Here is a 138,227-nt window from a genome sequence, read left to right as displayed (position 1 = left end):
TTGCTATTAACCCATTCAATGAAAGAGTCCACTAACAACCTATTGACCCAAACTTAAGGCCCATATATTCCCATCATGGACAATCACAACCAATTTAACTAAGGATACTGTTGGCGGGCTGGTCAGCGGGTGCCGCTGGTGTGCCGCTGGTGTCTTTAAAATTTGTTTTTTCTTCTAGTTTCTTTTCAATAATTTTTTAACATCTTTAATCATTAAGAAAGAAAAAAATAAAATAAAATACACAACTTTATTAATAGTCACTTCCTCAATTATTAATTAAAAAAATTAAATTAAAAAATTAAAATAATTAAGCGATAAATTTGATCGGTAAGTTTGTGGGAATCTACCTGTATTTTTCTTTAACTAAACACATAGTTGAATAAAATAGATCAATAAACACACGTAAATTGTTTGAAGACCTGGTGGACATGTCAAAACTCATTAACACTGCCTCCTGTCATAGAAGACCTTGGCCACAAGCTCTGGAGATTTTCTCTGTAGCTCTTTATAGTCTTCCCATGTCGCTTCTTCTTCTAAAGCTTCTTCCCATTGTACCAGCATCTCTATTGAAGCTGCCCTTTTCTTTTTTATTGTCGGAGCAAGACCTTCTCGGTTTGAGGTACTAGGCACCGTCTGGTTGTAGCACCAGAAGTGAGGGTCGTGGAGTGATTCGGGTTCCTGACTTCTTTTTGAGACAAAACACATGGAATATCGGTGTCACCACCCTGTCCCAGGAAGGTCGGGATCGCAACGTACATGCCTGTCCTTCTATTGTACTTTCTTTTTCTTTCTTTTCTAATAACACGCGATCGGCATGGACATGACACACGTGTTCTCTAAATTTTTCATTTAATACAGGAACACCTGATGAACATTATATTCAAACATTCATCCATAAGAGACTCTCAGAGTCCATCGTACATTCATAAAAACATAACCTATCATCCATAAACATAACAGTTCAGTTAGGGAAGGTCCTAAGCGTCTGCCTCTCTCTCTGCAGTAGTGCCTTGCTCCCCCAGCCTTTTCGTCATTATCTGGACGTTTAAAACATTTAAAACAAAATGAGTCGAATACTCAGTAAGTAGTACACCATGCAGTGAACATATTAGACATCTATTATTTTCTTTTGAAAACATGCATACATAAACATTTTTTTGCTAATCCTTGACAACGCTTTCATGCGTAACAATTTAAGGAATAAGCCATACTTTCATGCATAAACATTTCTTTGCTTTCATGTATAAACATTTCTCAGCTTTCATGCATAAACATTTCGTAGAAATAACTTTACTTTACGTTTCACTTTCTTTGGCCGGTACACACTATTACGCCCCTTGTGTTAGGGTTAACGGTCTTCCTTTGGACCTGGATTCCGCCCATGGCCACAGGTTGGGAATCCATTTTCAATCAGGGGGCAGCACTGGGTGCACTACCAGTACTACTTACCCGGCATTGCAATATACCCATTCCTTTGGTACCTTTTTCATTCATATGGCCGTTATATAGTTTCATACACTAAAGCATGCATTCATTCAGTCCTTTCTTTCATTCGTTCATGTCAATCCTTTCAGTCCAATTCATTTAACAGTTCATTAATGGAAAAAGTAATTAAAAAGCATGAACTTAACATCATCTTTTCATTTAACAGTGCATTCATGAAGAAACATCATTTTCAAAGCATGAGCTTAAACATCATTATTCATGGCATCTATAAAGCGTCAGTTCATAGGGACAATTTAACATCAGTTCATAGGGACATCTTAAAACGTTCATTCACGTCATTTAAAGCATCAGTTCATAGGGGTATTTTAAAACACTTTCTTCGCATCATTTAAAGCATCACTTGAAGCATAAGGTATGAGACATTCATTTTCTTTCCTTTGCAATCAAAACATGTTCATCATCTTTCTTACTCCAATGCACATGCATTTTTATGAAAAAGATATATTTTCATGCTATATTACATATAGGAATAATCAATAAGTTTATTGAGAGCATGTATGGAAATCTCATGACTTAGAACCTACATGCATGTATTACCTTATACATACACACAATTATAATCGATAGGGTGCTTAACAGGGGCTATCAAGGAAGACTTGTACATACTATATTCATTTACTCTTTTCTTTAGAAGAACATTTGCGATGAGAGAGAGAGACATTATTTCATAAGGAGAACTTGATGTAAGAAGCATGGTCATAGCTACTTACCTCTATGCTCCTCAATACTTTCATCATCAATATAAGTCCTATTCCAATAAATAACATAAGCGTGTTAATACTCATATAATATTCTTTAACTTTCCCTTTAAAAAAGAAAGCCACGATATTACCATATAACGTCCATTCTATGCTTAACCTTAACCCAAATGACTACTCCTCACCTCGACTTGCAAAAGAAATAACTTAAATATTAAGACATGTTAGCTGTCCATGGAAAGGCTATTTAAAAGGCTTACATGAAAAGTAGTTAAGAATTCATAGGGTTCAAGCAATATTTATTTGGTTCAAGCTCACTTTGGGTTATGGACATTAGGAGATAAAATCTGGAATTCTCAACAATGGGCTTTAAAATAGATTTAGGCATCTCAAGCAGGCTAAACAAGCTTAGGAAACGTGCCCTTTAAATCAACTTGTAGTCCCTCATCATAAAAAATGTTAGCTTATCAACATTTTGGACTCTCGGGTTAGGTAGAATTTAACCAACGAGGGACAACATAAGTGGGCTACTTTTACATCAAGACATGGCATGACATGGGCTTAGGGTACTTGGACAGCTTTGCATATCATAATATACCAAGCACAATTAATCTCTTATATCTAAACTAACTAAGTTATAACTTATTCACATAAGTAATATATTAATTAGTTTAGATAAAACTTCCCATTAAAATTAAAGTAGCATAAAGTATAGTAAAGTTACCCATTAAGAAACTTTAAAACCTTTAAACACTTGAGCTTATGTTTTACTCACTTAATACCTTTAAAAGCAAGGTATTAAATTATAGAACCCTTTTAAACCAAACCTCTAGCATCCTAAAAATAGATTACCAACTAAATCTCAACACAAGGCACATGATACCAACATATAAAATTTTAAATCACTTTAATCATCATTTATGATTAAACCAAGTTTAAAAACAACATAGTATTTTCGAATATAGGAAAATACATAGCAAACCAACTATAATACCATTCGGTTTGAGCCAAAAATAGGGCATACATATTTATTTGCAATATAGAAAATTAACTACATCAAAACACAAGCTAAAACAACACAGTAAGCTTCCAAAATCACACTAAAATCAAATGAATCAAATTAGAATTTTTACCTTGAGCTCTTAGCTTCTTTCAAAACACAAGTGGAGGACCAATTGGTGATAAGCCCGTGTAGATGAAGAACAAAGTAATAGCACTGTTTTAACCCCAAAACCGAAACATCAATGGGTAAGGAAATGGTGAAATTCGAAATCCATATGAAAATCATGCTAGGAAGTGAACCAAGAGTTTATTACCTTCAATATTTCATCTTTTGGAAGATAAGATCAAGCTTTGGCTTCAAACTTTGAAGAAAATATTTTTCTTCTTCCATTACTATGGAGTCACAAGCTTGAGGGAGGTAAATGAGCTTATTTTCTTGAAGATGAAAGGAAAAGAGAAGAAGAGAAGAGGAAGGTGTGCATCGGTTAGCTCTTGGAAAGGAAGATAAATTTTTATTTCTTTTTCTTAGGTGAGGGTCGACAGGTAGGAGGATAGAAATGCTTAGGATTAGTTTTTAGTTTTTCTTTTTTCTTTTTTCTTTTCTCTTTTGTTGACTTGTCTTGGACGATGGGTGCAATAGCTTCCTTAGAGCATTGTCATTGGATTGGCTATTTTACTCTTTAAATTTTGACTACTATTTAACTTTTTCACTTTTAGCTAATCATTCAAAACTTAAAGTCTACATTGGATTAGTCATCACACTCTCTATAATAATAAAATATCATTATTTTTTATTTTTATATTTTTATAATTAATTTATATTTTTTAATTAATTCTATTTTCATAACCTCCTATAATCTCCAACAATCATATTCTCATAGTGCATAGCGGTTGGAGACTGCATATAATCTCATTTCAGCTCTTTGAAAGCAATTTACAGGTTCCACCATTGCTCTTCTACATCTACATCAATTTCTTTTCAGAAAACAGAGTCCAAACCAATAAGAAAAAAAAAAAACCCATAGACCAGCAGCATCCATGCTGGCAACAGAAGTTTATAGAATAACAATAAGCAGCCCCTCTCACAAGACAGAAACAAGTAAAGCACTCAATTCTAACGTTGGGTAGTTGGATCTACACAATTGCAGTTATCTTCTTTTGTACCTCTGACTTGTTGGCTCCTACAAACTTCTCAACTTGTTGTCCATCTCTATGAAAGAAGAATGTTGGGGAGGCTTTGATAACCCACCAAGAGATGAATTCCCGAGACACTTAGTGAGCAAGGAACATTTTTCATTAATATACTTGGCGTAATCTAGAATAAAAACACCCAATTACAAGCATTCTGCCACTTGACACTTAAACTGAAAAACAAAAAAGTACACTCGCAAAGCAAATCAATCACAAATGTTATGCAACACTCAGTTTGTGTGGTGACTCAAAACAAGTTTCCGTTGAGCAATTGATACACATTGAAAAATTTTTTTACGTACATTATAATTGATGATATTCTTTTGGGTTAGACAAGTGTCACACATTTCTTTCCCATCACTAAGTTTCTTGGTTGTTGGCAACTGGCATGACTGATGAGGCAACAAGTTTCTATCTAAAAAAAAACAGTATACTAGACTATGTGTATACTGTTGGCATAAAAAAACAACCTAATAAGAACCAACTTGACTTTGTTGAATGGTAAAAAAAAACCAAAGCATAAGCACAAGAAGTTAAGGAAACCACATAAACTAGGTTTCTTATAAGCACAGGAATTTCTTGACAAATCACAACTTGCTTATTTGCTTAAATATATTGCATTAAACACATTTAAATTTTTTTCAAAGTTGTAACTAAGAGGAAGGCAAAGCCACAGATTCGGAAAAGACAAGTCACATACAATGTATAATACATTTCGTAAAAGGAAAAAAAAAACATTGATCCTAAAATCAAGCCATAATGTTCATTAACCACTTTAATTTCAAAAAATCCAGTGGATATTTCACTATCGGGGTCCGAATTAGGGCTAGACCGTGGCTATGGTGGGAAGATTAAGCATGAGAGACCTATAATTGTTCTAAATATACAGGCTGTTTATCTTGGCCATTTTGCATTGCTGTTTAAAGAACCGTGCAAATGTGCGAGACCATCCACAAATTCAAACCCAAACATCAACAAAATCCAACGCAAACATCAACAAAATCCAACCCAAACATCAACAAAATCAGGGCTAGAATCAAAGCTAGGGTTTCGAATCACACCCAAGCAACATCAACAAAATCAACAAAATAAAATCCAAACCAACAAAATCATCATCAAAATCAAGGTAGCGTTTCGAATCTTACCGTGTGCTTGGAAGTGCCGTGCTGCCGCTGTGCCGTGCTGGGGAGTGCCGTCGCGGGAGAGAACGTATGCGGGAAGGAATGGTTGCAGGAGAAGAGAAAATGGGGAAGAGGAGAAAATGGGAAAAAGAGAGAAAGGAGACGCGGGAGAGGAAGAGGAAAGAAGAAGAGAAAGAACGAAGAGATGCGGGAGAGGGAAGACGAGAAGAAGAGAAAAAAAATAGATGAAGAAAACAGAGAAAGGAGAGAAAGGAGACGCGGGAAAGGAAGAGGAAAGAAGAGAAGAAGAAACGCGGGAGAGGAAGAGGGAAGAAGAAAGAAAAAGAAGACGTGGGAGAGAGAGACTCGATATTAATAAACAATTAATTTGGAGATGAAATAGTGCTTTTCATATTTGAAGAAAAAGGCGAATTTACTGTAGCTAATATTTAGGATGAAAAGTGTTTAGCTAATTCAATGTGGGCCAACTATTGATAAAGTTAGTTAAATTTAGAGATAAAATATTATTTGAAGAAGTCAATGTGGCTGGCTCTTAAGAAGCTTGTGGGTCAAATAGCTTGGTGGCTTGCTTTAGAAGCCTATGGATGCAAAGCTTATTTGCTTGTCTTGGGAATCCTACGGGTGAAAGAAATAAAAGGGCTTTGGTTGACTTGGTCAAGACTTATCACATAAGATTGGGAGGAAAAGATGAAGACTTTTCTTTTGTCTTTCTTGGTTGCTTCCTACGGGTGCAATGGGATAAAGTAATCTAGTTTTGTCTTTTTCTTTTCCTTTGTATGGCTTTCACCGTAAGCTTAAGGAGGGACAAGGACTTTTGGTCTTTGTTTGCTCCTTCCATCACAAGGAAGCAAGTGGATGGTGGAGATCTATCCACCTTAAGGATGCTTTTCACCTACCAATCCAATGGTAGAGAATAATTGAGTCATTTCTTAAATAAATAAAAATAAAGGACTTAAGGAAAAATATTTCGAAGTCTTAAAAATAAAACCCTTGATTTATTTTAATAAACCATATTTTAAAATAAAACATACTCATCTTAAAATAAAATAATTAGAAGTAATAAAAATATCTTTATCTCAAAATATTTAATTTAAAGAATTAATGAAAATGACGTAAGGACCTACGTAGTAGGACTCGGGTATTACAACTCTACCCCCTTAAAAATAATATTGTCCTTGAGATTGAACGTACTTCAAAGAAAAAGGGTGGGATACTTTTCCTCATACCGTCCTCATGCTTCCACGTTACCTCTTGCTCAGTGTGGTGGCTCCACAGCACTTTGACCATCAGGATCGTTCTACTGCAGAGCATTTGTACTTTCCGACCTAGGATCCGAACCAGTGCTTCTTCATAGGAGGAATCCTCGTGTACTTGAAGAGCGCATACTCGATCACATGGGAGGGATCATGCACATACTTTTGAAGTATTGAGATGTAAAATACATCGTGCATGGCTAAGAATTGTGGAGGGAGTGCCAGTCTATAAGTCACTGCTCCTCTTTCCAGGATCACAAACGGGCCAGTAATCTGGGAGTTAGATTGCCTATCTTTCCAAACCTTATCACTCCTTTCATGGGAGCTACCCTTAGAAATACTAATCCCCAAATTCTTTTGCACACTCCTCCAAAATGCTGATGTGAACTATGAATCCCGATCCGGCACGATTTTGGATGGGACCCCATGTAGTCTAACTATTTTTCGGACCAATGATTCTGCTAATTCGCTTATCGAATAGGTCATCCGAATAGGACGAAGTGAGCTGTCTTGGATAACCTATCGACGATCACCCATGTTGAGTCTTGTCCGCCTGGGCTTTAGGAAATCTTGTCATGAAGTCCATGCTAATCTCGTCCTATAGCCAACTAGGATCGGCGCTGGTTGTAGTGTTCCTAAAGGCCTTTGATGCTCGGTCATAACCATCTAGCACGTCAGACATTGAGCTACAAAATTAGCTACATCCCTCTTCATTCCGCTCCACCAGTAGTGTTGTCTTAGGTCTCGATACATCTTGGTGCTACCCGGATGCACTGTGTATAAAGACTTGTACGCCTCCCTCGGTAGTAGATCCCGTAGTTCTTTATCTGCTGGTACACAAGGTCTCCTTTCAATTCGTAGGACCCATTTTCAAAACAACGTAAAGGCAAGCCGCTCCCCTTTTGAAATCTCTGTCTTGACCTTCTGGAGGCTAACATCTTCACTTTGAGCAGCTCTACTCTGGTTCGATACTGTCAGACTAAGAACCAGGGTACTTAAACTTGCATGTACATCCCTCACCATCTCACTCCTAGCTTCTCCATGTCCAGGAGAATAAATTTTTGAGGGGTGTACATGTTCGCAAGGGTACCAGAAGAAAACTTCCTGCTGAGAGCATCTGCCACAACATTAGCCTTGTCGAGATGGTAGTTGGTGGTACAGTCAAGATCCTTTAACAGTTCCAACCACCTGCGCTGTCTCACATTTAATTTCTTCTAGATGAAGAAATATTTAAGACTCTTGTGATCCGTGTAGATCTCACAGTGCTCCCCTTACAAGTAATGTCGCCAAATCTTTAAGGCGAAAACAACTACTACTAGCTCTAGGTCGTGGGTCGGGTAATTGCGCTCATAATTCTTAAGTTGGCGTGGGGCATACGCTACAACTCTCCCGCGGTGCATCAGGACACATCTCAATCCTTGGTGTGATACGTTGATGTATATCACGAAACCACCTATACCCAAAGATATAGTCAGAATAGGTGCCATCACAAGCTTCACTTTCAACTCTTGGAAGCTTTTCTCATGCTCCTCAGTCCATATAAATTTCTCCCCTTGCCTGGTGAGCTTTACATGGGGCTGCAATGCGGGAAAACTTTTCGAAAAATCTCTGGTAAAACCCTGCAAGACCCAAAAAGCTCCTGATCTCTTGGACCATCTTAGGTCTAGGCCATTCTACAATTGCCTCGACCCTCGAAGGATCCACGGAAATCCCATCTTTCAACACTATGTAGCCAAGGAAAGAAATATTATGTAGCCAAAACTCACACTTAGTCAATTTGGCATACAATTTCTTCTCCCTTAATATTTGTAGGGCCGATTCCAGGTGCTATGCATGCTCCTTCGGGCTCTTAGGACATTGTCAATAAATATGATAACGAATGGGTCAACATACTTCTAGAATATACGATTCGTTAAATCCATAAAAGCCGCTGGAGCGTTAGTGAATCCAAAGGACATTACTAGAAATTCATAATGTCCATACCTTGTTCTAAAGGCAGTCTTAGGATTATCTTCCACCTCGATCTTCAACTGGTGGTATCTCGAACGGAGATCGATCTTCGAGAATACCTGTGCTCCTTGAAGTTGATCGAATAGATCATTGATCCGGGGTAATAGATACCAATCCTTAACGGTCACCCCATTTAGTTCTCTATACTCGATGCGCAACGATCCGTCTTTCTTCTTCACAAAGAGGACTGGTGCTCCCTATGGTGACACGCTAGGGTGAATAAAGCCATTCTCCAATAATTCCTGCAACTGATCCTTAAGCTCCTCGAGCTCTATAGGTGCCATCCGGTAGGGTGTTTTGGAGATCGGCGTCGTTCCAAGTATAAAATCTATTGAGAACTCAGTCTCTCTATCAGACCATCAGCATGGTACTTCATCTTGGCTTGTACTTTCTGCAAATGGTCTCGAATGAGTTGGGAGGTGAAGTCTTCGCTCCTCAGTTGTTCTTTAGCAGTTAATGAGTAGGCCCATGTTCATATGACATCAATCTAGGGGGTGGAACCCCGTATACTACATCAAATGGGTTGAGTTTAGTTTAGGAATGGATAGAGGTATTGTATGCCCATTCTAGCAATAAGAGACACTTAACCCAATCCTTAGATCTATCACCAGAGAAGCTCCTCAAGTATAACTCTTAACACCTTGTTCATTGCCTCTGTTTAGCCATCTGTTTGAGGATGGTAAGCTGAATTGAGTAAGAGTTTTGTTCCACTGAGCCTAAATAATTCTTGCCAAAAAGCACTCGTGAAGATTGGGTCCCTATCACAGATTATTGTTGGTGGCATACCATGTAGCTTCAAGATATGATCCAAAAATAGGCGAGCAACCTTGATAGCATTGTAAGAATGTGCAAGTGATATGAAATGGGCATCCATGCTCCACCTATTGACCACCACCATGATGACATTTTGTCCTTGGGAGGGTGGAAGACCTTCAATAATGTCTATACTGATGTTAGTGCAATTTTGTGATGGAATTGGATATAGTTGTAATCCCGCAGGGTGTAGCATCTCTATCTTGTTGCATTAGCAAGTATCACACTCCCGACACTCCCAGATGTGCCTCCTCACATCCCATCATAGACTAGGCCAATAGAACTCTTTTTGACCTTGAAATATGTTTTCTGAGTTCCCATACAAATGGACTACTGTGAAATTGTTGAAGAATGTGTTGTTGAAATGGTTTGAGGGAACCCAGGTGAAGTCTACCCTTGTAGAAGAGTAGATCATTATGAAAAAAAGTATTGTTGATCTAGTGGCCCTCGTTGGTAACTATGAATGAGGTCCTGAATCATGAAGTCCTCTAGATAATGGATGCTCAACTCCTGCATCCAAGTTACTTGAATGGTGCTAATTGCTTGAATTCACATGTTGTTGTCCTCCTCCGGATCCAATAGGTCAGTTCGGTCTATGTGAGTACTCAATCTGGACAAGGCATTTGCTACCATGTTATCATTTCCACTCTTATATTCCACCAATAAATCAAACCCCAAGAGCTTAGAAACCCACCTTTGTTGAGCAGGAGTTCCCACTTGTTACCCTCGGAGGTATCTAAGGGCTTGTTGGTTAGCTTGAACTTTTCACCTTGAATCAATGCTCCAATAGGTAATGCCTCTACTTTATAATAGCATAAACCAATGCTAATAGCTCCTTTTCATAGGTAGAAAACTACATATTATTTCATTTTAGGGCATGACTAAGGTAAGCCAGAGGCATTTCTTCTTGCATAAGTACAACTTTCATTTCCTTCCATTGATTCATCACACACAATAACAAATAATTTAGAGAAATATAATAGCATCAATACTAGAGGAGTGCTTATAGCTTATTTGAGGGAATTTAAGCCTCGGCTTGCCTTTTCTGTCCAGCAAAATGAGTACTTTCGCAATAGGGCAGTTAAGGGAGTTGCAATACCTCCATAACCCTTGACAAGTTTCTCGAAATAACCTAGGAGTCCCAATAAACCCCTTAAAGCTTTAGGGTTTTTAGGAATAACCCAATTTAACATAGTGGCAATTTTGGCACGATCAGCTTTGACTTTCTCCTTAGAGATTAAATGGTCGAGATATTCCACCTATACGCTCTCAAAGATGTATTTTGAGGACTTGCAAATAATTAGTGTGTTTGCAGGACCTCTAATACAGTTCTTAGATGAGCAACATGATCAACAAGGGACTTACTATATACAAAAATATCATAAAAAAGTACTAAAATGAATTTCTTCAAGTAACGCCTAAAAATGTCATTCATTGGACTTTAGAGAAGGTGCATTCTTAAGCCCAAAGCGCATCTCCAAAGACTTATAATGTTCTTCGTGGGTCCTAAATACTATTTTTGCTATGTCATCTTGGTTAATTCTAATTGATGGTACCCAGATCATAAGTCTAGCTTAGAAATCAAAGTAGCTCCATGTAATTTATCTTAAAGCTCATCAATGTTAGGAATAATGGACTTATCTTTAATGGCGTCTTGATTGAGAGCTCGATAATCTACACATATTTGTCATCTACCTTCCTCACCGATAAGATAGATGAAGAATGAGGACTTTGACTAGGTCTGATGATCCCAACTTGCAGCATCTTTGTCACTAACTTTCTATTTCCTAAGTCTGAAAGTATGGCTAGCTGTAAGGCCGACTGTTGGGATGTCTAGTTCCCTTCTTGAGTTGAATCCTATGAATCTGTGATCATGGCTTCTAAGGAGTGGGCCTTAGGCTCAGCAAATACTCCTTGGAATTATTCTAATAATTACTGAAATTCAAGTTACAAATTTGTGTGATGAAGCTTCTCCTAGTCACATGTATGAAATGCAACCATAATCCTCTACAATCTGCCTTGAGGGCTGCCTTGTTCCCTTCAATTGTTGATTTCGATGGTTTTAGCCCTTGCAATATCACTCCCCTAGAGTGATGATTGGACTTCATAGTGACGTCCTCAATCCCAAAGAATTGGTCCTAAGGGCCGTAACTAGTCCACACCAAGTACCAAATCACAACATCCCAATGGTAAGACATATAGAGATGCTTGAAATGTACATCTTGGAAGGTGAATTTGAAAAGTCTGACATTAACCTTGGCAAGGTAAGGTGTCTCCATCTTCCTTGCGACATTTAAATCAATAAACTGTGAGTGCTTCCAGTACCTATGATGATGATGATGAATTTTTGTTGTTTGATCCTCCCAACTACCCTCATTATCTTAGGGGCTGGTGCTCCAGCAGTAGCATGTACTACTTCCCCAACAACTCACCATCTATTTGTACTGCTTCCACATTAGCTACCATGGCAAGGTCTCCCTCTGCATTTTCCCCTTCTTCAACATCTAAATTCAATTTGGTCAAAGGGTCATCGACAACAATGTCACGTCAACAGAGATTTTTCAAAATTGAACTTACAAACCAATATAAATTGATGTGAGATTATAAAACTCTTTTTATTAAAAAATAGATATAATGTTCTCTGTCGAACCATGTTAGTTTATAAGTTCATTTTATAAGATCTCTATATAGATCTAATAGTTTTCATTGGATTTGATATTCCGTCTTCAACTCATCTATCACTTATTTATCAATAAGTCTTTTAATGTTGATGAGTTGTTTGGTGAAGATGGAGCTTTGTTAGAAGAGATATATGATGCTCTGAACTCCAAGACTCACACTGGAGGATTCATGGCCGTTGCAATGTTTGATGACATTATTTTGGAGGGCTATATTATTCTTTTTTCTTGTTGTGTTACTCTTTTTTATGTCTTTTTTATTTTTTTATTTTTTTTATGTTCTTGTTAAAAACTATGTTACATCCTACGTATTGTGATATGCTATTTCTTTTTGAGATTAAGAAAACTTCTTGAAAAGAGTTATATTCCATTTTCTTAATAGGTCATGACTTGTACCTTGTTTAATTGGTTTCTAGATTAGGGCATCATAGGTTCGCCATTTCAATTAAGAAAATATTTGCTCTATTTTTTTCATTTTTTATATGTTGTTTCCATTATTATGAGGTTTTTGTTAGACTCCCTTGCTCTCCAATTTTGTGTTAAAAAGTTTGTTACTAATATATTTTACTTTTTATATAAAAAGAACTTATGCCATTGAGTTGTGGCTTGTATATTTTAATGATTATATTTTAATTTGTTTATGGTGTAGTTTAAAAATAAAGGAAAATTGATATTTTACATCTTTAAACTACCATATTATTTCAATATTGATCCTAAGTAATTAATTTTAATAAACTTATATCTTAGTTAACTCTAACCATTACTATCATCAATAAAAAAGATTGTATATTAATTGAGACCATATCCATATTATTCTCCAATTTTTATTTTTTGTTTTTTTAGCTTTTCTTCTCTACTGACCTGAAGTAGGCTTGATCCATTGCTCTCGGGTGATCGATTGTTGACATGTGCCCACACCACACCTTAGTCGTTGATTTATTGGTATAGGCAAACTCACCGCAAAACGATTGGCGCGTGAGTCTCACGGAAGGCAGTATTTGTGCGTGGCTACCATGTGTTGTTGCATCTCAACGCTTTCGAACGTTACACGCACTATATCAGTTGTTCTGTCGTCCCCAAATCAATTAGATCTGACCACCCTCACCCTACCACTTTTGGTAGATGGCTCCCACATGACGACACAATCACTCGTGATGGTTTTCTACCACCAACAACTCAGGCCAATTGATATGGTCTATCTAACTATAGAAAAAAGCTTGTTGCAGTCGAATGGGGGAAGCGGTGCGCAATCTGCAACCACGTGGTCCACGTGGAAAATGAAACAGCTCATTTCATTCATGTTTAAACAAAACGGTTCATTTTTCCCATTTCTTCTTCTCCCATTTTCCCTGCAATTTTTCATTTTCCTTCTCATTCTCCCCTTCTTTTTACCCCTTCTCTCCAAGGCCCATTTTCCTTCATCCTATGCCCTTGCTCTCCAACCTTCTCCATCATTTCGTGTTTTTGTCTTTCCCCTTCTCCAACCTTCAAGCCTTTGTTTTCCCCTTCTCCAAATCTTCTCCTTCTCACCAAGACCCGTGCAATTCTTCATCCCAAAATGCTAACCCTAATCTAGCCCATTCCTTCGCCTTCATCTCGTAACCCTAACCTAGCCCATTCTCCTTCATCCCAAAACCCTAACTCTAACCCTAACCTAGCCCATTCTCCTTCATCCTGAAACCTTAACCCCTAACCCTAACCTAGCACATTCTCCTTCATCCCAAAACCTTAATCCTATTTTTCAATTTCCTTAACCCTAACCAAGTAATTTGCATCACCTCTGATGGACATGATTTTTCTTTACAATGAGCAAAGTGGAGTGCCATTAATTTTCTTCACTTCTATTGGACATGATTTTTGGGCATTGGGCAAATGGGCAGAGATCTGTGCAAGCTTGGTAAGCTCACTCAACTCTTAAAAGTAACGAAGACGAATAATCTAGTTAGATGTGGATGTTATTCTTGTTGAGCATAGTGGCTTGTATGCTGAGGGTCACATATGATGATTCATTGTTTTATTTGTAGGTTTGACTGTGCTCTTTGAAGGAATGTAGTTGTTTTGCGAGTGCACATGATGAGAAGTTGAAAATGTTTTGTTCTTTCTAGTTTGGATTGTCACCTTAATGTAATTTCTTCGGCCCTAGGTGGCGTAGAACCTTGTAATTTAATTTCGTTTGGCTCAAATTACAAATGGATTCAGTGTTGAGTTATGTGTTTTAATTTAATGAATGACTTCGATTGCATCCATTTTTTGTATGTTGTGATTGAAGTTAGCTACTTCCCTAGGTTAGATTGTTATGGAGTAACATTTAGATTCTTGAATTGAAGTTAGCCATTTCTTGATTGTGATAATTGTTATGGGTTTTTTAGTATTGTTCTGTTTAGATTTTGGGTGTATTTGTTGGTTTGCAAAATATCTATTTTTTATTTGTTTCGTTTAGATTCTTGGATTGTGAGTAGACATCACATTTAGAGTGTTCTATATGGGGGATCTGGATGTATTTGATTGCTTGTAAAATATCTATTTTTTCTAATCTGTTTAGATTATTTGATTATGAGTAAAATATTGCAATGTTTTAATATGGTCTATGTATTTACTATGCTAAATCTATTCCAATCTAAATATTTTTGTTGTTGTTGTTTGATTTTCAATTGTATTGCGAATCTGGTTTTGGTTAGAATGTCATCATCATCAATGTTTTTTTCATCATTCATTAAACGTACTTTGAGTTAATCAGTGTGCTTTTGTGGTTTTAAAGCCACACTCAGATACTCAAATATGGAAGAAATCCAAAACGACTATTCTTAGAGTGTCCAAAATACAACATAGAGGTGACTCCAACTTTAGTAAAACGTTTAATATATGTGTTCATAGTCCCACCCTTAATATTATGTACATCTAGCATTTTTCTTGTATGTGTAAAATGATTAGGGATTACCATACTACAAGTATGTCAAGTGAGCAAATAGTAATCAATACATAGAGCAAGAACTTCTAGAAATAAAAAATGAACTATTGAGGAAAGAGAAAGAGCTCCAAAAGATACTCAACGAGATCGAAAAGAGAGAGATTGAGCTATGAAAGAGAGCGAATGAGATCAAGAAAAGAGAGATGGTGCTATCTAATAGAAATGAGGAGATTGTGAAGAAGAAGTTGGTGCTTGTCGAGCAACAAGCTGAAGTGTGGCGTTCATGCACACTACTCCGAGTGTATAGGCTTTTGCCATTGTTGTTTAATGTTATTTGATAAGATCTAAGTGATATCGGATTGTATATCCGCGTTTGTAATATATACTTTAGCTATGTGTGTATTATTAACAAATGTATGATAGTAAGTTTGTAATATATTTTGGTGATGTGTTATAGCTTATGTTAGTCTGAACTTTTGCTATGTGCTACAGGTTAGTTTGAACCCAAACCTAGTATGCAATTGTATTGAAGTATGCAGTTGTTTTGGAATTTTGCGAGATTACTCTCTTTGTTAGCTTGTATTGAAGTATACAGTTGTTGGGAATTTTTAATATCATAATAAATGGTTATATGATAATTTTGATTTGGGAAATAAGTTTAAAATGTTTGTATTAATTTCAAGGGGCTGAAATGGGGCCAAGGTATTCTTTACCACCGTCTAGTATAATCTCGGCTCTTTGATAACAAGAAAGCAAGGTCAAGATAATCACAGAAGGTGTTGTCCCTCCTTTAGTGGAGCTCCTCAATATATTCAGAAATAAAGGCATTGTTTCTCTCTCTCATAATGCTTATAAACCTAATCCAGTATTTTGCTACAAAATCAGAAATCAAACAGAGAAAGAAACCAAGTACCAATACAATAGTAGCATTTTGCTATGAGAATCCTTTATTTTCAAATGGACAGGAAAACTGCAACAATACACCTGCATTACAATATATCGACAAACTGAGGAAATAATTTTCTCCTTCAAATTTGATCAAAGCTATTATGTTGGCTTAAAACTTTTGGAAATAACTACTTTTAGGAATATCAATGCACCTGCATTACAATTCAACAACTAAAAATATCAATACACCTGCATTCCACTTTTAGGAATAAGTACTACTAAAAATATCATTATACATTTGGGAATAAGTATTACTAAAAATACACAAAAAAAACCTCAACATTCCATTCAATACACCTAAGAAATTTGTCATGTGTCCAGGAATTACAATAGACCCAAAAATTATCAATTTTCTGGAATTATAATTCAACAATTTCTTTCCTGATGTGGTTGTGTCACATCCATACTCTCTAGTTGTGTTTCATATAACCCGAGTTGTATTTATAATAAATAATATGCAAATATTATATTTCATATGTATATTACTATTAAAATATGTAAAGAATCAACGACCTAGTCCGGTTAGAATTATTTTAGTACACTTTCTTGAATCTCAATCACTGATTGTCCAATCTGGGTTTTATTAATGTCCAAAGCTATCCGGCATAGTTTGGTGATAACTAATAAATTACTATCACAATTATAACAAATGCGACAAACAACAAACTGGTATGAAATTTAACAACATCACAATTTCGAAAAGTAAGTGTTAATATAGGTGCACATGTCCACCATTAGACATATCTTTCTCTAATGGGACAAATAAATTCATGCATGTGTCCAGGACTGGTGTATCTCAATCAGGTCACTAAGAAGTGAGAAACAAAACTCATTCGCATTAATAAAATATAAACATATAAATATTTAATATTATGAGTAACAATTGTTAAAAATGTGAACATGTCTGCGTTTCCCCTTTGCAGTAGCTTTCTTCTTTATGGCTTTAACGTTCAGCATGTCTTTCTCCATCCTGGATGCCATCCTCAAAGATAGGAGTCTGCATTTTCCTTTCATGACAAGGGGACTGAGTACTTGCTTTGAACTCCCAACTGTAGTTGTGTCAACTGTCATACAACCAACATTGGAACTTGTTCGAGTCATAGATGGGGATTGTTGGTTTGTGTGATTAAGTCAATCATCGCATATAACTTTTGAAGTGCATCCTTTTTATGCTCATCGCATACCGCTGCATGGCTTATCATATCGTAATATATATATATATATATTCAATAGACACGAATATTTGTTAGCATCTGGCTTGTGACCAGTTACGTCATAACTATTGTGGATTTAAGTGTATCTCATTTTGATGTCATTCCTCCATCGATTTAAAATATACTTATCTAGTAATGAACGTATCTGGTTAGCTTTAAATATGGCCAGAATATGCCTACACAGTATCCTCTCATCTTAAATAACTCACATGAACACTTTGCATCGCACTCGGTCTCATTAAAGTCCACAGAGTGTGTAACTTCCCTAATGAAATCTTGAACACGAACTTCACCCTTTACCAGATACGTTTTTATTACACATCATTTTTTTGTAGAGCTGTATCACAATCGAGCACAACCATGACTTGTTGCTAAGCTTCCCTAAATTTAGTGTTCGTGTATAACTCCTAAAATCTCTTTTCAATTAGAGAATTAGAGATGCAAAGAATCATGATGATGAATGAGTGGAAGTCTACCCCATTTTCATTCTCAATTTTCTTCCTCATTGCATTGTCAAACTGGTCGACAAATTCCTTCAAGTTTGTCATTGCATAAGCATATCAGTCAAAGAAAGCACTCATGCTCTTACTTCGCTGAGTTGTACTCATTCCAACCCAAAAGAACTCTTTTAGGAATACCGACCCATGCTCAACGTATAAACTTTGCAGCCAAGCTTCTCATGCAAGTTGTTCGTGGTAATTAACCCATCCTAACAACTCTCAAACTCTTTAATACTATGAGTGTCATACACACATTTCATCAACTGATTTTTTAGCCCACTTTTGTAGGCACCATGGGACCAAGCTTCTCGGAAAATTTTGTTAGTATGTACCCCAAGAAAAATCTATGTCGGCTATCCGGAAAGACAATAATAATTACTTTTTTCATTGTTCTGTCTTGATCTGTGATAATAGCCTTTAGAGTTTTACTATCTATACACTGCAACCAGATCTGGAATAACCATATAAAGGTCTCTGTATCTTCATTGAAAATCCACTCTGCTCCTAAAAGAATTGACTGCCCATGGTAGTTTACACCAACAAAGGGTGCAAAGAGCATCCTATATCTATTCGTCAAGTATATGGTGTCGAATATTACCACATTACCAAAATATTTGAAGGCTGCCCTATTACATGCATCTGCCCAAAAAACATTTTGTAACCTCTCATCATCATCTAAATCCATCAGTGCAAAAAACTCGTTATTCTTGTACTGTATCCTACAAAAATATTCTCGGAGCGCTCTACCACCACCTTTCCCAAGTCTTAGGTGTCGTGCATTGTGATGTAATTGTGACAATCTTTCTCCGAGAATGGGAGGTTCTCAAATCCACTCGCACCAATGTTAAGAAAACCGAAACTCTTATTCATTTGGATATCAGCCAAGTCCTTTGTATCTAAGACTCTATTTACAGACTCACTCACTTTTCTATTACATCGAAATAATTGGAATTTCTGTGAACTTAGGTCATGATTATGGGTATTATGAACCAATGTCAACAGCAACATTCCATCGATTTTTAAGGAATTTATCTTTGTCTTACAATCCGTCTTTCCTATCAGACATGGTTTGGTGATATTCGATGTCTTATTTCAGGCCTTCCCACCCCGAGCACAATCAATGGTGACATATCTGACACTCTCATCCTCTCTCCTCTCACTCATTTGTGTCATCACTCCAAAACTACATTGCTTAGCATATTGCTTATAATAAGTCATTAATTCTTCAAAAGAATTAAATTGCATCCCCGATTTTGGCTCCTCAATCATATCACACCCATCAATCTGCACTATCTAAGGTGTCCCAGCACTACCATCGTTGGTTTCCCTAGAATTAGATGTACCGTCTTTACTTTTTTCAGCAACTCTAGAGGAGGTACATGGCGCTTAAGTTTCCCTATAATCGGATGTAGCCTCTTCAACAACTCTTGTGCTTGTAGCAGAGCTTGTAGTAATGAGAGAAGCCGGAGGTTCCATTCCATATTGAAATGAATAAACAACATTCTGCTTAAAACACAAAAAAACTGCAATTAAATTTTCAAATAGTTTCATTGCTAAAAACTAAAACAGAAAAAGCATCTAACTTGCATAAGTAAGGGGAGTACAAAAAACGCAACTAATTTGCATCACCTGGATATGGCTTGGATATGGGTTGGCATATGGATATGGCACAAAAGGCGACGGCCACGTAGGCATTGGTCCATAGTAACCGTGCATAAAATTTATGAAGTTTGAACAAGTTCTTGGTAATTTGGTATGTCCTAACATAAAACAATCATGATAATTAACCCAAGGTTGTTGTATTCTGAAAAAAAAACATCAATTCAACACATTCCAAAATAATTTTTAAATAATATAACATACATGGGTTGGTGGATTTGAGCTAGATGTTATTAAGGGAGATGTGTGTTCTTTCCCCTTCCCCATAGTGAAAATCTCAATAAGAACTATATATACAAACAGTACAACAACCAACAACATAAGTTATCCAATAGACATAGAAACTTTCCAGCACGCGATCACAATCAAGTTTCAAAAAAAGATAGAGATGATAAGGGTTTATTCACATAAAATATGGGCTGCTTTGATATGTAGCCAGAGAAGATAAGCATCGCTCCATAAAGCTAAGGGTGCTCTTTTGCACCTTGTTTGGATAGATTCACTTTTTTTTGTCACTAGTATAAGTATAAATTAACCACAAAACAATAAGGAAATCATACGGGTGGCCAATGAATTACTTTTATTCATGAATCCCATTTGGTTTTGATCCATTAGATGTGCCTGAAATCACAATTCAGCATTGTTCTTCTATGCATTCTTCTCAAAACAAAGCTTTCCACAAACACATAACAACATGAGTTATCCTAACATATAAGAGCCAAAACCTAACAAAAACAATGACTGGCCGAATTCACAGCAAAACCCCTATAAACACAGTAGATTATATGAGCCAAAACTTAACAAAAACAATGGAGAATTCCTGAATCCCAAAGCACATGAGGTTCAAAACAATAAGTGGGAGATTTCACAACAATGAAGCAACCTACCAACATTAATTAACAGATCAATTTACATGGCCGAAATAAAGAAAACACATAAACAAGTTCAAAAGAAATTTTCACCACGATGTGCCGAAAGTATAACTTTGCCAACCGAGACAGAGAAAGTGAATAGATCGATTTTGCATAGATCTATGCAAATCCTTAAAAAAATGCAATACGCTTAGATGAAGCCCATTTCGCCAATCTATGGAAGAACCTACAAAGAGAAGCTCCAACACACGAAGATAATCCAAGGTGAATAGATAAATTTGCAAATCCTTCGAAAATTTTTCAATAAACCTAGATGCAAAAAATCTTCACCAATCTGTGGAAGAACCCACAAAGAGAAGCTCCAACTCCAACTCAAATGCAAAATGAAGAGAATATCCAATGAGAAACTCATATGCCAACCCATGAAGAGAAGTTCCACGAAGACGAAGAGAAGCTTAGCTCTATTTGCCTCTGTGTATTTCTTTTCGTGTTTTCTCTTGTCGTTATTTTTTAAATCAGTTGATGTGGCATTGTGCCAAGTCAGCCGATTACACCTCGGTTACACACAACCGACTGTCCGTAGAAGAACTTCTAACTATATTACCACTTGAACAACAACTTCTAGTGCATCACAAGTCACAACTAACTATCATTTCAAACGATAACACCACGGTCTGCCTAACGGATTATCAAAAGAAAATTTTACTCATCATCTTCACACCACACATAATTTTTTATTTTTTTCTCTTACCAAATATGTAGTGTATAGATGATGAGTAGAGTAATTCAATTAGTTTAGGAAAAATAAAACCAAAAAATTTTTTAAAAAAATTTATAAAAATAAGTGTGGTGTGTGAGGATGATAGATGAATAGCAAAGCTCTATATGATAGTTGTTCTTATATCATTTTTCTTTTTTTCCTCTTTAACTCGTAACGAGGAGTTTGTCAAAAAATATCAACCCACCCTTATATGTAGGGCTGAGCTTCAACTCCGACGGAGTCGAAGTTGTCAATTCCGAACTCTGACTCCCATCGGAGGTCGGAGCTCCAAACTCCGATCGGAGCTCCGACCGTTTATTGGGCTAAAGGAATGTCCTTTTTTGACTTTTGGGCTCACTAAAGCCCAAGTCCGAACATGTAAAAAAAAGTTTAAATACAATAGTTTAAAAACTAAATAACATGTATGATGTAGCCATAAGTTATAACAGTCTCATCTATAATGTAATAACAACATTGACTTAGCCTTGAAAGATAACTACATAAATATTAAACACGAATTTCGCTCAAATCTCAATAGTCAATTGGTCATGCATGAAATAAAGATAGAAAGTTGCAGTCAATAAATGAAAAAAATTGATAATAAAAAATTGAACACGGTAAAAATAGAATTTGATTCTTACTAAGAAATGGGGTTCTCCATAATTCATAGTCTCTCAACTCTATCCCAACTCTCAAGCTATCTGTCTTAAACTCTCAGTCCTCAACAATTATATTAGGGTTCACAATTAGGTCTATAAAATCATAAAAAGTAGAAGTTAAAAATATTAAAAATAATTAAATAATTATTTAAAAGCATATAAAGTTATCTGATTCAAGCCTATAGCTCTCGGCATCAACGCCAACGGTATCTAGTCCAATGGGCATTTCACTTATCCAATTTTGTGTGCAAACGAAGGCATCCACGGTTAACAGTGACAATGAACTCTGATAAGCAACCAACATGCGACCTCTAGTGCTAAACGCCGACTCTGAGGCAACCATAGTGACATAAATGGCTATCACATCTCGAGCTATATGGGAAAGGACTGGATACTTGGTGGAATTAGCCTTCCACCAACTTAATAATTGAAATACAACACTAGGTGCCTCAACAGCTTCCATAAAATATCGTTCAACCTTAGATGTACACTGCATAATATTTCTCGTTGCAATGAGTTGATGATACTGCTGCATAATACGATGGCTTGTAACCCCTACAGATGGGTCAGTATCATCTAAGGAAGCTGTCAACCCCGTCAGTCTCGAATGTGAGGAGCTACCAGTACCAGCTGCGGATGAAGGCTGACAACTATTGTTGTAATGACTATATAGATCATAAATATTACTTTTTAGCACTTTAATAAACTCTGCAGCCTTCACTGTCCCGAGGACGGAATTTACCCAAAATTCTAGAACGACCAACTTATATCGGGGGTCAAGGATCAGTCACAAATAGTAATCTATTTATCTTCTCAATATTTATCATATTTGGTCTTCATCCTCGTAGCCATAGCAGATAACAATCCCTAGAGTTAGTACAACTATTTTCCAAGTGGAAGTGAAGCTCCGAGAGCTCGCTGAAGTACAAGTTCGTAGTCGTATATTTGGATCCAAATATCTGCATGGTTATGTCATAAAATGTTTTAAAAAATTCAACAAAGTATCTGACACAAGTTCAATCATGTGCGTCCGGCACACCGAGCCCCTATCCTGCTGGCTCCAACAAAGCATACATCAGGCCTCCATCCTCGACCTCCATCCACTCGAACGCTCTTTGGTACTTCTGTGCCACATCCAACATCATGTATGTAGAGTTTCATCGAGTCGGAACGTCCAAGCACAACATATTAGAACATCCAATTTGAAGATCTTCTGCTATTGTCTTAAACTTGGTAAGCCTTCGGGGGTAACCCTTCACATATCGCACAATGTTGCGGACTTGGATAATAGAATCATCAACCTCTTCTAACCCATCAACAACTATAAGGTTGATGATATGAGCACAACATCAAACATGAATAAACTCGTGGGCCCGAATGACCGTGGGCCCGAATGACATTATCTTTCACCGTCGTATTCCGCTTAAACCAATCAATTGTTGTTTCATTGGCGCTGGCATTGTCAACTGTAATACACAACACTTTTCGAATTCCCCAGTCCTTTATACAATCATCCATCTTCGCCCCAATGGATGCACCTTTATGATCCACAATTTCTTTGAAGCCAATAATTCTTTTATGCAAAATCCACTCACTGTCAATGTAGTGTGCTGTGATACACATGTAATAGATGTTCTGTATGGACGTCCATGTGTCAGTCGCAAACGACACTCTCTGGTCAATGGTAATAAACATCTTCTTTATCTCCGCCTTGTCCTTCGCATGTCTTTTCATACAATCTCGCATCACCATATACCGTGATGGAATGAGAAATCATGGCTTAACAAAATTTAGAAACCTTTGGCCTCTTTTCTCGACTGTGGTAAAGGGCATCTCATCAGTAATTATCATCTCTGCAAGCATGTCCCTCAACATCTTCTCACTGTATTGAGGGATGACCAATTTCTTAGTTTGTGTACTATTAGTGGCCATAGAAGTTTGGTAACTGAGGTTGGTCTAATCAGTGGCTGCTAATCCCTTCGCGATCTTATATCGTTGGCAACCATTTAGATGTGCTATTAACACACTGGTGCCTTGCTTCTTCGAATGGCATCCACAAAGTTGCCCACAGTGATTGCATCTTGCTACCAGGTTCGCAATATCACTAGAAATTTTGGTGAAATGCTCCCATGTTCATGACTTTTTTTAGAAGGTCGTGGTAGTTGATCTTGCTCAATGGGCATCTCCTCCTCTTCATTGAATATATCATCATCCTCTACATCTACTGGGAGTGAGACTCGACTACTAGCACAAGATGTAGCTGCTCTAGATGTAGCTGCTCTAGATGTGGCTCTAGGGGTAGAGTACCCATCGATGTAGAAGTTCTAGCATTGGCATCCGCCACATCCCCTTCTGGACGATCATCTCCACTAGGTCTAGAATCCATATCACAATTAAAGAAGCTGAAAAAATAAATTAGAAGCAAAAAATTAGTTTAAAAAATAACTAGACTATATTAAAAGGCATCAACTCATTTAAGATGGAGAAAAATCCAAAACAAAGAGAAATGTTTGGCCATATAGGCTATAAGAAATTTATTCAATTAAGTTTCATCTGCACAGAGATCCAACATATCGCATTAAACCATATCATTATTTAAGTAGATCTTTGTTTAAATCTAGTCACTGTATAAACAATTTACAGTATGAACAATTTACAAATTATCAGACAATGACTATTTGATGAGAGATGATGCATATATTTGTTTTCTATTGTTCTTGTTTTGACTGGTTTTCTAATAATAATGACTTCTTTCCTCTAACTGATTTGCTATTTAAGTACGTGATTACCATTTTTACACCAGATGATCATCTGCTATATATATATATATATATATATATTTCTACATGAGTGGCCTTTCTCAAATGATGATCATGCGAACTTTTGTCTCCTTTTTGTTATCCAAATTAATTATGTAGCTCATAAACAAGCCCATATGTTTGTCTTTGGATCATTTGAGACCCACAAATATTATAAAGTGAATTCCTCCAAATTAATTCATACTTTTATATATATATATGAAACCTAGAACCTGTCTTAAAGAAATAATTAACATCATTTGTGAGAACAGAAGTTACACATTTGATGAAAGGGAAGGACAAAAAAAATAGTACTGCTTCTAAACCAATGTATCCACTAGAACCTTGTCCCCAAGATTCATTCGTAACCTTAAAAATTAAAATATGGGCCAATTTTGTTGGCAACTTAATTAGAGTAATTTAATGTTAATGCTAATTTTTTCATTTGACGGCTTTAAAAATTTTTAAAAAGGAATTAAAATAAGTACCCTAGTAAAGCAGCTAGCAAATAAATTAAAACCCCATTATCAGTCATTCAAAGTAAATTAACCATGTCATATTATATATTATTTATAGATTACCTAGCTAGAAAAATAATATCCAAATTAACAAGCAAGCCATGCATTTATTTTGTATGCAACGAGTTGAGTGTATTAGCTAATGAACTAACTATACATAAATGATAAATCCATTGGCTGATGATGAGAGTCTCAAGAAGCAACTATTATGTGACCATAAAGATTAAAGAAGCAATACAAGAAACACAAAGGGATGCAAGCAGCTAGCTAGCAGTACTTGATTTTTCAAATTTTTGAGTAATTTATTTTCATCAAACTCTTCTAGAAACAAAGCAAGAAAACACAAATCATCCATAAAATCTCATACACATTTTATCAAACACATTGCATGCATACTGGTTTGCACAATCCGTTACTATCAACCATATTCAATTTTTGCTACATTTCTTTACAACAACACAACTTCACAAGAATCACAACAATTAATCCCAAAACAACTAATTCTAGGCAACCCAACAACATGGAAAAAAAAAAACATAAAATTAAATAAATTTTAGGACTTGGAATCGGAAACTTACCAGAGGCTACGGAGGCTAGCTTGAGAAGTGAAGGGGAACAGAGTGGGAACGAGGAACGGCGAGGCACCGAGAGATTCATTGGTTCAGAGAAAGGAAGAAGGAAGAAGGGAAGGGGGGTCTTGCGTTTTGGACTCCCGTATGATGAAACGACCGTTTATTTTTTTTTAAAGAATTGGAGTCGGAGTTCACAAAAAGGTCTCGTTTGGATATCCGTTTCATCTTATTTTATTTTATTTAAATATTTAAATATTATCAAAACATAAATATTTTTTTATTTTTCTTTCATAAATTTTCATCTAATTATTATTATTTTTCTAAATTTCTATATAAAACACATAAAAAATCAATTTTAACAAATCTTAAAATAAAAAAATAATATTAAAAAATAATATTTTGATAATATTTTAATTTTATAATTTTTTATTTAAATTATTCTATCTCATTTTCTAAAACTCAATAAAAATTTTAATTCAAACTATTTTACTATTATTACAAAAGAAAATATTTTAGTTACAAATGAATTATATAAAAATAAATTTATAAATTGATGTGACTTAATATAAAATATTAAATTATAAAATAAATTTTATGAAATTAGGTAAATTTATAAATTTATTTTATATAATCGTTTTTATCTTTTTATATCAACCTCTCGCTACTGTATGCTTCTCATCTACCTTATTCAATTTAAAAAAAAAAAAAAGAGAGAGAGAGAGAGACCGGCCAACTGCTTGAACATTTTCCAAATAAAACATGTAAATCGTTGTCGACTCCGCCAATTCACCGTTTGTACCTCTCTCATTGTCTCTCTCTCTCTCCCCAAAATGAAGGCTTCTTTGAAGGGCAGATACGAAACAGAGAAGAGCAACGGCCCAGCCGCCCTTGCTACTCTCGGCTTTAACGCCGGCGATGTCAAACTCCGAGCTTCCTTGACAGACGCCACTTTTGTCAACGGCCCCAGCGTAAACGGGTTGGTTTTAGCCGTCGAGAAACCCGGGTTCTTCCTCGTCGATTACAACGTCCCCAAAAAGGTACTTCCCAATTGCACTGACTCTTTGCTTTCTGATCATTTTTGTTAGGAAGTGATAAAATTGATTCAGTTTTTCAGAGGGTGAGTTAGTGCCTTGGTGTTTTTGTTACAATTAATCTTCTTTGGAAATTGAAAGAGAGAACTTGAACTCTTTGACTCGCTGAGATTCTAATAGATTGCTGTAAGATGGAAATTTTCTTCTAATTTCCTTCGAGTACTCAGTTACCGAACAGTTCTAATTTCAATATTGCGGTGTGTGGAGCAGGATTTCCGGTTTCAGTTCATGAACACAGTTAGGGTTGCAGAGAAACCATTGAAGCTCACTTACATTCACAGCAGAGGTGACAACCGGACCATTTTAGACGGAACCCTGGTGTTCGATTCAGCTAACAAGGTGTCAGCTAATCACGCGCTTGGCTCGAGAAATTGCAAATTGAAGTACAGTTACTTGCACGGAGGGGTGACGACATTTGAACCATGCTACGATTTGGCGAAGAATTCATGGGACTTTGCAGTGGCACGCAAGGTTTACGGTGAGGATGTGTTGAGGGCATCGTACCAGACATCGAGCCAAGTGTTGGGATTGGAGTGGTCGAGGAACTCGAAGCAGTTAGGGTCTTTCAAGGTATAGAGAAATTCTTGTTTTTGGGTTATTGATTGGTCTTTAACGACTAGCTTTCCCTTTTGTGTCGAGAATTGGGTGTTTAAGGAAGCATGTGTACTGAATATTCGTCTGTATTTTGATTGTTAACAAATGTTTTGGAGCTCAAATGTGGTAGTTGAGCTTAAGTTTTGCTATCCATTCATCGACATTTAAGAACTTTGATAGTTGTCCTTTTTGGAAATATCCAAATTTAATTGGTATTAGAATGTGCCAATTGTTTGCTGTGAGAAGTTTTAATCATGACTTTGTAAATTTTAGAGGCTTATTGGGTTGTATGCCTTAGGCTCCGTTTGGTTTTACAGATGGTCTCAACCCATCTCATCTCATCTCAACATCCAAACACCATTCAAACACAAACATTTTTCAATTTCAAATTTTCAAATTTTTAACTTTTTTATCTAATCATTACCTAATCATTTCAATTTTTCCAAACTTTCAAACAAAACACATACTTGAACCTGACTTATATGCTTATATGTATATATATGTATATATTTATGAATATTTGTATTTATGTGCATATGTATCCTGGTTTGTGGCTCTGCTTGTTTGTAATCTATTAAATAGTATAAGACCTTTGCACCCCCAAGATTAGTCGGAATGCTGTTTCCAAACACCCGTTGCCAATAAAAAAAATAGTATAAGAAGACCATTTCGATGTGGTATTTTTTTTTCATGCCTCATAAATGGTGGTTTGGCTCAGGTTTGAGAATGACCAGTCTTCACATGATCGGTTTCTAGTCTCACTAGTTTTCCATTTATTGTCCGAGTGGGTGTCTGATGTGTGTGGATGATGGTTCTACATTCAGAATACCTTTTTTGTTTTCTGTTTTTTTTTTTATTGGCACCGGGTGTCCAGAACAGCGTCCCAACTATTTAGATATGCTAATTTTGTCATATTTTTGATAGATAGATAGATTGTCAGGTTCAAGTTGACATATAGATAGATAGATAGATAGGTAGATAGATAGATTGATATATGTATTCTTGTTTGTGGTTCTGCTTGCTTGTAATCAATTAAATAGTATAAGAAGACCATTTGACCGCAGAATTTTTTTTCATGCCTCATAAACGGTGGCGTGTTTTGGTTTGAGAATGGTTAGCCGCTGCCTTTTTTTTTTTTTCTTTTGAGCAATGTTGGTTAGTCTTCGGATATTCGTTTCTTTATCCTCTGCAAAAGGACTTGGTAAATTCAGTAAATGGAAATACATTAAGGCTGAATGGCTTAGTAATAGGTGTTATTAATTGCTAGAAGATGAAACTCCTTGCCGAGGGCTTGAGCACCCACGGGATTAGTCGGGACTTTGTTCTCAGATACCCGGTGCCAATAAAATAAAAAATAAAAAATTAATTGCTAGAAGATATAAGCATATCACGTTTGACAATTGTGATTGACATAGATGGTGGCCGTGGGTGACACTTTTGAGATTTAAGTAGAATTTTGATGATATTTCAAAATTGTTCAAAACTCACTAGTTTTAACCATAAGATAGACTTTTAATTACTTATGTTTTATGATCTGAATGACTTTTCTTCTAGATAATCCATACATCCCATACCCACCCGCTGATCTTTCGATAAGATTCCAATTTTAACCACCTTTGTGAAGGGAGGTGCTGGAAGTGGATGGCTGGGATACCTTCAAGGTGGCGGCAATGGAGGTAGAGGTTGTGTCAGTGGCAAAAGTTGTGGTAGTAGTTAATGAATTTAGAGGTGGAGTCAAAAGGTGAAACTGGCTTGCACGTCTGCAGTGGCAGTGCTAGTGTGCTGGAGACGATAGTAATGGTGAAAATATGCTTGATGGAGCCTTGGACATGTGTCATTATAGTTATACTGAAATACTGCAGTCAATTCCTCAAGTTTCAAACATGTTTCCCTGTAATTTAATTAAGTTGTACATACTATTCATGCAATTTAAGTGGACGGCAGAAATGTTTTAGATTTGAATATATAGTCTAGTATTTAGTAGTTTTGGTCAAGAAACTTCTGGTAATGTTCCTAACTTCTTAGTTCAAAGTCGAGAAATATTTATTTTGCACCATAAACTAGATCGGACTTACTTTCAAACATAAAGATGTCTAGTTTACAACTGTCTGCACTTATGATTCAACTTTATGTGAGATTTGTTAGAGAGAAAATAATCTTTTTAGATTGATACTTGACAATTTGTTTTCTAACTTCATTCTTTTATTTCTTCCCAGATTTTAGCATCCATCAATTTGGCTGAGGAGAAAAAGGTGCCAAAATTAATTGCTGAGAGTACATGGACTTTCGAGGTTTGATCATCTTAGAACATATATTTTTTGGGGATTCATTTGCTCGTTGAATTGTCTGGAGATCAGACGTACAACTTTCTAATGGCTGCAAATCCCTGGAACTTTAAGCTTCTATTTGTTCTTGAACACTGTATAATTTAAAAGTGAGCTGATCTCCTGGTAGGGGCCAGCACAGTGGCAATGATTGTCAAACTGCTATTTTCGCTTCTGAAATATCTTCCTCTGGTCTTTGTTGTTTTAGAAAAACCCGAACCTTTTGTGATGCATTTGCACATGAGCAATGCTATTCTTTATCCTTGATTTTGTCATTCTCAATCACACTTGCTGAAGTGAAACATTTTAAGTGCTGTTCATTTGGGTGGTTGACATATAAAGTTACTTTTAAGTAGTGTGAATGAGAATGACAAAATTAAGGATGAAAAACGACATTTCTCTTTGCACATTCTCTCCTACCAGCCTAAAATGAAAGGGGGCTTGTGTAGGGTTTGGCTAACATTTATTCACGTTTCATAATTCATATGTTAGGACGGCAAACATCCTCGATTTGATCAGAGGAATAGTAATTTGTTTGACTATACAATTCTGGTTTGTTTTGGACTGTGTTTTTAGGTTGTAATTGTTTTTGGTTTGTTGAACATATTGTGTTCCTACCATGGGAGATGAACTACTTGTTTCTTGACTACCTCTTAGAAAATATGAACCAAATTGTACTTATCAAAAAAATATGAACCAAATTGTTTATTCCCTTTCTGGTTTGTTGAGCACTCTGATAATACATTTCACGTTTTTAACAAATCATGTAATATATATATATATATATATGTTTATCATAATATTATCCTCTTTTGTGATTAATTGCAGTTCCAAATTTAACTCTCGCCCAATTAAAAGGAAAATTTGCCATACATGAGGGAGAGGAAAACAATTTCAGATTTCTTGAAAAAAAAAAAAAGATAGAAATTAAATGTTTAAATGGAGTAAATAAATATTAGAGTTTGTTGTAGGGTGCTTTTGAAAAATGACTAGTTAAATTAGAAAAGTTAAGGTCTCATTTGATTATGCAGTTCAGGTGAGATAAAATGAGATGTTTTATTGAAAGGTGAATAAAATATTATTAGAATATTATTTTTATTTTAAGATTTGAAAAAGTTAAATTATTTATTATATTTTGTATGAGAGTTTAAAAAAATTATAATAATTAAATAAAATAAAATGAGTTGATTTTGTTTATCCAAATCAGGCTTAAGTTTTCTAGCCAATTTTTCTATTTAAATGGATAGATAAGACTGTACTTTCAAACTAATTGGAATTTATAATTTGACTCTTTGCACCCTAAATTATCAAACTAATAGGAATTCTAAGACTATAAAAAGTTGACATTTTGCAAATATGTGTCAGAATCGTGTCAAATCATTTATGCCTTAGTTTGTTTTCACAATTTTTTTAACTCATTTTATTTTATTTAATCATTATAATTTTTTTTAAAATTTTATATAAAATAAAATAAATAATTTAATTTTTTTAAATTTTTTTAAATTTTAATATTAAAAAATATATTTTAATAATATTTTATTCAATTTTTAACTTTAATCTTAACTCATCTTATCTATGAAAACAAATTAAATTTAATTATTTTATAATAATTTTATAATAAGAGTTATGAAGTGTGACAAGTGTCGTTTTTTTATAATTACGAAATGTGTCAAATCAGAATTAGTCGAAATTTTAATCTCAACATTCTATGCCAATAAAAAAAAAATGAAATGTATTATTATTTTTTATATTTTGAAATATAAAATGCAAAATCCATAATAATTTGATGAGTTTTGCCAGAATGTTGAAAGGCATAAGAGTTTCTTGAACACTCTTATATACTGTCAAACTATTCTAGCTAAGTCCTTTATGGAAAGCAAAGATAATCGATCATGAACTTGACCAAATCGTGTTCAGTTCGATTTTACCAGATGGTGTTGGTTTTTTGTTTTTTGTTTTTTTTGTTTTTTTTTTTATTTTTATTTTTTATTTTTTACTAAGAGACTCGAATTTCTTGACTCTCACCCTTCCATACGGGACTCCCGAATCACTATGGCCGGCTTTTGTCTCTGTTCGACCAGTTGGTCTCATAGTCAAGCAGGCTTGGGCCATTACGCTCACGAGTAAAATCTTAACTTGAGTGCTCGAGCCTACCTTTGCACACCCAAATAGTTTTGGTTCGAAATCTTGGTAATGATAAAGGCTAGAATTTATTGATTTCTTGGGCGGATGTTGAGAATATGAGATTGTAAGTATTGTTTGTCTAAATTTCAAGTTAATTGATATTTTGAGCACTTGGAATTTTTTTTATATATCAAACTCGTGCTTAAATTTTAGATATAAAGGAAAGAGATGTTAAATAACGCCTTTAAATGGTGTAAAAATTTGTAGGAAGACAACAGTCGGAAACCAAGCAGTATAATGATACTATTTAACGATGAGTAATCTTATCGTTTTAATTAAATAAAAATATTGTATTAATAAATAAATATGATTAGAAATAATAGGATTTATGATTATAAATAATAAGTTTTTTATGGAAAATAAAAGTCTGTATTTAACTACATGTGATATTCAAACTCTAGCCTCGCACTCAACCGCTATTTGCACAAGAAAAAAAGAAATGGAAAATGTTAATTTATCCTCTCACTTTGTCCATTGACCATTCGTGTATTTAATTTTTTTTTATTTAATGATTAATGAAGTAATTTTTAATATATTGATGTATTTTTTTTATTTTTTTAAAATATTTCAATATGTTAAAAAAATATGAAAAAAAAAAAACACACAAAAAAAAAAAAAAAAATTGTGTTAGGCGGCACCCAACGGTCATTGCTGGACGCAGCCTAACATAATTCAAAAGAAATATATCTTTACAAGTATTACTACAAATAACACTTCTATTATATTTTTATCCCACAATATAAAATGTGACGCTTTATCTTTTGGAACTATACTTTCTTGTGAAAAGTCAACAATTTAACCAATTTTATGTAGAAAAATTTTTGAAAGTGTGTTACACAGAACTGTAATTTATTTTGTAAGAATAAATCCGAAGGGTCATGTCTTTGAGAGATTTTTCGGCATAAAAAAATATGTGACTCTTTGAATCATCTTTTATATTTTTAAAAGAAAATTTAAAAATTTGACGAGTTATGTCACTTTATCATAATGAAATAAAAATAGAATAAGATCATAGTTTATAAAATTTTCTTTCTATATTTAGGTCAGACTACTTTGTATTATAATTTGACTTTGCAATTGGTAGGTCTGATATCGTTGGCCACTCCCTTATTCATATATTTTTTAGTTTCTCTTTGATTTGCACGTGGTAACAGGGCACCTTACCACGTCATAGAGCCCTTTACAAAGTCTTCCCTCTTTGCACTACCTGTTCCACGTGGCTACAGAAGGAAGCGAGGCAGAGGCGCTCCTAACTACAAATTCACAAGTCAAAAGGACTATCAAATTTGAGCAAGCCATTAGCCATCGGTTGGTGGTGCCTGGTGGTCCACACAAAAACTGGATAGGATTTCGAGGGTCATTTTTTTATTTAATAAAATTTTATTTTATCTATTCGTAATATATTTTAAATGAGTAAGGTATTGAAAATATCGCGTAATTATTTAAAAAAATAAATCTATTATTAAAAATTTAATTTTTTTATGTGGATCTTATATTCATTCACTTTTTTCAAAGTGATTATGCGATACTTGTACACTTCACGATTATAAATATAATTTCTTATTTTAAATAGTTGTTAATTTAAATGAATTTAAAATGCTAATCCTGGGGTTAGCTCAGTTGGTTCAGTCTTTGGTTTGCTCTTCAATAATCATCAGTTTGAATCCCCTTAGGGTTATTAGAGATTTACCTGGTCGTTAATTTTAAGGCACTATAAAATTAGTCAAAGTCTGTGCAAGCTAACCTGAACACCATGGACAAAAAACACTAAAATGCTACTATAAGATATTATTACTTAATATTAGATGCGAGTGATTATTTAAATTCTCCAAAAGTATTTCTTTTTTAAAAAAATTCTATTTATACTTACAATTTTACTTACATAAATATATCTGCTGATATGATAATTCCTGAAGATGGTAAAAATTTTAAAACTTGAGATTTGATATATAAATTAAAAAGAAAAGTTAATGCTAGTATGCCGTTAATTTATACCATTCACTTTGCCTCTTAATGTTGTTGCATCACAATGTGGTGCTGCATGGTTTATTAAAAATATATATATTCAAAACAAAATAGCTCCTGAAGACAAAAAAAAAAAAAAAAATGAAGATTAAAATTCTAGATTTCTTCTAACTTTTATGTTTGTGTACTAAATTTTTTTAATAAATCACATGATATATAAATTAGATGACATAGTAGTATTATTAAAAAAGAATACTAATAAAATTAAATTGTCACTTAGTACGTATAATATTGTGCGTATGTGTAACACTACTCTTCTTTTCTAAAGTATATTTTACTCACAAAATATTCCCATTCCAAAGGGAAGAAAAAAGGCTCATGAATATTGACCCAAATTATTTAATTATTAAGAATTTGTAAGGATTACGATAATAAGAGTGAGCTAATTATACAAAAAGTTTTAGATCTTGATCATGGTAATAATTTCTTAAATCCAATAGATGCAAACTATTCTCAAGCAATTAGATTGCATAAAACAATCATTCATACAAATTGGAATTAAATTTGTGACCCGAAAACCTACCATTCATTTTTTTTTATGCAAGTTTAGAGTTCGTTTGGTTTCTTGACTGCACTCAGTTCAACTGAATTCAGTTCAGATTTAAATCTCTTCTAATATCTAAACATTCAACTTTCAAATCGTTAAATTCATCTCAACTCAAACATTTTTACACATAGGACCCACAACTTTTTTTAACTTTACAAATACATCTAAATTCTTTTTAACAAACACATATAAACTCATTTTAAGTGAGGTTTACATAACTCACTCTACCATCTCAACTCATTATTATTTATAGAAAACTCAACATCCAAACTCAGTCTTAATGTCTTGATAATTAATAAAACGAAATTGACCCTCTATTTTATGAGAAAAAATTCTAAGGGCCGATTTATTGTGAATATTAAACTTAAAAATACAAAAAGCTGAAAAGATTCGCAAAAGTATTAATAAATATTAATAATTTATATATGTATAGATATATTTTCAACTTTTTTTTATGAAACGATACAACCTTTATAAGCAAGCGATATAAAGTTTTTTTTCTTTTTTTTTTTTTTTTTAATAATATAAGCGATATAAAGTTATAAACTCACATATAATATCTAAGTTCATTTATTTTGACTAATTTTTAAATATGCTAAAGAAATTATTAAACAAACTATTGACTTATAGCTTAGAAAAAAAAAACTATTGACTTTATAGATATATTTTCATTTTTTTTTAATTTTATAAAACGATACGAGCTTTATAAGTAAGCGTTATACACTCAAATAAAAATATCTATATTCATTTATTTTGACTAGTTTTTAAATACATTAATGAAATTATTAAACAAACTATTGACTTACACTATGCTAAGATTTATCAATATTTAATCGGTTACTTGAGGTTTGTTTAAAATTATTCAATAAATGAGTTTTTTTTTCTTTAAAATTAAAATCAGCAAATGAGGGGAAGTTTTCCATCTTTGAATGGCTCTCTATGATGTTTCTTATTTATTTAAATTATATATATATTGAACTTTTTTTTTCCACCATGTTCTGTTCATAAAAAATTGAAAAATTTTATTCGCAAGTCGATATATAATGCACATCTAATAAAATACTTACGTAACATAGGTTTGTAAGATAAATTATAAAATTTGAATCTTATAAATTAAATTTTATTAAATGAGGTTAATAATGTGTTCTATACACTGACTTAAAAATAAAATAACTCTATAAAATTACTCAAATTTTGATTCTGAATAATACTATATATAATTTTAGAGTATTTAAATATTCAACGTACTGCTTTTGGAAAAAAAATAGAGTCCTCTATTAAGATGAGTATTTCTAAGCGAGAAATTGTAATATGTCTCGTCATTTTATCTCTTTATTTTGACCGTTAATATATTTAATTTTTTTTATAATAGTTAAAAAAGTAACTATTAATATATTAATATTTTTTAAAAAAATATTTAAAAATATTTTAAAAATATTTGAAATAAAAAAAAAATTACAAATTACACTAAACGAATGGGCATGCCCGGCGGCAGATAGCACCACTCATAAATATTGCAATTCATAATTTCATCATTACGTTGTCAATACATTGAACATCAAAACGAAGGAGAAAATAAAAAGAAAAAGAAAATAAAATAAAATTTGATCGAAGTAGACAGCCGCAATCAAGCTGAACAGCCTTTCTTCGCAAGATCTTTACAATTATCCTCATATTGGTATTCAATTCAGTGCTCCGACTCATCTTTCGAGTTTTTGATCCGTAACGATCTTCGGCTTCGTAAGCTGCTACTTCTTCTTCGTGGCGATTTTTTTTCCTCCTTTGCTGTCGTTCCAGTGGAGGATGGTGATTCTAGTTTGTTGAAGTAATCAAGGGGGAGCCGGAGAGCTTGGGTTATAGTTTCGGATGTTTTAGACGTGCATGGAAGTTTCATCAAATGGATAGAATTAGTGGAAACCGGGGCGAAGGTGAGTCTTCGTCCGAAGTTAGTATTATCCCCTCCGGCTTGAATCGGATTAAGACTCGGCGAGTTTCTTCCAACGATCAAACGAGTTCGAAACTAGACGAGTCGACCGAGTCTCCGAGTTTTGGGGTCGCATGGTCTACCCTGAAGCAAAAGCAAAAGACTATGGCTCTTGGACGTGGAAAGGCCAGTGGTTCTTCCAAAAAAGGTTTGCATCTTTTTTCCCAGGGTTTAATTGATTTTTTTCATAGCTCTGATGGGCTGCTCGTAAAAATTTGGAAAATAAAAAAAGAAAATAAATATTTGAATACTAACGGACCATAATTGGAATTTACAGTGTATTGCTTATCCTGTTGTTTCGCTGCCTTTTGTTAATCAATTAAGCTTTCCTGAAACTTTATATTGGGAGAAAATTTCGTGAATTTTGTGAACCACGGGGAGAAAGACAATCATCCTGAGTTTTGTAAGTATTAGTATATAGTATTAGTATGTCTTAACATATAATATTTGCCCGAAAAGATCATCGGCAGTCCTTCCTACCTTAGAGACACACTAAAAGATAAAAAATAAATGAAACTAATAAAAAGAGAGAAAAAAAAAAAAAAAAAAAAAACTCTTTTTGGGCCAGAGATGAATGAAACACATACTAAGTTAAGAATCAGCGGGAGTATTTATTCTATATCCTGCATAGTTCCTGTTGGATCCTATGTGTGGTTCTACACGTGGTACATGGTTGTTTTAGGACTCGGTTTTATGTGTAAAACTTGGAGAAGATATAATGGAATTGATTTGGAGAGATGATCATAGATAAGGTGATGAAACTAGTTTATCACAGCTGGATTTAAATTATATGGGGACCTTGAGCCAAAATGTTAGTACGAGGATTGGTCAAATTGAATAGTCATACTATTGTCTGCCAAGGCTTATGATCAGGGGATCTGCTGCATTTCTCTTCTTTCAAGATTGAGCCTTCAACCTAATGGTAGCTGAAGCGCAAGCAATGTGCAATGCTTATTCATTGGTTGCTGCATGTTCATAGTGTACACATAAGTTGTCAGAGCTATTTTCTTGCTCCAGCATGAAAGTTCCATTTCAGGGAAGGACGACGTACCATGATACTTTCTGTTTTGTCGAGCCCTGCTTTTGTCTCTGGTTTGATGGTTGCACGTGCTAAAAATCCGGTACATTCCGTTTTGTTTCCCATCCCAGTCTTTTGCGACACTTCAGGTTTACTTCTTTTGTTAGGTCTCGACTTCTCCGCTATGATCTTCCCAGTAGTTCATATAGGAGCTATAGCCGTTTCATTCCTATTCGTTGTTATGATGTTCAATTAGAAATATCTTCTGTGTGCTTAATTGGACCCACTGCTAGTGGATTGAAGCACGAACTATTTAGATATGGTTACCGGAAATGTTAATAAAACTCCTTTAGTTTCAAGTTGAGTTGGATGTACTAATTAAGCTTTTGGGTGGTTTGGATCTGTCTGTTCTTGCTGGCAAAGGGATATACGTGTGAAAAAGGTTTAATATGTAGAAAGAGTAGCCTCCAGAAAAGCTGCCATATTGGCTGATGGGATTGATTCAAGTTCTTGATTTTTTATACTTTGTTCTTTTCTGGCAAAGGAATATACAGGAGGTGCATACAATAGTCATCATAAAAACCTTGTCTTGTTCTTCATTTTTGAGTATGGCACTCCTGATTACTTATAGAAATAAACTTTAATTTACTTTCTTGACTTAGGACACCACAAGGGAAAGAAGATAACCCGATGGTTCAAGTCATACCTTGGCAAGGATTCAACTCAACCTTTCAGTAATGATCCTCCAAACATTGAGGTGAGGATTCGTTCAGAATGCTTTTGATATGTATTCATAAGCTACTTCTATAAATGTAGAATATGCATGTGATGATTGTTTATGCCTTGTCCTTTCCAAGATAGGTACTGAGATTTAACATGCTACTTATTTGACAGGGTTGGAACTCAAAAATCAAGACACTTGACGAGAATGGTGCTATACAATCTAAAGTAAGCAATGAGGGAAGTCATTTAGATGGAAAGTATTCTTCACGGGAGAGTGCAAGGTATGGTAAAGTGTCAAAAGGGTTAAAAAGTTTTTCACATGAACTAGGACCAAAAGGCGGCATTCAACCCGCCCAGCCTCGGGCTCACAGCTTCAGCAATTTGGAGGTATTTCTCAATAGTTTTAAGTAGGAAATCAATTGTCTTAGATGTATTTAGTTAGTATCCTTAGATAGTAACAAGTGCATGAAAAATTAAAGTGAAAAATAAAAGGTCTGTTTTTGCCCTTTTTGAATTATTCAACGAATATTTAGATACTATCATTTTGTGATTTGCCTAAGGTTTCACAGAGACGATTCTCATTTTCAAGATGTTTTATCAACTTACGTACTTGTGTGTAATCTTGATTGTTATTTTCACAATTCACTTGTAAATTTCAAGATTCTATAGACTTGTTTATGTTGGAATAATATTCAAATATCAAAGGAGTTATTTGAGAAAGGTCAGCAAACTGTCACACAAGACTTGAGACGTCAATATCAAACGTTTACCATTGAATATTGATATTTTCTTAATGGCGAGGTTAAATTATTGGTCCTCAATCTTAATAGCCTGACACCAATAAACCATTGTCAGTCCTCTTTTCAAGTCTTGCAATTATGCAAGCCTATACTTTGCATATTCTAAGTGATGTATTCTAGAGAAATAATCACATACAGCAGTAGCTGACTCCATCCATTGCCATCAATGTTGTTAAAAGCATGCTTAAGCGCAAAGCGCCAATCCCTGTGCTTTTTTAGTATATTTTGATTTGACCATGTACTTTTTTTTATTATAGCTATCAAATAACATAGTTGTGTATATTTTGTAAAGGACAAGAGGATTAGAAAAAATGTTATGCTTACATATTTTGTAATTAGTTGATCACTTGATTGCCATGTTGCATGATACACAATTGAGTTAAGAGGCTACATATATCACTATCTTGTCTTTTTAATCATTTTTATTTTTTTATGAATATTTTGTTAGGGTTAATTACTAAACTAATCTCTGTCATTTGCCTTTTGGATAGTTTACTCTCTCAACACTAATTCTAAACCTTTTCTTCCCTGTACTTTTGAACTTGATAAAATCGATCATTCCCCTAATTTTCCGTTAATAATCTATTTAAATGCCATGTTAGCACCAATCTCTAAGTGCCACATGCCATTCAAAAAACAAAAAAAGTTAAATAAAAAAAAAAAAGACAAACATATAGAATGGGTTACCCAGATGGCGCTTGGGTTGGCACCTTGGCATCGGCATGGGTTGCTGCTGCGTCACCCTAAGTGCGCCCAAGAGGCACGGGTTGCACCCAGGCAGTGCCTGGGTGTAGAGCCATGTCTAGGTGCAACCTAAGTACCAGGGTCATCATGCAATCTATATCTGTATTTTATATATATATATATATATATATATATATAATTTTTTACTTTTTTATTCTTTTGTCTTTTAAATGATTTATTTTGTATTTTTTAAATGACACGTGGCAATCAATGATTGGTGCTGACGTGACATTTTAACAGATAATTAACAGAAACCTAAAAGAATGACTGATTTGATTAAAGTTAAAAGGACAAAGTTGTAAAAATCCAAAGTTAGAGTTTAGAGACTAATCTATTTAAAAGGAAAACCTTTCTCTTGTATAATACTTGTGTACTTGGGCTTTGCCTAATTATGAGGATTAATAAATTTTTCTTACTTATCAAAAAAGAAAAAAGAAAAAGGAAAACCACATTGACGGTTTTAATATTTAACCCTATTTTGTAAGTCTACATTATTTTTAGAAATATGTGCTTTACTTAATCAGGCGCATGCTTGCGCTTAAGTTCCTAACACTTTCACCAACACTGTCTGCTATGGAAAAAAAAAGAACGATTCTTGGTTTGAGTAGCAGAAGAGAATTATTTCAGGATAATAATGTTATTTTAGAGGATGGGATAATCCTTCATATTTTTTACAAAAATATTGAACTTTATTGGGTCTTGTTATTTATAGCTGATCTACTTCTTATGAGTTGATATTCAGGAACTTTTGGGTTCTTTGCATTCAAGATTTGATGCTGCCAAAGAAGTGGTGAATGTGGAGCTGGCTAGTTTTTCAGGGGATGTCCTTGATGTTTTTGATAAGATTGACTCATCCCCGGAGGGAGAAACAATGGCAGAGGATCTTCTGCTTCTTGCTAGGAAGTGTATGGAAATGAACCCTTGTGAGTTTCGTGTCGAGTGTGAAACAATTGTCCAAGAATTGACTGAGAAAAGACATCAGTGTCAAACAGGAATGCTAAAGTGGCTGGTAACACGCATGCTCTTTATATTAACACGGTGCACTAGACTGTTGCAGTTCCAAAAAGATAGGGAACCAATAGATGAGAAATCTCTTCGTAAACTAAAGAAATGTTTGGAAAGTATTCCTGCTGTTGAAACAAGCTGGGTGCCCAATCCCCAGATTGCTGACTGTGGTTCACATTACGCTTCGAATCAGAAGGATGTTGTCAAACATGAATTGCATCGAGAAAGTAAGCTACGTTCTGTCCCCGAGGCAAGTTGTTGCAATTCTTTAGAGCCAGATGATGAGAGTGACTCAATTTCCAAGAAGGATGCAGTGGTTTTGCAACAAAAATTGGCTGTTCAAACTGCCAAAACTGATTTCCTTTCACCAGTGCAACAATTTCATCAAATTGACAGTAGTTTTGGAAAATTTACAAATAATTCCATTTCTGGTTCATTTCATGAGCAAGAAGAAAGCACAGATGGATCAGAGGCAGTACTCTGTCGGATCTGTGAGGAAATCGTTCCTACTTCTCATCTGGAGTCACATTCTTATATATGTGCATATGCTGATAAGTGTGACTTAATTTATCTAGATGTAGATGAGCGCCTTATTAAACTTGCAGAGATATTGGAACAGATCATTGAGTCACACAATAAGAGTTTTCATTCATCTGACGGCAGCCCTGAAAATTCAAGAACAAAAACTACAAACTTGGCAATTGCATCTGAAGCATATTCTCCCAAGATATGTGAGTGGCGGAATAAAGGTGTTGAAGGAATGTTTGAGGATATACATGAGATGGACACAGCCTACATGGATGATTCTCATTCTGCTTCTATGAACCTTAAGGGCCTTTTGGGTTTAAAGCTTGGCAACCATGGAACTTCCTCCTCAACTGGGAGCATGACATCGGTGTCATCCACAAATACACCTAGAGCTTGTCATTTTGACTCCTGGTGGTTGGAGCACAATAATCCTTCTGCAATGGAGGATGTGAAACAGGTCTGCCATTTTTTGTGGGGAATTTTGTTCCTTCTAGATCATCTCAACAAATAATCGTATTATATTAGATTATAGCACATGTAGTCTGCTTCTGTGGTGGGTGAGTAGTTTATGTGAGGAATTTCTCCTAAAATATTAGGGTGTGGGCGTCTAGAATTGGAATCTCTGCAAATTTGGAGGTCCTTTGATAAAACCATGCTGAGAAATATCTCATGGAGAGAGAGAGTGTGTCCATCAATCTGTTGTAGTGTTGTCACTCTGCTCTCCCACTAGTCTTGCGTGATTGTGCAGTCATCATTGTTTACTTTCAACCTTTTCATTTCATATCCTTTTTTGATAAACAAGCATTCATTAATTTTCTGGAAGACTCATTGTGTCTATCCATTAGTATATCTATTCATTATCTTATGGTTATGGTTGTAACACTGTTCTGCAATTTCAAAAGCCTGTACTTTATTCTTGGCAGATGATTGACCTAGCGGGCATCGCCCGTTGTGTGGCAGGAACAGATCTTTCAAAAGAAGGGTCCTATGAATTTTTGCTTGCCTGCACGCATGACTTACAGGATGTTTTATGCAATAGCAAGCTGAAAGCTCTTGTAATAGACACCTTTGGAGGCCGTATAGAGAAGCTTCTGTGGTAATTTTTTACCAGAAGAAAACTTTCCTATTATGTTATTCCTCTCTCATTCTTATTAAACTTGACCAGAAGAAAATTTCCTATTAAATCTAATTTTATCACACTGGAGTTATTCCTCTCTCATATAACCACATATGCAGGGAGAAATATATAATTGCTTGTGAACTAATAGATATGAGAAGTCCAAAGAGTGATATCAAGAATAAGGAAAGCTCTAGACAGTTGTTTGATAATGCATCCCAAAGTACTGTTGAGACAACTGCTTTACATTTCGTGCACAAAGAGCGGACAAGCATTGATGACTTTGAGATTATCAAACCAATTAGCAGGGGTGCTTTTGGTAAAGTCTTTCTTGCACGCAAGCGGACAACTGGAGATTTTTTTGCAATAAAGGTAGTACTTTAAACGCAAACCTTTGGTAGGAAATCTTCAGATAATTTTCACACTGAGCAAAACCGACAATAACATGCTGACGTTCCTTGTTTTATTTGTATTTGGGATAAATTTAGTCCTTTTAACCCATAGATATATGTAACAATTTGAGTCAGAAGCTGTGTCTGACAAAGACCAAAACTAAAAAATGAAGTCAAATATTAAAATGGTGTTGTAGCCATCATGTTGGAGGAACAGGTTTCTCACATCTAAAGAATTTTATTATTGACAGAATAATAATGGAATAGGTTTATCCATTTGGACATAAAATTGAAAAGCAAGACTACTTGGTGGCACGTTGGTAAAATCTGGGACCTGTGCTTGACAGACTACTGACCAGTTTTTGTGGATGAAGTTGGTGAGTGGAAAATCAGGACAGCCTCGAATATAGGCTAATAACTTATTATACTATTCTCGGAGGAAGTCTTTTCAATATGGACATGCTGTACCGCCAGATTCCTGATGTTGGCTGATAGCCAAACAGGTATTGAATTGAAGAAGGTGATTCACAAAATAGCCACAGTTAATTCTTTACGAGTGACAGTTGGATGGTCAATCTGCTTTTACCTTATTGTATTCCTCTGACCTTAAAATGTAGTTAAGCATCTTCTCTATCACTTTTCCTTACCGAGGCGACAAGGAAACCTTAACTCCTAATATTGAATTTTTAAGATCATATGGTTCATTAAAAAAAAAATCAGTTACAGTTCTGGGAAAAAGCATTTATATTCTATTTTTATTTTCATTGAAGAAGGTTATATTTTCCCTGTATTTTTGGGACCCATCAAATGTTTATAGACTTGATTTAAATGACATGAAACTGTTTAGTCAGATTCGTAAATCATTAAATGCTGTCTTGAGGAAAGAAAAAAAGGTCCACACATTGTGGATGAAATAAATGGGTTATGGTACAAGGAAATATAAAATTTTAAGTTATGCTCTTAGTGTAAGCAGGTGTAGGCCTACCAGGAGGAACAAATTCATCCACAATGTGTGATCATTTGGTCGACAAGTGATTACAATTGTAAGGAGTAGATTTTGATTCAAGTAGAGAAGGCTTATAGAAACGTCGTCAAGGTAGTGAGAAATAACTTAATGGGCCGTTATAAAACAAAATCCTAGACCAAATATAACTTGGTTAACGTATCCCAGATTATATATGGAAGGTGGTAAATTGGATCACACATTACTTGAGAGGGGAAGTTTTTGTCCTTTTTAATAATATTAAGGAGCTTCAATTAGAACCTTGGGTAGTCCTTTCCTGTATGGGCCTAGATGTGGCTTGAACTTTCCTTGACTTGTTACAAATGGCAGCAAACCAATCCTCAGCAGAAGTGTGGGACTTGAGCCATGCCACCAATGATAAAAATGGAATGGCCTAACTAGGACGTCAGGGCTTTAAGGGGGGATTGTAAGACCTTGGATTGTGTATAGTAAGGTGGTGAATGAGATTCCACATTGTTTAGGAGGAAGAAGTTTAAACTCTTAAAATGATTTTAATGAGCTTCAATTGTAACCTTGACTAATCTTTTTGGAGTATGGGCCTAAATGTGATTTGGGCTTTTCCTGGGTTGTTACAAATGGTATAAGAGCCAAACCAACTAAAAGTGTGGGACTTGAGCCGTGCCACCTATATGATGGAATGACCTAATGAGGACATTAGGAATTTAAAGGAGGGATCTTAATACCCTAGATTATGTATAGGAAGGTGGTGATGGGGTCCCATATTGCTTGGGAGAGAATTTCCGATTGACACATCTTCATTCATGATCATAGCATTTTGGCTCTTATGAGGTCACTGTACTGGTCACTGGCACCTATGTTCTTTTCATAGAGTTATGAGAATCTTAATGTCACTACAAATGCTCTTGTAACAATACCCGTGCCCCCTCCCCCTCCCCCTCCCCCCAGAACAGAAAAGAGTAACATTGAGTTCTTTGTGTCTTGGAAGTCTTTGTTTCTACTCAAAATTATTTTGCAATGGTATTTCTTCCTAAGAGATGTACAAGCAATTCATTTTTTTTTCCTCAAACTTTCTTGCTTTAAATCTTAGTCTCTTTTCCAAGGAATCATTTTTTTTTTTTTGGCACTGCTAAATTGTAACTTTGGTCCAGATTCATGATATTGTGCAACATTCTGCTCATGCAGGTGCTGAAGAAATTGGATATGATACGAAAAAATGATATTGAGCGTATATTGGCAGAGCGTAATATACTAATAACTGTTCGGAACCCTTTTGTGGTAATATCCAATACTAGAATTCTTTCAAATGTCACTGCAGCTATTCTTGAATAGTTTTTAAAATGTACTCCATGATACATTAGAAATGAATGTTTGTGGCTGCAGGTTCGATTTTTTTATTCTTTCACCTGTAGAGATAATCTCTACTTGGTTATGGAATATCTGAATGGAGGTGATCTTTACTCTCTGCTCAGAAATGTCGGTTGCCTTGAGGAAGATGTAGCTCGTATATATGTTGCAGAACTGGTTGTTAATTCCACCATATGCCTTTTATTTTCCTTGATTATAGACATATTTTTCAGTATGTTCTTATGTCCTTTGCAGGTTCTTGCTTTGGAGTACCTCCATTCTCTTGGAATTGTGCATCGTGATTTGAAACCTGACAACATACTGATTGCTCATGATGGACACATTAAGGTCTGGTGTATATACTTGATGATTAAGTTATTTTCTTGTATGAAGGTTTGGTATAAATAATAGATCAAGAACATTGCAACCAATTGAAGCTGCTTTTGATCGTAGTGCTTTTTTTTTTTTTTTTTTTTTGCATCAATATATTAGTTATCAAAATTTAAAAAGTATCTTATAAACTAATTGCTCCTGTGCAATTTTTTACCTTAACCCCTTAACCTGGAGCTAATTGATATCATTTTTTTTTTCTACAAGGTCAAAGGAACTATCCAATGCTATGAAAACCTTCCAAGTTTAGAACACATTTGCCATAAAACATTGTGATGTAGTGGAAGTGAGAGAGAGAAGAGAAGAGTGTATGTGTATATATATATATATATCTCATAAATCCTCGAACACACAAGGAAGACAACGATGAAGAAATTCCTCCTTATTGAGAACTAATAAATATCTAATTATTATACCTTTGTTCAACTTAGTGCTCATATTATGCATCACACGAAATCTGAATATTTAGGTTTGATTTCTGCTTCAATGATGAGTAAGAGTTGCTTATATTACCAGCTTACAGACTTTGGACTATCAAAGATAGGCCTCATAAATAGCACAATGGAGTTATCAGGACCTCAGACAATTGGAACTGCTTCACCTGATGTCCATAACCCACATGCTCAACAAACAGAGGAGAGAAGTCGGCACTCGGCTGTTGGGACACCTGACTACTTGGCGCCAGAAATCCTTCTTGGAACTGAGCATGGTTTGAATTCAACTTGAGTTTTGCTTTATTTTAAGCATAATGGGAAAGTAAAAGATGGTCCTTCGTGCAGGTTATGCTGCTGATTGGTGGTCAGTAGGAATCATCTTATTTGAATTGATAACTGGAATTCCCCCTTTCACCGCTGAACATCCAGAGGTATTCTTTGTGTCAGAATTTTCTCTCATTATGTTTTAATCTCAGTGCTCCTTGGGAAACTAAAACTCGGTTGTGATTCGGGTATCAAAACAATCATCATCTACAGCCTGGTTTTGTAGGATTTCCCCTCTTTTTTTGCCAGCTAGCAACATAAGACTGACATTCATCAGTAAAAGCATATTGGTAACATGCTATTTTTAGTTATGTGCTCTATGGAGTTTGCTATGGCATTAATTTCCCATGAGACTTTGATGCTATCATTGAGATTTTATGCTTTATGCGGTCAATCGTCATCCTCGTATCATGATGTTACAGCTAGGAAACTGCATATATACATCCGTTATTTTGATTTAAATAGGGGGAAACTGCAGATATACATCCATTATTTTGATTACTTATTTACTGATTGTGCAGAAAATATTTGACAACATTCTTAACAGAAAAGTCCCCTGGCCTTCAGTTCCCAGTGATATGACCTATGAGGCCCAGGACTTAATTAATCGGTTGGTTATCAAACTCCTGCCTTTTGATGTGGTGATAATGGCTTGTAATTTTGACTTAGCAACTTTTTATGCGTTATATTTTTTTTTATAAGTTTTTTTTTGTTGGGGAAATCACACAGCGGAATTAAATAAACACACCCATGCACACAGTGGCACCAAGAATTTAACGTGGTTCGGCAACTGCCTATGTCCACAGAAAAGGGCTTCACTATTAAATAGTAGAATACAGAAAAAATATTACAGAGGAGAAGGATCACACTCCACTCAACTCAGCTCTCTTCTTTTCTCTCAGAGCTCTCTTGGCTCTTTCTCTTTTCTCTTCGCTTCTTGGTGTGAGTTGAGGCTTTCGCTGGGAGCCTCAATTTATAGGCTGAGGGGGCTGTGCGAATGTAGCCAATTTTGCAGAATTCATCTGCAAATTTCGGCACCCACCCACTCTCGTTGACAAGCACCCCATGTGGGCTTGTTGGGAGTAGGTGATGGGCGTGGATCCCATCATTTTTATGCGTTATATATTCTCATGGTAAATGGTTTAACCTTCATGTCTCCAGGATGCGTGTGTTTGTGTGTGTCCTAATGTAATTCTCGACCTTATTCTCTCTCCACAAACAGCTAGTATCAATGTATGTAACAGAAAAGAAGTTTCATTGTAAAACTGAATGGATATTTTTGTTAATTATTTTCTTTATCTATGGTTGAGGTTCAGACTTGGTACTTTTGTGTGTGGGTGTCGTGATGGAGTTCTTGACCTTATTCTCTGTATGTGATGCCCTCAAACAGAGAGTATTTGTGCGTGTCTAACAGGAAAGTTGTTTCATAAAAAAGGAACTTAAAAGTGACTGAATATCTTTGGTATTATTTTCTCTGTCTATGTTAAAGGTTCGCATTTTGTACCTTTCTAATTTCCAAATCTGCTAATGTAGTATCATATTATTTAACATGTCAAGCTTGAATTTGTAGAGGTACTGATAAATTTGTTTGAGATCAACAATTATCGCTTCTTTGTGGTCTTGGAAATTGATATCTGTCAGCTTATTTGTAGATTAGGTTATACATTTGTCTGTGCTGTGCAGGATGTTTATTCAAAGATTTAGTAATAAATCCATGAACTGTCTCAGTTTCAGATGTTTGGGTTATTTACTTATTGCTCCATTTTGTTTCCTACAGTTACATGATGTACTACATGTATTTTTAATATGCCAAAGGCACATTTTCATTGCAAAACCAGCATGCTTATTGTTGTTTCATTCACATTTCTTCACCCCCAGACTCATTTGCTTTGTTTGGCTGTTTGTGTAATATGATATGCTAGTTTTTATTCAAATTATTATTTAGCTCAGACCTTTTCTTGACAGGTTTCTTATACATAATCCAGCGCAGCGCTTAGGAGCAAATGGATCAGTAGAAGTTGTATTCTACTATCCACACTTCGTTTTTTAGCCGAGCAATAAACATTTTTTCTGCATCATGGTGACCTGAACAGGAACTCATACTTATTTGTTTTGCAGGTAAAAGCACATCCTTTTTTCAGAGGAGTTAACTGGGACAACCTAGCATTGCAGAAGGTAGAAATGCTGCTCGTCTTCCTGTATATGAGACATAGTCTTAACTTGAAGTTTCTTTGCTTTGATAAAACTAGAAAGCAAAATATGTTGGGCTCCTTTGCGAATGCATCTCATTTTTGGTTTGTTTTGGTTCTTTTTCCTTAGAATTTTGATAACAAAAACAAAAAAAGGCCCAATTGCTTTTGGCTATCGTTTCAAGCCGGCTTCGAAAACAGAAATAGGAAAAAGGGAGTTGTCTTGTATGTTTCTTTATGTAAAGCTTTATTAAGCTACAACATCTTAATGCAACTGTTTGGGGGGCTGGAACATGCTTGTGTAATTGTTGAATTGTTGAGAACGTGACTGAAGTAATTCATGTTTTGTATTTCATATTTTGCTACCATGCGAGTAGAATGGAAAACTGCTAAAAGTTTATCTGCTTTTATATATACTGATACACTGGTAGAATGGAAAGGACTTAAGATTTTATACATTCATTTCACAAGTCTACAAGTCTTTTCGTACTAGGTTGGGCCCTTACTACCGCAAAAGTATTTTATATTCTTTTATGTGCATGCTTGTTTGTATCTATGCATTTAATTTGAAAAGGAATTTGATTAAACTGATGCAGACTTCTTAAAAGAGCAAGTCTTTCTTTTTGTCGGGGACATTTTCTGAATTATTAACTTTGTTACTGCTTAACTTTGCTCTTAGGCTGCCTTTGTTCCACAGCCTGACAGTGCAGATGACACGAGCTATTTTATATCCCGGTTTCATCAAAGTTCCCCTGGATTGCCAGATGATCAGAACTGTAGCAACTCTGATTCTGACACTCACGAATCAGACTCAAATTCTTTAGCTGAGGTGGACATACTCTTATCATCTCCTAATATCAATCCATATTTGAGAGTATAACCGGAATGGTTGGTCAAAAGAGTCTTTTTTATATGTCATTATCTATATGAAACATGCTAAAAGGCCTACCAGAGAGACATCAGATTTGGGGGTGGTTTGCACCTTATCTTAGATTGGTGCTCTGAAGAAAAGAGAAAGCCTTCATCTCATTAGTTTCCCAGAAGGAATGTAGTTGTGGAATATAGAAAACTGAGTTAATATTTTATCTCTAGTTAAGTACGACTGTGTGTGCTTCAAAATGGAAGTATTTTTTTAGTCTGCTCCAGAGTGCTGAACAATATTTCTCTTTGAAGTTGAACTGTGTTAGCTGATGTTCTTCTGTTATAAGCTCGGTAGTTATTTTTGAAGTCTTAACACTTGAATCCTTTGAACTTTATGAATCTTCTTTTGCTGCTACTCAGATGGATGAATGCGGTGACCTAGCAGAGTTTGAGGATTATCCAATAAGTCTCTCTTCGATAAATTTCTCTTTCAAGGTAAGCCAACTTGTCCTTAAACTGAAACAACGTAGCCATAATGGATATATCCAATCTTGCTCTACAGCTTCTTTTCTTAATTGATATTCCCAATGACCTTTGGAATATTACCTGTTATGCCTGCGCTATGCCTTTTATATTTTTTAAATAAAATCTTTGATTACTTGTAAAAAAATTTCCTTCTAAAGACTTCATTTGAAGTGGATGTCTCAGGCTGTCACATGCATTATTCCCAGTTAATGATATATACAAGATTCACAAATGCTCTAGTATTTGCATGTAGCTTGTGGCTATAATTGTTGCAACCTAACAGTACAAGTCTCCTAGCCAGTAGCCAGCCACCATCTATCCATCCTTCAGAAGGGGGAAAACAACTGGCTTGTTTTGCCCTCATTGCATGGTGTTGTCCATAGGCAGTGTATGTGTAGCATACCTAGTGCTTGTGAAACACAGTGGATTTCATTTAGGCATTGAGACATCCCGCATGTTTGAAGTTGTCCAGGATGCTTGAACCCTGTACGTTAAACAAATTTAATTTGCTCAAACTTGTTTACTTGAAGGAAATTCTCTTTGCAGAATTTGTCACAGTTGGCATCTATTAACCATGACGTGCTCTTACAAACTGGGAAGGATCCAACAAAGTTTTCGCCATCCAGAGGTCCAGGTTCATAGTTCATGGTTTGGTCTTAAACCGAATTAATTGTACAGCTAGCCCTGTATATAATGATTTTTTAGGATAGGAAGATAAATGTGTAAACAAAAAAGAAAAAAGAAAAAGAAAAAGAAAGTGAAAGAGGTTAAAGGGAAAGGGAAAGGGAAAGCATCAGCAACAACATTACCATATACTGAAAATGAGAGCATGTTATTGTTTTAGTATTACCTAACTCATGGGACTTTTCTGTGACCGTTGCTCATAGAATAAGATCTTCCAGTGACCTAATCGAGGACAGTCGTCGATTCGGTTGTTGGCCCTCTTGCCTCCTTGAAACCAAGAGAGTAAGCGCTATTGGATTATTGCGAGGAAAAGTGTGATTCCTGTCTGTATTCCTATCAGTGCATATATATGCAGTTCGATTCAGGTATCCAATCTGCTGGAGAAATATACTTGAGAGGTGCATGATTTCTCCTCTTTTTTTTTTTTTTTTTTTTTTTTTTTAATTTTTTTTTTTTTAAGTATAAAGCATTTGACATAGCATCTTTGAGTGCATCTGATTCAAGAAAACTAAACTGTCGGGATTTTAAGCTACTCAAGTCTCTTTTCATTGCAGAAAAGTCGAATGATCACATTTGCATGATCAAAAGATTGAGGTTGAATTAGGGATGTATCTTGGGATGATGGCTAAAAGTATGATAAATAATATTCCTCTTTTATCTTTTTGTGTTTTTCTCCAAATTAACCTCAAAATTTCTTTGGAGAAGATAAGTAATATCAAAACATTAAAATTGAATTTGAGTTGAGCTAAATCAAAATTTATTGACAGTTGAGAGAAATAGAATGGGTGGAAATTCGGAAAATTTTTTTACTAAATTATTTTCTTACTCGCTTGTGGTATTTGTCTATTTGGATTGAAGAATCTAATACTCCCTCACATCTACATTATTTGGATTGTTTTTTTTTTATTATTATTTTTTTTTATTATTATTTTTAAATCTAGATTCCCAAGAATGTGGGTAAACCTACAGAGGAATTTGATACGATCACAAGGAATATGAGATTCCTTTTTTTTAATCAATTTGTAGATATTTTTTATGATTCCTTACAATACAAATATATTTAGAAATCAAATTAAAAATGACGGAAAAAAATTATCATAATTTAGTTTGATAGGGAGTTTTTAGAAGGGAGAGATATTTCTGAGGTTTGAGGGATTGAGAGAGCATAAAGAATATCTTAATTTTACTTATGACAAATAAAAATGAATATTTTTGTCGCTCTGCATGAAGGAACCTTAGAATGTAGATTTTCACCTTTTTATAAGGAAATTATATTTAAATGTCCACAGAAAACCTGACTTTATTAAATATAACTCATGTGATAATTTTTTATAGTAAAACTAGATATAGTAATTTCGCACTTTTTTTATAGAGTAATTTCGCACACTTCATTTTTAAAAAATAGGACAAAGTCTAGGATCCAAATGAAAAAATTCAATTATATACGATGGTCTCAATTTTATAAGAGAGATGTTATTCAAAGGTCTTTACACTACACACAATCTTTATAATTTGATTTGTAATATTCAAATTTTAAATTTTATTTTTCGAATCAAATTATATTACGTGGATGATGTATGATGTAAATGCATTTTACTAGAGTTATTCTTTATATAAAGGGACTGTATAAAGCTTGCATACTCTAAGGCCTGATTTGGATAGTTAGTTGAAATGAGATAAAAGTTGAATAAAATATTATTAAAATATTATTTTTGTTTTGAGATTTGAAAAAGTTAAATTTTTTATTGTATTTTGTTTGATAGTTTAGAACAATTATAATGATTAGATAAGATGAGCTAAGATGATTTTACTATCCAAACTAGACCTAAGACTACTATAATTGTTTAAGCTTCCAACCAAATCTGCATTAATGGTTTGCCACACCCTTAATGAGAATAACAACCATACCTAAAATAAACATTACAAGTAGGAAGGAAGCTGCCACGTAACTTGTCTTGCATGCCAAATAGTTGCCAGCATGATTGAGTTTTGTTACATGAGCAATGCTACACCCACCGAAGGTTAGGGGTGGGCAAAATTTTCGAGATTCCGACTCTTGCCAAATTTCGATGAGGCTCCGACTCCGACGAAGTTGGAGTTGGCGGAATTTGGAGTCGAAATCACAAATAGTTGGAGTTCAGAGTCGGATTCAGAGCCCATGTGGGAGTTCGAAGTTGGAGTCACTTCCTTTCGTGAAATGTGTATGATTTGTTGCTTATTTCAATAATTTCGGTTTTTAGGCTGTTAAATTTAAAAATTGAGGGATTTAGGTTTTGAAAAAATCGAGTGTTTTTGTTCTAGGTGACCTTTGCTCGAGTGAACATCACACAAATTGTTCGATCGAGCCTTCGCTCGAGTGTGGATCGAGCGAATATCACACAGATTGTTCGATCGAGCCTTCACTCGAGTGTGGCTCAAGCAGATGTTTATTTTTTTGTATTTTAGTTATTTTTTAAATGAAAAACACAACTAGACACATATGTTTTTCCTTTTCAATGTGTTTCCAATTTGTAGATAATTTTCATTACATTTTAAATGATGGTTGTTTGTTAATTGTTTCAGATTATTTGTTCAAATTATGGATGTTACATCATCTCGCCGCGATTCTCTATAAGAGGATGACGCATAGTCGTTGGTGTCACCGATAAGTACTTCAAGTTGTAAACCTCCATCTAAAGCAGCTACCTTATGTGCAAGTAATCGAGTCCCAATAGATTTAGAAGACGTTGATAGGCTTAACTGGAAGAGGAGTTGATGAATGTTGAGACCGATCCACCAGCATGACCTAGTAAAAGAAAGTCGTGGACAAAGAAACATTTCACCAAAGTTCCCGGTGATCATGAGAACCCATGGGCTCGATGCCACTACTATGGGCAACTATGCAGTTGTCATTCGAAAAAGCAATGACTATGAGGATGGATTGCAAATATAATAAATATTGGGGGATGTGAAGAAGATAAATAGATTATCATTTGTGGCTACAATCCTTGACCCTCGATATAAGTCGGCGATAGAAGATTGGATTAAGGATGTTCGTGGTGATGAGAATGTTGACCAATTTAGTAGATCGCTTAAATATGATATTGATGATTTATATAACCATTACAATAGTAGTGGTTTGTCTTCAACCGAAGGTAATAGCTCCTCCTACTCGACCGGCTCGACATCTTCCTGAGATGACACATGCACAAAGTTCAAATTTATTGTGGCTACAACAATATCATCAAAATCGTGCATTGAGGAATATTATACAGTATAAGTCTGAGGTTGAGTATTACTTTATGAAAGATGTCGAGGCATCTTGTGATACATTCCATATATTAACTTAGTGGAATGTAAATTCTGGCAAGTTTCTAGTCATTTCTCAAATATCCATGTATGCACTAGCCATTCCTATCATTACGGTTGCCTCTGAGTTGGAGTTTGACATCGGAGGTTGTGTCTTAGATGTTTATCGGAATTCATTGTCTCCGACCACTGTCGAGACCCTCGTTTGCACACTGAACTGGTTAAGTTCAATGCCCATTGGAGTAGATACTGTTGATGTCGAGGGCTATAGGCTTAAATCAAGTAATTTTATATTTTAAATGATTTTTTACATAATTTTAATATTTTAATTATTTAATTTATAATTTATATGATTTTGTAGACCTAACTGTGAACCCCAAACTAATTGTGGATGACAGAGATGGATGCACCGTGGGTTGACCCCTTTATTGGTGAGAAACTCAATACCATAATTACTATCATACAAAACTCGTTAGAGTTACATGTGGAAGTGAGTTCATAATGTGTCCTATTTTATATCATATAGCACTTAACTGATGGTTTAGAAGTCTATAGTTAAATGTATAAAGAAAAAATAATGCATCTGATCAATAAAACCCTTTGTAGGAAAATTGAAAATCACTATCGAGTCATCGACTCAAATGCATGAATTGTCAAAACTAATGCAGGGGATTGTGGCTATTTCATATTTGAATTTATTTTGGTGCTGTAAATTTAAATTTATTGCGATTTGTAGTTTTAAATTTAATTTTATCATTTACAATTTGTAGTTTAATTTAGTCATTGTATTTAAAATTTAGCTTTTTAACTTATTTTTAACAGTATTTTAGAACTTTTTAATTATTTTATTTTTTTATAAATATTTTTAAACAGGGTTGAGCCAAGCTGAATTTCAAATTGGGTCTTGGATATTGGGCCCACGACCAGGCAGGCCCAATTTGAGTAAGGATATTGGGGCCTAGTAGCTGAGAAGCCCACCTCACTCCAATTGAAGCTCCGAGCTCTAATCAGAACTGAACTCTCATTCCAATCGGAGTCGGAGTAGCTTTTGACCTCCGACCCTAGTCGAAGTCAGAGTTTAGAGATGGGCACTCTGACTCCATCGGAGTCGAAGCCCACCCCTACTGAGGGTGTAGCATAAGATGAGTCCTGATAAGAGCAAAAGTTTTTTATTTTTTATTTTTTTCATTTATTCTTTTTAATACTCTTAAAACATTTTTTTTTTTAAATCACACCATTTAAAAATACTTACTTAATTACTAAATAAATAAATAAATAAAAAAGAAGACAATGTAGAGACCCAACAATAGGTGTGAGTAGATTTACTTTTGTTACATTGGCCAATAGTTTTAAGGTGATTTATCCTCAAAAAAAAAAAAAAAAAAAAAAAAAAAAAAAAAAAAACCTATTTTTCCCTTTTTCATGAAGTTTAAAAATCAAATGTCATGCAAAATGGGAAATTCTAAAACTCAACGATATCTAAAGCAGAAAATCGGCTTCCAAATATAAATAAAAAAATGCAAAATGAAATCACAGGCAAGTTGGAGCATAAAGAACAGCCACTGAAGCAAATTGTCAAAATGGGTGCAACGAAATGCTGGATGTTTAGTTCAGTAGGGGGCAGCATCCGCAAAAGACCTAAACATATTTTCACATGACTCACAACTTTCACAAAAATCCATAAAACTTCATTTTCAAGCATTTTTCGCTCAGATAAAAATACTTCCCAACATTTTCTACATCCAAACATACACTAAAGCCTCTTCGACGTCTTCGTACTTAAACAATGCTGCATTTCCATCTAAATCATAACCCCATCATACACTATACCAAAAATACTTTTGACTTCGTTGAGAGGAGAACCATTATTTCGAGCAATGTTTTTTCTTCATCTTGAATTTCATCATTTATAGTCTCACTATCTGATATGTAAGTGTTGAACTATAAAGCCACTTAAAATATGCTACATCAAACAATGTGACTGAGGATGCAAAATTAAGAATTAAACCTACACCATCAACTTTTCATGCAAAGGTTGAAGCAAGTTGACTGGAGAAATGGTCTTGGGTAACCACAGAGGATGGACTACAAAGACAACCCATCGCCCAAGAGCAGGGAATAAAACCCTGTGCTAGACAGAAACCCTATATTTAGGGAAACAAGTTATAATATAATACTACATAATAAGTACATAGAGGTCAAAAAATTTGAAGTCCTTATCATCACGAATATCAATCAGACGGGGATTGACAAGCCCTTCTTTGCCATGCCATCCAAGACATCATTGAGAGCCTGACAAAGGCCGACAATCTGCAACAGACAGCGAGAATAAAACTAAGAGCCATTGAAGGAGAGACAAAGTTATAAGAGATACTTATTAGCGAACACTGTACTTTAGGAACTATGGCCAGTTTAAGTTGGCACACTGTCAGAAAATTCCATTTTATTTATTTGGAGGCCTGGTAATTTGGTGAAAGGAGTTGCAGTTGGTTAAGGACTATAGTTTCTGCAGGCAACAGCTCAATTGAACTCAAAGCATGCATTGTTTTACAAAATAGTTTGTTGATCTTTTAGGTCCAGTAGTGAGATAGCTACCAAAGCAGGGACTCACCTGTTGATCCCATTGTTGCAGCTCTTCAGTGTCATCTTCAAAGTGTATGACAGCTTCTACCTGATACAAAACATTTAGAGATAGATGTTATGCAACGAGAAAAGTATGCAGCTGTTCTTTTTGTTCTTTGTTTTTGTTACCCTTTTAGTCATTGCAAGAACCATAGGTTTCGTCAACAACCAAGTGAAATAATCTGAAACTAGCCTGTGAAAAAAGATTGAGAAAAAAAGGGTACTCTAAAAACCAAGTTTTGAGATCAATCAATGACTCGACTGAAGAAAATTATTCTAGTCCAAATCAAGTGATTTATTTGAAATATATTATTTCTTTTGTTGCAAGAACAAGATGGGAAATGGCCAAAAAGGTTATCAAATCAATGAATTTTCAATTCATGGAATAGCAGGAAAATGTGTTACATTTTTTAAGTCAAACATAACTATAATTTCAATACACCAATAATCACCACATTTCTCGGTAAGAAATGATCAAATGAAGAACTTTATAGACGAAGTGATATTTTTTTCCTGGGCCACAGAGCAGTTATTTCTACCTGATCAATTGATCCTCTCATTCTATCTTCATAAATCATTCTTGATGCTATCTTTTCGGCCTGCAAGTCAAGTATTTAGGAATTCAAGAATTTGTTATTTTTTCGATGAGACAAATTTATTAATAAGCAAAAGGACCAATCAAGTACACCAGGAGTATACATCATAAACAATTATTTAGAGAGCAAAAACATCTAAAAACTCAGAAAAGTTAAAACTGGAAAGCCTCGTAATTGCACCATCCAAAGATAGGCAGAGCTGAATAGAAAATCCTTTAGCTTTGCCGATAAAAAAATCCTTTTGACTTCTGCATATCCTTCTCGTATTTCTCAAAGCAACGAACATTTCTCTCCCTCCAAATGCACTACACTAAGCAAATTGCGATCATTTTCCACAAAGTTACACCATGACAACTGTCAAACTGACCATTCCAACAACAAAACAGGTCCACTACCCTGCCTCTGCAATACCCAGCTGAAAAAAACTTGCCACGTACTACTACTAGCTACTGCACAGGGTAGTAACAAGCGATCCACTGTTTCTCCATCCCGGACGATATCATTTTATCACTGTAATTCATCTTTTCCTTAAGTTGTCTAGGGTGAGGATTTTCCCTAATGCTGCCTCGGAAGAAAAGATTGTCGCTCCCAATGGGGCTTTACTCCAAATGCTCTTCCTTGGGTACCCATTCATGTGGAGCAATGTTCGATAAAAAGATTTTACTTAAAGTCCCCCCTCGATAAGGCCCATAACATCTTATCTACTGTCTCGCTCGCACTGAATACAACGAAGCAAAGAAACAGAGATCCATCTCCCAATCATGTACTGTTCTAAGAAATTGCACCACTCAGTTATTCGAACCATATGAAAATTAGACCCTATGTGGACGTTAAGAAGTGGAGAAAAAGCTTGAGATAAGTTTTATGAGTTTTTTTGTAAGTTGTAGGTCCCACTGAAAATGTTTGACGGTGAAATTTTTGAGAAAAATCTTATTATTTAAAAATACGAATCGGGGTGGCCACCATTGGCCACTCCATGGCTGGGCCCAATCTGAGCCAGCCATGGGGAGCCATTGAAGAACCCTGTGAGAGTAGGACGGAGAAACGCACCGTGGACCGACATTAGCTATCCATCTACACCACTTCTCCCCATAGCCACGCTGCCTCAACATATACAACAAAAATTTCCAATTAACACAATCGAAGGCCTTCTCCAACTCCATTTTGCATGACAATCCCAACTCTCCAAATCTTATTCTATTGTCGAGACACTGATTTCCAATGAGAACTAAATCCAACATTTGCCTACTCCAGATAAAAGTATTTTGGGATTAGAGATGTCTTCTCTACCTTGTTCTCAGCCTATCTGCATGTACCTTGGCTATTATTTTGTACACACCACCTAAAAGGCTAATCGATCAGAAGTCCTTAATGTTGATAGCCCATGCTTTCTTCGAGATAAGAGCTATGAATGTTTGACAGATACTTCTAACAAATTGGCCTTTTGAGTGAAAGTCATGAAAAACTCTTGGAAAAAGTCACGGTAAAACCATTTAGACTCGAAGCCTTATCTCCAATCAAAGCCTTCACTACCTCATACACCTGATTCTCCTTGAAGGGTATCTCCAACCAAGAGGCCTCCTCCAGTCCCAACGAACCAAAGGACAATCCACCCAACTTGGGTCTACAATTGAACTGTTCGTGTACAATCGTTTATAAAATTGTACAATATGATCCCTCACCTCTTGATCATTAGAAGATACTGTACCAGAAAATTTTAGGTGCAATTTGGATAGTGAGATGAGATGAGATGGTTTTAGATGAAAGTTGCAAGTTGAATAAAATATTGTTAGAATATTATTTTTTAATTTTATTATTGTTTTGGGATTTGAAAAAGTTGAATTGTTTATTATATTTTGTGTGAGAATTTGGAAAAGTTGTAATGATGAGATGAGATGAAACACTTTCACTATCCAAACGGGGCCTTAAGGGCTCAACGTTACTGTATCTTTCGTGTGAGCTGCCCTCCTGATGAAAAAACTTAGTACACCTGTCTCCTTCCAGCCACAAGGCACCTCAATTCTTTTCTTTAACTCATTTCCTATAAGAGATAAATTCTATCCAAGTCATTGATAGTTGTATACCTTTTTGCCTTCTCCTCAACCTCTAGGCCAGTCCCTTCTTTGACACGTCACTCAATTCATTTAATGGCAACGGTTTCTGTCTCCCTAAATCTCCAAAAAATAGCATTCAAGATCATGAGTTTATACCCCAAAACTTGAGCCCAAAGTTTTTATTTTATTTTTATAAGTAATAAATTATTTCATTGATAAGGAAAGTAGGCATAGCCCAAGTACACTGGAAGTATACATGTGAATACACCTATTTAAGAACTAGAAACAGTTACAAGGAAATCATGCAAGCTGAGGCCATTCAAATCTAGAGCAATGGCCCACAAAAACAAAGTCTTCCAGAAAAAAATTCCTAAACTCTTCCATGGAGTGCTCATGATCCTCAAAAAGCCTCTCGTTTCTTTCACACCAAATACACCAAAACATACAAATGGAAGTCATCTTCCACACAGCCTTGATCTGTGGTGTTCCAGTGATCCCTCTCCAGCTTGCTAACAGTTCCACCACCCTACCCGGCATTACCCAAGCTATTCCCATTTTGCTGAAGAAATAACTCCAAATATCTCAAGTAAAATCACAATGTAAGAGTAGATGGTCCGTCGTTTCACCACTATTTCTGCACAAACAGCACCAGTCCGTGATGATAAGGCCACGACGTCTAAGATTATCTATGGTCATAATCTTCCCTAGAGCTGCTGTCCAAACAAAGAATGCTGCCTTGGTTGGTGCTTTACTCCTCCATATGGTCTTCCATGGAAAATTATGCCTTTGTTGCATAGTAATAGAGTCATAGAAGGAGCGTACCGAGAACTTCCCTTTTCTAGAGGGTCTCCATTCCAGCGAATCTTGAGTTGTGGAATGGAGTTACACCAATCCTTACCAATAAAAACAGAGTTACACCACTCCTTAACACTATCCACAAAGCCTTCTAAGTGTAGGTGCATATTTTTAACTTACAGTGTCATCTACCCCCTTGACCTTGACCAAAACCCAGCTTGATAGGAAAATAGCAAGAGCAAAGTCTTGCAAGTCTCCTCTGGGATACTTTAGGAAATAGCATTTCTCACTCCAAGAAGATAAGAAACTTGTCAATTCTAGACCAGGAAGCTTTCTCTCGAATGTTACCGTGTGAAATTCCCTGGAATCATTGGCAAATCAATAAAATCCTGCTCAAGAATAAAGTTTGAAGACTCCTCCATTGTAGCAAGACCCAATCCATTGCTCAGAAACCTAGTCATGTAGAAATCCCCCCCCCCCCCAAAAAAAAACAAACACCCCCTCCACCAAGGTAAATGCCAGCAAAGGCTCATACAGACTGGTCTACAATATTTCTAAAGGATCAAGCCACCAAAAACTCCCCTACACAGTTCTCAATATGTTATACCACCATCCAATCTCACATTAGTAAAATCCTCCTAGAAGCACTTCGAGACCCCACACAGCACTAATCAAACATATTGACAACCCCATAGACCACACTAAACCACAAGTCATATATTCAAATTTAGTCTCCTAGAGCAAATGACATTGCCCTTCCATTCTTTAAGCAAGTTCCCTAGGGCCTTTTTTGGCATCATTCAACCCCCTTACATTTCATTATATTAGTTTCAGTTTGAAAGACTCAAAGATATCTCCACTTAACTTTTCTGCGGCTGGAGCTCCCGAGTTTTGGGTTGTAATTAATAGAGCAAGTTAAAAATGGACTGCAATCCACCGTTTTAAGGTGTATGCTATCGGGGAGAGAGAGAGATTATAAAAGCATATCTCAATACCATCGCAGCTTCTTACTCTATATGCTCGAGAGATGTGGCTTCGGGGTGAAGTTGTGCTGATGGATCAAACATTGCATCTCTATGTTACATTTCTCTATCTTGATTAACGGCATAGGAAATGGTTTCTTTTAGAGCTCAAAGGGATTGAGACAAGGGGATCCCTTATCTCCATTACTATTTTTTGGGTAATGGAAGCATTTAGCAAAATGATCGATTGATGGCAGGTAGTTTTATATTCGGCTTACAGTGGGGGAGGCAAATATTGGTTCACTCAATATTTCTCACCTCTTATTTGCCGATGATATCCTGTTATTTTGTGAGGCCAGCCAGGATCATATACATTCATTGAGGGCTCTCTTTCTATGCTTCAAAGTCGTTTCCAGCTTGAAGGCAACCTTGGGCAAATTAGAGGTCGTTCTGGTGGGGCATGTGCATAATATGGATAGTATGGCTACCATTTTGGGATGTAAGATTTCTCATCTACCTACGAATTATCTTGGCCTCCCGTTGGGTGCTCATTACAAATCGATATCCATTTGGAATAATGTACTAGAAAAGATGGAGCGGAAACTTGCTAGTTGGAAGTGGATGTAATTATCCAAAGGTGGGCAGAGTTACACTTATCAAAATTACCCTCTCCTACCTACCAACTTATTTCCTCTCTTTATTCCGCTTCCATCAAAGGTGGCTCACCGCATGGAGAAAATACAGCAGGATTTTCTATGGAGGTATGAACTATGTGTTCGAAATTCATCTCATTAAATGGGCCACTATTTGTTCCCCAATTTCCAAAGGAGGTTTGGGAATCCGCAATTTGCAGCTTTTTAATATGGCGTTGTTTGGAAAATGCCTATGAAGGTATCCCATAGAACATGGAGCTTTGTGGAGAACAGTTTTAGACTCAAAGTATGGTAGAGCATGGGGAGGTTGGCGCTCGAGAGAGGTGAGTAGATCCTATGGGGTGGGCTCTGGAAGCACACTCAACTTGGATGGACCGAATTTTCTAGATTTACCCGTTTTAAGGTGGGTGACAGGTCCCGAATCAAATTATGGCATGACATATGGTGTGATGACAAAGCATTAAGGAAGCTTATCCATTTCTTTGGTATAGCAAGAATGAAGGAAGCCTTGATTGCGGGCCTCCTTGACCAATCTAACGGTACTCCCCAATGAAATATCATATTTCTTTGAGTTGTTCATGATTGGGAAGTTGAAGCAATTTCTAAATTTTACAATCTAATATATTTTGCTCTTATGAGGGGACAGCTTTTTTTGGTAAGATTCTCACTACCAACAACCTAAGGAAACGGCGAATCATAGTCTTGAATTGGTGTTGTTTGTGTAAAAAGAGTGGAGAATCCGTCGATCATCTATTAATTCATTGTGAGATTGCCACAATTTTGTGAAATGACTTTTTAGCAAGGGTGGGTATAACTTGGGCGATGCCAAGAAGAGTGATCGACCACTTAGCTTTCATGGAGAGGTCAAAGAAATATGATATTTCATTGGGGAGTACCGTTAGATTGGTCAAGGAGGCCCGCGATCAAGGTTTCCTTCATTCTTGCTACACCAAAGAAATGGATAAGCTTCTTTAATGCTTTGTCATCACACCATATATCATGCCAGAATTTGATTTGGGACCCGTCACCCACCTTAAAACAGGTAAATCTAGAAAATTCAGTCCATCCAAGTTGAGTGTTGGAGAGGAACGAGTGAAGCTTCGAAGATCTAAAACGGTCATTGGATGAACTTAGAACCTTTTTTAACACCTTGTTCCAATGGTCGATTATAATAGATTTTAATGGTATGAACATTAATGAATTTCTTGTATCACTAGAACATCACTCCTAGGCGTTGCTCTTGTATATGACCCGTGTACTTGGGTTTTTGCCTATTCCTATGATCAATAAAATCTTATTACCGATAAAAAAAAAAAAAAATACCATCGAAGATTGAATGAAACCTTGGGAGCTCCAAAGGAAAATTTTAAAATGTTCCAAAGTAAATAAAAATATGCCAAGAATACCATCAAAGATGCTCAACTAATGCTCTAAACAATCACCACTAGAGTAATGCTTCAACTACACGGAGGCTTTAAGAGTCCAAGATTCCAATGCTCAAAATATTAATGCACTTAAACTGAAGTACATGTTGCATATTTTTAGTTGTCAGACATGAAGAAAGAAATTAAATACTTGCAAAATGAGAGTAGTTGATAGCTCATCTATATGCCCAATTTCATATTAAAAGGGGAAAAAAAGAATTGCCTACAAAGTTAAACTTAATTCATGCTTTCCTTCAGCTCAAACTACCGCATAAAACTAAGATAAAGATGTATCTGAATAAGAAGGGAAAATTATAGTGGCAGCAAATTGATAGACATACACCAAAACTTCAGGACCTAATGTCAAAGAAATGTAAATTTTTTCAGCTCTTTTCATACTAGCCATCACATAGCAGAAACATGAATTTGAAAACAGTACGAAATTACGTTCATAAACAGAATACGGAACATACCTTATGAGGAGCAATGCCCAACAAGGTGCCCAACTCATCAAAGCTATGCCAGAAGCATAAACAATAATACTTAGTCTCCTGCAATAACTTAAGAGGTAAAGACAACCTAACAGAAGCAGTATTTGGAACCTTATGTTTGTGTAGAGCTTGCTTGCACTCAAAAGATTATGCTCAATCATTGCACGATCCAGAACTGTAAAATTGTCTGGTAGAAGTGCTTTCTGTGGACAAAAAATAATAATTGAGATGAACACACTATAGCTTCCTGATTAGTAAATGACGCAAATGTGACAAATTATTTTTCAACTAATCATAACCTGATGTGCTTTTAATTCTTCGGCAAAAGCATCAATTTCAGGTTTTCTCAAAATTCTCTCCAAATACACCTGGTATAAACAGCGTCCAAAGTGAATTAGCATCACATGTTTAAATAAATGCACATGAAGAAAAAAGCAAGTAAAAATCATGCAGTATTATATAACTGGGGGAGTGGAAGGGGACCTTCTGCAATATAGGATAAATTTTCAATTTTGAGCACCGTTCATCCTGAAAGAAATACCAGCATCTCAGTTAAATAGTGCAAAGTTACATCTCAAAATGCAACTATTATTCATTGTGAGAGTGTTTACTTTGTACAAAGTTGCAAGAACACGAGAACGTTGAGGACCTGCAGCTGCCAAAATCGTACAGGTCACAGCAGCAGAAAGAGCTTGCTCCAATGCTTCCTCATCAATCTCCCTGCAAAAACAATCATGAACCTTTTATGCATCACAATTCACCAGTGCCAAAGAGTGAAGAGGAGAGAGAGTGAGTGAGAGTGCTCTCCATCGGTTACAAGATCACACATAAGATAGTTTTCAAATGTTTCATTCCAGACCATAACCTGTTGATGAAATAACCCACATCTAGTATCATTATCTTATTTAGTTATTAAATAAGTACTGATGTCTAATTTAAATCCGGCCCATTTATTTATCCAATAACTATATAAAGCCTTAACCATGCCTTGGCTATCTGAAAATTTTCTTTTGAAGGTGGAGTTAGGGGGAGTGACTTCCACAATGTTAAACTAAAGGTATTTGTTCCTAAACTAAAACAATCAAGTGCCTGTGAGATTAAGCTCGAAATTTGCACTTAGCTTGTGCAGTGGGAGTGAAATAATTGGACAAATCATATTTAACATTAACAATATCATCTAATCTCTTCTTGTTAACATAAAATTACATGCTGCACATTAAACACTATATATTGCATTTCCAGGTGGGTTTATTAGTTTTAGTCAATGTCACATAATGCATGATTTAACAATGTAAAACCGAGTTCTTGAAATTAAACGTGATTAAGTTTGGTCGGTCTTGGAGCAGAACTAATTAAAAATTGGTTATCAACACATGATAAATGATAAAAAAAGAGGTGACAGAGTTGATATTTTAACTTCTCGAACTCAAATCATTTCAACGAAACTTTGAAAAAAAATGATGGCATGCGATAAATGCAGCCAATAACGCAACACTTTGCAGACATGAAAACACCTTTTAAAAAAATCCTTGTGAAAAGGTTGGATAAACATGAATAAAATCCAAAAGCACATACTCATCTCCTATTTGCCGCTTTTCAATTTGGGATATGCCATAATAACGTAAAGCTGCTTCCAAGAATTTCCTCTTCAAATCTAAAATTCTCGCGTGACATACCTGATAATGGAGTAGGAAATCAACTTAAGAAAATGCTAAAGCAGAAAGCCTTCATCACAATTATTATCACTGAGAGTCAAATAATGCCAAACCTTATGCTGCAAATTCAAAACTTCATGCTGACTATTGCTAATCAAGAATGAAGCCTTATTAATAAAAGCTTCTGCATTAACAGCATCGTCATCCTGCAAAATAAGCAAGCAACAAGAGCCAATAACTGCAGTGATACACTACCATGTTCTGAGGTTAAACGTCCTGATTAAGCATTATGGTCATGAACACAGTGCTCACAGGAAGGAATATGCCACATAAGGAATAAAAGTCACCAACAGAACACCACCACCAAATCTACAAGTTTCATCAATCTGTATGCTGAATTGTCATCTAGAATTGACATGAAATTGTGTAGGACCTTTCAATCATCAAACTAAACCCATGAAGTCCAAAGAGTATCAACACAGAAATCACAGACTATATCCTGTGAACAGGCCTATTGCCAATCACTTATTAAATTGAGAATGTTTTTTTTACTCCTATATCAACACTTACCAACTTGTCCACGTTGGTTAACTTTGAATACTAATTGAAGAACCACCCACAACTTTCATTTTTCCTATGGAACAAGTCTAGTAATCTAGTATTTTATAGAGAGTAGTATGATTCACATATATGTTTCTCTAAGATGAGCATAGAAGTAACAGGTATCAATGCTATTCCACCTGACCTCATTTGCCCCATATATGAACTCTTTCCAAGGAGCCCCAAGACACATGCACACACCCTGCCTGAGTGCTGCTATTTCCCACAAATAGCATTTTCAGTAATGCCCACGCGCAACACTCAATTTCAGTATTTAACAAACACAATTACAACCTTCTCAATCTAAAGAAAACAATGGCAGAATAAAGTCAATACCTCAAGATAAAGACGAGCAATTTGGACGCATTTTGACAATCTGAATGTATCGTCAATCACTCTGATGGAGGCATCCATAACAAAATCAAGAAATTCACCATGACGATTATTATGAAAATAAAAAATCATAAATATATCTGTCTTAAAGAGCTCAATTAGAAAAATATTAACAAAAGAAGCATCCTACTCTCAGACCTCATTCCAGAATCTAGATCGATGCCACTCAACATCTGAGCTGCTTTAGACCATTGCTGCTCAGATTCATATAACTCAGCAAGTTTCTCCCTGATAACTAGCACCTGTAACTCATACAGACAAATAACGAATTTCTTACACAAAATGATCTCGATTAACTCGTAAAGGTAAAGCATCTACTAGTCTCAATAACCGAAACATACGACAATGCTAATTTGTGTGTGTTTTGCATATAAAATTACAGTAACGCGTGCCCAAGTTTTGACGACAACAATGATAGCACCACCAGGCAAAAGAGGCACATAAAAGAACAGATTCCAAATAATATAAAAGACATGAAAGAATTACATAGGCACCTATATAAAATACTCAGGGAAAGCTAAGGCAACATCCGTAAGAGTCAATGCTAAGTCTCTATTATAACAATTGAAAACTTTAGTGACCCACTCGGAGACCCCAAATAACTAACACCCGGACCAAATACAAAGCGAAAGATCGTAACCATTTTTCTATTGAGTTTTCGTGCCAAAAAAACAAAACTTACAATAAAGTGTTCAATGGCTTAGGCGAAACGAACCTGTTCTTCGAACGACACAACCCGAGGCTGAATCTGGGAAAGAATATAATGCGCAATCTCTTTTTGGGCATCAGGCTCCAATTTCCCCAATTCCTGCGCAAAGCTCTGCAAAAGTTGCCGCGACACCACCAACGGAACGTCGTCCGATAGAACTGCAAATACAATAGTTCTTTACTTGGTGCTTGAAATCCAAAATATATACTACAAAGGCGACTGAGAAACAAAGTTTAACCGTGATCGATGAATTTCTTGGCCTGAACAACGTCGTTGGAGGAAATCACGGTGGCTAGAATGTGCTTGTACTGTTCGATCTTTTGCCTCTGGTCAGTGATCGCAGAGGCGCTCGCGAAGGCACTCTCCATCGAAGTTCGACTTCTCTTCTTGATTTTGTAATCCTAAACCCTGAAATTTTCTCCAACAAAATGAATCCTCAGTTGTTCCACTCCACTGCTGCGCCTACGTAATAGCCTCTTTTTACAGCAAATAGTTCAGATTTTAAAATTTAGAAAAATGCTAGGACGCACGCCGGGAGGTGGGCACGAAACGCACGCCGTCCATGTCATCAATATTAAAATGTCCACATTGCCCTTATTTAATTGAATCCTTGGCTTTCTTGCTCCATCGTTCTCTTTCTTTCTGTGCATTTAATTCTTTCTTCATTTTTTCATGACAGAACGTAGCGACCATGCGGGAGGGAGCTGTTTAAATGTGTTCGACGAAAACAGTTCAAGAAAAAAAAACAGCTCGATAGAAAACTCCAAGACGTGCTCCATAACCTCTAGGTGCATTTTAACTTCTCCACAATTACTTGTTGGGTCTTCTTTACTACCAAAAAATGCCAATATATGAAGATATAAATTGAAGCTTTTTTCTTTGTTTTTCTTTATCATTTTGTGAATTTTCTTTGAATTGGGAAAACTTCAAAAATATTATGGTTGCGATAGGCATTCCGTTGTCATGTAAGGGTATCGTGCGATTTTCATTATTTTCAGCAACCATTGAAAACAAGTTGAAGGTTTGTATGAAGATCTTTACGAGGTAGATCAAAATTCACTATTAGGCACATGAGAATTCCATGTGCAAGGGCTCTTGAAACCCAAGGAATATGAGAGATTAGCCATTCCCTTTGAGGGTTTCAAAGTCCTTTCAAAAGGAAAAACTCTAGATGCAGGCGCAGCTCAGGCCTATCCGTGGACAGCATCTGACGTGGAGGGAAACGCACCATTTTTGAATAAGTAAAACGGTGCGTTTAGATGCTTCTGAGGTGTGCGTTTGGCTTCTTCAAAATTGTCTACAAAAATGGTGCATTTTTCGTTTGCTTTCTCTCAAATGATCGACGTCTGTCCCAAGTCTCTTTGTGCGATTTCATCCCCAGCATCCCAACCCATTTCTCTCCACCAGCTCGACGTCTCTCCCAGCCACATACTTAGTGTGACTTCGGCCCTAAAAGTAATTCGGCCCTCACATCATCCCCATCCCTCACACCCGAACCCTAACCCTAGGTAACGACTCCAATCGAAGTCAATTATTATTTTTCAGTTATTTATATTTGTTTATTTTGGTAAATTTGTGGATTTTCAACCTACTATTATGGATGAGTTCAAATTTTGGCATTGATTGTTATGAACCTAATTTTATGAGTTCAAAATTTTTGGATGAGTGTTATGAACCCGATTATATGAGTTCAATTTTTTTGGATGAGTAAATTTTGTGGATAATATTGATGGAGTAATTCGTATATTTTATTGTCGTCTAGTCACTATAGTTATTACAGATGTTAGAAAAAAATTCTGTTGGTCGACCTCGGGCAGACTTCTTTTGGCATTGTTTGTTTATGGCAGTTGATAACTAGTTTCTTCTCATGTTTATTGGATAACGTTATATGTCATGATAACAAAAATGTGATAAATGAATGGCATAATGTATCTTTTGTGTGCATTACTTGTAAGGGGGAATGCAGTTAGTTAAAATTATTTTGGTATCCAAGACATAATGTATGTTTCTGTTTATTTTGGTAACTTTGTGGATTTTCAGGCAACTTTTTAATGAAGTAAATATTGTGGATGAGTTCAAATTTTGTATACTATTGTTATGAACTTGATTGTAATGGGTGATGTTGATGTATCTTTTGTGTGCATTGCTTGTAAAGGGGAATGTAGTAGTGAGTGTCTGGAAGGTCATAACAATGAGTTCAAATTATTTGGATTAGTAAATTGACATCAGTATTGTTGTCGGGCTTGATAATATTAATGAAGTAATTCGTATAGTAAGAGAAGCTTTAAGTAATGGTTGAGCTTGGCCTTATTTTTCTGACATTAAATCTCTTTATCTTGCCTGCTGAATTTAGCTCTATTTTCCCCCGTTGGTGATCACAATATAATGCATAAATCCAAAACCTTAATGTTATTTATTATTTTTGATGTTCAGTTTATGTTTCTTTTTTATTAATATTGATGTATACTCTAGAAATATAGTGCTCTTATTATATCACTGACAATAACAACAGAAAAAAGGCAACTATTCTGGAGTATCTGCATTTGATGCAGAATCTTTATTTTTAGCTTACTATATATATATTGAAGCAGACTTGAAGCCCAAAACGGAATTTTCATTTGAAATGTCCATTGATTTTTTTTATTATTATATCACTTGTTATAAGAATGAGACTATATATATATATATATATATATTTGTTCAGAAAACTAAAACTTTAGTGTATAATGTCATCATCATCAATTGCTTCATCACCAATTTCTAACATCAAACATACTTTCTGATTTGTGTATAATTAGGAAATATCATAATGCAAATATTTCAAGTGGACAGATAATAGTGATGCCAGAGAGAAAGCCCTTGTAACTAGAGAAGCATAATTATTAAAGAAAGAGGAAGTGCTTAAAAGCAGAGAAGAAGAGATTGGGAAGAGGGAGCTCGCACTCCACAACGATGAAATCCAGCTTCGGAAGTAATTAGCTGATATGAGGCATGCACACACACTATTTCGTGTGTATTGGATGTTCGTCATATGTATTTCATTATTTTGATGAGCAAATACAAAGGGACTTTTGTAATGATGAAGAACTGGTGTTCTTAGCATTTGTAACTTGAGTAAAGCATCGCATATGTACTTAAGACATGTACTTTATACTTTATCTAGCTTTAGTGATCTTCAAATTTATCATTGGGAATTGTTGTATATTTGAGATTGTATTTAGCTTTGAAGTACCACTTCTGCTTACGAAAATTGCAATCTTTTTTGAAATGAATATGTCAAAAACCTAGCTTACATGGATTGAATATGTTGATTCATGAATAAATAATTGGTATGTTTAAAGTTTTTTTCCCTTGACATGGCAAGCAATATCTGTTGTGGATCCATTGTAGCATGGCGATATATAAAATCCTGATTGAAATTATACTAACTAGATTCAATCAAATTTACATAAAACTTGTACTTGAATACATAATGACGGTTCGAATACATATTTGTTTCATACATGAAGTTTCCCATAAACTACAAATTTTGGGTATTTTAATATATAAACAACAACAATCTTTATACAAGTAAATCTTCCCATCACTAGTGCTATGCCTCCATGACAACCTTAGTTTTTATTTTCTTCACATCTTCCTCCATCATCGACATCCTCCTCTTAGACGGGGGTCTTCCCTTATCTCTGAAAATATGGAGACTTAGTACTTTTTTAGAACTTCCTTCTGTGGTTGCATTAACAGTACTTAATCCAACATTTGAAACTACGTTGCTCGGATTCAAGGTGCGGTATACCTCATTCATCATATACAACTTCGAGACCATATCCTCAGTATACCCATTGCATGATGCTGCATTTGTTATTACCTCATAACAAATTTTCAATAGACGTTTATATCTAAACGTTTCAGGCCTCTAATCCTTCTCATCATAACTGTTTGGAATAATAGTATACCTACGTTTTATGTCTTTTCTCCACCGGTTCAATATGTACTTTTCAGGCAACCCACAAACTTTTGTAACTGAAAATATGACGAGGATATGTCTACACAGTATCCCTCGCATCTCAAACAACCTGCATACACACTTCGCCTCCAACTCGGCCTCATTAAAGTAAACAGTATAAACAACCTCTTTGATGAAATTTTCAGTTTTAATTTCATCATCGACATGGTAAGTTGCGATTACTCCATCCTGTTTCTGAAAATGACAATGACAATAAATCATTCCCATTATCTCTTGTTGAACCTCCCTGAATTTGGCATTCGTGTAAACCTCTTGAAACTTCTTCTTAAGTGCCAATTGTGATATGCAAGGAATAGTAAAGTTTAATGAATGGAAATCAGCTTGGTTTTCATTTTCAATTTTTTTCTTCAATGCACTGTCGAACTGATCAACAAACTCTTTTAGGTTTGTCTTAGCATGCATATACCCGTTGAAAAAAGCGTTCATGCTCTCACTACACTGAGTTGTACTCATTCCAGCCCAAAACGAATTCTTCAAATATACCGGCACCCAAAACTCTCGCTCTGCATATAAGCTTTGCAACCAACCATTTTCTTGCAAGTTGTACGTTGTAATAAGGACGTTCCAACCCAACTCAAACTCCCCGATAGTAAGGGAGTCATAAACACAAGATAACAACTTACTTTTCAGGCCACATTTGTATTGACAATGGGCACCAAGCTTCTCAGAGACCTTGCGCAGTATGTGTCACAAGCAATATCTATGGCGCGTGATAGGGAACACAATGACGATAGTATTTTTCATTACACAATCTTGATCTGTAATAATAGTAGTCGGCGCCTTTCCATCCATGCAATCAAGCCAAGTTTTAAATAACCATACAAACAATTTTATATCCTCGCTTGAAATAAGCCCTGCACTCAAGAGGATTGACTACCCATGGTGATTTACACCCATGAAATGTGCAAATGACATTCTATATCTATTTGTTAGATACGTGGTATCAAATGTTACCACATCTCTAAAGTAGTTGTACGCTCCTCTACTACGGGTGTCCGCCCAAAACACATTTATCATCCTATCATCATCATCCAAATCCATTATGCTGTAAATGTCATCATTCTTCTATTGCATCCTTCGAAAATACTCAAGTACCGCTTGTGCACCATCTTTCCTCAATCGTAGGTGATGTGCCTTATCAATGTAGTTACGACAATCTTTTTCTCCAAAGAGTAGGTTCTCAAACCCACCTGCATCAGTTACAAGAGTTTGGAAACTCTTATTCATCCGTATGCAAGTCTCATCATTTGTATCCAAAACCCTTTTAACGGACTCACTAACTTCTCTATTGCATCTGAAAAATCTGGATTTTCTTGGACTTAGCACATGATTGTGTGTGTTAAATACAGATGTGACACACAACTTTCCATTTTTCAACAACACATTCATCATTGCCTTGCAGTCTGTCTTGCTTGTTGGCTGAGGCTTAGAGACATTTAACGTCCGATTCCGTGCCTTGCCACCACGAACACATCTCAGAGTGACATATTTGATAGTCTCATCCTTCTCCCTTTTACTCCTTAGTATCATTACCTCAAATCCACATTGTTTACCATACTGTTCATAGTAAGCAATCAACTCATTTTTTGATTCAAAGCACATCCCTGTCTTTGGCTCTTCAGTGATATCACACCCTAAAGTAGGGTTTATGGATAGTGTCCCAAAACTGCCAACCTCCTTGGTATCAATAGTATTACCCAAAGAGGCAATAAATTGTGCTTCAATTTCTATCGAGTCTAGGGATGCATCACTAATTGTATCAACAGAGCGACTTTGTTGCGCCTTATTTTCTTGATATTTAAAAGAAAACAATTATAACGGATCAATATCTGTTGTGAAAAATGTGCATACACAGTACAATCATGTGAAAAATAAACCCATCACCTCACCGTCACATGAATGTGGGTTGGCATCTATAAGAGGAATATATGCTGGTAAAGCGGAGCACGAGCTACTAGCTACACTAGAGCTATCACTGGTAGCAGAACTAGGCATGGCAGTAGAACTAGGCATGACAACACTGGTAGCCGAACTAGGCATGGCATCAGAACTAGGTATGGCCGCAGAACTAGGCATGGCAGCGGAAGTAGACATCTATGAATATTGCTGCAATTTACCAAAAAAAAAAGATTAAAAACTCGAAATCACACTAAGTACATGGAAACTCAAAATCATCACCTGATTGCTCCATGGAAATTGGTAAGTAGTTGGAGAGGTCCCATCACTGGTATGACGGAACTATACAAGGCAGTGGAACTATTCAAGGCAACGAAACTTGACGTGGCAACGGAACTTGACGTGACAACGGAAGTAGAGTTTCATGGATATTGCTGCAATTATACAAAAAAATAAGTCAATACCCACATAAATAATTAAATGTTATTTAATGTTATCACATCTCGAAAGCATTACCCGGTTGCTCCATGGAAATGAGTAGGCAGTTGGAGGAGGTCCCATCATTGGTATGGTGGAACTATACAAGGTAGCAAAATTACTCAAGGCAGCAAAACTACCCAATTGCTGCAATTTTTCAAAAAAATTTTAAAAATAAATAATTAGAACAAAAATTCAAGTTCATAAAATTGGTGCCGATGTACTACTTTTTCATCCGCATCACCTGGTTGTTCCATGGATAAGGGTTGACATTTGGAAGAGGCACAAAAGATGGTACCCACGCATGAGACACTGGACCGTAGTAACCATCTGGATAATGTGGTCTCAATATGGCCTAATACAACACACAATAATGTTAATCAACCCAAGTTGGCATTGACTACACATAAAATAAATATACGATAACTGTTAAAATAAAATTACAATACCTGGGTTGATGGATTTGCGACAGGTGATGTCATGCGAGATGTATTTTCTTTCTCTTTCTCCATCTAGACAATTCAAAATATAATATTGAGATCTTCTATAATAACAAATCTAGAAAAGTGATAGTCAAAATGATAATGCAAACAGGTTGTTGGTTTATGACTCTAAATTAGTTTATGACTTTATAAACAGTCTCGTTTTTATGACTCTAAATTGAGTTCTATGACTTTATAAATTGAGTTCTTGTGTTTTATAATTTGATCTGGTCTCTAATCTTCAATCCCAGTTGAAAACAAAAACTCATTTCTTCAAATCTTTAAAACAAAGCCAATATCCTTAGCACAAAACCCAAAATCAAAGACAACACACAAAGTTTTATGGATTTGATGCGGACAAACTTCTTGAGTAGCTTCATGTTTATTTCTCACCCTCTTCAAAGTTCTCAACTTTTTTCTCCTTGATAACCCTCACTTCAAATTGGTGCAGATTTTTCTTACAAGTTGCATGCCGCAAATACCAATAGCAACACCAAGTGCGACATCTCTCTAACGGGGTAGCAGCCCATTTTTGCTTACAGGTTTTTCATAGAGAGAGATGCCACATTTTCAAAGTTTATCGGCAAATACCAACATCAACAGCAACACCACCGCATTTTCAAAGTTTTTCAAATAAAACTAACCTCCTAACGCATCTCTCTCTTAGAGAGACAAATTCAAGCACAAATCAGATGAACAAAATTAAAAGTTTTGATCTTGGATCTTACCTGGTTAGGCATTGAGGGGTAGCAAATGATGCAGGCGCACGAAAGGGCGGGATCTATTTTGACTGAAAAACTGCAGCCGATAGAGTTCTGTTTCTTTTTCAAGCCTTTTTCCTTTTTTTTTTAATATAGATGATGACGTGGCATTGTGCCACATCAGAGGTGTGCACATGCATGCATAAAATTTTGCCTGTATGTAGCAGTTCTGTTCCAAAAGTCCCGAAAAAGAAATATGAGAAATTAGACATTTCCTTTAAGGGTTTCAAAGTCCTTCCAAAAGTCCCGAAAAAGTCTATCTTCGAGTTCTTCCAAGAAGTTTATATTTTATAGTTTTCTAAGTATCTTTCGATGTACGTTTCTTGAACTTACTTAGCTTAAAGAATCTGTAATGCTCACCACCAACCTGTTCTGCATGCATTAAATCCTCCACCATCCATTTGTCACTCCGATTTTGTCCTTCACCCTTGCATTCACTCAGAACAAGCTCTCATAATAGTGCATGCCCAGTACTTTATTTTCCTAAACTGTTTTTCTCTCTTTCTTTCAATACCCTATTTCTTCTAATTTCATGGCTATAAAAATCACTAGGGCTTTTTCTCAATGAGGCACTTGTTCCTACTTTCATTAGGAGGAGGTAGCAGGAATGCAGAGAACAACTTAGAAAGTTTCGTTGGGAGGATAATGACTATGTGAATGTAAAGGAAAAAGAGCTTTTGTGTTTTACAATTTTAACCCCACTTATCCACGTGGGATTTCGTGCATTTCGTGAGCCTCAGGGGGCTTCCCTGTAGCACGGCTCTTATTTTCCTTTTTATTATATATTTTTTGTTCTTATTTATTTATTTTTAATTGTTCCTTTTTCAAAATTTGTTCAATTTTAAAATAAATTTTAAATCTTAAAAAATACAATATACTGTCCCGGCAATGCTTGGAAATTGAAAGTTTGAAACATTTCTAAAAACAGTTGTTTTTATTGAAAACAGTAATATTATACACCACTCTCTTATCCTATTTTGATCATACTAACTAGTATGTGGCACATTCATCATCAATAGATGATAAAGAAACATGTAATAAATGATCATATAATGGTGATAAATGTGTCACATCTTATTTAGTGGGATGAAAGATTTGTGATTTGTAATTTTGTAATATTTGTATTATGTAACCGTGTAACCCAGTGTTGGGCGGGGTAAGGAATAGACTAGTACCAATCCGCTCCTCGACATCGAGACAGAGGCACCCACTCATGGGGGTGGTGCCAAGGTTCAGGGATAGGGGTAGGACAAGGGCACCCTAGTCCAAAAGGTGCAGCACCTCATGCAAACCTGATGTAAACTAAGATTTTTGTGGTCAATGAGAAGCCATCTTTACGGTTAATTTCTATGATGTGATGGATAATTATTCCACTTTGCTCTCATTTTAACTTAACTTGACATATAATCTTCTACCTTTAGTTATTTTTTAATAAGATGAATGAGGCAGCATTTTGATATCATTTACTAATTTTATTAATTTTTTTACTACTAATACTATTTGTTATCTTAATTTTTTTGTTATGAGTAATGTTATATAATATATTCTTATTTTACTTTCATCTCATTATGTAAAGTGTGACATTTTCTTTAATTTTTGTAAAACTTCAAAGATTGATGGATTAAGGAATATTCAAATTGGTCATGGTGTTAAACGTGAAATAACACCCTCAAATGGGAGGCTACCATTTACTTAAGTTATGGTAGCAAAATAAATAGTAACGAAACATGAAATCATCAACCGAAACCCCAAACACCGAATGAAGCAACTCCTTGGAGGTCTGACTACGTGACCTGATCTCACCAACTTGTAGATTGTTGTGGCCACCGAGCCTGCCATCGAGCTCGAACACTATTTTTTCCTATCTCGAATCAGCACGGTGAACACATTGTTCAAAATTGGAGAAACTCATATTGAGAAATGAAGTCTTCAAGAGTACTTGAGGTAGTGAACATTGAATAGTAATGAGAAGTGTTTGAGAATGTTTGTGAATAGTAATAAAAGAATAATAATAAAATATTAAAGAGTAATAAAAAGTAGGTGAAAAGTAATGAATAACAATAAAAGTAAGTGAAAAGTAATAATAAAGTAAAGAATAATAATGATAATAAAGTAAAGTAATAATACCTTAAGAGTACTTGAGGTATTCTTGACTGCCAAACCCAACTCGAAAGAAGATCACGATGCCCTATTTATCATTAAAAACCTAAAGTAAGAAGGCTAAAGTTAGAAGTAATAAGGCAAAAACTGAGTTATTATGGACTTATTGCAGTCAAATATGAAGATAGAAGTGGAGATTTGGGTATTTTGTGGAAATAAAAGATGAGAAGTTAATTGATGCAATGGCTATGGGTATTGAAGGTAATTCCGATTGGCTATCTCATGGGTATCTATGGACATCCCAATGGTTCTAAATGACAAGGTATCTAGGATTCGATGCGCAGTTTAAGAATTCTATTGGTTGCTAAATGGCTTTATTTTTGGGACTTCGATGAGATTACTTAATATGATGAAAAGTCTGTTGGAAGAGCAATGTTTGAAAATCTAATAAAAGACTATAGGTAAGTGATTGATTCATGTGCGTTTAAAGATCTTGGTTTTCAGGGCCTAAATATACATGGTGTAACCAAAGAATAAATGTTGGTACCATTTTTGAAAGGTTTGATCGTTTTATGGCTACAAATGCTTGGTTGCCTATGTTTACTTCATTTCATTTGACACACCTTCATTACTTTTATTCAGACCATATTCCTATTAGCTTAACTCAATGGGAGATCAACTAAGGGTTCAGCCTTACCATCGTGGGCTTCGCTTTGAAGTTATGTGGAGCAGGTCTGATGAATGTAAGCGAGTGATAGACGGAATTGTTTGAATGATGAGGGATACTATGACATGTCGACATTGAGCTCCTCTATTAGAAAGGGTAGTAAGAACTTATCACAAAGGAACATAACAACTTTGGGAAATGTACAACATCAACTAAGGAAGAACAGGACACTCTTAAATCACTATTTTAAAACCAACAAGCGGATCACCACATGGTGGAAGTTTGAATTGTGAGGGATGAAATCAACAAATTTCTTGAAAAGGAAGAGCTTCAATGGAAACAAAAGGTCTAAGATCTTGTAGCTTAATAAAGGTAATTGTAACACAATATATTTCCATTCAAAGGCACCACAATGTAGAAGACGTAATGAAATTGTTAGATTGAAGACAAGTGATAGGTAGTGGTGCAAAGGTAAACATATGAAGGAGGAGAATATGCAGTACAACAAGTTGTTTTGCTCAAACTCACTAGGGGAATGTGAAGAGCTATTATAAACCGCACATTGGATGGTGTCTACAAAGATGGATGATGAGTTATACAGTCCATTTGAAGTAGCAGAGGTGATCAAATGCATCCAACAAAGTCTCCTGATCTTGATGGTATGTCTTCACTTTTCTTTCAAGAATATTGGTCAATAGTTGGTGACGGTGTTACAATGGTTGCCTTGTTTGTTTTGCATTTTTAGGTATATACCAAGAGATATCAATTAAACTTCTTTTGTGTTAATACCAAAAAGTAAACAATCAAAAACAATTACAGACTACCCATTAGCTTATGTAATGTGGTTTATAAGTTAGTATTTAAGGTTTTTGCCAGTAGATTGCAAACTATCTTTCCATCAATCATATCATATGGCCAAAGTGCTTTTATTTTGAGAAGACTTTATCACTAATAATATGCCTATTGTATCTGAGATGATTCATTTATTAAACAATGAAAGAAAGGGCAATATGGGGTTAATGTCCATCAAGTTAGGCATGAATAAAATCTATGATGGGGTGCAATAGACTTTTTTGGAGAATGTTATGAAGAAGTTGGGGTTTAGTGAAAAATGGATATCCTTGATCATGATGTGTATTGCTATTATTACATATCTTTTTTTTTTTTTTTTTATATAAGTAAGAAGATATTTTATTGATATAAAGATAGGCATAGCCCAAGTATACAAGAGGTATACATGTGATTACACTTATTTAAGAACTAGAAATGGTTACAAGGAAATTATGGAAACTAAGACCATTTAAGTCTATAGCATGGCCCACATAAATAAAGTCTTCCATAAAAATCTCATAAACTCTTCCAAGGAGAGCTCACGATTCTCGATATTTCTATCATTTCTTTTACTCCAGATATACCAAAATATATAAATAAGAGCTATCTTCCAAACAGCTGCAATCTGTGTCCCCATGATACCTCTCCAACTAGCTAGTAGTTTAACCACCCTCCGTGACATAACCATCCCAATCCCACTTTGTTGAAACAATAATTCCATATGGCCCTTACAAACTCACAATGTAGAAGTAAATGATTCATTGTTTTCCCATTATTTCTGCACATATAGAACCACTCAATGATGATAAGCCCACATTTTCTTAAATTATCAATGGTTAAAATCTTCCCTAAAGCTGTTGTCCAAGCAAAAAAAGTAGTCTTAGGAGGTGCTTTACTCTGCCAAATGTTCTTCCAAGGAAAATGATTCCTACCTTGGGCAGTAAGAGTATCATAGAAAGAATGTACATAAAATTTCCCTTTGTTGGAGGGCCGCCACTCCAATTTATCTCACGCTGTAACAACAATACTAATGGTGTATAATAAGTTAAGGAACTCCATTATGACACTTACTTCCCAATCATGGGCTTCCCTAATGAAGCTAACATTCCATTGTTGCGAACCATTAATTTCCCGCAAGTCAGCCACGAAAGCATCTTGTTCCCTTGCAATTATGAAAATAAAGGGATAGACATCCTTAAGAGCCATATCTCCAACCCAAACTTATGCCAAAAATTTATTCTTGACATCCCCCATACACGACCTAGTGTTGCTAGCGAAAAACCACCAACATTTCTAAATATGCTTCCATAACCCCACTTTGTATGCCCCCTAACTTCATTATAGCATCAACCCCCTTATACTCCCATATTTAGTATCAATCACCACCTTCCATAGTGCTTCCCTCTTATAGTTATATCTTCATAGCCATTTTTTAAGAAGGCCCTCACATTGCGAACCCCCAATCCACCACTCCCTCCTCAAGGGAGAGTACACCTTATCCCACTCAAATAAATGAAACTTAAACTCATCGCTAAATTCACTCCACAGAAAATCGCCTCGAAACTTTTCAATCCGAGAGGCAACATTAGTTGATAGAGGAAATAATGACAAGAAATATGTGGGAAGGTTTGAAAGGATACTCTTTATTAGTGTAATTAGACCTCTTTTAGACAAATACAACTGTTTCCACCCAGCTAGCCTACGCTCTATTTTCTCTAACACATCATCCCAAATAGTCTTGGCTTTAAATGATGCTCCCAACGGAAGGCCAAAGTACTTCATAGGCAGCGAAGAGGCCACATAGCTCAATATATTAGCCAGCCCCTTAACATTATGCACATTACCCACAACAACCATCTCAATTTTAGAGAGATTTATTTTTAACCTGGAGATCTCTTCAATACACAGCAAGATAGACTTTAAAGATTGAAGATGACCTGGATTTGCATAACAAAATAACAACGTATCATCTACAAATAAAAGATGCAATACAATATAATGGTAGCACTATGGTTAGTATCCCCCATTGAATAACCTGAGAACAAGCCACCCTCCATTGAAGCCGCCAACATTCTGCTTAAGGCCTCCATACAATAACAAATAAGAGAGGTGATAGTGGTTCGCCTTGTCACAACCCCCGCAAGTTGTTAAAGAAACCCACGGGATCACCATTTACTAAGACCGAGAAGCCAACCGTTGATACACAATGCCTCATCCACACCTTCAATCTCTCCCCAAAACTATATCTCCTCAACAAATAAAAAATGAATTCCCAATTAACGTGATCATAGGCCTAATCCATGTCTAATTTGCATAAAATACTTGAGACTCCTGACTTGATCTTGCTGTCCAAATATTCGTTAGCGATAAGGACCGAATCCAATATTTGTCTACTCCTAACAAATGCATTTTGAGACTTAGAGATAATTTTACCCATAAACCGTGCTCATTATATTAGCAAGAGCTTTTGATATTATATTGTACATACTACCCACAAGACTAATAGGCTAAAATCATGCACCTCTATTGCACTAGCCTTTTTAGGGGTACGTGCAATAAATATAGCATTTAAACTCTTTTCAAATTTTTCAAAAGTGAAAAATTCATGAAAGACTTGTATGATATCACCTTTCACCTCCTCCCTACATGTATGAAAAAATGTCATAATAAAACCATCAAGGCCTAGAGCTTTGTCTTTATTCATTTTTCTGACTACTTGTTATATCACTTCCTCTTCAAAGGGTCTCTCCAGCCAAACCATACTAATCTGATCAATGGCCTCAAAAGGTAGACTATCTAATCTAAGCCTCCATTCAAAGGGTTCCGAAAGCAAATCTTCAAAATGTCTTGCAATGTAACCATTTATCGCTGATTGGTCTAAAGAAACACCATCTATGATCATGGTCTTGATGGCATTATTCCTCCTATGTGAGTTTGCAACCCGATAGAAATTTTTTGTGCATTTGTCCCCCTCCCTAAGCCACAATGCCCTTGATTTTTGCCTCATAGAAATCTCTTCCACTAAGGTCACCCTTTCTAATTCTAAAATGACTTGGTCTTTACGAGTATTCTCTATTTCTACACCCTCCAATCTTTGTAACTCTTGTAATAAGAACTTCTTTTGTAATTCTACATTACCAAATATATGTTCATTTCATGTCTTCAAATCCTTCTTCAAAACTTTCAACTTACCGCCAATATGACACTTAGAGTGCCCTATAACTAATATGAGCTCCACCATTGTCTAATCTATTCCACAAACCCATCAGCTTTTAGCCACATATTCTTAAATTTAAAGGGCCTTCTTTCCCTTTAGATGCCTCAACAATCCAACATTAAAGGAAAGGGATTTGAACATATCTGTGGTAGTCTTTTTTGGCATACATCTAGACAATGCATCTCTCATATTAGGAATATAAGAAATCTCTCTAGTCTAGGCTAGGCATGATTATTAGACCATGTATATGTACCCCCATAAGAGGGATGTCCATGAGCTCCAACTCAAATATGAAATCAGAGAATTTAACCATTGCATGGTTTTATGGCCCCTCCCCCGATCTCTCACTGGGAAACTTTGTCACATTGAAATCCCCTCCAATACACCACGAGACATCCCACTAAGTACACAATTCGGTTAGCTCTTCCTAGAGAAACAACCTCCCGATATCCAAATTAAGACCATAAACCCCAGCAAAGGCCCACAAAAAACTGTCTTCAGAATTTTTAAATGAATATCCCCACCGAGTATTCCCTTATAAACTCGTCAAGATTCTCTACCACTCTTTTATCTCACATTACTAACACTTTACCCGATGCCCCATTGGAGAGTAATATGACCACCTTATGTATTGGTAACCCCAAATACTTCGGATAATACTTCTTGTGATAAGCTTCAATTTTGTCTATAAATAACACAAGATGTCCACCTTCCATTGTCTTAACAAATTTCTTATTTGGATTCGTTTATCTTATTCAACCACGTAACATTTCAAATAACAATTTTGAACTTCATTTATTAACCACTACAACCTTCCCTTTGTTCCTTCATGGGCTTGCACTCCCCTCCTTTCCTTCATAATTAATAGACCAAAATAGCCTCCTCAACTCTCTGTTTTCGTTTTGACTCCATACCATGATGATAATGTCCTGCCTCAATTGTTGTGAGAAGTACATTGAATTGATTTTCAAAGCCCTCACAGGAGATCCTTACACATCTCTAAATTTCCTCCACTTTTTGCATGACCCAATCTAAAGATAGACAGTGAGGAATAGTACAAATAGGGATAGGATCATCATCAGTTTCCTCTAGCCCAATCTGATGAATGTTGAATCATGCTAAAATCTAAATTCCTCATTTTGTTGTAACTCCTCACTCATTGTTGAAATCATGTTAGACCCAAATTCGACCAATGTTTCTTCCCTTCTACCTCCCCATTCTCATACATCGAGTGTGTCCCTCGATCATGATGGTTTTTCTCAGAGGCTACATCTTTTTCTGGCATCGAAATATTCCTCTACACTGCATTGAGGTCGAGCTCTTGCCCAGAGGACTCCTGCAAAATTTTTTGAGTGATCTCCCCATGCTTCTGAACTCCCAATGCTAAACTCTGTTGCATAGGCTGTGCTTCTGGGGATGGTGATGTCACCCTTACCTTTGCGGTATCTGGAAGTTGCCTAGACAATGCCAACCCACAAAGGTTCGGCCCACCAGATAATGACACTTGCGTTTTCCCAAGTTTTTCGTACAGTGGTGGTGCTAGGGTTTCGACACATGGGTTAGTAGAAATTACCCTAGACGATGCCGACAGAGGGAGTGATAGCATCTTGGCTGCTGTGATAGCATGGCCTAGGGCCAAAGGAGGACGTTGAACCCATTTCAAAATGGGTAGTTCGTTGGGCCTGAATGGGTGTAAGCCCATTTCTTTTCAGATGCCACCCATTTTGGGACGGGGTGGGCCTATCCAGCTCAAGCCTATCTTAACTTTGTCTATGTCATGCCTTGTATATTGACTTGACCCCAACCCAAAATTTCTTTGGCCCAAGCCTAGGCCTTGGCTAGGATTTTAAATCCACTTTGCCTAACAACTCTTCGACAGACTTCTTCAGACAACGCAACTCCTCCTTCACACCAACAATCTCCTCCTTCAGCCCAAACAGGACACTCTGCCCCTCACTTTCCACTGTGTAGATATCAGACAGACCACCTCTATATTTCCCAAGTACAAAGTTGCCACCATCCTTCTCTACAAAGGACCACTCTCTTGTTACTCGATACTTTTTGTCCTTTTCTTCATTTTCTGACTTCAAAGGATGGCTTGTACCACTATGCACTGCCACCCTACTTTCTGCTCTACCTCTCGTTGCAGCCTTAGTGTACGTCGTAACTAGGGGTTTCAATATGTAACACAATCTGTTAACCCAACACAAATACGACATGATAATGATAATAATGGGTTTGGGTTTAGTCTAAACGGGTTTGAGTCAAAACGGGTTGACTCATTAAGACATGATTGCTTAATGGGTTGATAATGGGTCAACCCGTTTTGACCCGTTATGACATATTAAGAAAGTTAAAAGTAAAATTGTTGGATTTTTAATTTCGATATTTTTCAGTATTTTATTGCTTGGATTTTAATTTTGGACTTGTAGTTAGTTTTATATTTTTTTATAGGTATTGTGATTTTAACATTTATATAATATTATGCTAAACTTAATTAGGTCAAACGGATTAATTTCGGATATGTTCAACCCATTTACATAAACGGGTTGAAACGGATCGAGTTGTTTCGTGTTAACCTATCTCGTAATATTCACTAAAGGGTCAAAACGGGTTGACACCTCTAGTCCTAACATGCCTTCCCAACACTTTTCCTTTTCCATCAACCTGACCCACCACTGGAACCTTGGAGAGGCTAGATAGAGCGCACTTCATATGCATGGAGAGGCTTTTCTACCCTCTACCTTAACGCTCATTGCCACCGAATTTAGTGATTTCAAGTAACATCCATAAGTATTGGAACAAAAAACAAAGACCCACTATGAAAAGTCTTGAAAAACTGCTTCCTACCTCCTGAATGGTAGCACTCTTCCACCGTGATTACAAACTAACAAGCATTGGCATGGCTGAAAACCATCTCCTTCATGACCTTCATACTTCTTCCAGTAATACAAAAGTAGCTTCCTCTTCCAACGATAACACAAAAGCCTTGATCTCAATTAGTAAGTGTTTTATGTAACCCATCCTACACCGGAAATATTATAAACCTAAAAAATGCTAATGTGATTTCGATGTAATTCACCAAAAAGGACCACCCATGATGAAAGTGTGCAAAGAGAAAAAGAGAGAGAGAGAAAGATCACCCATATTACTGGAAATTGGAAAAACCAAACATAGGAAAGAAAAACTTCACCATCTAAATCTCATCTCAACATCTATTCATCAACTGTTTTTGTTCATTATGGACTTGCCACTCATTGAGAGTGGTCAAGAAATTATTTTTCGTGCAAGATTTTCACTTAAAATGAACGTGTGCAATATTATTACATATCTTAGTATTGATTAATAGAAGACTTCATGGTCTCCCTTCTAGAGGATTGCATAAATGGGCTCTTTCTCCCTATTTATTCTTGTTGTGTGTTGAAGGTTTGACAAGTTTGTTGAAAAATGCTAAAGCAAAAGAGTAGCTATTTGGTATAAGGATATGCCAAAGAAGTCCCAAGATAAATCATCTTCTCTTTGCAGATGATTACATCTTATTTTATCGAGCAAATATCGTAGAAAACTAGCAAATTCAGGATATTCTCAAATTCTATGATGCAGGCTCTGACAACTAGTCAATTGTGATAAAACATGCTTATTCTTAAGTAAAAATGCGGGTCATGAAGTTCAAATACCAATTCAATTAGTTTGGGGTGTGGAGAGAATATCCAAACATGATAAGTATCTTGGGCTATCTTCTCCTTGTTTGGAAAGCAAAACAGGAGGCTTTTAATGGCATTAAAGATAGAGTGCGGCAGAAACTTCAAGGATAGAAGAAAAAATTGTCTCAACTTAATAAAGTAGTTATGCTTAAATCTATTGCTTAGTCTATTCCAGCATATGCTATGAATTACTTTAAGCTTCCTTCAAGTATGTGTTAAGAGAGTTTTGGTAGGGTCATACTAGTAAATGTGGGAAGATGCATTGGTTAAAGTGGAAAAGTTTGTGAAATTCCAAATGTTTCTTTATTGGAAGCTAATCTAGGATGGAAATCTTCTTATGTTTAGAGAGGGAATACATATGATACAATGTATATTAAAGGCAGGGTGCAACTAGATGGTTGGTAATGGAAAGCAAATTAGGATCTGGAAAGACAAGTGGCTACCAACAATGCTAAATTTGGTTGAGTTATAGGTAGCTAAAAAATAGAAAAATGTTGTGCAAAAGCATAAATGTTTAAGGTGGCAAAAACCTTTACAAGAAAGTCTCGAACTTAATGTCGATGAGGCTGTTTTTGCATAAAAAAAAGTCTAGAATGGAGTTGAGATTGAGATTAGAGTGTAGAAGATATTGGAGCTCTAGCTTTGCTAAGGGGTTTGCAATTTATCAACCATCTTGGGATACTTCACCTGGTTATTAAAAGTGATTCCCTAGTCATAGTTGAACAATTACAAATGTCTTCTTGATATATGTCTCCTTACAAAGTAATAATCTCATAAATTCAACATTTGTTTAAATTCTTCCCCAAGGCCGACATTCTGCATGTGAGTAGAGATGCAAATCATGCTGCTCACGTACTTGCTAGACGATGCAGTTGAGTATATGTGATTTTTTTTTATAATATATATATATATATATCATATATATTATATGTGTGTGTGGATGCAACAGGATGGATAAGAAGGGGAAGTTAGATTCTATTTTCTTTGTTAATTCTTTCAGAATTAAAGTTTATAAATGCTTGTTGAAATTTATTGCCTTTTTTTACTTTCTTATGTAACTTCTTACATTTAAGGTGAAACAGACAATGTTCCACTTAGAGAAAAATATAACAAATAAAAGATCATTTCTCATCTCTCAATGGAAAATAGTAAAAGATCCAAGGTTGTGTTTGATAAGTCAAAGCAAAAATATATAAGCAATTTGACGTTGTAAAATTTTAAATACAAAATTTATGTTTTGTTGTCAATTTCAGTTATGAAAGTCGCTAAGTCCATAAAGAGATAATGTAGTTTTCCAATAAAGAAAGCTTTGTAGTCTAAAATATCACATTATGCCACATTACTTCGTGAAGTAGATTTTTGTGAATCTCTTTTGCGAACTAATTATTTTTCTTCGAATATTTATTAATCAATAAGTGATATTGTAGAAAGTAGATTTCTTTAAATATGGTTTGCTTTCAAGACTAAAATTCAAAATTTTGAAAACTTTGAAAATCTCTCATCTTATCATTATAACTTTCTTAAATTTCCATACAAAATAAAATAAACAATTCAAATTTTTTAAATTTTAAAACAAAAATAATATTAAAAATCATATTCTAATAATATTTTATTTTACTTTTTAACTTTAATTTCAACTCATCTTTAAAAACAAATGAGGCCGATTGACTTGTAATTCTACGAATATGTCCTCCATTTATAGTAACAAAGGAGAGAGTGAGGTAACAAAGGGGTGAGTGAGGTTGTGGGTTCTAATCCCAACGAATGAGTCTTCTTTTTTTGTTCTTCTACATGTACACGCCATGGCATACCTTTTGCGTAACCGGTGCCACGTCAACCGGTATTATTAAAAAAAAAACAAAAAATAAAAATCGATTTTAGACGGATGAAAATGCCCTCACGAGCGCCAAAACCAGATCAAAAGCAAAGCAAAATATACTCAAAATCGATTTCGAAGGTCTACTTGCCACTACTTGCCGTCGTCCAGTCGAACGAAGCCCCATCGTGGCTTCGAACCCATCCCAGCAGAAGCTGCGTCGCTGTGCCTTCGAACCCCCATCGTGCCGTCGAAGCCGAATCGATTTCGAAGGTCGATTTCTGTGTTTGAGATCGTGCCGTTGTGGGTAGACTAAGGTTTGATTCTATTTTCCTCTGTTTTATGCTTCTATTTTTCTATATCTTTGATTCTTTGAACAATAGAACAACCAAGGTTAGATTGTATTTTCCATTATCTGATTCTTGACCGAGGTTTCTCAACCTGGATTACTGTTTATAGAAACAAAATGGATGGGTTTTGTTCCCATTGCAGTTCTTTACATTGAAGTTGTAATTTTTTTCCCCCTTTTGGCCGTGGGTTTTGTTCTCACTGCAGTTTTTTTTTCCCACTGAAATGCAAGCAAAAATCCAAAAGTTCACATTAAAGTGAGAGGGGACAAACAATTTTTGCACCTGGACCGTAAAGTAAAAGCGAGAGCCACATTTTATTTTGTTTTATTTGTGATGTTTTGCCCGTACAAGCTAGTGCTTTTGAGCTAAGTAAAAGGATGCATATAAATATTTCATGTTGATTTGGAGAGGAAGAAAGCAAACAAAAGCAGCAGGTGCTGATAACATTTGCGTTAAATGTTGATTCATTAAATATTCAGTTCTTCAACGACCCTGTTGAATGGTGCTGATAACATTTGCAATATTAGTTTGGAAATAGAAACAAGTAATGAAATTAATTGTCATATGCATTTACGAAAGAAAATAGAATGACCATCCAGTCAACATGAAAACCAAGTGTCTTACACGATTCACTCCAGCAGAGCAAACACAAGACCTTCAAAATTATTTCTGCTTAATGACAAATTATAAAATTTCTCCAAGATAAATATGATTTTTCTTTATTAAACGGACATCAAATTGACATTTACTAGAGAACAGCAAACCAAAAGCAAACTTGTTTCCCTCGTACAACAATTAAATAACATATTGAGCATATTTTGGAAAGAAAGCAGAGGGAGATATTTTTACCCACCATGTTCCAAAAGCAACAAAACATTTTCGAGTACTAGAGATATTTTTAATGTCTTGGAATCATGGTATTCAAGAAATGATTTTGTTGCTTAATGGAAGCATAGGAAAGTTCTGTTTATTTTAGAGTTTTTCATTTTGGATGGACTACTTGTATGGCCAGTTTTAATTCTTCTTGTGGAATCATGCAGTTCATCCCGATACAGCATGGAAAAAGGGAAAGAACACCCATCTCTGCTAATACCATGTAGCTCAAATCTCCCAATCATGGTATGTTATATTTATATTTGTAAGACTATGTTGAGTTGATATTTATTTCCAAAATACATGAATAACTTGTATAATAACATGTTAGGACATACCATCAACTTGTCCAAACTTTGAAAATTACATGCATGGTTACTATTGTGTTCTTGTATTTTTGTTTTTATAAGTTGGCCTGTTTTTTATTTTAAGTTTAATGTAATTGACTCAAAAGCAGAATGCTGGTTACCCGACTCCTCTCATGACTACAAGCTCCGCTACGAGCAAAAGGGTTGAAAACATAGAGGAACCACCTGATTGTAAGCACAGTGATATTCCATGTACCTCTTCTAGAGTAGAAGAAAGTAAGGAAGATACACCAGATTCACGGGAAACTGAGGATGGCATTGCCGGGACATCTCAGTTAGAGGATGTAGTTGATGGTGATACGATTGAGGAGCCCAAGTTGGGGATGGAGTTTAATTCTTTTGAAAAATTAATGAATTATTATAAGCAGTATGCTAAGAAATGTCGGTTTGGGGTGATGACAAGAAGGACTGAGAAGGGGAATGATGAGACTGTTCGATATGTCACCCTTGGTTGTGTCCGTGGTGGGAAGGCCCGAAATAGGATGTTGAATGTCGCCAGACCACGTCCGATAGGAAAAACAGAATGTAAGGCAAAGATTAATACCTTAAAAGTTGATGGAAAGTTCCAACTGAAAACAATTCATAATATCCATAACCATGGTCTCAGTCCAAAGAAATCTCGCTTCTTTCAATGTAATAGAGAAGTGAGTGACTCAGTCAAAAAAGTCTTAGATATCAACGATGAAGCTGGCATCCGAATGAATAAGAGTTTCGGATCTCTCGTCGTTGGCGCTGGTGGCTTTGAGAACCTTCCATTTTTGGAAAAAGATTGTCGAAATTATATCGACAAGGCAAGACATCTACGACTTGGGAAAGGTGGTGCTGAAGCACTTCAAGAGTATTTTTGTAGGATGCAGTGTAAAAATCCTGGTTTTTTTACGCTGATGGATTTGGATGATGAATGGAGGTTAAAAAATGTCTTTTGGGCAGACCCCCGTAGTAGGGAAGCCTACCAATACTTTGGTGATGTAGTCACATTTGACACTACATACTTGACGAATAGATATGGGATGCCATTTGCACCATTTGTTGGTGTAAACCACCATGGGCAATCAATTCTGTTGGGAGCAGGATTGATTTCCAGTGAGGATACAGAGACGTTTGTGTGGTTATTCCAGACCTGGTTGAAGTGTATGGGTGGTATAGCTCCGAAAGCTATTATCACCGATCAAGACAGAGCAATGAAAAATGCAATTGCTGTTGTCTTTCTAGAAAGCCGACATCGATTTTGTTTGTGGCATATACTGAAAAAAGTACCTGAAAAGCTTTCTTCCTATGCTTCCTACAAAAGTGGGATGAAAAATGCATTGATGAAATATGTTTATGACACCCAAAGTGTTGAAGAGTTTGAGAAATCTTGGGATCAGTTAATCACCACTTACAACTTGCATGAGAATGCCTGGCTAAGAAGTTTATACACTGAGCGTGAGCATTGGGTGCCGGTCTTCTTGAAAGAGTGTTTTTGGGCTGGAATGAGTACAACGCAGCTCAGCGAAAGCATGAATATTTTTTTCGACGGTTATGTTCATGCTAAGACAAACTTAAAAGAGTTTGTCAACCAATTTGATAGTGCATTGAAAAAAAAATTGAGAATGAAAATAGCGCGGACTTCCACTCATTTAGCGTTACCATTCCATGCATATCTAGATCTCCAATCGAAAAAAGATTTCAAGAGTTGTACACAAATGCTAAATTTAGGGAAGTTCAGCTGTAACTTGCCAGCATTATCGATCTGGATCCAGAGTTACTTAAGAGGGATGGTGCAGTAAAGACCTATCTGGTAGAGGATGAAGTTCGTGTGGAGGAGTTTACTAAGTTGGTTAAGTATTTTGTGGACTTTAGTCAGGAAGATGCAGATGCAAAGTGCTCTTGTAGTTTATTTTAGATGAGTGGTATATTATGCAAGCACATTTTGACTGTATTTAAATGTAACGGGATAAAATCCCTACCAGAGAAGTACATTTTAGACCTATGGAGGAAGGACATCAAAAGGAGATACACATTAATCCATAGCAGCTATGACACAGGGATCAGCGAGCAGATGCTAGCAGATATTCAAGTCTATTGAAAATCTATTATAAAATGATTACTTATGCAGCAGGTTAAAAAAAAACATACTGAGGATGCCACACATAAGTTATATGCTATGATTGACTTATATAGTGATAATGAAGAACCCACATCGATGACCCTCACTGGTTCCAATGTTGGTTGTACGACAAATGAGACAACCACAGTGGATAGTTCAAAGCAAGTACTCAGTCCAGTAGTTGTTAGAGGGAAAGGTAGACCCCTATCTCTCAGGAGAGCATCTAGGATGGAGAAAGACGTGCGGAAAGTTAAAGAAAAGAAAAAAAAAACACTAGTAAACCGGAAACGTAAACAGGTGCACCTTATTCAATTTTGTTTATACATGCTTGTGCGGGTTATTTTATTAATGCAAAAACTTACAAATGGCCAATGCTACTTGTTTATTAGAGAGATGGAGGAGATACACCAGTGCCGAACATGTGCAGGAATTTATTTGGCCCATCAGAGATAGATATGTCCAATGTTGGTTATGTGCAAATATATATATATATTTTTATTTATATTTGAGTTCTTGTATTTATGTATTGATTTTTGTTATTTATCACCAGCATGTTCAAGACAGATCAGTTAATGTAATTGGTGGAGTCCAGCTCAGAGAAATAGTGGTTGGAAGTCAAGAAAATGTAATATGTCTGAATTTTTAGATTCAATTAGTAACATTGACATGACACTAATATTTGCATATTAATTCTTACAGATGCAATTTGATTTGGATGGATCACAACCGATGCCGATTGGGTTGGATGGATCACAATCGGTGCAAATTGGACTCCATGGATCACAACTGGTTCAACCGTGGTTGGAAGGCCCAGAGAACTAATTTACATAATATTAGCATATATAGTTTATGTGGTTGGGTATTTAAACATTTTTGTTGACATCAAATTGGATATGGGGCTGCGGAGCCATGTAATCACTAAATGTAAGTTGATTTTTTGTAATCACTTTTTGTAAATTGGGACCTGGATGGATATGAGCCATGTAATTACAACTTGTAAGTTATTTTTTTGTAAATGGCATCCGTAAATGTCACTTTGTAAATGGGACAGGTTTGTAAATGTCACTTTCCGTTTGTAATCACTTTCGATGCATCCATTTCTTGACAGGTTCTCTAATGTTTATTTTGGCAACCAAGCTTTTATATATCACTATACTCTGTGTATTTGCATGTTCCAGACTACAGACTGTTAAGACACTTATATCAGTTGTAAAAGTGTAGGTAAATGCACAATCTTTGTCTAGGTAAGAAGTTGGCTGAAAGCATTGTCAGTTGAAAACTTGCTGCCTGTGTAAACCGCGTACCAGGTACAAATTGCTTGTTTTATGCATTCAATTTATCTAAAAATAACCATAATATTAATTACACATTTAGATTATTACTGTCATCTAGACTTTCCTGCGTCTACAAGTATTTCTCAAATGTGAACCATCATGCTTTTAGTTTCTGAAATCTCCCGACAGAAAATGGACTTGGAAAATTGGAGTTTCAGACAGATCCATTTCACCCATGTGCAGAAAAAAATTGGTTTCAAACAAAAATAGATTCACTCGAATGTGCCTACACAAGTCATTAACATAAAAATAAAAAATAAAAATAATAATGGGCCTACACAAGTCAAACACGGTAGCTTCATCCATTTCTTCCACAAGTCATTAACATAAAAAAAAAAAAAAAAAAAAAATTAAAGTTCTGACTTATACTTTGAAAATATTATGAGTATCTTAATCTACACAATCAAACAAAGTTCTAACATCACCAACATATAAACAATTTAGATTCACATAGCAACTAACTTTTAACACTAATCCTAAGTCACTTATCGACAAGACAAGTAACATGCTACAACAAATACAAATGCCCAATACACCTGGAGTAGTGTGCGTGAACGTCTTAATTCAGCTTCGCGTACAACAAGCGCCATCTCCTTGTTCACAACCTCCTCATTTCTATGGGCTAGTGCCATCTCTCTCATCTCGATCTCATCTGCTCTTTTACAGAGATCAATCTTGCTCTTTTCGATATCGTCGAGTATCAGCTCTTTCTTGGTTCTTAACAGTTCATTGTGAATTTCTCGAACATCGAACTTCTTGTATTCATCCCCCTCTACCCACTTGAAATACTTACAATATGGTAATCCCTAATCAATTTAAACATATTTTGGAAACATGTTAGATATACATAATATTAAAAATTTTATTAAATATGAATGTACTTACCTTTGTGTTGTACTTAGGACACCCTAAGAAGGCTCGTCCTGGATTTTTTGTAGTATATGAGTATCTCACTTGGGCCTCAACTTCACAAAAGCATAATGGTTGACCCATACTTCGTTTACCAAAAGATGAAGAGTCCGTGGTGGATGATGACATATTTTTAAATTTAATCCAATACAGTTTTCAGAAAAATAGAACAACCAAGTGAATAATTAATCACCATTTTAGTTGCGTGCTACCATAAATACAGCAAGCAGAAAAGATTAAAATGCCATTACATCCCAATGCATATTATATATCGTAACCACATGATTAGTAAATAAACAAAGTAAAAAAGGCAACATGGTCCAAAAACACCCATCTATTAGCATTCATGATCCTTACCCATGATTCCTACTCCTTAAGAGTACTAAAAACACTAATTTCTATTCAAAACACCAGCATAATATATGACAAAAACTAATTTACAACTACTAATCTTGTATTGATATCTGTTTCATAAATCACCCCAACTAGACCAACCAAACAAACCCAGATGGTTCGAGTGAGCACCATTGTTTTTTCAATTACCATATTGTTAAAGAAATGCATATTCCTCGAATAAGCAAAATATAGAATTCTATTAACATAGTTGAAGACCATATTAGACTTTCCTTGGGACCTAAAAAATAGTTAGATCTGAAAACTCCTACTATTCACAATTTGGTCCCATTTTTCTTGTCCTTATAACGACAATTTTGTCAGCAACCAAACGTAGTATATTATTTGAATTCTGTTTGGTTGCCAAGAATTTTTCAATGCCAATCACATGATTACACAAGTTATTATATCGTAACCATACTCATTTTTGATATCCTATGTGACCAAAGGAAAATTTAGATGCTATGTGGATGTTAGCACAAGTATAGTAGGACTTTTCAAGGGAACACTCATCTATTCCTATACAAAACAATAAAACCCACATTTGAAAAAGGAAGAAACAGATGCTTATCAATCAGTACTGAAGTCTCCACATGCCAATTAAACTTGAAATCATTGCTACTGCTAATCAAACTTAAGGGAGAAGAAGAAATTAAAGGAAACAATCAAGAACAAAAAAAAAAAAAAAAAAAAAAACAGAGTATATACCGATTAGGGTTAGGGTTAAGGTTTCGAATCTAAACGAATTTCGAAATCAGGTGCAATTTCGAATATAAATCAAGTGATATTTCAAATCTAAAAGAATTTCAAATCTCCCTTTAGGGTTAGGGTTTTTGTTTCCAGTAAACCTCCTCATGTGAATATACCGATTCGGTTTTATTTGGGAACATTGAAATTGTTGGTTGGATAAACACTACCAATGGCCGATTCGGTTTAGGGCATGCGAAGAAGAAGATGAGAATAACCTGAACCTCCCTTCGTGTTTCGTTTTCCTGCACCTCGGTGGGCAACTTGTTTCAGCCGAAGAAGATGACCACCCATTGTACCTCCCTGCGTGAATCGTCTTCGTAACTTGCTTGGGAAGCTTGTTGTGTTCCGAGAGGGGTTCCATGGCCGTGTACCTTGCTGAGGTGAAATTGAGGGATTCAATCGGGTGAGGGAAAACAAAGGAGGAGGTGGGGTTCGAGTTTCATGACCAGCAGTTTTAGAAGGAGGGATTCAATCGTCTTCGTAGTTTCACGAACTTAGGCGTGTACCGTTTCATGAGATATTATAACGCCGGACGCACCGTTTCACTTAGGCTAACTTGGAATCACGAGTACGCGGGGGGTACCCCTCTCGTGTGCAAATAGAATTTTTTTTTATAGAAATAACAAAATAACAAAAGAGAGGCAGAAGTCATTGATCTAATTGTTATGGTTGACACATAGGACTCCAAATATTGAGTCGAGCCAAATTCGAACTATGGTGTTCGAGCTCGATTAGTATATGAGTAATGTTACATATAGTTATGAAGTGCATAAGCGTCGTGTAATTGTTTTGAAAAAGAGTGATGTCTACTATTAAAAAAATATTTTTTTATGTGGGTCATGTATTTATTTAGTTTTATCAAAGTAATTGCGCAATGTTTGCGCACTCACGACTGCAACTATCATTTATCTTTAGCATATATATTCCTTCAAACTTAAATATTCTTGTTTGAACTCGGTTTGCTAATCATTAATGTTGTTCAAACTCAGCTCGAGCTCAACTAAAAATAAACGAACGAGTTGAGTTCGAACTTGATGTTTTTTAAAAACTAATTCTTATCTTTTTATTATTATAAAAAAAAACTTAAATCTTACAAAAAATACTAGCCAATTAACTATTCAACCAAATAGTTTTGAATAAGAAATTCTTATGATATAATTTTTCATAAAATAAATTAACTTATAGTTATAAATTAAAAAAGTAATGCATAAGATAAATGCAAGATTTCTAGTTGTATAACATACCATTATTATAAATTATAAATAGAGAGCAGCTAGTAGCCCGATGGATGATTATCTTTATTTTACACCCACAAAAGTGCCCTGAACCAATCTCATTGGGGGAAAACTTCCAATTTGAAGAGCAAAAAAAATCTTTATACTTAACTGCAATAATCCCATAGGGAATGCATAGGATAATATCTTGAAGGTAAGAGGAAGCCTGGCGTTCCTGCTAGCAAAAACAACTTCGCGCTTAAAATGTGGATATGGGTCAAGCATAAATCATAAATTCCAAAAAATAATCGAGAGCTTCAGGGGAGAAGAAAGAAGAAGGAAGAGAGAAGAGAGAGAGGCAAAATGGAGAGGAGAGGAGAGCAGAAGAGTTCGGGAAGAAGGAATGAGGAATTAACGAGTTTATCTCGCACACACTGTAAGTCACATGAATCTGCTACGTGTTGCAATTTTATTAGAGGGTATAAAATAGAAAAGAACACCCCAACTGATTTGAAGCTTTTCTCTTATGAATATATTATAGCATACATTGCTAGATATTATGTTTATAAATGTATTACAAGCATATGGTATAAGTTATTGTACATATAATACACTATGAAAATATAATACTATGCAACTAAAAATAATAAGTAATAGTTATAAGTTACAATATATTATCATTTCATTTTAAAAAAATATGTATTATCATTTATTTAGTATAATGAAAACTATATTGTATACAAGGTTAATGATATGATGATATAATTAAGTATATAAATATATTAAATATTGGGAACATAATAAATATATTAAATAACTTAAAATATAAATAAATTAATAATATAATTAAGTATATAAAATACAGGTAGTACATAATAAATATAACACATAATACGAGTTTCAAAATGAGCCCAAACGAGCCAAATTGAGCTTAAACGAGCTAATCAGAGTTGAGTTAAGTTTTATTCGTTTAATATTTGAATCAATATTAATGTGTATGAACATTTTTTTTATTAAATATTTATTAAATGAACCAAGTTCAAACCGAACTTGAGTTGCTCTGATCATTTGCAGACCTAGTGATGCGCATGCGATGCATAAGGATATAAAATGCTAAAAATAAGAGAAATATATGCCTTTAATATGTTACCATGAGATTGTAAGCGTTTGATAAATTAAAAAATAAATAAATTAATTAATCTTATAAATTAAATAATATCATGAAAAATGTGTCTTTTATGTGAGCTTACAACTATAATTTTCTTAATTAAATTGTGTCACATGACCATATCTAAAATTTGAAAGAATCTTGCTGCATTAAAAAAAAAAAAAAGAATAATGTTATATATTATCTTATAATGTGAAAATCTTGCGTATTTTATTTAAAAAAATTGTAGTTTATAATTAAAAAAATAACTTTTATATAAATTTTAAATTTATCTATGAGAATGTACGGATTTATGGATCTGTTTCGTTTGTTTTTCTAGATGAGATGAGATAAGTTGAGATAAAAGTTAAAAATTAAATAAAATATTATTAGAATATATTTTTTTAATATTATTTTTGTTTTGAGATTTGAAAAATTTGAATTGTTTATTTTATTTAATATGAGAATTTAAAAAAATTATAATAATTAGATGAGATGAAATTATTAGAATTTTTTATATATATATTTTTTTAAAAAAAAACAGGACTCCAAATATTATTTCTAAAAAAAAAAAAGTAGATTTATTACAATTCGTTAACAGGTTGCCTTCACGAAACGAGCACAAGGTTAGCGTACTTGAAAGCTCTTCCGGTTCTGCAACAAGCAGCAACAGGGTTTAACGCAACTCTCAAAAAGCAGAAAAATCATCGCGCTTAAAAGCTATCTTAGGCCACAGAAATCTGTCTCAGGCGACAATTTCCGGTAACCGAACTTAAAAGCTGATCATCGGAGATCTCTGTAATCTCAGGCCACAGAAATGGATGGTACTGGTCAGCCTCATCACTTGATTTTTCTTTTTCTTCTACTCATTTTAATTCAATTGATAATTTCTAAAATGTTGCGTCAGTGGCGGTCTGTTCTTTATTGTAACGTTATCTTAATAATTTGGCTCCGTTTTGTCGCCGAGAAATTTGCAAGAAAATTCTTAAATTTTCTTGCAAGAAAATTTGCAAGAAATTTGGCTCCGTTATCTTTATTGGATTCTTATTACGATCTACATACATTTCACTAGTATCTTGTGATGGGATTCTGAGTTTTTGTTTTTCGAAAGGCAGCCTTATATGGATTGCAGGACCCATCACACTGCTCGGAGTTCGAATGATATTAAGTATGATTTAGTTGAGAAATTCTTAAATCTTAAATTTCGTTTTATTGGGATTTTGAATTGCTTTTGAGTCAGGCTAACGGGATCCCACATTACCTAGGCGGTAGAAGTTGTTGCCCTCTGTAATAATTCCAAGGACTCCAATTGTAACACTCACCAGTCCTTTTAGAGCATAGACTCAAATATGGCTTGGGCTTTCTTTGACTCATTACAAATGGCATCAAAACCGATCCTCAACCAGATATGTGAAACTTAAGCAATGTTGCCTATAATGGAATAGCCTTACAAGGATGTCAAGAACTTAAAGGAGAAATTATAATACCCCGTAGTAAGTATATGAGGGCGGCGAATCGGTTACTCACATTGTATAAGAGGGAGAAGTTCTTGCCTTGATTCCAATAGACTCTAATTTTAACATTGATTACTCGTTTTATATATAAGCCCATAAGTGGCTTGAGTTTTCCTTGGGTCATTAGATTATGCACTTTGTACTCTCCAATTTATCATTCGTGTTTGTTGTAGTAGTTACTTTTGAATATTGTTAAGAGCATTGTATTCTTTTTTCAATAAGTAAAGAGCATTGTATTTTGTTAAAGATGGTGCAATTGTGACCAAATGGTAACCAAATTTCGTTTTTTGTTTCAAATTTTTCACTTTTTTAAAATTTTCAATGAAATATTAGTTTGAAAAACCAGTATTTATTCATACAAAATAAAATTGAAAATTAAAAAAAATGATTGGTCACCCACTCGATACACTTTGTTAGTCAAAACCTCATTTTCCTTTTGTTAAAATGAGATGTGAACGTTCAGTTGTAAACAAATCTTTGGACCTAAATTAGCCTTTGTGAGAGTTCACTTTGCATAGATGTCAATCTAGTCATGCTCAGGATTGATAATATGGAGGCTGTGTCTCTAGTGGACGGACAAAGGGTGTTGCAAAATCTTCTCTGGTGGGAAACAATGTTCCTTGTGTAGTGATGTTCCAGTCACTCTGGTCGATTTCTAACCCTTGAAGAGTATGGCGGAGGAGGTTGGAATGGTATGTTCATTATTCTAGAAGGTAGAGCTAGGAAGGGATGGGAGTTCTTTGGATGGAACTCCTAAAGGTGGAAATTTTTTTCCAAAGGTTCATTGGCCATGGAAGCTACAAAGTGCATGCTCGTATGTCTTTAGGTGGGTTTTTAAAGCTAGGTAGTGTAGTAGCAATATCAGTTGATGCTGTTAAGATTGGACATGTAAGACCAAAAGCCTATTGTATACGGAGGTGATTACAGGGTGCCTAACGATCACTATCTCTAGTAGGAGCAACCTGGGAAACCAGAAAGATCTGGCTGGTAGTATTGTGTAAATGATGAGAGTGGAATATTTCAAATTCAAGCTAGAAGGCCATTGCAGAGAACCCTGCGATATGCACTGAGGAGATGAAGGAATGCGTAGAGGGGAATGCTATGAACATGCTTGTATTAGTGATAATACAGCTGGCTTTTTTAAAGGAGGAGGTTGAGTGTGTTTTATAAAAGCTGGATATGGTGTTGCATGTGTAAGCAAGGTGGACAAAGCCTCTATCTTTTGATTCACTACAAGGTGGCTAAGGATTATGGTTATCGATATTTCGCACATTCCTGATTGCTTGGGTGATGCCCCAACTGATGGTGGACTTGATGGCTTATTGGGGTAGTCCTATAAGTGGTCAAAGCAATGTTGAGGCTTGAAAGATGGTCCCCTTGTGTCTTATGTGGTGTATTCCCACCATGGGAATGCAATACTCTTGATTTTTGAAGATTGTGAGAAGACGGCAATAGAATTAAGAGCTCTTATGTTAAACTCTCTTTATGTATGGATGGTAGTGCAGAATAGTTTGCACTCCTATATCTTTCTAGAATTTATGGAGTTGTGTTCTTTTTCATCGTTTCTAAAGTTGGGTGTTCCTATTGTATACTTTCGGTGTACTTTGCTTGCCCCTTTATGCTTTGAATGAAATTTTACTTATCCCCAAGAAAAAAAAGATAAATGAAATTTTACTTATCCCCAAGAAAAAAAAGATAACCAACTCTTGGTTCAAAATATGAGGCAAATCCTTTTGGTGTTCCATGTTAGCATGTGCAGGGTAAAATTAATAGAAGACTTTTATCTGCTTTCACTTAGTTGGTCCATTGAATTTTGATGCACCTGGCAGGTAATTCTCAAAATACTGTGGCGCCACCAGTCGAAGGTGTTGCTGGAGGAGGACTGCTTATGGATGGAGCCATGATGGTTTACACACTTCGACTTCAATTAAGGGATCAATTGACCCCAGTGAGGTTCCATCTGCCGATTTGGTGCATGTGTGGTGCATGCCAAGCACTGCAAACGTTGGGCCACAGGAATTGCCAAGAGACTTGGAACCTGTAAGCATGATTTTGTTGTTTTTTCCCTAGTGATTCTTGATTGCATCTATGTTCTCATTTCCTGACTTTCAGTTTCATTCTCTGGCTTAAACATCTTGTGCATACTCTCTGATGTAGTGCATACGCTAATGTTCCTTTTCCATGCATAGGGATCATATGGATGCATTAGGGCATTAACACGGGATTAACTGAAATTTTACCTGCAATTTAGCTAAGGCGGCTACTTTTTCTATTTTGTCTATGCCATTTGAAGTACACTCTATATTGCGGTTAGCTATTTTTTTTATAGGTGAAACATATATACTCAACAACCTTTTTCCTCTACAATATTTAAATATTGCCCAGAAAATGTCTTTCTATATAAAATTGTCATTATTCAAGTTAGTTGGCCTTTTGTTCAAGGTCTTTACATAAAAATTTAGTTACTGGATCTAATCCTCCACAAAAAGTAAGAAAGTTCCGCATATTTTGACCAATTCAAGGTGAAAAATGGGGTTTCTCCCTCAGTTTTATATAAAAATGAAAATGTTCTTATACCATCACCCAGGAAACAAAAAACCAATGCAAATATTTATGAGAGAGAGAGAGAGAGAATAAAATTTCTTTTGGCTAATTTGAGAGGAACGGGGAGGGGGGAGAAGAGGTATTCCTTTCTGTGATTGTAGGAAGAACCGTTTTTAGGAATGGATTTTATTTATTTATTTTTTTTTTTGTCAAAAAATTTAATTCCCTTGTTTCTTTTAAGTTTAAGTCAAACACTCACTCTGTTTGACATGTTTACTTTATCGGCTGTCCTCTTACAAAGAGCTTTTCCATTTTACACTTTTGTCTTTGTTTGCCGTTTACCTATAATAATTTTAAGAGGATATAAGTGAGGTATAATGTAGAAACGTGTGTATTATTTGCATTTTGGTTTTGTAAAATCATATCAACTATCTAGATGTTATAGAAGAAGTATAGAACGTACTCTGATGTGTATGAGTGACCATGGTGATCTGGCTTCTAAAAATTGGTCTATCTCGAAGATAAATCTTCTTGCAGCCAGAAATGAAAGAGAAAGTGTTCAAATTGCTCTACGTCCAAAAGTTTCTTGGGGTGGATCTGGTATTGCAGGGCTTGTGCAAGTTCATTTGAATGATTTATGCTCCACGAGTGGTGATCGGTTAGTTTCTTGAAGAGATATTCCTCTGGGTATAGCTGTATGATTTAAAATTTCTGTTCATGATTTACTGAAATTGGATGCGGGCAGCTTGGTTGTTGGACAGGAGTTAACAATGCGACGTGTAGTGGCCGTTTTAGGTATTCCAGATGCTCTTGTGCCCCTCGATCTTCCAGTTAGCCAGTTAAGCCTACTTCCAGGGTACTGACCTCATTACATATTTGATAGTGCCTTATTTTTTTACTTTTATGGTTTTGATTAAATGTTGGATGACTTCTGATTGCTTAAGACTATGATGGCTTGCTTTTTCCCCAAACTGCAGAGAGACCACCACAGTTTGGCTTTCCATTAATGTTCCGAGCACACAGGCCCCTGGTCAATATGAGGGGGATGTCATCATTACTGCTATAAAAACCGATGCTGGGTGAGTCTATTTTCCTATTATCTTAATCATTTTTAATTATGTAATGAATCTTTGTGGTTATTCAGTATGGCTGATTAGGATTCCTACTGTTATATACTTCAAAATATGGTTATTGATTCTGACCTTCACAGATCTCTAGCACAATGCTTGGGCAAAGCTGAGAAGCATAAACTTTACACAGAACTTAGGAGCTGTCTTGACATTGTGGAGCCCATTGAGGAAAAACCATTGGAAGAAATGGTCTATTTCTGCATCTGCGTCTGCTTTATAATATAATTTGAGTATTTTTGTTGATCCTGTTGATATTATATGCTGTTCATGTGAGCATTTGTGTTTTAGGTAGAAAGAATGAAATCCGCCCGTACATCTATAAGAAGAGTTCTTCTGTCTCCCTCGTTTTCTGAATTCTTTTCAGATAATGGCCAAGTTGATATGATGGATGAAGATGCTATTTCAAACCTTTCAGTACGTGTGAAATTACATTTGACGGTTTGGGACTTCATTATTCCTGCAGCTCCTTCTCTTCCTGCTGTTTTTGGTGTATCCTCCATCAGGTTCATTTTACATTTTGGAAAGTTAAACTTAATGTGTTTCTAACAAGTATAGGGGTTGCTCTTGTATGTGCCCCTTGTACATGACTATTTACCAATAAAAAGAAATATACACTGTAAGTTTGCTTAATACAACTTGTATTTATCTCCTACAAGTTCTGTAAATCATGGAGCTCAAAGTAAATCGTATAGACAAGTTATAGACTATTAAACTTAAGCCAATACAAGTAAATCATGCAACTATATTTTGCGAGGATGGTGTTCGTATACTTAAGCTGTCAAGTACATTGCAAATTTGTCAATGGGTGTAGTGTATAAACAGGCATGGCCTAAAATTCCATACTCATGCAAATTGAATATGGAGAGACTAAATTGTGCAAGCCTGCCACCACTGATTAAGAGCATTTCTAATACCATGATTTGTCCTATCTTTGGCCAATGGTCAAGACTTAAATTATTATTTGGGGGCATTGGGTCACAAGCTGACCTGTTTATCATGAAGAAGTATTGAATTCGAGTGTTCGCTAGTTTGCTTCTTTAACTACAGTGTAGATATCTGATACTGTGATCGAGGATCGTTTTGGTGTTGAACATGGGACTGATGAGTGGTATGAAGCATTGGATCAGCATTTCAAGTGGCTTCTTCAATATAGAATTAGCCCATATTTCTGCAGATGGGGAGATAGTATGCGTGTTTTGACATACACCTGCCCTTGGCCAGGTAATTTACTGAACCAAGGGAAAAAATGTCATTAGTTATTCATTAATTAGTTCTTGTACAACACGTTGTTTCAGAATATACATTTGCTGACTTTTGGAATTTTTTTCTATTCTAGCCAATCATCCAAAATCAGATGAATATTTTTCGGACCCACGACTTGTGGCATATGCTGTACCATATAGAGCAGTCGCTGGGTATACTGTTAGTTGTTCACATTCACTTCTGTCTGGTATACTTTTAATGGAAATTGATGAGCCTCCATCCGCTTGTTGATTGTGCAGCAGTAGTGATGCTTCAAAGGATTACTTGCAGAAGGAAATTGAGATATTGAGGACAAAGACTCACTGGAAGAAAGCTTATTTTTATTTGTGGGATGAGGTATGACCAGTGCTGCAAAATGACAGGAAAATAGACCTTTTTTGCCTCTTGTTAATGATAACTAATGCGTTAAAATAATAAATGATGCCAGTAGCTGGTTATTTGTCTAGGTGCAGATGCTTAACTAAAAAAAAGACTGAAAAAGGGTATAAATATTCCACTATATTTCCACTTCTGCAGGTTGAAAATAAAACATCATATTTTTTCCTTTCCTTTTTTTTTTTTTTTTTTTTTTGTTTGATGTCGAGGAACCTCTCCAGGCAAGGCCCTTCAGACCCATCCCTGTAGAGTAAACCCCGGTCCCGTGCACCGCACCCTCAAAAGTTAAATCGTTAGCTTTTCACCAGGGGGTGTGGCCCCAAATGATTGTTTGCACCTATGAGGTGTTGAACCTTGGACCTTGACGGGAGTGATACCCCAAGACCAAGATCTTCACCACTTGGGCCAACCCCTTGGGGTTTTCCTTTCTATTTGCTTTGATCAATCTTTTTTCTTAATATCAATAGTTGTAATAGTTCTTACTGTAATACTTTGCATTATAATTTTCTGTTGCTGATGTGGATGCACTAATATCTTTCAGCCTCTAAACTTGGAACAATATAATTCCATTCGCACCATGGCCAGTGAGATTCACAGTTTTGCACCTGATGCACGTGTCTTAACTACATACTACTGTGGTATGATTCTTCTACCGTATATAATGTAGAGAGCTTGCTTTTCTATAGATGTTGAATTAGATTTTTTTGGGTGTTAAAAGATAGAATCTATGACCTTGTTCCCCTGAATGCAATATAATAGCATAGGTTTACTGGAGAACATAGTTGAGGATGGGATTATCACTGAATTCTAAATTTATTAGTTTGCAATATCGCTTTGACTATTTTTAAATGATGCATATGGGTGCATGATTTTTGCAAAAAATTCTTTGAAAAACCAGTAGCAAATCAATCATTCCAGTTGTGCAGTATATTTTAAAAATCATCCCAGTTCAAGGATTAGTGCTTAGGCTATGTTTGTTCTATGGAAGCTTAGATTTATGAAAATGTTTTTCTGCTTTTCGGTGTTTAATGGGGGCAGAAATGGCTAGTCAACAGAAAATGAAGATTTTTAAGCCAGAAAATGACTGACCTCTCGAAGGAGGCTTAACAATTTATGCCATCTGAATCTTACCTCCTATTTTCAAAGCATAGAACTGGGTTGGTTTGTTTTAGCAATCATAGAGTTTCTTTATGCTCTCTCCATGTTGGTGTGGGGGTGTGTGCACTTCTGCGCTTGCTCTTAATTAATGTAAAACCTTGCTTTACATTTACTACATTGTTGCCTTCATTCTATATTTTCTGCAGGACCAAGTGATGCACCTCTTGCACCATCTGCTTTTGAGGCTTTTGTAAAAGTTCCAAGTTTTTTGCGCCCACATACTCAAATTTATTGCACAAGGTATCTTTATCGATTGGGCTTTATGAATGCCACCTAAGATGTTTTATCATTTTTATAATATAAAACTATTGTAATACTCCGTATCTATTTTGTTTATTGTGCTTTTTTTTTTTTCTTTTTTAATGGTTTTACTTGAGACATAATTACATGGGTAAATTGCTCAAAGGTTAGTTTGGGCCAATCCGTTTCTTCTGTCACAAAATTGTTAAGCGAATGGTTCAACATGAGCACAAGAGTGATGTTACATTCCAACTGGCTTCAATTGTCTACCCTGAGAAATGGCCATGACTTTTAAATTAGAGGTGCCAATCTGGTTGACTTTGGGCTTTGGCCATCTTGATGACTTGTTTAAGGCCATTGTGTCCAACCTGACGATGCCTATCATGATAGGCACTCTTATCAAAGATCTTTCTTAAAGTCTGTAACCAATCTTTCCTCAGCACTCATCAGTCCAAACTAGATCTTAGGTCTGATTTTGTGTGGTAGAAGATTAGGAGTTGAATACCTACCTGGCTGTGCTATGTATGTGTTCAGGACTGCAACATTGAACTTCATTTTGTTGATGACTTACATTTTTATTGGTGGAGCCTTAGTCGCACGAGAGTATGTGAGCTCTTCTTGTGGAAATCAATGTGCTGCAGCTGACTGTTAGTCAAATGTTTTCCAGTGCCTGAAAAGATTAGGACTTCATTTATTGCAGTGAGTGGGTGCTTGGCAACCGAGAAGATTTGGCCAAGGATATTATTGCTGAAATACAACCAGAGAATGGTGAGGTAATTAATAATCAATCAGAGTTATTGACCTTGGCTCATACTCTACTTCTCTTGTGAACAAATGTGGAATCTAACTTGTTATGCATAGCATGTTTCCTAAATATTTTCATTCAATAAAACATATTCCAGAAATATCTGGTCCATGTGTCTTAAATTATCTCCTAGGCAGGACATTTGTGGATTGTGTATCAAACCTGTGTCTTCTGTGGAGCTTTTTATATATTTGTTGTTTTATTCTTTGAGCTCTGCCTGGCTATTTGATGAAGGCTCAAATTGATATCTGCTTTCGTTTTTCAAATTATCTATCTTTCTTCCCCTTTATTTTCTTATTGCTAATTTATTGCTTTCAACAGTTTATCTTTGCAGCTTTGCCTTTTTATATACTTTTCTGTGCTTAAGGGTTGAGGCAAGCATCTTTCCTGTTAGTGGATGTCCAAAGATTCAGTTGCATTTATGGACTGACGAGAATGGATAGGAGAAGGAAGTTGTTACTGCTTCTTTCATGCTTGCCTTACTGTGCACACACTGATTCTGTTGTTTGATGCGATAGGAGCAAACTACCATTTAGATTTTTTTTTTTTCAAGTTTTATTTTTCTAATGCTTTCTATTTTCTTGTGGTTGTAGTGTATCATAACACTATTTATTAGAGTAACTATGAGTGTGGTTTGTCAGGCATGACAACAAATATTTCTGTCCCTTGTTTTCTAATACAAATGTCTAATAAATGTGTGTTTTGTGTTTTGGGGGGGGGGGGGGGGGGGCGCTATAGTTTGTAAGGATGCCTAAGCCTAAGTAGCTGCCTAACCCTTTGGTAATTGGTCACTGCTGTCTGTTCAGGCTTGGGTGTGCCTCTTTTTTCGCAGCATATAAGATGGAATGTGTAGACTAGCAAGTGCCACTGCTTACATGGTAAAGTCCTTGTGGGGTTGAATAACTGATCCGGGTACTGTTAAAGCTAGCAGTTGAATCTAAGATGATTGGGGTTGAATTACCAATGGCTAGCAGTTGATTCTAAGATTTACCAGTTGAGGTCAGGTGTACAGTTAAAGCTTCGAGGTCTTAGCCACAATCTGTTGCTCTGTTAACTTGGGGTAAGAGGTCTGGTGCACAAGCATCCAAGGTAGGGGGTGGGGTTCACTTGTCTTCCTACATTACATAGGAGAAATATGATTTGGAGTTTTTGGATATGTATTGAAATATTTTGATAAGTAGATAAACAGTGAAATTAAGTTAAAGGGTACCAGTTGAGTTTGTGAAGTTACAAAACCTGCTGACGGAGAAAGTCTTACTATCACTGATCTTGCATAGAGCAAATGTGAACCTTAGAGTACAATCATCTATCAGCCTTAGGCATGATTGATGAGATCTATCACTGATCCTTTACATGAAATCTACATTTTATTTCTTGTTGATAACTTACAATGCATTCTCTCTAATTTGAATGTGAACATCACTGTGGAGCCAATCTCTATATATTGGCTGGACCAGTACTGTCGTAAGCTTTAGACGAGATTGCCATGGTGCCAATGGTGGCTGTTGGGGCTGGAGTTTGTCGTCTAAAGTGCATGTCATAATGAACGATATACCTTACTGGGTGCGAAGTTTAACTGTGGGCTTTCCAATATCAGTAGCATTTAAGAGATTTTCCTTTTTTTAAAAGAAGATTTAGTCCTGAAACAAATGATTAATCTCATTTGATTACCTTTTGATTTCCAATGGAAGATGTATGTTTCGACACAGTGCTTGATTCTATTACATTATGTTATTTACTTGCTGAATTGAGTTAAACTTTTTTATTTTGTGCGTGTAGGAGTGGTGGACATATGTTTGCCTGGGACCATCCGATCCCCATCCCAATTGGCACCTTGGGATGCGAGGTACACAACACCGTGCTGTTTTCTGGCGTGTATGGAAAGAAGGTGGTACAGGATTCTTATATTGGGGTGCCAACTGCTATGAGAAGGCATCAGTTCCCAGTGCTGAGGTAGCTTTGTTGTGTGGTCCTTTAATCACTTAATGAAGTTGAATGGCACAGTTTAAAGGCTCTGTTTGCGTTTAAGAGTGTTTGCTTAAATATTATGTATGCCTGAGCAGATTAGATTTAGGCGTGGCCTTCCCCCTGGAGATGGAGTTTTGTTCTACCCTGGTGAGGTTTTTTCATCTTCGCATCAACCAGTTGCTTCAGTCAGACTAGAGCGCATTCTCAGTGGCTTGCAGGTGAGTCGAATTTTTAATTTATTTTCAACTCATACCCATTCAGTTTTTATGATTCATTAATGATCAAGTATTCTTAGCCAACTTTTAGAATCACCATGCCTGCTCTTACTTTCCATGATATTCATTATTCTGTCCAGTATTCTTCAGTATCTTCCTTGTGTAATAATAAATGAATGTGCTTCTATTTATAATTTGTCTAACAATTTTGCAAACATTTTCATTAGTCCCTGAATTTGAATTTCTTGAACTTGTCCATGGATAGTGCTGATTTCTCATTTTAATCCATGTCTGCATGTTTTTCTTGTCAAGTTTGCTTGAATACCTCTCAAATGAGAGTTTCCGTATATTATATAAACTGCCAAGCCCTAATTACAGCCTACTAATCATCTGTAAAATAGGAAAGAATAAAGCAATACAAGAAAGGAAATAAAACTTAAGTTGGCGCCTATACACATATATACAACTACTACTATTTACAGCCATATATATTTACTGCCATATATAGATATCATTGACATCCCCCCACAAATTGATGCGGGTCAATCAAGAAGCATCAATTTGTCAATCATGAATTGATGACGGTGGCGAGACTTGGCCTTGGTAAAGACGTCAGCAGTTTGGTGTTTGGTGGAAATGTGAGGAAGTGTAATCACATGATATGATCAAATGCCTCACGAATGGAATGACAATCTACTTCAATGTGCTTGGTGCGCTCATGGAACATAGGATTGGCAGCAATTTGAATAGCATTGGTGTTATCCGCATGAAGAGGAGTAGGAGTAAGTTGCGGAACACCAAGTTCACTCATTAAACCTTGAAGCCACACAATCTCGGAACATGCTGATGACATAGCACGATACTCAAATTCGGTAGAAGATTTGGTTACTCGATCCTGCTTTTTACTTTTCCAAGAAATGAGAGCATTACCAAGAAACATACACCAACCAATAACTGAACGACGAGTATCCACACAACCAGCCCAATCAGCATCACTGTAACCCGTTAATTGTAAGGAATTCTCAGTAGGAAAGAATAACCCTCTACCAAATGTACCTTTGAGATAACGAATGATCCGTCGTACTGCTGCTAGATGAGATTGACGAGGAGCCTACATAAATTGACTGACTTGCTGGATAGCAAAGGAAATATCAGGTCGGGTAATAGTCAAGTAATTTAAACTCCCTACTAATTGTCGATACAGAGATGGATAAGATAATAGGTCGCCCTCATCCCGACAAAGCTGTAAATTGACTTCTAGAGGTGTAAGTACTGAGTTTCCAGATTGAAGCCCAGCCAAGGTGAGAACCTCTTGGGTATACTTGTGCTGATGCAAAAGCATACCATTGGGACAAGAATGTACCTCGAGACCAAGAAAATACGTAGTTTTGACATGCTGCTGTAGTTGCTCAATCAAGTGAGAATCAGAATCTGTGATAACTATATCATCGACATATACTAAAAGAACAAGAAGTTCAATGACAGTTCTCTGAATAAAAGAGAGAACAATCAAACCGACTCTAAGTAAAATGAAAATCAAGAAGAGTGGTGCGAAACTTCTCAAACCATGCACGCGGTGCTTGCGTTAAGCCATACAAAGACCGTTTCAACCGACAAACCTCAGTGGAGGATGAATTGAACATACCAGAAGGAGGAGACATAGATTTCTTCCTTCAAATCCCCATGTAAGAATGCATTTTTCACATTCATCTGCCTAAAGACCAGCCTTTGGAAGCAGCAATGGTGAGAAGAGCATGTACAGTAGTCATCTTGGTGACAAGTGCAAAGGTCTCTTCATAATCAAGGCCATACTCTTGACAATTTCCAAGAGCCACTAAACGGGCCTTATATCTTTCAATAGTACCATCAGACTAGAGTTTAATAGTGTACACCCATTTGCAGCCAATGAGTTTTACACCATCAGGACATGGGACGATGTCCCAAGTGTGGTTATCCTGAAGAGCCTGAAGTTAATCTTGCATAGCTTGCCTCCAACAAGCTTGAGCAGCAACCTGAGAATAAGACTTGGGCACATAAGTAGTATCAAGAGTAGCCTGATGGGCAGTATGTACGAATCCATACTTGTCCGGGGGACGTGAAACTCGAGATGATCGTCGAGGTTCAGTTGGGATGGGATCAGATGTCAATTCTGTGGTAGGAAGGGGCAACGGAGACTGAAGACGACGTCTTTGATACACAAGCCTTGGCTTAAAACGTTCAAGAGTATAAGACACATCATAAAAAATAGGCAACTGAGCAGAAGTAGAATCATGTGAAACGCAAGACTGGAAGAAATAAAACCACATTTCGAGAGACACGAAGTTTGTGAGCATCTGCATCATAACACAAACTCTTTGTGAACATTACTATACCCAAGAAAAGCATGCCGAGCAGCCTAAGCAGAAAGCTTGTGACGTTCAGTGGATGGCAAGTGAACAAAACAAACACAGCCAAATATATGAAGAGAATTATATTCAGGAACAACATCAAACAGACGAGAATATGGTGAGTCAAATTGTAAATTTGGAGAGGGTAAACGATTAATCAAATACACAGTTGTAGATAAGGCTTCTACCCAAAAATAGGGAGGCACAAAATATTCAATCAACAAAGTACGAACAATATCCAAAAGATGACGATTCTTACGCTCAGCGACCCCATTCTGCTGAGGGGTGTAAGGACACAAGTGTTGGGAGAGAATACCCTTAGTTTTGAGAAAATCTTGAAAATCATGAGACATATATCCCCCACCCCCACCCCCCCCCCCCCCCGAGTTGGAACATAGTGTTTTAATACAAACAGAAAATTGAGTCTCAACAAACACAACAAAAAGCTTAAAAAGTGGAAAACACATAAGCTTTTGGTTGAAGAAAATATATCCAAGTGAACCGGCTATAGTCATCAATGAAGGTCACAAAATACTTGTATTGAGCATGTGAAAGAACGGGACTCACTCCCCAGACATCAGTATGAATTATCTCAAAATATGTAGAAGCGCGACTGCCATGTAAAGGAAAAGGTAAAGATTTGCTTTTACCAAGTTTACAAGAGCTACAATCAGAAGACACAATAGAAACAAAATTTTTATTCCCCAAATGACCTTTTTCATAAGATGATTCAAAACAGAAGAATTGGGATGCCCCAATTTTTAATGCCAAACATCACTATTATTAGTAACAACAGTACAAGCAAAGGAATCAAAACTAGAAATGGAAAACTGAAGAGGAAAGAGACGTCCCACTTTAGGCCCCTTTGCGATCACGTTCCTTGACACTTGATCCTGCACACAACAACCATTACGATCAAAATGAATCTCACAATTATTATCTACAAGCTATCCAACAGAAATTAAATTCGTAGATAATTCTGGTGACACAAATACATTGTTGAAAGAGGACCCCAGAGTTCCAATTGCAGTGATAGGAACAGTGTTATGATTGGCTATTTGAATGTGCTGGTCACCCTTATATTTACGAACATCATGTAAAGCATCGGCATTTCCAGTCATATGATTGGAAGCTGCAGAGTCAAAGGGGTGAGGAAATTTCCCTTACCTTGAAGACCAAGCACAGAGAAAGCGGAAACAATCATCTATTGGACCATCTAGGGTGTAAGAGTCGATGAAGAACTAGCTGTAGGTGGCTACCCCGAAGCAGAAACAAAGGGGACAGCAGCTAAATTAGCCTGGGCAGCAGTATGAAATCCTTGGCCCTGTCGATTCTGAGGTCTCACGCGACAGTCTTTAATAATATGGCCCTCCTTTTTGCAATAATTGCAGAATTTTCTGCTGCAATGCTTTGCAATATGCCCAAATTCCTTGCAACTATAGCACTGTATCTGTATCTTGGATCTTCCCTTCTCTTGAGCAGCATATGCCACATTAACCGTCTCAGTTTTCACGGTTTCTTGAGTGAGTCCATATGTTGAGTAGCAAGACACTGCTCTTCTCTCAATAATTCCCCCAAGCACACATCCAGGGAAGGAACAGGATTACGGTTTATCAAACCAGCTCGTGCAGTCTCAAACTCAGGTCTTAGTTTCATCAAGAATTGATCTCTTTGACTCTCAGCATGAACAACTTGGAATGCTTCTAGGGCTTCCTTAGGAACTTTAGAATACACTATCCCAGAATATTCACTCCATAAATTCAGGAATCCAGCATAGAACTGTTCAATAGAGAGATTACCTTGTCTGTAGTTGGAAATCTCTAACGCAACTTGAAATTTGCGTGCAGTATTGTCTTGATAATATATGCGCCTAAAATAGTCCCACATCTCCTTAGCAGTAGTAAATGATCAAAGATTGTTGACCATATGTGGTTCAAAGGAACTTAATAGCCAAGAAACAATCTTGGCATCCTTGCTGGACCAAGAACTAAGTTTTTTGAGATCAATAGGGGACACATAAGACCCATCCAAGTGACCCCATAATTCCTTCCCTTTCACAAACATTCGAAACTGAAATTCCCAGCTTCCATAATTCTTTCCATTAAATCGAATGATTGAATTTCACCCGACATAATGACCACAAAATCAAGAGTAAAAAAAAATCGTTGCCGATAGACAACACAAAGAACACTGACCTGAAAATGCCAAAACCACTGCCAGAAAATACTACCGGAAAATGCACCGAAAACCTGAGAAAATCTCTCTGCAAAAGCCTACACAGAGAGCCCGAGAAGAGTGCACCGAAAGAGGCAAAAAAAAAAAACACCTCTCTAATGAAACAGAAACTGCTGAAATTTCTAGTAGAAACTGACCCACTAACCGAAAGCTCCAAAAAGTCCAAAAAACACTGCTCAGAAAAACAGAGAGTGCCAACAACTGTGTAGAAAGAGTTGCCCAGAAAAAAATTAACCCAGAAAGTGAAGGCAGAGAGTGCCGACACAAGCCAAAGAACCAAGATAAAACACTAGTCTGTGCGGATGGACCCAGAAAGCACTAGTCTGAAAACAGACAGTGCTGACACAAGCAAAGGAAGTAATCTGCCGAGAAAAAAAATTGCCCAGAAAATTCTAGGGCTCTGGTACCATGTCAAGTTTGCTTGAATACCTCTCCAATGAGAGTTTCCGTATATTATATAAACTGCCAAAGCCCTAATTACAGCCTACTAATCATCTGTAAAATAGGAAAGAATAAAGCAGCACAAGAAAGGAAATAAAACTTAAGTTGGCGCCTATACACATATATACAACTACTGCTATTTACAGCCATATATATTTACTGCCATATATAGATAGCATTGACATTTCTAGCGGACATTTGGCTTTCCTTCTTTTATTAAAGTGTTTTGTTTTGGGTGCTTTATTAGGACATCGAGTACCTGAACCTCTATGCTTCTAGATATGGTAGGAATGAAGCCACTGCTCTTTTGGAGAAGACAGGTATGTACCTTGGTCCTGAGCGTTATACACTTGAGCACATGCCAGTCGACATAATGCGGGGTGAGATCTTCACTGCATGCCGATCGTGAGAGATTACTTTTGCACACTTCAGGAAAGGCGAAAGGTGTTTCACTTTTTGAAGGCAGGTATGAATTTACTCTTGAGGACAAGTTGTAAGATACTCAAAAGTAAAACATATAACTATATCAGTTCCTCACTGAGTTCACTGTCTAATTTTTATTAGTTTCATTCTATTCATATCAGTTCTTCTTTTACTTGTAGAAAAACTACAGCTCTTCAAAGATAAATTAGTCTTAACAAACTTGAGAACCTTTGTGCAACAAGGAGGATGATTATCACATAGTTAGTACCACGAGCGCATAACATACATAGGGTTTAGTTGCAGCGAATCTTTCTTTTTTTGCAAGTGTTGCAGCAAATCTTCCTCTGTATGAAAGAATGATGGCATATTCTGAGTTTCATTGCATGCTGCACTTGGCTGTCTGGCATGACGCTGTTTCGTTTTCTCAGTTGTAGGTTAAGTAGTGGTCAATGCTATTAGTGCTCGTTCAAATTTGCTTTTATTGTGTTTATACTTGAATTGTAGCCCTGGTTTGATCCTATTTGTGAATTTACGACTTTTTTAAAGCGTAGGAGAGGACTTGCCTATCTTATTGGGCAATGGTATATCCAGTTATATTGTGTTTTAAAAAATTTGCATGTGTTTGATGTTAACTGAATCATGCTCATATAAGTTACAGAGAAACAACGGCCAGAAAAACCATTTCACTCGAGTGTGCCTATGGGAGTGTTGGTGCTGCCAAAAACCCCTATAGGGATGAATCCATGGCGTTTTCATGTGGCCAACTCTTTAAAAATCTTTAAGCAGAAGTAGTGCTGCAGGGAGCACACTTGACAGGAGATAACACAGGCGGTAGAGAGAGAGATCTGTATTTAGGATTTAGGGTGGAGAGACTTCAATAGTTTCGTTTTCAGAAGTAGTGCCCCTTCGATGATAACACAAGATAGTGAGAGACTTCAATAATTTTGGTCACTAGTATCACCCTTGTTTTCCAAATGAAGATTTTGGGTCATATCTGTGAGGGATGCAGACTTTTTTATAAATAACCTTTTAGGAAATACGATGAAGTTGTGTACTAGTACTGTTAGTTAAAGGGAACAATTCTTTGTTTTCCTCAGCAACATGTTTGGATTAATATCATTGAAGAAAATTAAAAGTTGGTAAATCAGTCTAAAGAATTAAATGAATATTGGGATTGTATCATGGGTATGGAGCCGAAGAGTCATGAAGATGCTGCCCATTTGGCTAGATTGTGCAGTTGGGTTGAATTTGAAAGTCTTTCACTTTTCAGAAGCTTGACTCTCTCTCTCTCTCTCTCTCTCTCTCTCATGAAATAAGCTAAGAATATGTCGATGGTTTACTCAATGGTTTACTCATGAAAAATATTTAAGAATCGAGTTTCCATATCCTCAACCCCTTTTATATTAGGCGAAACAAAGTAGGTATATAATGGATTGAGATTCTATCTTGTACTCCTCGTGCCATGTTGAGATAAATGCAGAAACACAAGCGTTTTCTTTCCTTTTTCCAACTCGAGTTAACCCACTCTCTCCCACTATGAATCTATGATGATGTGGTATTGTCCATTAACCTTTAATAGTTATTCTCTACAAAATTAAATGATGATTTAAAGATGATAAAAGTATTATATTTAATTCACATAGTGGGACGTGAGTGTGGTTTGTAGCGATGCAGTTGTTTTCTACTAATTTTTTTTATCTGAGTAATGTTATACATTACATTCTCATTCTATTTTGAGTATATTAAGTAATATGTGGTATATTCATCACCATTAAATAATAAAAAATTATGTAATAAATAATTTTTTAATGGTGATAAATGTGTATGGTATGGTAGTAAGGTGTATAAAATTTTCTTTTTCACCCTCCCAATTTTCTTGTTTTATTGTATAATGCATCGTATAATTCCTGGGTCATGCAAACCTCGAGTGGGCCCAAGATAATTATCATGCAAGTGAGATTTACAATTCTTAAACATTTATCAAGACTTCACTAGTCACTCAAACTCGGGGTTGTTTGGGAGATGTGATGGTTTTATCTCATTCTATCTCATTTTATTTTTTTTTAAACATCACTCAAATATAAATATTTTTTAATTTTAAATTTTTAACTTTTTCATCTAGTCATTACATAATTATTACAAAATTTTTAAACTTTAAAAAAAAATTAAAAAAAAATCAACATTTTCAAATTCTAAAATAAAAATAATATTAAAAAAATATACTCTAACAATATTTTAATTTTATAATATTTTTATTCAACTTTTTTTTTATCTTTTTTTCCAAATTTTCATAAAACATTATAACTAAAACTATTTTACTATGGAAAATGCCACTCTCATCGAGAGTGACTCCCGACAATCCTCATTGATTTTTTTTTTTTTTTTTTGGCTTAATGATTAAGGAAATATTTTTTTTAATGAGTTTTTTATTTTTAGTTTTTTAAAATATTTAAGGGGTTTAAAAAAATGTGTGAAAAAAAGAAAAAAAAAATTACCTTGTCCATGAGGATTCTCGTGAGAATCCTCAGGTGGCTCTAGCAACTCTCTTGCACTATTATTCACATATTTTTCATCTTATCTCAATCTTTAAACATTCCTTGCTAATGTGGGAATTGATGTTAAGATTAAGTACTAAATTAGTCCATGTAATTATCTTAAAGTCAAAATGTTCCTAATATTTTTCCATTGAAATTTTGCACTCTGTAATTATAAAATTAATCAAATTGATTTCTCCATCAAATTGTCATATGTCAAAAAATAAAATATCAAAAAATAAAATATCAAAAAATAAAATATAGAGATAAAATTATATAATAACATTTAAAAATACAATCTTTAAACAAAAATCCCAAAACATAGGTTTACTTTGGCTTGAGCTCTGACTTTGAAAGAGTTAGGTTTTGTTTGGATTCTTAACTTATTTCAACTCATTATTATAATTTTTTTTAAATTTCAGTATAAAATATAATAAAAAATTTAATTTTTTTAAATTTTAAAATAATAATAATATTAAAAAATAATATTTTATCATCTTAACTCAATTCAATTTAATAATATTTAAACGCAATCTTAAAATAGTTGTTTCCAACCTCGAAGGAAAATTGTTGCTCCGATTTTGACTCCGAACGGAATTCAACTCTGATCAAATCCGTTCGACTTTAATCAAAAATCGGAGCTCCAACCCTTTTTCGACTAGAACATAGCTATTGGCTTGCATAGGAAACAAAGGAAAGAGAAAAGTCTTCCCAGTACTCTTTGACGACACGTGTTACAGCTTTACATGGTTCGGTGGGAATGTGTGTTCGATCGTCAACATTACTTTTTTTTTTTTTTTTTTTGTCAGTGCCAGACCTCTCTCTTCCCTGCACTTATGTCTCTGACACTATCAATGCCAGTATTGCTCTTAGAGAAGAGTACTGCTACATCTCCCTAAAGATGTAGCCTGATAACCCACATTTTTTTTTCTTTTTTTTTTATATATTTTTTTAATCATTATAACTATTTTTTTAAAATCATAACAAGAATAAAAAATATTTTCTTAATTATTAAATAAAAAAAATCTCATTTGAAATACAAATTCGTGATCTAAATTCAAATCCCAAGACATTTCTACCCTATTTGATTACCAAACTCACCTCAATTTATCTCAACTCATCATTACAACTTTTTTAAATCTCAATACAAAATATAATAAACAATTCAACTTTTTCAAATTTCAAAATAATAATAATATTAAAAAATAATATTCTAACAATATTTTATCATCACAACTCAACTCAACTCAACTCACTTCAACATCCACACACACCCTTAGAGAATTGCTACTGCTGCCATTTCTTTCCGTCACTTTCAGCTTTCTGTCAAAATAAAAGGCTCATGATTTTTGCACCCCCAAATAAAGCTCAAGAGTCTGGAGTTGGAATTCGGAGTCTTCCTGCACTCTCAACTCCGACTCCGTTTAAATTTTCGGAGCCACTCCAATTTCAATTATGATTTTCGACCACTTTGATTCTATCAAAGTCGAAATCAGAGCGAAGGTCGGATAGAGTTGAAATTCTTGAAAATTCGCACAGTCCTAAGTTTACTACTAATTGTGCATTACGTTGGAAACCAAAAAAAGAAAGAAAAGTACTGCGTGCATATCTTTAATGGAAAACTCTTGAGTCAAGCGATCTCGCGAACCAATTGAGCACCGAACGCTAATGTAGAAAATGAAACGAAGCGTTTCATTGTAGAGAGACTTTTGGGGCTCTCTCTTTCTCTCTCCAAGTCCTCCCCCCACTGGCCTGGTCCGTCAATGTCATTCTTCTCACTCTCTCTCTTTCTCTCTCCTCTGGTTGCTTCCATCACTCACTCTGTGTCCCACACAAGCACTAAGATTGAAGCCACTAAGATCTGAAACCCCAAAACCCCTCCTTCATATACGATCTTGGATAAGCAATTCTATGTTGTTTTGGCTTGTGTAAGCATTTTTCCCTACTAAGCTCATGGCCTTTGTTCAGTTCTTTGGTCACAATTTAGCTCTCTCTGTCTCACTGTCTACGAAATCTCGCTTTTCAGTGTTGTTTGGTTTCTAGGTTGTAATTGTCTTGATCCTGCACATGAGAAATAATTCTAACAAGCAAGATCCAAAATCCATCAAGGGTTGGTAATAATGCCCCTGAGACCATATATAACACTTCTATAATGTCTCTGAGACTTTTAACAATTCTTTTAGTGCTTTCTACTTGACTAATTGACTATTATAAGCTGTATGATCCCTATGAAGTCCCAAGTCTGGAAAAAAGAATACTCACGTAAAGAATGCGCTTTTATTCTAGAGAAACCCAGGTAAAATGATAAAACCAAAATTTTTATAAGTCAACTTATCATAAAAGGCCAACGCTTTGATGCAAGAGACGACCTTGATAATGAATTTGATTGGAGCTCCTTTGTGGGTTGACTTGCCATCCTATAATATGGGCCGCAGTAGAATTTACTAAAGATTCAAAAAAAAAAAAAAAAAGGAATGATGCAGTCTCATGAGACCAAACTAGCTTCATTTTACGTTGTGTTTCTTCGTCGATTGGTACAACCAATTGGTCTCTTTTGACTTTGGTTTTGTTGCGGGTTTAGTAGGAGCTGGAGGAGATCGCGGCAGTTGCTGGGTCGGCTTCCTCCATGCATGGTGGTGGACGTCAAACGAGGAGTAACGCGGCTGCAGTTGCTGCCACGGAGGGATGGCAGTGGCTTCGAGGGATTGTGAGGTGGGGCTAGGTTACGACGTTCTCCTCTGCGAATTCGTATTTTTTTGGGTTCTTTTTTAAGAAAATAAAAAAAAAAAAAAAATATATATATATATATATATATATATATATATATGAAAATCCATTGTTTGGTGTGCAATGGGTACACGAGATTGCTTGTACCGAGAATAATTGATCTTTAATTTACCATTTACTAATAATACTTTAGGTTGCTTCTTATGGCCTCTGATTGAGCTAATGTAACATTAGAGATAAGAGATAAGTTTATACAAATCTTTTACAAATTCTCTAAAAAAAATACGAGACCAATCATTAAATTTAGGTTTTTACGTTTAGGTTTATATAAATCATTTTCTATTGAAAAAATAGAAAAACTATTCCATCAATTTCTTATCTAAAATTGAGGTCCTTTTTGTTGAACTTGAAGACTTCCGGTGGGAGATACACTTGAAATAGGTTTTGCCGCATTTATTCATGCCCATGTGAATTTTTCATTTAACATTAAGTCCTGAATAAATAATGTAGACTTACTTCAAGTGCCAATCTCTCTTAAATACTTTAAATTCGGGTAAAAATTTGAGGAAATTTTGATTTAGAATATCATCTACTATTTTTCAATCATTGACATGAAATGATGTCTTTGGAGTGTTCTTTTCATATGAAATTGGTTAGATGCAGAGGTTTCAAATGTAGTTAAATGCATAGGCATAGTTAGATATAAAAAATATTACAATGCCAAGGTGCGTATCAAATATGTATTTCAAATATGCACATCAGGATAAATAGATTTTTTAAACATTTTTAACCATTAAAAAAATTAAAAAAATACAAATTCATTAATAATTATTTCTTTAAACATAAGAAAAAAAATTAAAATACATAAGTAGACACATATAATAGGTACATTTGAGAATTATAGTATCATTTCCTAAAGAAAAATGATAGTTGTAGTTGTGAGTGCTTAAACGCCGCATAATTATTTTGAAAAAAATAAATAAATATGAGATTCACATTAAAAAAATTAATTTTTTAATAATGCGTAAAACTTTTCTTCAAAGCGACTGTATGACATTTGTATACTCTACGATTATATATAGCATTACTTTTTTCTAAAAAGTATGGCCCGCAGAACTATATGCTAAAATTTGAAAGGAGATGGATGATGATGCTCCGAAGTTAGCTGGTGAGCAGTACGCAGCATACCTTCCAACAAAATGTATGGGATGGAACTAAATTTAGATAGAAAAGCACGTGAACTGAACATTCCAACCTCGAGCTCCTCTTAGATCCAAAGTGACCAAACTACCTCCTCCTCCCCTTCCAACGGTCAAAAGGTATGTGATAGTGTTGATAATTTATGAATTTAGAAGCAATAAATCAAGCAACCTTATATTACTTTTTTTTTTTTTTTATATATGAGATGAGATGAAATGAAATGAATTAAAATTAAAATTAAAAGTTAAATAAAATATTGTTAGAATATATTTTTTTAATATTATTTTTATTTTGAGCTTTGAAAATATTGAATTGTTTATTTTATTTTGTATGAGAATTTAAAAAAGTTGTAATGATTGGATGAGATGAGTTAAAAAGAGTTATGAAAATAAACGATGACATTTCTACAATTTGATTGGAGCAAAATGATAAAGTTGCAAACAACTCATTTCGACAATTCTGAATGCTTTAAATAGAGGACATATATATATATATATATATATAAATATATATATTTTTTAAATAATGGCAGTATCTTCAATTTTATTGATAACTCTTATTTATTGCGGAAAAAAATTTAAAAAAAAAAATAAAGGTGCAAAAATCCCAAAATCAGGCTTTAAAATGTAGTAAGATCCTACATGGACAAAATAAAATTTCTATATCTATGCAGAGAACTACAAGTAATTAAAGCAATTAATTCAACCAAAAATAACCAGCAAGGCAAAATGTATCAATTAATCAATTTTACAACTCAGTGCCTAAACCGATGTAAACACCTATAGTTAAACCTATGTTTTGCGGGAAAATGATTTACACACAATATTTTTTACAACATATTCCACAATAATGTGTTAAACGATAGGTATTTTTATAATTTTTTTATTTTATAAAAGTAACATTATTTTACAAAAATATCATCATCCTATAACATTGTTGTGAAATATATTGTGAAAAATATATTGTATGTATATCATTACTCTTTACACATAACAAAAAAAGCAAGCGAATCAATTCACAACATGGGATTTCCTCCCTCACTTGAGAGGAGAAAGTAGTTTTCCTTCACGGTTGAAGCGGGCAGTTTGCTTTGGGTAAGTTTTTTCTTAAACGGTAGGAGTTTCCTACGTCGTTTGTCACTTCGGTGATCAAGCATGGAAGAAGATATTATGAATTTATGGTGTAAGTTGACGTTAACCGATGAAGAAACTCCTTGCTAAACAAGCATGGAGAACGTTGACAAACCAAGATTCATTATCAGCACGCAAAGATTTTTCAAGCCACATGTTTTCCCAATACATCCTTTTTGCAGTCTAACCAAGGCTATAGAGCTTCTCTTGCTTGGAGGAGCCTGAGGTCAGCGGTTGATTTACTAAAGAAAGGTCTTATCTAGGCAAAAATCAAGATATGGAAGGTAAAAATGTATACCAAGAGCGAGCCCATGCAAAATACAATCAACAATTAAGTTACTTCAGAAAGATGCAAGGGTAGCAAGATCTTATAGATAAAAGAGAAATGATTGTGGAATACTCAAATGATCAAGGATGTCTTTGACGAGGACGATGCACGTACGAGTTATTTATACTTCACTAGTTAGTACAGAAAATTGTGAAGATAAGCATGTACACATACAAGGAAATTCAAAGTTAAAAGTGCATACCTACAATTCAGTTTAGTCTAATTTTAAACTGAGTTTAATATCTAAACATTCAACTTTCAAATCAGTAAATTCATCTTAACTCAAAACTTCTTTATATGTGGGATTCACAACCTTTTTTAACTAAATATTTCTTTACACGCGGGACTCATAATCTTTTTTAACTTCTCATAAATACATCTTAACTCATATTAACATTCAAACACATTTAAACCCATCTTAAGTGGACCCTATAAAATTTACTACTATTCATAAAGAGCTCAACTCACCTTAACATCCAAATGGAACTTGGCATCATTGTGAGCCCTCCTATTGGTAGACTTTATGAAACTTTATGGAAGAAGACTTGGTCCTTCAAAATACAAAATGTAGTTAAAATGTTCCTATAGCCTACACGAATTCTCTCTCAACTAAAGAAATGTGGTTAAAGATGGAGCTGAGTAAAAATTTGAAAATTCGACTCTGCATTGACAAGTCAAAGTTGGAATCAAAGGTTTTTTAACCAAAAAAAGTCGGAATCGAAGTGGTGATATACAGACTCCGCTCAGACTCCAACTCTGATTGTCTGACTCCGACTCCGATATTGTACATATTTTATAAAAATATATGTATTTTTTATATATTAATCATAAATATTTTATGTAACTATAACTTATATAGTTAATTAAATTCAATAATATACTAGTATGAACAAATTATTATAAAACAATATGCTTATACTATAATATAAATAGACTAAATTCACTAATAATAGTTTAGTATATGTAAATACCATACTATTAACTTTTACTACCATGTAACACTAATGTATAATAACAACTAATGTATAAACACTAATGTATAATAACATGTAATGTTAATGTATAAACATTAACATATAATAACATGTATAATAACAATAATTTGTACAATGATTTATTTTTTTCAATTTTTGTTATGTTTTAATAAAATTGAAATTAAAAAAATATTTTTTTTAAAAAAAAATTGAAGTCTGAAAGCCCAAATCCGATTAGTAAGAATTCAAAATTGTCAAATTGAAATTTCAAATAGGTTAAAAAAAAGTTTAAATCCGACTCCACTCCGATAAGTCGGAGTCGGATTCGGCTCGGAGGCTATGCAAATCGGAATCGAAGTCGGAGGTAGGGCACTTCAACTCTAACATTGTCGATGCTCGGCCCAAGTTAAAGATCATCTTTGTCCAATGCTTCTAGGGAGGGTAATTAAGAAAACTTCAATCTGTGAAGATGATTTGGGTGCTATTATTGAACAACTGCTAACAAAGGTTACTCGAGAAGGACTAGAAAGAGGTAGCAATTACTGCTCGGTCAATGTGGCACAGAAGAAATAAACGGATTCATGAAGGTACCTTTCTGCATCTTACCATGCTCTGTTAGCTTATGAACATCAAACTTGAACCAAGAGCACAGTTCAAGAGATAGTAGTGGCAAGATGGAACCCTCCTGTGAATGATTGTGTTTAAGGTAAATTGGGATGTGACTATTCACAAAGAATCTGATAAGAGGAGATGTGACAGCTCTACAGACTAGCGGATCCGATGCTAATTAACTGTCTTGGAAGCCTCATTGAAGATGCTAAGAAGCTTCTGTAATAAGACGTGGTGTGAAGTAATGCACGAGAATGAAGCCAATATGGTAGCTCTCCATTTAGGTTTAGTTTGGATGCAAAAGTCTCTTAATTTATTTTAATTCATTTTATTTAATTATTATAAATTTTTTAAATTTTTATGTAAAATATAATAAATAATTAAACATTTTCGAATTTCAAAATAATAATAATAATATTTTAATAATATCTTATTTAATTTTAATCTTAAATCATCTCATCCCAACTTACTATCAAAACCTCTCCTAACCAAATCAACAATCAAAGAACTTATGGAAATAATTGACATAGATATTGTTGTATTCGCAACAAGAAATATTTTATTACAAAAAAGATTATACAAAAGTATATTTATAAATTGATATGGTTTGATACAATATATAAAATTGTAAAGTTATTTTAAATGTAAAGTAGATCTAACGCATCATATAAAATAGTATAAGTTTGTGTGTTTTATTTTATGTAATTTTTTTTTATATTTATAGCAGTTTTTATTCGCAATATTTATCTTACTAATGAAGTATATTTCTTTATTAAAAAAAATAGTCAAAAAATTTTACAAAATTAAATTTATATGCTATCGTAATTTGAAATGAAATATGAAATTATAAAATTATTTTTATTATAGAATAGATGTAACAAATTGCTTTTAATTAAGAAAACAAAAAGGATAAAATATTTGCTCAGAAGTCAGCTTGAATCATTTATTCTTAATAAAATTTATTAGGTTTCCGCTTACGAAGAAAGCATTTTCTCATATATTGTTCGTGCCATAGCCGAATCTATAACATAGAAGAGACGAAATTGCGTTCGGGTGGATTTCTCGCCTGCCGCCAAAGAAATCTATCGGAATTCTGTCCTTTCTGCTTTAGCGATCGCGGAGTCTGAAAGCGAGAGAGAGCGAGAAGGTTAGCATTTGAGGGATAGAGAGGCTCGTGTCTCCCCCGTTCCCCCCACCTAACTCCCTCAGCTCAAGATTCGACTCACCAACCCCATACCCCCGGGTTATTATATAAAGGGGGTTCGCTTCTAAAGATTTGCACTGAGCAGCTCTGATTTCCTGCTTCGAATGTTTGAATATTGCTCCAATCTTTCTGGAACTGTGAGATTTCGTTACCTATCAATTTTTGGGTTTAGTAATTTTTTATTCTTTTGGATTGTTGTGAGGAATTGCATGTGTGCGCTGTATTTCCTTTTCTTTGGGTATTTCTGAGCTGTTTTTACCAAATCAGCGATCATAGTGACAATGTTAATCGATGATAATTACTCGGTTGTCCTTGAAATTGTTATATTTAATGCAGATAAATCACTTTCCCTAATATCGATATTTTTTTCCACCCTATTTTTTTTATCGTTAATAAGGAGAGATTATCTATCTTTGCCGCAACTTGCAAATTATTGAAATTCTTTGAATATCGGCGTGTTCTTAGTTTCGTTTTCTTAATCGGGGTGGTTTCGCTCTTCAGGTTTCCTAATCAGGGAAATAAGGTTCATTGTTAGAAGTACTTAAAAACGTTGATGTACTGAGAGTTATGAGATTTTCTTTTGTATATAGAGGTAAACGTATCACTCTCTGCCATAGACAGGTTGAAGTGCAAGTGTTTTGTTTAAGAGGCTAAAATGCCATCTACTTATTTCTCGAGACTAAGAACCGCTGTCCGGAGATCGATTGTAGGGCAAGAAACTGTGCTCCGGGGCTCACTCGATCTGGTAATTGGGGACGGGAGTTTGTTGTTTCGCAGTTCGAGGACCTTCCATTCTTTATCATCTTCAACTCCTACGGATCTGCATGTATTGTTACGACCTGGAACTGTATTTGCTGCAACATCAGAGTTAGCTAGCCGAAGAAGGAATATCTCTGTTGTTGGAGCACTTTCACGCACGCTGCGTACTCCATCTGTTTCTGGGCCTTCCTTTCAAAGCTGTGCTTATCCTATTGGTTGCACATTGGCTGAACCTGGGCACTTAATGATCAGCAGCAAGTTTCAGAATACGCCCATGGCTTCTTGTGGTTCCAGAGCTGTATTTACTGGATCTTCCTTAGATATTTTAACTTCCAGGCAAAAGCACCTTTCGTCATGGACAAGTAATGCCAGTATCTTCTATAGCAACAGAAGTTTTGAGAGTTGCAGCAAAGCTAGCATGAGTTTGAAAAACTATGACAAACCAGACAAGAATGTGATTTATGGATATTTCATGTATAATGTGGCAAAGAGGTGGTGCAATTCTCAACCATTCAAACAGCCAAAACAAAGAGATTTTCATGGCACATCATCCACACGTTTCTCTGCTGGGACTGCCCCTAATGTGTCCTTTGATAATTCTGCTTGTGAGGAACAGCTTGATAATTCTACAGACTCATCTGAACAGTATGTTCTCTGACACAATTTCCATTATTCTCTTATTAATTTATCTATGAGACCTTTTTCATATTCTTTATGAGATATTATTATCGTTGTGTGAAAACCCCTAGGGGTTGGCTCAAGTTGTAAAGGCTTCGTCTTGGTGGTATGCTCCCTCCAAGGTCTAAGGTTTGAATCCTCTTGGGTGCACACAATCTCTAGCGGCCATTAGACTGTGGGGTTTTCTCCTTGAATTATCCGAGTTGCACATGCTAGAAACTCCTTGCTACCTATGCACCCCTGGAATTAGTCAGGATGTTGTTCTTGGAACCCGGAGCCAATAAAAAAAAATTATTATTGTTGTGTGAAGTAGGTGTCATCTAAAATGTATTTACGGGCATATGTAGGGACAACCTACTTGCCTCCATACAACCTGGTCACAATATTATGTCAGTCTGCTTTCTCCTCACCTGCTTTCAATATCTATTAAACTATTCTTTTCTAGGATAGTGATCTTCATTGACTTATGACCTGGAGGGTTCTAGTTCAGGTATATTCTCCTATTAGGACGTTTTAAGTTGGTTACCTATGTTGGAATATGAAGGTTGCTTGAAGGGTTGAATCTTCCCAATCGTACAGCTCCTCATATGTGTATTAGTTTCACCATTTTCATTGCTTGGATGCCCAAGATGCTCTGTACCTTTGACCTATAAATTACAGTTTCTGCGTCATCATTTCTGGTTGTAATATTTACGGTTCATTATTTTTGCATAGATACCAGGCATAACTGAAAAGGCCCCTTCGTAGTTTTTAATCTTCTCCAAAATTCATCACCTTTTATAGCTAGGACTAGTTCAAAGCTACTTTCTTATTGCTTGTTTATTACAATGAATTTTATTTTTTCTCCTACGCTGCTGTCACTTCTATTTTTATTAATTATTTTATTTCTGTTATTGAGATTTTTTATTTACTCAAGTGTGAACCCACTTTGGTCTCTATTTATAAATATCAACATCATGTGATAACTTCATGTTACAATTTACTTTCTCGACCATTATTTGCTTTTCAAGTTAATTAGTAGTATGTCCCTCATCTTTTTATGGCTCACTGAACTGCACCTCATATGCTTTGTTCATGCTGCTTTTACTTTTTATACTTTGCAGATTTTATTTGTATTTACCTCTCCCTCTCTCTTACTTGATGTAACGCCCCAATGGAAAGCCCAAAGCACATGGCCTATATTCCAAAAGGACTAGTCAATGGTACAATTGGAGTCTCATTGAAACCTTATAAAGAGCAAGAACTTCTCCTTCCCAAGCAATGTGAGATCCCATACACCACCTACCCTTATTCATATCATATGTGGTATCACAATCTACCCCCCTTAAACTCTCGACGTCCTCGTCGGGCCTGTCCATTATAGGTGGCATGGCTCAAGTCTCACATTTTTTGTTGGGATAGGCTCTGATACCATTTGTAACGCCCCAATGGAAGGCCCAAACCACATGGTCTATACTCCAAAAGGACTAGTTAATGATACAATTGGAGCCCCATTAGAACTTTATAAAGGGCAAGAACTTCTCATTCTCAAGCAATATGGTATCCCATACACTACCCACCCTTATCCATATCATATGGGGTATCACAATCTACCCCCTTAAATTCCCTTCATCGGCGCCATTTTCAAGAATACTTTGCTTCCTACCTCAAATTGTAACTCTCGACGCCTCTGATTCGCATACTTTTTCTATCGCTCTTGTGCAATGGCAAGTTTCTTCCGGATGACCGCTATTTTCTCATGCATCTCCTGAATAATCTCGTCCAAGGATTCTACTTTCTCCCACTTCGTCCCAATAGAGGGGTGACCGTCCCTTGCGGCCATAAAGAACTTCATATGGTGCCGCCTGAATGCTCTCTTGGTAACCATTATTGTATGCAAATTCGATCAAAGGTAAGTATTTAATCCAGCTGCCCTTGAAATCCATTACGCAGGCTCTAAGCATATCCTCCAATATTTGTATTGTCCTCTCTGATTGTCCATTTGTCTGAGGGTGAAAGGCTGTGCTGTAAGTAAAATCTATCCCTAACTCTTTCTGTACACTCCTCCAAAATGTTGAAGTGAAACGGGTGTCCCTGTCTGACACAATCTTAGAGGGAATTCCGTGCAGCCTGACGATTTCACGTACATATAATTCTGCCAACCTGTCTGTAGAATACGTCATCTGAATCGGAATGAAGTGAGCTGTCTTGGACAACCTATCGACAATTATCGAAGCTGCATCCTGACCTCCTGGTGCCTTAGGAAAACCTAACACAAAATTCATACCAATTTCATCCCACGTCCAAACAGGTATAGGGAGTGGGTGTAATAAACCCGAAGGCCTCTGATGCTCCGCCTTGACCTGTTGGCAAGTTAAACACTGAGCCACATAGCTAGCTATCTCCCGTTTCATACCACTCCACCAGAACTGTTGCTTCAGATCTCTATACATCTTAGTGCTACCTGGGTGAATAGTATAGAGTGACCGGTGAGCCTCTCTTAAGATCACTTCTCTAATTTCCTTAACATTTGGAACGCATATTCTACCCTTGAATCTTAAGGTGCCATCCTTAGATACTGTAAATTCGGGCCTTCTGTCTTCTTGAACCTCTCCTCTTCTGATCTTTACCAAGTCTAAATCATCAGTTTGGGCAACCTTTATTCGATCTATCAATGACAACCCCAAGGTCAAACTACTCAAATGAGCTTGTGTATCCATAACCATCTCTATCCCTGCCAGCGCCATATCTAATAAAATATGCTTCTGTGAGGTATACATAGTAGCAAGGGTATCGGAGGAAGACTTCCGGCTTAGAGCATCTGCCACTACATTAGCTTTACCTTGATGGTAGTTGATGTTGCAGTCGTAATCTTTCAAAAGTTCTAACCATCTGTGTTGTCTCATATTTAAGTCTCTCTGAGTAAAGAAATACTTTAGACTCTTATGGTCTGTATAAATCTCGCACTTCTCCTCATAGAGATAATGTCTCCATAACTTCAAGGCGAACACAACTGCTGCAAGCTCTAGATCATGTGTCGGATAATTCTCTTCATAACTCTTGAGTTGTCGAGAAGCGTAAGCAATAACCTTCCCATGCTGCATCAAGACACAATCCAATCCCTGGAGAGATGCATCACTGTAAATAACAAATCCTGTATTGCCCGAGGGAACATTGAGTATAGGTGTTTTCACTAGTCTCTTAAAGCTTCTTTCACAGTCTTCTGTCCACAAAAACTTCTCATTTTTTCTTGTCAGCTTAGTCATCGGGGCTGCGATACTGGAGAACCCCTCGACAAACCTCCTATAATATCCTGCAAGTCCTAAGAAGCTTCTGACTTCATTCACATTAGTTGGTTTGGCCCATTTCACAACTGCTTCAATTTTTGTCAGGTCTACTGAAATTCCTTCTTTTGACACGACATGTCCCAAGAAGGTAATCTCTTGTAACCAGAAATCACACTTTTTGAATTTCTCGAGCAACTGCTCCTTCCTTAATATCTGTAACACAACCCTCAAGTGACTCATGATCTGCTTGGCTTTTGGAGTATATGAGAATATCGTCGATGAAAGCAACAACAAACTGATCAACATACTCCCTGAACACTCTGTTCATCATGCCCATGAAAGCTGCTGGAGCGTTTGTCAAACCGAATGGCATGACTAAATACTCATAGTGTCCGTAACGTGTTCTAAACGCCATCTTCGAAATATCTCCCGGCTTGATCTTAAGTTGGTGGTAACCCGATCATAGATCAATCTTGGAGAAAACTTGGGCCCCTTGTAACTGGTCAAAAAGATCATCAATCCTGGGTAGTGGGTACTTATTTTTAATTGTCACCCGGTTCAGTTCTCGACAGTCAATACAAAGTCGCATAGAACCGTCCTTTTTCACAAACAGGACTGGTGCGCCCATGGTGACACACTAGGGCAAATATAACCCTTCTCCAACAACTCCTGCAATTGCTCCTTAAGCTCCTTTAACTCTACTGGAGCCATACGGTCTGGTGCCTTTGATATAGGTGTCATTCCAGGTAGGATGTCAATTGAAAAGTCAACCTCTCGATCCGGAGGCAACCCTAGAAGGTCCTCTGGAAACACATCCGGAAATTCCCTGACAATGGGGATATCTTCAAGTTTAGGTCCCTCTACAGGTGGTGCTACTAGACTAGCTAGGAATCCCGAACATCCTTGTCTTAGTAATCTAGTTGCTTGCAGGGCCAATATCAATGGAGGTGGGGCATTTCCTTTCTCGGCGCAAAAACTGAATTCCTCCTTGCCAGGGGGTTTGAAAACCACTTCCTTTTTAAAACAATCAACACATGCGTGGTTTTGAGACAACCAGTCCATTCCCAAAATTATGTCAAATCCCAACATCTCAAATATCACTAGGTCTGCTGGAAGATGTCTCCCGCTAATTTCTATGGGACAATTCCTAAGTATGGTATCACAAATTATATGTTCACCGGTAGGTGTTGCAACTAATAGTGAACAATCAAGATTCTCTGGTACCCTTTCATTCAAGCAAGCATAGGCACGTGCTATAAAAGAGTGTGTGGCACCCGGATCAAATAAAATGGTAGCATAACGAGAGAATAATAGAATAGTACCTGTAACCACATCATTAGATGTCTCAGCGTCCCCTAGGGTAAGGGCAAAAACTCTAGCTGGTGCGGTAGTCCTCTGACCACTCTTTGTAGTTGGAGGCGGCGCGTTCCTTGGGCAGTCTCGAGCCATATGGTTTGGCTGCCCGCACTTGAAGCAAACATTTTGGCCCACTAAATAGCTTCCTTGATGCCTCTTTCCGCAATTTTGGCAAATCGGATACGTTGGAATACTCTGAGGTGATTGTGGTGGTTTATTGGGGGCAGGCTTCTTGTTTCTATTGGGCTCAGGTAGAGGTTGTTGGCGTTTCCTTTGATTGAATAGTTCCATATTCACCCTCATGTCTTCTTCAATCAAGGTGGCTCGTGTGACCAAGTCAGTGAAATTACGGATCTTCAGGGGTATCAGGCGACTTCAAATTCTCGGATGCAAGCCCCGTTCGAACTTTTCACATTTCTTTTCCTCGTCTGGAACTAGATAACTTGCAAACCGCGATAATGCCACAAACGTCGCGGTATAGCGTTCCACTGTCATGGTTCCCTGCACTAGATCAAGAAACTGCCTAGCTTTTGCTTCACGGAGTGCTAGGAAAAAATATCGGTCCAAAAATGCCCGTTTGAAACGGTCCCAAGTGATGGACACCCCTTCGTTAAGTTCAAGCAGTAGTAGTTCCTTTGTAGAGGTCCACCACTCATTTGCTTCATCTACCAACATATAAGTGGCAAACTCCACTTTTTGTTCATTCGTACAGAATAGAGCCCTGAAAATCTTCTCCATTCTTTTGATCCAACTTTCTGCATCGAGTGCTTTTGCCCTGCCGTCAAAAGTTGGAGGATGCTGTTGTGTAAATTGGTTCAACCGCCCCTGGGATTCCTGGCTACCAAGCCTTCTTCATCAACAAAATACCGGAGAAGTCTGGTAGCAGCAGCCGCTATCACCTCTGGTTCATTCAGTGGAGGTTCCGAGGAACCTTCAGGGTGCGTATTACGCCTAGTTCCTGGTGCCATTATCTAATAACACCATTCATGTAATGAGCAAGTAATAATTCAATCATGTAATCAAGTAAATCATGACAATACACATCAAACATAATAGTCAATAACCTCTCTTGAACTTTGAGCTGGCCAGGAGTCATCCTAGGTGTTTCCTATCCTAGAATTCTTTCTTTTAAAAAGTCTACAGAATCTCTCGACCTGGGCTCTGATACCAATTGTAACGCCCCAATGGAAGGCCCAAACCACATGGCCTATACTCCAAAAGGACTAGTCAATGATACAATTGGAGTCCCATTGGAACCTTATAAAGAGCAAGAACTTCTCCTTTCCAAGCAATGTGGGATCCCATACACCACCTACCTTTATCCATATCATATGGGGTATCACACTTGATGAGTTATATACCGCACTGTTTTTGTTCTTACAAAATGTATTAGAAGCTAGTAACCTTATGTTTTCCCCATTTAAAAGACTGTTATTCTGAGCCTTTACTTCTGTAATTACTAGTCTTTAACCAATAGAATGTACTTGAAAGAATAAAGACCCATATAGAATGAACTTAATGGTCCAAAATGTTGTTAATACTTGCTTGTGGTACTTGCATCTCATGAAGTAGCTTGTTTGTAGCCATTCCTGTTAGCGTAAAGCTTTCAAGTCTAGCCTAGGACTCAAGACGTTGAAACTTTTTTTGCCACTTTAATGTTTAGGAAATTGTTTTATACCTCTTGTATATGTCTAGTGTACTTGTGCTATGCGTTTTATGTTTTTTAATAAAATCTTTGATTACTTACAAAGAAATGTTTAGAACATTTTAAATATATTTCGAATCTAAAGAGGGAAAGATTATGAAAGATTGTTGTGATAATATCATGTCATGATTTATTAATTGAACATGGCTAGGTCATGAAATGAAGTACTAGCATTATTACTTGGATTTGACTGCAGGAAGACATCAATGGACAAAACCCTGAAACTATTTTCAGGATCATGCTGTCTGCCTCATCCTGATAAAGAAGGAACTGGTGGGGAGGATGCACACTTTATTTTTGATGAGCAAGCAATAGGGGTGGCAGATGGTGTTGGTGGCTGGGCAGATCTTGGTGTTGATTCTGGACTGTATTCTCGGGAACTCATGTCATATTCAGTAACTGCTGTTAAAGAGGAGCCAAAGGGTTCAATTGATCCTGCGAGGGTCTTGGAGAAAGCTCACTCAAGAACAAAAGCCAAGGGTTCTTCAACAGCGTGCATCATAGCACTCACAGATGCGGTATGCTTCTTCCATTTTTGGAATACCTTTATGCTTCTCGTTAGTTTCGTACCATTTGCCTGAGAAGCACTAATTTAGAAATTATTATTTTATGGAATCTGTAATTGTAGCCTTGTTCAAGATATTCGAAGCTCCATTCTTTCTTATTATGTTAATCTGAAGATCAACTTATACTCACCTCATTGTGGTGCCTTTCCCTTTTGGGTTTCGATGCTGATTCAAATCCCAACACATGAGCACTATCATCTTAGTTCATGAAATGATTGCAGGTTTTGTATTGATTGTTATTTTCAGAATGAAAAAAAAATAAAAATAAAAAAAATCTGAGACCTATAAAAAAGAATGAAAAAAATATGAGGGGTTTTCTTATGTGTTAAGTAACTATAATATATGACACATATCCTCTTGGGCGCTGGCATTGGTAGAGTTGTCTTGAGGTGGCCCAGTGGGATTGAACACCGAAATTCAAGTCTCATTATTTTGATTTATTTGGAGAGCTGGCTTCACTCCAAAAATGATATAGAATAGATCTCGAAACCTGACTACTATTCCTTGTAAACTGCACTACTAGGGTTAGGTGAAATTATTGTTCCTGTGTTTCTGTATGACCGATAGTGTTTGGATACTTAAGATACTCTAGACTCTATTGTTCCAAGAGAAATGCTAGGTACAAGTTTCAAATATACAAGCCTTTTGTAAAAATGTGGGCCCCATCAAGAAAAAGTGAGTTCTTTCACACTTTTCCATTGTGGAGTCCACTTTTTTATAAAGGGTTTGCACGAGGTTTGTGCATTTGGGGCTTGTATATGTCTTTTCTCTTGTTGTTCCAATGTGATTTTAAATGATTAATTAATTTAAACTTTTTATTGCCAACTACAAGCAGCAGCCATCAATTACCAAAATTACCCAAACTTTGTGACTTATTGCCTTAAGAAAAGTTCATTATAGTCCTAAACCGACTACTTATGGGAAAATTACACTTTACCCCCTAAACTACCACTTCTTTTGCAACATATAACCTCCAAAATACCAGAATTGTAACTGTTTATGCATTCTCATTAAGATTAGATGGTTAATATGGATAAAAATAGGTGACTTCGTATGATCTTAATGGTTAGATCTAACTGAGGGAATAAACATAACTTAATCTAGTGGAAGACGTAGTTTGCTTTTAGGAGAGGGAGAGGTAAAGCATAGTTTCCCCTATTTTTAAACTTGAGGTTCAAATAATTACATCGGCTCCCTTGGTTAAGAGAAAGCGGATCTTATCTTTTGTTACTTGAGGAAGTGACTCAACTGAGTCCATCTCTGGGTGTTTACCTTCTTTGAAACATGATTTCGGGAGTTTTCTTTTTTTCATTATAATAACTGGCAGGAAACATGAATTTAATTGCTCGGTTTTTAATTGCAGGGCATTCACGCAATTAATTTAGGGGACAGTGGCTTTATGGTAGTTCGAGATGGGTGTACTGTCTTTCGATCTCCTGTGCAGCAGCACGATTTTAATTTCACCTATCAACTGGAAAGTGGAATTAACAGTGATTCACCTAGCTCTGGTCAGGTTTGTGATTCTTAATCTTTCTTCTCCTTTTGCAAACTCCTTGTTTAGAGGAACCTTATTATCGATTGATATTAAAATAATATATTCTGTTTTCTTGATATATTTTCGAACGATTGATGTCCATATGTTTTCTGGGAGGGCTAAACCTTTGTCTCAGGGAACAAATTTGTTTCTTTATCAGCATTAACTGGTGTTTTAGCTTGGCACCCATACATTACCTGATAGTATCATTGCCCTGTAGTTTCCTGAATAAATCACATATCTTTATTATTATTTAGAGATGGTCTTGGCCGAGAGTAATGCGATTAATTACTCTGTTTATTTGTACATCTTCCTCTTTTTTAATTGCCCGCTAATTATCAAGAAATCATTTTGTTAATGGTTTCCAATACGCTGAAGTAAATCATTTATCTTAGGCATTCAAAATACATCTCTCTTTAATTATCAGGTTTGGTCCTAGAGCTCTATTTCAAAGACAGGCGAGAAACAAAGTAAAAATCTGAATTCATCAGTTTGAAATTAAAGATTGAAAGCATTTTGATTCAGAAATTTGTTAATGAGAGTAGGCTATGTTCAATTCAGGTTTTTACAATACCTGTTGCTCCGGGCGATGCTATAATTGCTGGCACCGATGGACTGTTTGACAACTTGTACAATAATGAGATTACTGCAGTTGTGGTTCATGCCATGAGAGCTGGCTTGGGGCCTCAGGTGACAGCTCAAAAGATAGCAGCATTGGCTCGCCAAAGAGCGCAGGATAAAGACCGGCAGACACCTTTTGCCACTGCTGCTCAAGATGCTGGATTCCGCTATTACGGTGGCAAGCTCGATGATATCACTGTTGTTGTTTCGTATATCAAGAGTTCTAGCTCTGTATGACTGACTCTCTCTCTCTCTCTCTCTGAGCACGTTGTATATTCTCTTCTTTATTTAATTTCAATTGCTGTTCAAGCCAGGTTTTTTGTAGAGTCAAAAACTCTATTGCGGTTATATAGGTGTAAACAGAATATCATTTTTTGATTTGAGCTGATCTGCCTCACTCCGCCAATCATCGGAGCTTTGTCGCACCACCACCAAGAGCTTCGTTTCTTCGGGCCGACTCTTTATAACCATCAAAATAGAAGAAATTCTCATTCGCATTCAATGAAATTCTCTCCTTACTCCTTGTTCTTTCATGTTATTTGGTTTGGCACTAACATAATAATATGCAGTAATTCCCTTCACTAGAGAAGTTAATGCACTGAGTGAGAGATGAGAGAAAGAACTGTAAAGAGTGTGGCTTTATTCAAACAACTGTCAGGAAGATGCTGTTTACACGTCAAGACGATTGGTGCTATCAGAACAAGATCTAAAAAATAAAAAATAAAATGAAAATGAAACAGTTAATTTTTTTGGCAGCATTCGATTAACTCCGTAGGCCTTTTTTAATATTTTTTCTTTCCTAAAATGATATTTCTTTAATTAAAATATGGACAGGGAGTCCCAACACTACAAGCACAATGGATGGGAAAATAATAACCAAAAAAGAAGATTTTGGTAATTTAAACATCTTCCAAATTATTGGGAGAGGGAAGCTGCCTTCTTCCATGGCAGTTTTCCTACAGTTTGATTGATGGGCTATGCTTGCAAACAATAGCATCCCTCATAAATTAAAAGGGATTATTTTGAGAGTGAATAAAGCAAGCCTTCTAAATTTACGTTGTAAATGATATAATTATAGAAAAATGCTAGGGATTCTGTTTTGGGATCCTCTTATTTTTTTTTTTCCCGATTGGGTTTTTTATTTTATTTATTATTTTTTTTTTTTTTGACTTTGTGATTAAGAAAATATTATTTAATAATATTGTGAATTTTTTTTAAAAAAATATTTAAAAGTGTTAAAAAATAATGTAAAAAAAACAAAAAATATTTAAAAAAAATTTCACATCTTTTTTAACACTTAAATATTTAAAAAAATACAATATTATTAAACAATATTTTTTTAATCACTAAATAAAAAAAATACTAAAAAAAATTTAAAAATCCAATCGGCAAAAAAGATGAGAGTCCGAAACGGGCTCCCTTGCATCACTCGTAATTATATAGGTGTTTTTACCATGCCTTTATATTTGGGTTGCTTCAATATTTTGTTACGCCAATGCCTCAAAACGATAGATTGTTACGATACCTTTATTTTTTGTTGAAAAATTTTATTTATCTTTTATGCATCATAAACTATATTTTATATTATTATTTTTATTAAATATATGATATATAAATGATGAATAGAAGAATTAAATTAGATTAACAAAAAATAAAAAGAAAAAGGAAGGAAGGTAGGAGGAGGAGGAGGAGGAGGAGAAAAAAAATAAAAAGATCTCGCCCGATGAATTCGAAAGGTCAGACATGGCCGCCCGACTAAAGTCGGTTTCATCTGATCAAACCATTACCGAATTTATCATCCCTAACATCGATCGAAACCGATCACCGGAAAAGGAAAAGAACCCGCGCACATTGCTCAGAGGCTAGAGCTCCTCCTCAAACCCTAACCTCTCTATCTCTCCTCGACTGCCCCTCCAGGCTCCAAGATCTTCACTCGCCGTGGCCTGAGACAAAAGCCTAAAGGTGCGCTCTCTCTCTCTTCTCTTCTGCCTCTCAAGAAGCTACGAAACATGGCCTCACAATAGCAAGAACTTGGGCTTTCAGTGATGGAGGTTATAGACCTCTGCAATACTCTCCCGGCTCCTACAATGAACAAATATTCCAGGTCTCAGTTTTTTTCCATTTTTTTCTTAATTAAAATATTTGTTACCTCTTAATCCAAACATTTATTTGTTTATATTTTCGTTTTTAAAAGCTTTCCCTGTTTTTGCTGTATAGGGGTTGGATTTTGTAATATCTGAAACCAGAAAGAATGGGATTAAACTAATTTTGAGTTTGGTGCATAACTGAAAAACCTTGGAGGAAAGAAACAGTACGCGGACTGGGCAAGAAGTCAGGGCCAGTCTATTACATCTGACGACGATTTCTTCACCAACTCTATAGCTAAGGTTTAGAGCATTTTTTTTTTTTTTTTTTTTTGTTAAAATTTATATAATTGATGTCAAAAATATTTTACATTAAATTAAGCAAATTTGAAATAATTTAAATTTTTGTTACAGTGGTTAGTCAAAGATAGAGAACTATAATTGATTCATCAAATATTAAAATACTAATTTCTCACTCTAGGTAAACATTAAAATATTAATTTCTCAGTTCAAGTAAAAATACTATTTAGTTTGTAATTAAGAAATTTAGATAAAATTTTAGATGAATTTAATCAAATATTTTTTGTTATTAACATTAAATGACTTTTGAAAATATAATTTTTTTTAATATTAATTTAATTAGAATATAATTATTATTAACATTTAATTGGTAGAGCTACAAAATATGATAAAAATAAATTAAATAAAAAATTATTAAATTAATAATATTTTATAATGAATAATGCTAGATACAGTTATGGATTGTGCAAGCATCGTGCACTCCTTTAAAAAAAAGAGTAGAATCTATTATTTAAAAATTAATTTTTTCATATAGATCTCATTTTTACTCACATTTTTTCAAAAGAATGTGCAGTGCTTATGCATTCTATAACTGCAAATATCATTTCTCTTTTATTATTATATAGAGAGTAAATTGATAATCCAATGTGATGATTGAATTTAAATGGAATAGACAAATATAAAAAAATGTGAGACTAAATTTTGAAGTTAGATTTGGCCAAATCAATAAGAATGCTCTTACTACAAGAACCACATCAAGGTCGATTACATCATTCCTCTCCTTTCTCTCCAATGATTTAGCTGTATATGTATTACAAAATTTCACATTCTTATTGGGTTTATTTTGCATTAATTAATAAAGAATTGCAAACCACAGAATGTTTACAAAGATGACTAAACCATAATGGCCATAGTTTCACTCCTAACTAGTAATTTCAAACCTGCCAATGCAAAATCATTTCCTATCATTTTGGCTTGAAAACATATATCACCATCCTGCCCTGCTATATTGAAGTAGGAATTGGAAAATGCCTAATTTCCTCTTTGCATGCTCAAGCTACCCTCTTCAAAGAATGGGCTGGGTTTGCTTCACTAACTTGTAATATGATATTACATCTTCAAAATAAAACACCCTTTGTTTTGTGGAATGGCTGATTATGGAGTTACTACTTTGAATTGCAAGGTAGTTTGAAAAGGATTCTTTTGATCTTTGGTATCTACGTTGGAAGTCATACAACTTGAGGTAAGAGACTATCTCCTCCAACTTTAATATGTATAAGTTAGGCTGATTTATATGCTACTTAATTTGATTTTGGCATTGCATGAAAACATGAACTCTGTGTCATGACCGATACAGCATGCTATATATGGACATGTCCCTTTGAACTTCCCAAAGTCTCTGTGTTTTCTAATACGAGAGGCATCTATCTACAAAAATCCAAGCCAAATGGACTTGAAAAATATTCTCTTATTTATATTTCAAGTGACAACTTTAATAATTTAGTAGTCATATTGCGGAAAACTAGTGATGGCTTGATAGAGTAAAGTATATTTGTTTTTTTTCCTCCCATCAATCATTTATTTTTATGGCATATATACTGTAATCATTTATTAGATCACTAGTTTATATATATTATAGGAAAATGTTAATTTCTTTTGATGGACTCATGAGAAGAATATCTTAATTAGAAAAATTCTTTTAGCATCACTAATATCTTGATTGTTATATATTATATTATATGTCAGTTCATATATGGATTGCTTTGAAATTGACACTCGTACAAATTTAAGAGATAA

General features: G+C 35.6%; 5 protein-coding genes and 1 long non-coding RNA gene across 13 annotated transcripts; 4 read left to right on the top strand and 2 right to left on the bottom strand.

Annotated features, from left to right (window-relative positions):
- The first annotated feature begins 26,382 nt into the window (after positions 1-26,382).
- Positions 26,383-29,885, top strand: LOC121244783 (outer envelope pore protein 24, chloroplastic). The gene is made up of 3 exons (XM_041142991.1): positions 26,383-26,738; positions 27,003-27,362; positions 29,603-29,885. The coding sequence occupies exons 1-3, from the start codon at positions 26,532-26,534 to the stop codon at positions 29,681-29,683; spliced, it is 648 nt and encodes a 215-aa protein (XP_040998925.1). The 5' UTR covers positions 26,383-26,531; the 3' UTR covers positions 29,684-29,885.
- A 6,117-nt stretch (positions 29,886-36,002) lies between these two features.
- On the top strand, positions 36,003-50,787 carry LOC121244324 (probable serine/threonine protein kinase IRE4). 5 transcript variants are annotated; one of them, XM_041142339.1, is made up of 17 exons: positions 36,003-36,598; positions 38,131-38,225; positions 38,363-38,578; positions 40,478-41,725; positions 42,192-42,364; positions 42,505-42,757; positions 44,945-45,037; positions 45,143-45,283; positions 45,362-45,454; positions 46,013-46,205; positions 46,276-46,361; positions 46,776-46,864; positions 48,220-48,274; positions 48,373-48,429; positions 49,123-49,272; positions 49,725-49,799; positions 50,376-50,787. In XM_041142339.1, exons 1-17 carry the CDS (start codon positions 36,364-36,366, stop codon positions 50,469-50,471), a joined length of 3,348 nt encoding a protein of 1,115 aa, XP_040998273.1. In that variant the 5' UTR covers positions 36,003-36,363; the 3' UTR covers positions 50,472-50,787. The 5 variants fall into 5 exon arrangements, 4 of the variants coding, with proteins under 4 accessions (XP_040998273.1, XP_040998275.1, XP_040998276.1 ...); XM_041142340.1 differs by having other exon boundaries at positions 36,004-36,598; positions 48,220-48,271; XM_041142341.1 differs by lacking the exons at positions 46,776-46,864; positions 48,220-48,274.
- Positions 50,788-55,737: 4,950 nt separating this feature from the next.
- Positions 55,738-67,240, bottom strand: LOC121244861 (COP9 signalosome complex subunit 4). Its single transcript, XM_041143084.1, has 15 exons — positions 66,994-67,240; positions 66,762-66,913; positions 66,185-66,288; positions 65,990-66,050; positions 65,167-65,259; positions 64,974-65,074; positions 64,010-64,118; positions 63,882-63,926; positions 63,698-63,766; positions 63,510-63,601; positions 63,381-63,423; positions 56,963-57,022; positions 56,413-56,472; positions 55,924-56,111; positions 55,738-55,879 (listed from the first exon to the last, which is right to left on the bottom strand). Exons 1-14 carry the CDS (start codon positions 67,121-67,123, stop codon positions 56,037-56,039), a joined length of 1,194 nt encoding a protein of 397 aa, XP_040999018.1. The 5' UTR covers positions 67,124-67,240; the 3' UTR covers positions 55,738-55,879; positions 55,924-56,036.
- A 3,900-nt stretch (positions 67,241-71,140) lies between these two features.
- LOC121244457 lies at positions 71,141-91,904 on the bottom strand. Its single transcript, XR_005936430.1, has 3 exons — positions 91,777-91,904; positions 81,696-81,701; positions 71,141-71,154 (listed from the first exon to the last, which is right to left on the bottom strand). It is a non-coding gene; the product is annotated as an uncharacterized LOC121244457 (long non-coding RNA).
- A 4,851-nt stretch (positions 91,905-96,755) lies between these two features.
- Positions 96,756-113,234, top strand: LOC121244456. The gene is given in 17 exon segments (XM_041142531.1): positions 96,756-96,981; positions 99,501-99,551; positions 99,554-99,711; positions 100,737-100,873; positions 100,961-101,071; positions 101,193-101,294; positions 101,426-101,534; positions 101,634-101,834; positions 102,398-102,566; positions 102,682-102,760; positions 102,848-102,944; positions 103,525-103,621; positions 104,288-104,381; positions 105,082-105,154; positions 106,966-107,139; positions 107,250-107,372; positions 112,680-113,234. Coding segments are annotated over 17 exon segments (1,944 nt in total). The 5' UTR covers positions 96,756-96,974; the 3' UTR covers positions 112,842-113,234.
- Positions 113,235-123,357: 10,123 nt separating this feature from the next.
- LOC121244525 (probable protein phosphatase 2C 55) lies at positions 123,358-134,548 on the top strand. 4 transcript variants are annotated; one of them, XM_041142633.1, is made up of 5 exons: positions 123,358-123,698; positions 124,272-124,965; positions 131,522-131,843; positions 133,255-133,404; positions 133,987-134,548. In XM_041142633.1, exons 2-5 carry the CDS (start codon positions 124,565-124,567, stop codon positions 134,281-134,283), a joined length of 1,170 nt encoding a protein of 389 aa, XP_040998567.1. In that variant the 5' UTR covers positions 123,358-123,698; positions 124,272-124,564; the 3' UTR covers positions 134,284-134,548. The 4 variants fall into 4 exon arrangements, with proteins under 4 accessions (XP_040998567.1, XP_040998564.1, XP_040998563.1 ...); XM_041142630.1 differs by having other exon boundaries at positions 124,183-124,965; XM_041142629.1 differs by having other exon boundaries at positions 124,179-124,965.
- The last annotated feature ends 3,679 nt before the right edge of the window (positions 134,549-138,227 follow it).

The sequence above is a fragment of the Juglans microcarpa x Juglans regia genome, chromosome 8S (assembly GCF_004785595.1).
Source record: "Juglans microcarpa x Juglans regia isolate MS1-56 chromosome 8S, Jm3101_v1.0, whole genome shotgun sequence".
Taxonomy (NCBI): Eukaryota; Viridiplantae; Streptophyta; class Magnoliopsida; order Fagales; family Juglandaceae; genus Juglans; species Juglans microcarpa x Juglans regia.
Note: the sequence above shows the minus strand (reverse complement) of the source record. Positions and strands in the feature narration are given on the sequence as shown.

Bases quoted from the DNA above. Each gene is read 5' to 3' on its own strand.
- LOC121244783 (XM_041142991.1), top strand. From the start codon at position 26,532: ATGAAGGCTTCTTTGAAGGGCAGATACGAAACAGAGAAGAGCAACGGC. The intron at 26,739-27,002 runs GTACTTCCCAAT...TGTGTGGAGCAG, and splicing joins ATTACAACGTCCCCAAAAAG to GATTTCCGGTTTCAGTTCAT. The intron at 27,363-29,602 runs GTATAGAGAAAT...ATTTCTTCCCAG, and splicing joins AGCAGTTAGGGTCTTTCAAG to ATTTTAGCATCCATCAATTT.
- LOC121244324 (XM_041142339.1), top strand. From the start codon at position 36,364: ATGGATAGAATTAGTGGAAACCGGGGCGAAGGTGAGTCTTCGTCCGAA. The intron at 36,599-38,130 runs GTTTGCATCTTT...TTCTTGACTTAG, and splicing joins CAGTGGTTCTTCCAAAAAAG to GACACCACAAGGGAAAGAAG. The intron at 42,365-42,504 runs GTAATTTTTTAC...CCACATATGCAG, and splicing joins CGTATAGAGAAGCTTCTGTG to GGAGAAATATATAATTGCTT.
- LOC121244861 (XM_041143084.1), bottom strand. From the start codon at position 67,123: ATGGAGAGTGCCTTCGCGAGCGCCTCTGCGATCACTGACCAGAGGCAA. The intron at 64,119-64,973 runs GTATGTGCTTTT...TTGTTTTTGCAG, and splicing joins AAGCGGCAAATAGGAGATGA to GGAGATTGATGAGGAAGCAT. The intron at 63,424-63,509 runs GTTCCAAATACT...CTTCTGGCATAG, and splicing joins AAGCTCTACACAAACATAAG to CTTTGATGAGTTGGGCACCT.
- LOC121244525 (XM_041142630.1), top strand. From the start codon at position 124,217: ATGCCATCTACTTATTTCTCGAGACTAAGAACCGCTGTCCGGAGATCG. The intron at 131,844-133,254 runs GTATGCTTCTTC...TTTTAATTGCAG, and splicing joins TCATAGCACTCACAGATGCG to GGCATTCACGCAATTAATTT. The intron at 133,405-133,986 runs GTTTGTGATTCT...TGTTCAATTCAG, and splicing joins ATTCACCTAGCTCTGGTCAG to GTTTTTACAATACCTGTTGC.